Source organism: Mytilus galloprovincialis, chromosome 9 (assembly GCF_965363235.1).
Source record: "Mytilus galloprovincialis chromosome 9, xbMytGall1.hap1.1, whole genome shotgun sequence".
NCBI lineage: Eukaryota > Metazoa > Mollusca > Bivalvia > Mytilida > Mytilidae > Mytilus > Mytilus galloprovincialis.
Window position 1 is genome coordinate 33,730,999 of NC_134846.1, and position 144,179 is coordinate 33,875,177.

At 32.0% G+C, this 144,179-nt stretch overlaps 4 protein-coding genes across 13 annotated transcripts; 3 read left to right on the forward strand and 1 right to left on the reverse strand.

The window, feature by feature from the left end:
- Positions 1-5,441: 5,441 nt before the first annotated feature.
- Positions 5,442-110,929, reverse strand: LOC143044850 (uncharacterized). 3 transcript variants are annotated; one of them, XM_076217042.1, is made up of 35 exons: positions 110,856-110,929; positions 107,843-107,965; positions 107,083-107,160; positions 105,962-106,039; positions 105,562-105,689; positions 104,724-104,829; positions 103,959-104,076; positions 103,459-103,556; positions 102,704-102,784; positions 101,610-101,694; positions 101,084-101,185; positions 97,013-97,044; positions 94,234-94,327; positions 93,629-93,720; positions 92,497-92,577; positions 90,839-90,958; positions 89,329-89,508; positions 88,380-88,514; positions 86,817-86,906; positions 84,636-84,750; positions 83,040-83,196; positions 82,146-82,210; positions 79,564-79,698; positions 79,062-79,210; positions 75,897-76,009; positions 38,738-38,857; positions 36,414-36,489; positions 31,423-31,549; positions 17,409-17,494; positions 16,792-16,888; positions 15,860-15,950; positions 13,353-13,463; positions 12,979-13,048; positions 8,888-8,903; positions 5,442-7,712 (listed from the first exon to the last, which is right to left on the reverse strand). In XM_076217042.1, the coding sequence occupies exons 2-34, from the start codon at positions 107,912-107,914 to the stop codon at positions 8,889-8,891; spliced, it is 3,297 nt and encodes a 1,098-aa protein (XP_076073157.1). In that variant the 5' UTR covers positions 107,915-107,965; positions 110,856-110,929; the 3' UTR covers positions 5,442-7,712; position 8,888. The 3 variants fall into 3 exon arrangements, with proteins under 3 accessions (XP_076073157.1, XP_076073156.1, XP_076073155.1); XM_076217041.1 differs by adding an exon at positions 11,633-11,687 and having other exon boundaries at positions 5,442-8,903; XM_076217040.1 differs by lacking the exons at positions 5,442-7,712; positions 8,888-8,903 and having other exon boundaries at positions 11,633-13,048.
- On the forward strand, positions 23,030-29,618 carry LOC143044852 (uncharacterized). 2 transcript variants are annotated; one of them, XM_076217043.1, is made up of 2 exons: positions 23,030-23,163; positions 24,315-29,618. In XM_076217043.1, exon 2 carries the CDS (start codon positions 24,399-24,401, stop codon positions 25,884-25,886), a length of 1,488 nt encoding a protein of 495 aa, XP_076073158.1. In that variant the 5' UTR covers positions 23,030-23,163; positions 24,315-24,398; the 3' UTR covers positions 25,887-29,618. The 2 variants fall into 2 exon arrangements, with proteins under 2 accessions (XP_076073158.1, XP_076073159.1); XM_076217044.1 differs by lacking the exon at positions 23,030-23,163 and adding an exon at positions 23,193-23,210.
- Positions 51,725-59,898, forward strand: LOC143044855 (BTB/POZ domain-containing protein 17-like). Of its 7 annotated transcripts, none has more exons than XM_076217049.1 (2): positions 51,725-51,950; positions 58,497-59,898. In XM_076217049.1, the coding sequence occupies exon 2, from the start codon at positions 58,556-58,558 to the stop codon at positions 59,825-59,827; it is 1,272 nt and encodes a 423-aa protein (XP_076073164.1). In that variant the 5' UTR covers positions 51,725-51,950; positions 58,497-58,555; the 3' UTR covers positions 59,828-59,898. The 7 variants fall into 7 exon arrangements, with proteins under 7 accessions (XP_076073164.1, XP_076073169.1, XP_076073168.1 ...); XM_076217054.1 differs by lacking the exon at positions 51,725-51,950 and adding an exon at positions 51,959-52,027; XM_076217053.1 differs by lacking the exon at positions 51,725-51,950 and adding an exon at positions 52,889-53,039.
- Positions 110,930-113,594: 2,665 nt separating the features above from the next.
- Positions 113,595-118,694, forward strand: LOC143044857 (small ribosomal subunit protein uS5). Its single transcript, XM_076217056.1, has 5 exons — positions 113,595-113,880; positions 115,449-115,556; positions 115,922-116,095; positions 116,694-116,853; positions 118,477-118,694. The coding sequence occupies exons 1-5, from the start codon at positions 113,623-113,625 to the stop codon at positions 118,638-118,640; spliced, it is 864 nt and encodes a 287-aa protein (XP_076073171.1). The 5' UTR covers positions 113,595-113,622; the 3' UTR covers positions 118,641-118,694.
- Positions 118,695-144,179: the final 25,485 nt, after the last annotated feature.

Consider the following 144,179-nt stretch of genomic DNA (forward strand, 5'->3'; position numbering starts at 1 on the left):
AGTCTATATCATCTAAATGCATGTGTACTAGTATATATCAGACTGACTCCAGTCTATATCAGTCATATCATAAAAATGCATGCGTACTAGAATATCAGATTGGTTTGATGCCTCATAGCCTACTCAGACATTCTGAAAACCAGCATAAGCAATTCTACCACAAAGCCTTATGAAATTGCAGGACATTATTTGGTGTCTAAAATGGCAAATTACAAAATATAACTATTTTGATCTTCAACCTCTCATTCAACTTGTGATGTCATCAACCTCTCTTGGAAGGAAATAATGTATGTCTAGTTGTAAGAAGATTCCACAAGCTATACAGTCATATTGAGTTGACTTTAACCTTTTGACCTTGAAAATCAATACAAGTTTAATTTAAGTATGTACCAAGCTGTCAAGATTTAACCTTCACCCTAGATAACAGAGATATCTTTAACCTTGAAAAATAATTGTGTCTAATACTCTTTTCATACAAGTTTAATGTAAGTCTGTATCAAGTTATCAAGATTTGACCTTAACACTTGTCATCAGGGATATATTTGACCTTGATAAACAATAGGTGAAACCATCTGTTCATACAAATTTGCCAAAGCAGTGTAGTCTGCAATTTTTTAACGATGCTTTGATTCAGAGTCCTGTGACCTTGACCTATTACATCTGACGTGTATATTAAAAGTATCACAGAACTCTGTTTAATTTGATTTATATGAATCAAGTCTCATTAACTTGCTCAACCAGTTAAGTCTGTAATACCCTGGACCTCAGCTGCACCCTGCTCACTAAATCTTGAAATGTATTATGTATACCAAGTTTGATTGGGTTCCATAAATGTTCTTAAATGCAATGCATTAACAAGGTATTGTCCTAGATTTCTTAAATTACACATGAACAATCCTATGACTAACCCCCTTCCTTTTCACACACACACACATACTCCAATGACAAACAGTGACAATAGTATCACCTTTCTGCAATTTGTTAAATGAGGTCAACAAAAATAAATTAACATTGTACTTGGGTGTGGTTTGGGAATTTGTGTCAAATGTTCAGAATCCTTGGCCTTTTCCCATACGATACACAGTAAAATGTTAGCCCCATGACACCTATTTATCTTTTCATATTAGACTTAATAAGTTCATAAAAGGTATTTTACCAAAATATAAGCAGGTTCTTGATTTCTTTTCTTTTGATTTGAGACCAAAATGTCAATATAAGGTAAAAGTCAGAGTCAGCCTATTCCCGCCATATTTTATAAAATCAAATATCTCGAAAAGGAGCTCCATGAACTCTCAATATTTTTACCTTATTTTGTCCCTTTATTAATGCTCTTTCGACTTATTGTATCAATTTCAAATTCTTGATTTTTTTTTATTTCATCAAAGTACATCCTTAACTGCTTAAGTCGATCTGAACTTCAAGTACGAAGCTGACGACTCCTATAATTATTTAGTCATATTTAGATTGATTATATGTAGATATTATTCAAAGAGGTAAACAATATATGTCATATTTCCAGACCTCACAAAGGAGACAAACTTTATATGATAAGTCGAGAATGAAATTTTTTTTTCTCTGAAATATATACTAGGTAATTATATCAATAAATGTCTTGATGTTAGACGAAACGTTAATTAGTATACAGCTACAATAGTAATGGTAACTCGTTTTATGATTATGGTCCTGACTTGAATACAGCTTACGTGATATATATAAGATATATACAAATATATAAACAGTTTTCATTATTTCATTGTGAAATGTGTTTTATGAATCATATTGTAATGCCTGATCAAAAACCCTTATTGAAACACAAGAATATATCTATGTTCTTGTATGGTTTTTAATTTTAGTTAATTCATATATATAGGTTTTGGAGTTTAGTGTGTTCTCCATGAACTATAACACAATTTTATTTAGGGGCCAGCTGAGGACCCCGTTGGGTGTGGGATTTTCCTGCTGTGTTGAAGACCCATTGGTAGCTTTCTCTGTTGTCTGCTTTTTGGTCGGATTGTTGTCTCTTTGACATATTCCCCATTTCCATTCTCATATTTATCTGATGTAACAAACATTGTATGCCATCTAGATGCAGGTCAGTGAATTATAAGTCCATGTGACCTAATTATGGTGAAGCTGTAAGATTCTCATTTATATTACAGTGACTTGACTGTTAATGTTGCTCTCCACCAATTACAACTCATTCAAAATTTTGACCAAATTGCAATTTGTTTTATAAAATCAAATTGTTCAACTGGTCAGAAATTTGAACCAATTGCTGTAGAAAACCACAGCCAAGTCATGAAAGTGCAAGGTGATAAAATAAAACATACTTACAATCCTATAAGACTTTAGCTCCACTTTAATGATTTTGTGACAAAATTAGTGTATCCGTTTGTATAGTTATATTATATTCATTTCCATGCTGAAGGGGAACTGTTTATTTTGAATTGCTATTAAATTGTCCAAACTAAGCTTTCATATAGTTTTTCTTTCTAAAAGTATTCTATATTTATAAGAATCAGACATTATGTGAATTGAAACATTTCATATTCAGTAAAATATGTGTAAAATTGCAATATATATTTGTAGGAAGTTTCCATGTGGGAGATAATAACTTTTCTTTCAAAAAGTCTTTATTCAAAAGAATAATATTTTAGGTTATCTCCCCTGAAAACTTAACAACAGCATATTGTTATTTCACACATATTTTACTGAATATATGATGTTTTATTTAAAATGATATCTGATTCTTATAAATATAGAATACTTTTAGAAAGAAAAACTATATGAAAGCTTAGTTTGGACAATTTTATAGCAATTAAATGTTGTAAGATTCTTAAGTACAACTGAAACTAAGAAAGCTTAACAAAGGTTTAACTGTATATGTAATACATGGTGCCTTCTCCAACTTCATTCTGTGTATCATGATTTCGAGGGACCTCCTGTCTTTCTTAACAAATTTTCATATTATTCAAAATCTTGTTACACCCATGTAATAAGATTATTTGATGAACTAAAAACCCCTTTAAATGATAACAAACTTGTTAAAGTTCACCAAGAAAACATTTACTCTCTTGTTAGAAAGAAAAATCTATACGCCGAAAATAAAAAAAATATTTAATCAAGAAAAAAACTTTAATTTTCTCAGTTTCTAATCATGAAAAATCACAGTTGATAAAATTTCAGAAAGGTTCCCTTAGTAATAAATGTTACTTAGTAAATCTAAACATGCATCATTGTATAGGGACCAGCTGAAGCCCGCCCCCAGATGGAGAACTCTCTTGCTGTGTTCAATTAGTAGCTCTATGTTCCGCTTATTATCTCTTTGATACACTTATGACTCTCCTCGTTTCTTTCCTCACTTTTATAATTCCAAAACTCTTTCTAACTACTGAATTATGAAAACGATGTCAACATGATTTGACGTTTGTATGACAGGCAAACATTTTAATAAGACACATACCAAAAATTGATTTTAGCCAATGGTCATTGATAAAGTAACTCCCATGTATTGTTAAAAGCACTCTTAGTAACTTGCAACATATAAGATTGTACAACAGAGTGTATAGAGCTTATAAGTCACAAACATTAGGTTTCCGTTGCTAGCAATGAACTCCTCTAGTATATGTTCCTAATACTTCATTTGTATGGTCTATCTATATATATATAGATAGGTCCTTTGTTGTCCACTCCACATTCCAAACTACGAGACAAATTGAAAGATTTGGTATTGCTTTGCTTCATAAAAAAGAATGGCCAACGTAGACACAAGTATCTTGTCTTAGGGAGGGATAAATCCTACTTTGTAAAGGATCACTCTGATTCAAACCAAAAATTCTCTGAAACTGATATTATCAAGATGCTTGATTTCTTGATTGACAACATATTTGTTACGTTCGGAGGACGTGTTTTTCAACAGACTGTCGGCATTCCAATTGAAACAAACTGTGCCCCTCTGCTTACCGACTTGTTTCTTTATCATTATGAGGCTGACTTCATGCAGGAACTTCTTGGGAAGAACGATAAGTAGTTAGCAATATCCTTTAACTCTACTTTCCGCTATATAGATGATGTTCTTTCACTAAATGATTCAAAATTGGGTGACTATGTGAAACGCATCTATCCCATCGAGCTAGAGATAAAGGATACTACAGATACAGTTAAGTCGGTCTCATATCTTGACTTACATCTAGAAATTGACAATGAGGGTCGATTGAAAACAAAACTTTACGGCAAAAGAGATGATTTCATCTTTTCAATTGTGAACTTTCCATTTGTAAGTAGCAACATTCCAGCAGTACCTGCATACGAGGTATATATCTCCCAATTGATACGATATTCCCGTGCTTGCATTTCCTATCATGATTTTCTTGATAGAGGGTTGCTGCTCACAAGGAAGCTATTAAACCAAGAGTTCCAAATGGTGAAGTTGAAATCATTCCTTCGTAAATTTTACGGACGCCATCACGAGTTGGTTGACCGTTATGGAATAACCGTTTCACAAATGATATCGGATATGTTCCTTTCGTCGTAACTACAATCCCCTTCTTTTCATGAATGTGACCTACCGAATTAGACTATTTACCGGATTTGTTATCACATAAACAACGGGTGCCACATGTGGAGCAGGATCTGCTAACCCTTCCGGAGCACCTGATATCACCCCTAGTTTTTTGGTGGGGTTCGTGTTGTTTATTCTTTAGTTTTCTATGTTGTGTCATGTGTGCTGTTGTTTGTTTGTCTTTTCATTTTTAGCCATGGCGTTGTCAGTTTGTTTTAGATTAATGAGTTTGACTGTCCCTTTGGTATCTTTCGTCCCTCTTTTGTCCTTCATCTCAGTGAAAATTGCAATAACAAAACTATTGTATGAAGTTATTTATTATTAAAATTCAAATAAATCTGTATATTCGTACAAACAATATGTTGGATTATGGAAACCTAAGTCATCATATAAATGTCATGGTTCAGATGGGAAAGTTGAAAAATAAAGTTTGTAGTAAAACCTCATGACTTCATAGTTATTGCCATGATAAGAGTTCTATAACTAATTTACTATTCACATCAACTGGTCTTTGGTGTATTGTTGTTTCATTGGCTATCAAACCAAATCTCTTTATTTTCTTTATGAGCTATTTTTTTTCTTGTATAAGACATGTACCTCAAAGATTGAGATAAAACTTTTTTTAGTAATGTGCAAAATGCAACTGTATCTCATAATAGGGTTGTCTGCTTCTTGTAGTGTTATTGTAATGTATCTGACACTCTCATTTTCTGGTGTAATTAATGGGAATATAACTTTGATAAACAAAAAACCAAAACGAAATTGTTTAAATATCTTTTACAATTGTGTGTGTTCTCTTTTATTTCTGTAACTCTAAGCTAGATTCTATGATTTTCTTTTTTCCATAGTTGTACTTCACAGCATATACAACAACAAAGTACACATGAAAAATAATTTATTGCAGATTATATGCATTAAAATAGTTAGTACAAATGATGTATTGCACAAAATGTAAGAAAAAATAACAAATAAATCATTAACCTAAGTATTTGCATAAAACAAACAATATTTAAATCATAATCAAGAAGAAAAGTGGAATACTAAGATTAAAAGAAGAAAATGCATGTCGAATATTCAATATGGGTGAATATTGTCAAGAGAAGATTTTGACATTGCAGGAGTTTGTGAGTACAATTATTTTTTTCAACAAAAGATAATTTTCACCAATATTTATGAAATAACCCATTTTTTGTCCAGTAAAACTTTCAAAGCTGTGTGAAACAGATTTTTGTTATTAAGTTGTTATGTAGAGCGTAATACGACTCCAAACTGACTAACATATTGTCAATAAATCTCTTAGCATCCATTGAATTAGTTGGACTTCATAAAGTGAAGGTTTCTTAAAAAAACCCAGATTTAAACAATGCTTAGACAAACTAGAAATGCCTCCTTGTCTAAAACAGGGTTTGAATAGTAAATAAATTATAATTATTTTTATTTGGCTATCATGACTTTTGACATTTAAATTTTTTAATTTGAAAACAATTGCTCTCTCAATTTCAAAGGAGTAGGTTTTGGCCCTACAATATAACAGTTTTACAAAATTGTGAAAATGTAATCTTTTATCTATTTACTGGAAAGTAGAATGCTTCTGCTACATAAATATGGGCTATTTTTGACAATACAATTAACATACATCAGGTACTAGCATCATTAAGTCATGCGAAATTACTGAAATCTTCACAATTTTAGTATTTTAGTTAAATTGTAGACGTTTTCTTCTTAAATGAAAGTGGCCGCATTCGTGTTCATTCATAATATTGAAATGTAAGTTGTATTTGATAATAATACATACCGTATATAAAGGTTGAGGTTGAACACGGATGCGGCAACTTTAATTTTTGACAGAAACCACTGAAAAGTGACGAATTTTGACATATTTGATAGATGTTTCATATTTAAGCTTGAATCTGAGCGTTTTTAATGCCTTGATCAGTTAAAATCTTTCAAATAAACTTACTGAAATAGACACTTAAGTTTTTAAAAATATCCAAAATCTTTCGTTAGATGAACCTGAAATTTGAGGCCAGAATCGGCCATTACAACACCTACTCCTTTAAACAGTTTTACCTTTTTCAGTAGATAAATATCAATAATTTATGCTACTAAAATTATTGACAATATGTAAGTTAGTTTGGGGTTGTATAAAGCTCTACATCACCAAACGAAAATATGTTTTACAAAGCTTTTTTTAAAGAAACCTTTTTGATATTCATAATCAAGAAGATAGTGTAACAAAAAATGTATTTTACATGTATTAATTTATACTGGACACTAAAACAGCTGCAATCAATCAATCAATCAATCAAATAGGCTACATCTTGTAAAACTGTAAAATTGTAAATTATTTTTGAAACAAAAAATTTACATCTTTTTAAATTAAAAAAATCTGCATTTAAGTAAAGCTGAAATCTACAAATCCAAGATATGAACAACAGTACCTCCTTGGTATTAATTCAAATCTTCCCCCAAGTATCACCACAGATCTTTGTTAAAAAAAATGTACCAAAACAGACTGCCTTTACAAATATATTGCTGACCGAAAAATGTAGGAGCTGACTGCAGTTTTGAAAAAAGTTGGATTGAAATTATCAAACAGGAAATATGTATCTGTAAATTTATCTTTTGATAAGACTGAGTATGATATGATTTATGTAAATGAATAAAATCTTGCATCTGTAGTTACAAAATAAACAACTTTGAGCATACAAACTGTGTGAAGCACAATCATAAATATATAGTGCACAAAACCTCAACAATTGATCTCCTTCATAAAAACTTAATCACCTAACAAGCATTTTGCAATATTTAAAAAAGTTCCCAATGACTATAAAAATGGAATTATATTTTGTAACTCATATTGTTTATGTTCTTACAATAATTTGTTAACCAATGGCCACATTGTCTGAAAATTCAAAAGGACAGAAATACACTAAAATAAAAAGATCCAATTATAACCATGATTTTCATATATCTACGTTTAATAACAACCCATATACAGAAACATAGTGAATAACAGTGACTTAATATTATTCTGAAGTGAAAGTACAAAAAGGTGTCCAATACAATCATATATAATTCTAAAGTGAAAGTAAAACTATATGTCTATACAATCTTAAACTTAATTCATAAGATGGTGTTCTCATATTATCTGCAATAAGAAAACAAGTAAATTAAAATTTCACAACCTGGCTTGAACAATAAAGGCACAAAAAGCTAGCAACTACTTATGACTAAATACCACTCTCCTCCAACTATTTTATTTTAATTCAAAGGAACCAATTTCTACACAAGTCTACAGATAATTCTTTTTATAGAAATTGAAAGATGTTTTCTTTTTACATTCCAGTAATTACTAATTCAGAGGCTAACAATGATTGAAATTGATCCAACAACACTATAGTGTGTGTTTGTTTTTGTTTTTCTTGCTCTCATGTGTTCCAGTTATTCGTTTGTTTTCCACTTATAGTTGATGTGTTCCCTAGGTTTTGCTTTGTAACCCTGGATTTGTTTTTTCTTCAATTGATTTATGACTTTTGAACAGCAGTATACTACTGTTGCCTTATTACGAAGAGAATGGACCACATGGAATACTTTTTTGTATGTGCTAAGACTCATTATGATAATAAAACATCATAGTAATGTTAGAAAACTTATTTTAGTAGATACATCATGTACATTTTTTTAAAGTCCACTCCTTTGTAGCCAACCTCAAAGTGATGTATTTAACAAGTTTTTCTTTGTTGGTGTGTTTTTATTCTCATACACTGTTAATTGGCACAAAAATAACACTTAACCTTGGCACATTTTTTTTTATCTGGGAAAATGAATAAACAATTCCATAATAACAGATGCTTAACATGCTAAAAACTATTCACCATTGACAGTTACATCAATTTGTTCACAATCTTTTTGTGAAGTTTCAAAAATGTGGACTGGTATGACTTATGTAGACAAATAGGTACAACCCCTTCCTCATCCTACTATACGTCAATTTGCACTTAGTGCAACCAGACCAAAATAAGTTCCGGCAATTAGGTTTTACTTCATCTGTAAAGAGTATTCTGTTGTATTTTTCAAACAAAAACTTTTGCAAATTCTGCTATTGTGTCATGCATGCTGTACATATATTAAATCCATCTATATTGTAATAAGATGTTAGCAAAGACAGGAAAAGATTATTTAAAGCAGTAAGGTCTAAGGATGTGCTCCAATTTATATATCTCCAGACTGGTGAAGCTGTTAGCAGCAGCAAAAAGTTACAGAAAACCCCTATCAAGATAAAGACTGTCAAAACTCTAGGATAAGTAGAATTTTTATACTGACCTCATTTCTTCTTTTTCTGAAATTTATAAGGTAATTTGTCAACTGAACATCTAAATTTTAAATAAGATAACATATTCAAGTTATGCTTGTTTTTAGGGTGGTTTTTTTTGTATTTTAATGGAGTTTTTTGTTGAATTTTTACTCAGGTACTCCATGATTCCAAAGTGGAAATATTAAATTTGAATTTTGCGTTGGTTTGAAATATGCAAAATACTTTTATTTTTTTTTCTTATCCTGGTTTGACTCTTTAGTAATCTAAAACATCAAATAAATATTATACTTTTCAAACCTTTCACTCAACAGTTGAAAAATTCTACTTTCCCATTCTGGTTTAATGGCATTCTTTCACAAGATTAAAGAAAAAAACTTTGCATGGACATTACATTTCTACAGAAGCATATACTATTTCTAAAAGCTGTCAAAATATTTACATTCTTATAACATGAGATCATGGAATGATAAGTACAAATCAACAAAAACCCTCAATCCCTACAAAATAGGTACAAGTCCTCCTTAGTCAAGCAATGTCTCTTCCACACTAGACAATGCACTCCTTCATTAAATATGCTTCTTATTATTAAGCATAAAAGGTAGCTATAGGGATATTAGAGTTTTCAAAATCCATTTCCCATGGCGGTGCTTGAAGAAAATCTGTTTAACCTCACATTTATTTCTAGTGCAAAATACAAATATTGTGTCTGTCTTTTGCAAAATTTTGTTGTAAATCCTTCAGACCACCATTTTTGAGCACTCTGGGGATGAATAGCCTTAATAAAAAAAACATCTATGTCTTCGACGCCAGTTTGGCAGAGCAATCAGTCGATAAAGAAGCAACTCAGTCCTCAATTTCAGATTGTAAATCTATCACTACTGACTTGTATTTACAATAATAATCAAAACATGCAAGATATATATACATATATATATTTTCCAAAAAAAAATTCAAAAATGGCTTAACCCTGTTTTAAATCAAATGCATTATTAATATTGATATAAGCAGCTATTCCTACATCCACTGTGCTAAATTTATACAAACAAAATAAGAAAACTGATATTATAAGCAACATACTTGCTTAAAATGCTTGTATTTTCCCACAAACCATTATCAACCAATAAATACCAAACATTTAAATAATGAAAAGAAACAAATTACAAATGTGAGAATAACTACCTAACATTTAATCAGTTTATAAAATGCAAATATGTCAATGAGGATAGCATTGTCATACAAATAATGTTGAATATTTAATGAATAGCACCAAAACAAGTCCAACAGTACTAAAGTTACATACTTATAAGGAAAATAGAAATAATACACATATAGATTTAGCATTAGGCAAAATAACATATGTTCAGAATATGAAACAACAAAATACACAACTTCCATGAAACACAAGAATATAAAATACATGACTACCATTAAAAATAAATCATCAACCTTCTAACAATCTATAAATAATCAAATAGGAAAATAAACTTGGGTCCCATTAAAAATAAAAGTAGAACACTGGTAAAATTTGATGGTGAACTCAAACATGTAAAAATGAATGAAACATACTATATAAAGGAAGACAAAATATGTGTGATGATAAAAAGTGGCAAGGTTATAAAATATATATTATAAGTTTGGCACAATGATATGGTCCAGGAAACTAAATAATTTAACATGACAAATTTAATTCAGTTTTAAAATTCATGCTTTTAGTAAAAAATAAAATGACATTCCCTACAGCTGAATTAATTACGGCATGATACTTTCATTTAAACAGTAGATATATTCTTATAACATGTGACCTATTTCCATGGACATGATTTTCTACTAAGAAAATAAAACATCATTTCATACTATGAAAATGAAATGCTCTTGTAGAATTTCATTGAAAACATTCTTTTATATAAGTATATCATGTATATATGTAACATACTTATTTTGGTATAAGATAAATGGCATTTTTATTGGTTGGTGAATATATTAAGTGAGTTTTTTTAGTCTTGGTTCTTCCATTATGTTAGAGGGTCTGGGCGGGTTTTTATTTGTGTTTTTTTTTTTCTCTATTTATTATTCATTTTGCCCATAATTCTCTTTTCTTTATACATTAACACCCCCTTATTTTCTATGCTTTACAAAGCAGCTCCCATTTATTCTTTATTCTTTATTTTGTGTCTATTTTCTAATTTTGTTTGCCTTTCATTCTGATTTATTTGCCTGTTATTCTCTTTTTGTAAACACAAACCAGACCCACATGTAAGCCTATGAAATTATTATGTCCACATGAAGATAATGATCCATCCATTATCGAATTTTATTCTTCTAAAAATCTTCACAAGGATTTTCTAAATCATATATGAAATCTACAGTAGTTTCCTTCTTATAGAATTTCATTCAATTGAAAATGTTCTCAGGGCTTATCAAAATCATATATAAAATCTATGGTATTTTCATTCTTACTGTAACAAATGTATAAAAGTGTGGACACATAAACATACTGAATATAAAAAAAAACGTTCAAGGTCAATTCAAAAGAACTGAGTGTATATGAAATTTATTTAGTTTCAGAAGTGACCAATCACACATGTGCATGTTTTGATGATTCTATTTCATTGCAGTTACTGGCCATGCTGAATTCATAGCGGTTTTGTTATGTTTTGAAAGCAAACAAATACATATCATAACTTTTCATTTAAACATGCAATCTTGAACAGTATACATGGGTAATAAAAAGTCAATACATCAAGTCATAGTACCTTGGAACTAGTCAGTTATAATCTCTTCAAGGGAAACAATTGATGAAACTGGTTGCTGTTTTAAAAATAAATTAATCTTATAACAGTATGATGTTCTTAAAATAATTATATTCATAGGCGGATCCAGAGGGGGCCTGTGGGGCCCGGGCCCCTCTTTCGTGGGAAAAATTTGTTTGATAATATAGGGAATCATTGAAGCATGACTGGAGCAGGCACCCCCATAGGTCAGTCAGCGCCCCCCTTCGGAAAAGTTCTGGATCCACCACTGATATTCAAAATAATTAAAATGAATATGTCAATAAAAAATCTAAAATAAAATTAAGCACTTAAAAAATAGTAATTGGCAGGACTAGACTTTGAATAAATTACTAGTGACACCTTTTTTTAAAATAAGTTACACAAATATAAACATCATGATTTGCACAGACACCACTATGATCCATGTGAGATTCATTGCATTGTTTGTTCAGTCAAAGTTCATTGTTATGTACATTCAAAGTACAAATATCAATGTTCATACAGGGTATAACATCACTACAACACTAACTTCTACATGAACCAAAAAACTTCAATGCATTTTCACTATTCAAATAATTTTACATGATCTGTTTTCAGAAGCTGTGGCACCATGAAAGCTTAAGACTTCAAAGCACTAAGATAGACAATAAACACATACACACAGACAGACAGACTTAGGTGAAAATACTGAAATGGTATGAGTCTTTTTCGTAAAGACAGAAAAAATTGACATAATAGGTTATTGTATGAAATGTTGGTTTGGGCCACCACGAATGAGGACATATTAAGAAGATTTTATTTCCATTTCAGATCGAAAAGGAGTTAATCTATTGCAAGTTATCTCCCCATGATTAATAACCAAGAAGATGAATTCCTCTGATCATTTTCTACCAAGTGAATTATGCATCAGCATCTGGTATGTCTGGTATATCTATTGCACAACTTGTGTCCCGTTCTTTGTCTTCGAAGCAAACTCTTTCCACAACATCACTTTTCTCTGGAGTATTCACAACAATGTCACCTTCATTGGAAGTTTTCACTGCAACATCACTCTTGTATTGAGCGTTCACCACAACATCTCCTTCCGTCAATGTTTCATTTAGTGCCGCTGACATTGGTGAACTGTGAACAACAATGTCTACTTCATTTATTGAAATGGGACTTGCAGCCATGTTTTCATCTGAAAATGACCGCTCTTGTTGTGCTATATGTAAATAAGGACTACTTAAGTTGTCTATATTTTTTTCAGGTGTTTCATTTTCAATTGTGTTGTCTGTGAGTTCTACTTCATAAAAATCATTAGATATGGGATCACCCATATACGGTACCTCTTTTGTAGCTCTGATAATCCTCTGACAGTAATAGTCATCATAGTTTATTGGATTCTGGTCATGTTCTCTGGAATAAAAGAAAGGCAAGATTTTCTATCATATTCCTAACATTAGTTATATTTGTAAATAGGCAGTGAACAAACTATTACTTATGCACATTATTAAACTACTTTTAACTTCTCACTGTGTAAGAGGTAGAACTGGTTAACTCTTAGTACATTATCTTTATCAATACAAATATTTAGTTTGAGTTATATTTTGTGGTGTTTTAGGTCAACAAACAACAACATTTCTGTGGTATATTGAAATAGCTATGATGGCATGATGTTGAATAGGAAGTAGAATAAGTAGCTTGTTAAATAGTCACATACCTGTTGTATATAGAAATAGCTATGCTGGCAGGATGTTGAATAGGAAGTGGAATCTGTAGCTTGTCAAATGTAGCTGCTTTCCTATCTTGTTTCCATGGCCATGACCTTGGCCTATAGAAAAACAAACAAACAAAACAGTTATAAAATAATAATTTAAGATTTTTATTGATAATTCAGACATAACATTTTTAACATTCTTTAAATTATAATATTCGGCAATGCATTCTGTTTTCAAACTTTAAAAAGAAAAATCTTAAACTTTAACTTGTAAATAAAGGCAACAGTAGTATACTGCTGTAAAGAGTTGGAAGGTTAAATTTACATGACCTCAAATCCTATTTTGCAGAAGTCAAAGTAAATGGTTCAATCTGATTATTTATTAGCTGTGATGTAATGTAGGGAAGACGAATATGAAATACCTTCATTAACTGTAACTTACCATACTCACTCACTTAACCACAGACCTACTGTTATCCAAAATTTTAAACATGCCCTGTTGGAAAGCAGAAACCAGTTCATGGTCACTCTAAATCCATTTGTAATTGGACATCTACCTCTTACTAAACTAATATCATTAAGTTTGTCATCCCATTGTTATTGGAAAACTTATTTGTAACTTTTAGCTTACTATAAAATATGGTTGCCTAAAGTGAAATTCTGATATTAGAAATTTATATTGTTTATAACATAAGTGTCAACTATTAAAACATGATAAAAAAAATATGTTGTAGAACCTATTTCACATTGAATCTTATAATTCAATTGAATGATCATTGTCTACTGTAGGCCAACTTATTTTTGATGGACACTTTATTTTAGGTTCAGCCCTTTTATAGCCAACTTCATGACTTCGGGATTTTCTTTTTTTCTTCCTGATGTAATAGTACATAGTACATAGACAATTTATTATCATGTTTTATTTTTTCTTCCTGCAAATGTTGAGAAAATTAGTTGCTTTACATCATTTCTACACAAATCATATTCAACACACTGCTTTTATATTTGTCCACCATTACTGGAATCAAAAAGATTCCCGTAAATTTTTACATCACAATAGAAAATATCTGACACCACAATGGAACAAGAGTGCACACATTGAAATGTCTCGCCTTCTTTACTAATCATTGATATTATGTTGATAGTCCTAAGTATAAAGCTTTATTACAACTGTCACATAAACGTTACATTAACCAAGATAACTAAACAAAGACCAATGAACCATGAAAATGAGGTCAAGGTCAGATGAATCATGCCAGGCTGACATGTACAGCTAACAATGCTTCCATAAAACAAATATAGTTGACCTAATACTTATAGTTTAAGAAAAATAGACCAAAACACAAACACTTAACACTGAGCAATGAACCGTGAAAATGAGGTCAAGGTCAAATAAACCTGCGTGACTAATATATAAAATCATAAAATATTTCCATACACTAAATATAGTTGACCTATGGCGTATAGTATCAGATAAAGAGACCAAAACTGAAAAACTTAACTTTGACCACTGAACCATGAAAATGAGGTCAAGGTCAGATGACATCTGTCCGTTAGACATGTTCACCTTAAAATCATTCCATACAACAAATATAGTAGACCTATTGCATAATGTATGAGAAAAACAGACCAAAACACAAAAACTTAACTATAACCACTGAACCATGAAAATGAGGTCAAGGTCAGATGACACCTGCCAGTTGGACATGTACACCTTACAGTCCTTCCATACACCGAATATACATACTAGCCCTATTGCTTATAGTATCTGAGATATGGACTTGACCACCAAAACTTAACCTTGTTCACTGAGCCATGAAATGAGGTCGAGGTCAAGTGAAAACTGTCTGACGGGCATGAGGACCTTGCAAGGTATGAACATACCAAATATAGTTATCCTATTACTTCTAATAAGAGAGAATTCAACATTACAAAAAATCTGAACTTTTTTTTCAAGTGGTCACTGAACCATGAAAATGAGGTCAAGGACATTGGACATTTGACTGACGGAAACTTCGTAACATGAGGCATCTATATACAAAGTATGAAGCATCCAGGTCTTCCACCTTCTAAAATATAAAGCTTTTAAGAAGTGAGCTAACACCGCCCCGCGTAGCCGCCATAGCCGCCGCCGCCGGATCACAATCCTTATGTCGAGCTTTCTGCAACAAAAGTTGCAGGCTCAACAAAAATTATTGTTGTATGACATCAAAAGTTTAATAGGCATTCTCCGGTCAAGCACTGCATATTTTCAATTTGCTATTACGGTAGATGTATAAAGTTCACTCATTTACTTTCAGAAACAAGATAACCTGATGAAATTCTATCATTAAAAATGATGTTTATCATAAATCAGATTTTCTATTAGTTTAAATAACATATGGTGTGAGTGACAATGAGACAACTCTTTATCCAAATCACAATTTGTAAAAGTTTAAACATTATAAGAAAACACGGATCCTTTGCTCACATCCAACCAATCATTTATATCAATAAAGATGATATTTTACCTCCTGGTAGCAAATGCTGCTGTAGCATGGATCACACGACTTGGGTTGAAGATATCTAAATCAGCAGACGGTCTTTTGACAGCTACATCACCTTAAATCAGAAAAATAAACTTATGTTGTATGTAAGACTTTTGACAAGATAGAAGCAAAAAGTATATTCCTTCCCGTTCCAGGATGAAAATTTCATGGACTGTATTTTTACTCTCCCTTGACATCATTTGCGAGTATGGTCTTGAGGAAACGATGATAGTCCGTCAGAAGGGGATGATGAATGGCTGACCCGTGTTAAGAGAGAGCCATATCTCTTGCACGTAAAAGACACCCTTGTCGATTTTGAAAGAGAGCAGGCTAATGCCGCTACAAGGCAGCCCTTGCACCTGCAAAGTGGAGAGGGATTAATATAAGTTTCAATAACTTGTTTCCCAAACCACTATAAATAAATTTGTTTAAACTAAAAAGTATAGGGATTAATATAAGTTTCAATAACTTGTTTCCCAAACCACTATAAATAAATTTGTTTAAACTAAAAAGTATATCTTTCAAATGTTCAAATAGAAGTAATTTATATATTTTGGGGTGAAGGAGTATTGTAAATTATTCTATCCCAAATGACTAGATCTTGATCTCCCTTGTTGACTCCCAAGGTATCTTAGATTATTTAATCCTGAAAATAACTGATTACATATATCTGCTGCAAATATGGTGACTGGGAAGTTTTCAACTTAATATCTACTACAGTTTAAACTTTTTTAATTTTTTATATCATGCTCAATATATAAATCTTTAAATTCATGAATAATCTTAAAGTTCATCATTATTCTCAAACAGTTTTAGTGTTGAGGAAATTGTCCCATAAATATTCAAACATTTCTGCATTACTGTCTTGTTACTTGTTATAAATTGAATATAAGGACTATGGTGAAAAGTTTTACCTGAAGTTGAATGGACTTCAGTAACAATGTCTAAGTCATCGTGGAAATCCCCAGTCTTCACCATTTCCACATATCTTCCTAGGTGTAAATGCTGTACCTGAAAAAGATACAGATTTGTACACAGAACAAGAATTTGTTTTTTTGAAGTTGCCTCTGGCTTTATACAAATGATACTATTCATTATCCTAGACTTATAAGGAATTTGGCAACTAGGCTCATGCTAGTCTGCATCCCTGATAAATCATTATTCAACCTATATTTAAAAGATAACATATTATGCTATGCAATTAAGGATGAAATATAGATTGTTTAGAATAATCACTTTTCTTTTAATAAACAGTTTTAATAGTAGAAAGTAAGATCTGTTAATTTGCAAGTTTAATACTAAAGCTACTACAATGACTCAAAAAAAAGGGACGTCCTTTGGGTCAAGACTTTTTGAGTACTCGGCCTAAGAAGACATACAACCAAGATACTGGATTTGTTGTTTAGAGTACATATTTTGTTGTCCAAAGTTTTATGATAGGAAACATTAGATTAAGGGCAATCCTAAATATTCATCATATTGCAGGCACCATGAAAATTCTTTCCTCCATGTCATCAATATTAAAACTTACTTCTAACTGGAAGTGTGTATCAGTTCCCTCCAATGGTATCAGAAATCCATCAGAAAATAAGTCTTTTAACTTTTTACAAGCTAGTCCTGAAAAATATTGAATTTTCAATAAACAAAACAAGAAAAACACAAATGAAACATATTTATTTTCTAAATGAAATTTGTTAACAAGAGGCTGTCACAACGACAGCAAACCGGATTTATTAATATTTATTTGTGTCCTGGCAATATCACAAGAACCATTACTGATGAATGGTGAAAGTGAAAATCATCAATATCAAATTTGACCTCCATTTTGTCATCAGTATCACAATCTTAAAATTTGAAAAGCTTAGATTGAATGGTTCATGAGTAAATGCAACAACGTGAATGGAAACGCCATTTCACAATCTTTCAAGTACCATAACTCCTGAAAGGTAAAAGTCAAAATGGTCATTATTAAACTAGACCTCTATTTTGTCATCAGTAACAACATATTACAAGAGGCTCTCAAGAGCCTGAATCGCTCACCTGGTAAACAATGCCTTCGGCCATGTTTTTTGACGAAATAGAAAATAAAACACAAACTTTATTTTATACATCCTACTGATCATTCAAATGAAGTTTGGTTGAATTTGGTTGAGTGGTTTTAGAGGAGAAGATTTTTTAAAGTTAGCAAATATGATGAACAAATTGTGAAAAATTTTCATTAAAGGACAATAACCCCTTAAGGGGTCAATTAACAATTTTTCTCATATATTAACTTATTTGTAGATCTTACTTTGCTGATCTTTTTTTTCTGTTAACAGTTTATCTTTATCTATAATAATATTCAGGATAATGACCAAAAACTGCAAAATTTCCTTAAAATTACCAATTAAGTGGCAGCAACCCAACAATGGGTTGTTTGATTCATCTGCAAATTTCAGGGCTGATAGATCTTGACCTAATGAACATGTTTACCCCATGTCAGATTTGTTTTAAATGCTTTAGTTTTTGAGATATAAGCCAAAAACTGCATTTGACCCCTATGTTCTATTTTGAGTAACAGTGGCCATTTTGGTTGGTTGGCCAGGTCACCGGACACAATTTTCAAACTAGATACCCCAATGATGGTTGTGGCCAAGTTTAGTTCAATTTGGCCAAGTAGTTTCAGAGGAGAAGATTTTTGTAAAAGATAACTAAGATTTATGAAAAATGGTTAAAAATTTACTATAAAGGGCAATAACTCCTAAAAGGGTCAACTGACCATTGCAGTCATGTTGACTTATTTTTAGGTCTTACTTTGCTGAACATTTTTGCTGTTTACAGTTTATCTCTACCTATAATAATATTCATGATAATAACCAAAAACAGCAAAATTTCCTTAAAATTTCCAATTCAGGGGCAGCAACCCAACAACGGATTGTCAGATTCATCTGAAAATTTCAGGGCAGATAGATCTTGACCTAATGAACATTTCTACCCCATGTCAGATTTGCTTTAAATGCTTTGGTTTTTGAGATACAAACCAAAAACTGCATTTGACCCCTATGTTCTATTTTAAGTAACGGCGGCCATTTGGTTGGCCAGGTCACCGGACACAATTTTCAAACTAGATACCCCAATGATGGTTGTGGCCAAGTTTAGTTCAATTTGGCCCATTAGTTTCAGAGGAGACGATTTTAGTAAAAGATAACTAAGATTTATGAAAAATGGTTAAAAATTGACTATAAAGGGCAATAACTCCTAAAGGGGTCAACTGACCATTTCAGTCATGTTGACTTATTTTTAGGTCTTACTTTGCTGAACATTTTTGCTGTTTACAGTTTATCTCTACCTATAATAATATTCATGATAATAACCAAAAACAGCAAAATTTCCTTAAAATTTCCAATTCAGGGGCAGCAACCCAGCAACGGATTGTCAGATTCATCTGAAAATTTCAGGGCAGATAGATCTTGACCTAATGAACATTTCTACCCCCATGTCAGATTTGCTTTAAATGCTTTCGTTTTTGAGATACAAACAAAAAACTGCATTTGACCTATGTTCTATTTTAAGTAACGGCGGCCATTTTGGTTGGTTGGCCAGGTCACCGGACACAATTTTTAAACTAGATACCCCAATGATGGTTGTGGCCAAGTTTAGTTCAATTTGGCCCAGTAGTTTCAGAGGAGAAGATTTTAGTAAAAGATAACTAAGATTTATGAAAAATGGTTAAAAATTGACTATAAAGGGCAATAACTCCTAAAGGTGTCAACTGACCATTTCAGTCATGTTGACTTATTTTTAGGTCTTACTTTGCTGAACATTTTTGCTGTTTACAGTTTATCTCTACCTATAATAATATTCATGATAATAACCAAAAACAGCAAAATTTCCTTAAAATTTCCAATTCAGGGGCAGCAACCCAACAACGGGTTGTCGATTCATCTGAAAATTTCAGGGCAGATAGATCTTGACCTGATTATCAATTTACCCCCATGTCAGATTTGCTCTAAATGCTTCGGTTTTTGAGTTATAAGCCAAAAACTGCATTTGACCCCTATGTTTTATTTTTAGCAATGGCAACCATGTTTGTTGATAGATCAAAACTTTGGATACAATTTATAAACTAGATACCCTAAGGAATATTCAGTTAAAGTTTGGAAGTATTTGGCCTAGTAGTTTCAGAGGAGAAGATTCTTGAAATAGTTTACGACGACAGACGACGACGGACGACGACAGACGACGACAGACGACGGACGCCAATTGATGGCATAAGCTCACTTGGCCCTTCGGGCCATGTGAGCTAAAAATTTGGGAAGCTTAGGTAGAACAGTTCATGCGCAAATGCACAGACACGACTGGAAACTCCATTTTTCAATCTTTCAAGAACAGGATAACTCCCCAAATCAATAACCGACATTTTTCATTTGTTTTTGTCACAAAAAATCTGGTTAAAAACTAAATATTGAAACTAAGAAGCATCCTATCAATAGCTAGGTGTTCCCCTAAAGAACTTTAAATGACATGTACTATTACATTTCAGCATCAAATTATATCCTTAAGTGTTGCATTATTTCCAAAATTACATTTTGTTACAAATTGTAAAACAAACAATAGTGTGGAAGTTAATATAGAAAGGTAAAGATAAGACCTTCATGTTTGTCCACAGTAATAAAAAAAAAAATATACTGCTAGATTTTTCAATAGGAAATGAACTATGCATATTATTCATCTTATTCCACATGGAAACACCTCAAATGTTTTTTCTTGTATCAAATGTGATTAACCTTACTCAAAAGGGGAATATGGCTTTTAAACGTCTGGACAGCAGATATGTTTCATGTAAAACAAACTACAGATCTTAATGGTTTTTCATGTATATTCATTGTCTCATAATTTCTAGTGTGCATTTTCAAATTGCTCATCACATAGTAGAATTGATTACGTAAAATAAAAGAAATGTAATCTGAGAACATTGTGACAGAAAAAGGTTATGTTACCTCTATCTATCCTTTATGTGAAACAAAGTAATATATTTGTAAATAATCACAAGCGTTGTCTAAAATATTCTGATAAATTAATTAGAGTTACCTCCCATTAAACACATGATTAATGTAAGTAATTATTTTTGGAAGTATAAAATTTATTTAATATTAATATTAAATGATAAAAATGGCCATTAAGACATCTGTTTCTGTAGATTTTTAATCTTTTTTTTTTAAATAACTCTAGAGTATATTCGTAATAACAAAACTTGAGAAATGTTATCAGCAAATTTTATCAACAGTCAAATTATTGACATGCTTTTCAAATCAAATGTCAATTTTTATACAACCGCAAAAATTGAAAACTTTTTGGTCGTATCTTGGTATCACGTTGGCACTATAACTTAAGTATTAGTGAATAGAAATCTATGAAATTTAGACACAAGGTTTATGACCACAAAAGGAAGGTTGGGATTGATTTGGGGAGTTTTGGACCCAACAGTTTAGGAATAAGGGGCCAAAAAGGGCCCAAATAAGCATTTTCTTGGTTTTCGCACTATGACTTTAGTTTTAAGTAAATAGAATTCTATGAAATTTTGACACAAGGTTTATGACCACAACAGGAAGGTTGGGATTGATTTTGGGAGTATTGGTCCCAACAGTTTATGAATTAGGGGGCCAAAAAAAGGGCCCAAATAAGCATTATTTTTGGTTTTTGCACAATAACTTTAGTATAAGTAAATAGAAATCAATGAAATTTAAACACAAGGTTTATGACCACAAAAGGAAGGTTGGGATTGATTTTAGGAGTTGAGGTCCCAACAGTTAAGGGGCCCAAATAAGCATTTTTCTTGGTTTTTGCACCATAACTTTAGTTTAAGTAAATAGAAATCAATGAAATTTAAACACAAGGTTTATGACCATAAAAGGAAGGTTGGGATTGATCTTGGGAGTTTTGGTCCCAACAGTTTAGGAATAAGGGGCCCAAAGGGTCCAAAATTAAACTTTGTTTGATTTCATAAAAAATTGAATAATTGGGGTTCTTTGATATGCCGAATCAAACTGTGTATGTAGATTTTTAATTTTTGGTCCAGTTTTCAAATTGGTCTACATTAAGGGCCAAAGGGTCCAAAATTAAACTAAGTTTGATTTTAACAAAAAATGAATCCTTGGGGTTCTTTGATGTGCTGAATCTTAACATGTACTTAGATTTTTGATTATGGGCCCAGTTTTCAAGTTGGTCCAAATTTTGGTCCAAAATAAAACTTTGTTTGATATCAACAAAAATTGAATCCTTGGGGTATTTTGATATGCTGAATGTAAACATGTATTTAGATTTTTGATTATAGGCCCAGTTTTCAAGTTGGTCCAAATTGGGGTCCAAAATTAAACTTTGTTTGATTTCAACAAAAATTGAATCCTTGGGGTTCTTTGATATGCTGAATATAAACATGTACTTAGATTTTTGATTATGGGCCCAGTTTTCAAGTTGGTCCAAATTGTGGTCCAAAATTAAACTTTGTTTGATATCAACAAAAATTTAATCCTTGGGGTATTTTGATATGCTGAATGTAAACATGTATTTAGATTTTTGATTATAGGCCCAGTTTTCAAGTTGGTCCAAATTGGGGTCCAAAATTTAACTTTGTTTGATTTCAACAAAAATTGTATCTATGGGGTTCTTTGATATATGCTTAATCTAACCATGTATTTAGATTTTTGATGTTTGGGCCCGGTTATCAAATTGGTTCACATTGAGGTCTAAAGGGTCCAAAATTGAGTGTTGTGTCCATACTTGCCCCAATGTTCAGGGTTCGAACTCTGCGGTCGTATAAAGCTGCGCCCTGTGGAGCATCTGATTTTAAATAGCACTTAGTGAAATAATTACTCTTCTAAATAGTTCAAAAAATTATGCACAAGTTTAAATCATGACTAAAATCTCTTGTTGTTGATCTTGTATTCATGCAGTTTCTCGCTATGTATTATAGGGGTGAACTCAGTAAAAAGGTTTTGCTATTGATGATTGTCCACATTCTTGTTTGTAGATCTTGTCTTTCTAATAATTTTTTTTTCAATTAAAATCGGAAAAAATAGATTACTTGAACAATGTTCTTTAAATAAAAATTTAAAGGTTCATAGATTATCAGTATATCATTTTCACGCAGATAAAATCAGCCTTTAAAATGTTTGCTAGTTACCTAGATCAGGTATAAACATGTCTCAATTAACTTCCTGGTAGGACGACATTGACGAAAAAGAGACACAAAATGAAAGTAAAAATCAAATGTTAACAGATGAAGTGGTATTGACTCAAAACAAGAGGTAAAATTAGAAAGTTATTGATTATTGAAAGTCAAATTATCATCAAGGTAACATTAAGTGTTTTAAATTGATCAATTAATTGTATTTTTTTATTAATATATCTTCACTTTAATATATACGTTTACATCAAATATATAAATATATGTATGCCACAATGCATCATACTGTATGACTATGCAACAAAATATTCTATTCATAAAAAGCAGTTTATATATTTATGTTTCAAGTGACATATAACTGCTTTATCCAAGTCATTTTGTCCCTGTTGAATTATAAATTGCCCCATTTTGCAATTATACCCCATGTCCTAATACTGCAGTAAATAATTTCTTTGGGAATATTGATAATAGCTAACAAATTATCCCTTCTTTGAATTAATTGATGTGTGAGAATTTCTTAAGAGACTCAAGAGATTTTTAAGACAAATAGAGTGTTTATATCATATCACTCTTTAAAGGCAAAGCATTTTTGTGGTTGGCCTTTCTTCATAAAAATGTAAACCTCAATCCTGCATTATGGTTATATTATTAAAGTCACATACTGTACAAAAAAAAGTGTTTGAGCACAAAACTTGTAAAAAAGGGTTAGAATTGACCTTAAAATTTCATTGTTTTTTTTTTAATTAGCCTAAAAAACTAAATATTTGACATAGAAATAGCTGTGATATTAGTATCAAAACATAATACTTCTTTCTTTTTGGCACTTCACATTAGAAAATACTAAGTTACCCCTCAACTGTTCGGATCTGTGTTTTTGTGTCTATTTTTACATTATACTCATACTTACTCCATTGAGTATTTTATATTAAAAAAAAAAATAGTAAGTAACACAGAGAGTCAATGAGTAACTTTTTTGATTATTGGTTCAAAATTATGATATTCATAGTCAGAGTTCGTATACATCATACAATAACACAAATAAAGAAAAAAAAATATTTATTAGTAAAAATGAATTTTTAAGAATTTTTAAAAGTACAGCTCTTTGTAAGAACCAGGCAGGGTGCCATATACATGTGATTTATGAGGGTTTCAGATTTTATCTATAGATGGCCTAAAATTTTTGAAGATTTATAGAAATCAAACGGAATTTAGTTATGCTGCCTTATTTGCAGATCTTGTCTTGCTGATGAAGTTTCTTATCTTCTATTACAGTTTTTAAGATATTAGAACAAAACGGAAAGATCATGTGATATCGATATCAAAAGTGATTATTAACCTTCCGACCGAGGGATCAAAATGGAGTGTGACAAACATAAGCAACCGCTCCACTTGTACTGTCCCAATCATTTAATGCCATCCTGTGATGTATGTATTTCCACTAGTCATTCAAAATGTCCTGGAATAACAAGTTTAGCCAGCGTAGTGGAGAAAACCAAAATTGAAAAATCTAAAGTGATTGTAGAGAAAGACATAAATCATTTCTTATCTATTCTTGACCAATTAGTGACCAGTAAATCAAAAAACATTAAAACAGGAGAAAATCATTGCAGAGGCGTAAAGAAATCAATTAATGAGATTAGAAAGGAAATGAACAAACATTTAGACCACCTTGAGGAGAAGTTATGTCAAGAAACTGATATCATCTGGAATCAAGAAAAATCAAAAGCAACTGATTTCATCTCAGAAATTGAAGGGAAAAGGAAAAACTTGAAGGAAGTGAAAGAACATTTACAAACAGTAACAACAAATACTTCAAAACTGCAATCTTTTCTAGGTGTACATAAGATTGAACAACAAGTACATCAATGTCAACGTTATATTGAAGATCTAGAAGATGATGAGAGGACCAAAGAAGTTGACATCAAAATGAAGCAAAATGATGAGATGGAAAACATACTAAGCAAATTAGTTTCATTGGAATCTTTAGGCGAAGTAATAGTTGATAAGACAGAAATTAACTTGAATAGAGAAACAAGTTTGAGGAGGAAAGCACAAGTAAAATCACAAGAACAATCCAACATAAACAACATGACAATGAATATTGAGACAAAGATAGAGATCAATGTGAAGAAGATTATTAGAGACATGATTTGTCTTATTGATGGTAGAGTTATAGTAGTGGAATGGGATGGTAAAGTTAACCTACTTAGTTCTGATGGCAAACTTCAGAAACAGTTACCTATACCTGGTGAAGCCTTCAGTGTGACACAGATCAATGAGGACACTATTGCCATAACTTATCCTAAAGAAACAGCCATTAAGATCTTCAATATGGAGAATGAAACGGTTACCAAAGTTATCAAATTAGAAAAAGCATGCTATGGTTTATCATTTTCAAATAATTCTCTGGTTGTAGGTTTGTATAATGTTGAAATCCGTATTATAGACTTAGAAGGAGATACTCTGAAGTCAATAAAAGTTCAGAGTGAATCATTCCTGTATAATCTTGTTTACTGTAACAAAAGAGTAATCTATAGAGACTATCAAGGTAAAGCAGTATACTGTGTTGATGAATCAGGTAAACAGATCTGGGAGTATAAACAGGATTTAATGGGACCAGAAGGACTTTGTATAGATGCTTATGGAAACATTATTGTAATAGACTTTAATTCTCAAAGAATAATAGTAATATCAAAAGATGGCCATGATAGTAAAGTACTGATAAGTGAGGAGGATGAACTGGTGAATCCAAAGTATATCTGCTTTAAACATAATGAGTCTTCAGGTTTTATTTGTGATTGGTATGGCACATACTTGGCCAAATTTAATTTGTCATGTGAATAACATATTTACTGAGATATCACATGAATATTGTTTTTCTATGTAAGTAACACATCTAAAAACAGTGGTAATATTATTATTGTGAAGAAGGACTTTGATAGTTATCATGTAGACATGTGGGAAGATCTTTGTTTTTGTTGTCTTGTTGGGTTACAGTCTTATTGATATCAGCATCACATATCCTTATACTCCTTATCAGTGATACTTGGTGTGAAGTTTGAATTAGTATTAGGTAATGTGTGTAGATACTTGTTTTTATTTTGTTGCTGGGTTACACTCTAATTTTAAAATGTCAACATCAAATATCCTTATATTCCTAACTGGTGATATTTGGTGTGAAAATTGCATGTGAGAGGAAATGTAAGCAAGTGTGAAGATGCATGTTTTTGTTTTGGAGATGGTTTTCTGTCAAATTAACGTTGACATTAAATATCCTTATATTCCTTTATATGAATATTATTTGGTGTGAAGTTCAAATTAGAGAAGTAATGCAGACATGTGTGTGTAGATGTGTGTTTTTTTAGTTGTTGGATTTATCTCTAATCACCGTTTGCATAACATCTCCTTATATTCCATAGTTGTGTTATTTGAAGTAAAGTTTTAATGTCAGTGTAAACGAACACATGTGTGTAGAAAGCTGTAGATGTATGTTTTTTGTTGTGTTGATGGGCTTCTGTCTAACTAATGTAAACATCAAATATCCTGGTAGTCTTTAGTTGAATTATTTAGTGTTTGAATATCAGACAAGAGCTGTCAAAGTGACAGTAAACTGGATTCTTTAACATTTATTTGTGTTCTGGCATTTATCAATATTACAAGGACCAAAACTCCTAATAGGTAAAATTTATGATTATCAATATCAAACTTGACTTCCATGTTATCAACATATAAACTAGATAGAAAATGACCCTCTAGCAGGACAAACTGTGTGCCCTTAATGCATAAAGTAAGAAAAAATTACTAAGTCCACCTACCTTGGATTTTGAAAATATCTAAAACTTTCAAGAACCGTAACTCCTGAACGGTAAAGTCAAAATAGTCATTATTGAACTTTACCTCCATTTTGTTGTCAGTAACAACATATTAAAATTTTAAAAGGTTTGGTTGAACGGTTCATGAGTAAATGCACGGACACGACATTTTTAAAATTTTCAAGAACCGTAACTCCAGAACGGTAAAAGTCAAAATCGTCATTATTGAACTTGACCTCCATTTTGTTGTCAGTAACAACATATTAAAATTTTAAAAAGTTTCGTTGACGTGTTCATGAGTAAATGCACGGACACGACATTTTTTAAATTTTCAAGAACCGTAACTCCTGAACAGTAAAAGTCAAAATCGTCATTATTGAACATGACCTCCATTTTGTTGTCAGTAACAACATATTTAAATTTTAAAAGGTTTGGTTGAACGGTTCATGAGTAAATGCACGGACACGACATTTTTAAAATTTTCAAGAACCGTAACTCCTGAACGGTAAAAGTCAAAATTGTCATTATTGAACTTGACCTCCATTTTGTTGTCAGTAACAACATATTAAAATTTTAAAAGGTTTGGTTGAACGCTTCATGAGTAAATGCAGGGACAACATTTGGTTGCCGCCCACCCGACCGCCCGCCGTACATCCCAAATCAATAACCGACATTTTTTACACAAAAATCCAGTTAATAAAATGTAGACAAGTGTGTAAATGTATTTTTGGTGTGTTGCTGGGCTGCTGTTCTAAGTTGTGATATTTGGTGTGAAGTATAAATGTGAGAGGAAATAAGTGTGAAGATTTATGTTTTTATTTTACAGTTGGATTACTGTCTTATTAATGTTAACAACACATATCCTTGTATTCTTTTGTTATGGTATTTGGTGTGAAGTTTGAATGTGAGAGAAAATATAGGCAAGTGTGAAGATCTTTGTTTTTAATTAACAGTTGGGTTACTGTCTTATGAATGTCAACAATACATATCCTTGTATTACTTTGTTATGGTATTTGGTGTGAAGTTTGAATGTGAGAGGAAATATAGCTATAGGCAAGTGTGAAGCTGTATGTTTTTGTTTTGTTCTTGTGTTAATGACATGTTTAATGTCAACATCATTTTTTCTTATATTCCTTAGCAGAGAATTTTGGTGTGAAATTTGAATGTTAGAGATAATGTTGACATGTGTGTAAATGTTTGTTTTTGTTGTGCTGTTGGGTTACTGTCTCTTAATGTCAACAACACATATTCTTATATTCCTTTGTAATGGTATAAAATGTGTGAAACTTAAATGTGATAGGAAATATACACAAGTGTGAAGATGTATGTTTTTGTTGTGGTGTGGGTTATTGTCTAATTTAAAATGTCAACATCAAATATCCTTATATTCCTAAGAGCTGACATTTGGTGTGAAGTTTGAATGTGAGAAGTAAAGAAGACAAATGTGTTGATGTTTGTTTTTATTGTGTGGTTAGGTTACTGTCTATTCAGTTATTTCAATATTAAATGTCCTTATATTACTTGGTGATTATATTTGGTATAAGTTTGAATGTGAGAGATACGGTTGATATGTGTTTAAATGCTTGTTTTGGTTTCTGATCATTTTGCTGTTTGCAGTTTTTCAAAGTTTCGGCAAACAAAAATCCCATAATTGGGTATTTTTTTTAATCTATTTACAGAAATAATTTTGATCATTTCATTGAGATTGGGTTTCTTTATTGCAATTTTGCACTTGTTTTTGATTCATAATCCTTTTCCTGTAATTAAAGTGCCTTCCCATTATAGTTTGATAATCCTGAGTTCCATCCCAATAACTTAAGGTTGCATTTCTGTAAATATTGACAATGCAATTTCCCATAGGAACTCCTTTTACGGCTAAAACTGTACCACTTTTACTATGAAGTTTTGAAAAAAATCTTATCCTAGAATTGAAAGTTCATATGCACCACAATTTTTTTCAAAGGTCAAAATATAGGGCTGTGCGGCATATTTTCAACGTTTATATGCCCTGAACTTCTCAGAGTTTAAACTAACACTAATTTTCTTAACTACCCCTACCTCGAATGAAAGGTTACCACAGATTTCAATGTAAACAATATGCACGTGTTTATTTACTGGTAACATTCCCAATTTCTGTCTCTGCGATATGGAACACAGAGAGCATAACTGGGAACCAGTATGTAAACAAAATTATTTTTCTATGAATATTCAATTACTCCCCAAAAGAGGCGTGTTTTGAGAAACAGCTGTATTTACAAAGTGCAACCTTAAGGGGGCTCGCGGATATAAATCATACTTTTTTGGTAATATAGGATTTCGCTATATTTTTCCATAAATGAACTTGATCATATACTTGATACAAAATTCTAATATGACGTGCTTCTTTAGCTTTGTAAACAACACTGTGATAAAATTCTCGATAAAATATACTTAGCACAGACTCAGAGATATACACATAATGGCTGTTACAATATACTACCCAGGTAAATATACATGTATTGGAACCTATTTGCAGACCTTTTGCCGATTTTATTGTTTTAAAAAATGCAATTAAAAAAAGACAAAATAACTTTTATTCTAATTCGTATGCATAATAAAAAGAAGTAATGCACAAGAGCTCGAAAGTCTTTTAATCTTTTTGGCGCATTTAAGTCATTTCAAAACATGACGTCATACAAATGAAACCGCTAAAGTTGATTGTTTTCTGTTACGTGAACCATCGGAATTCGTATGATATTGTATTAAAACTGATTTTTCAGGTTAATAGGTTTTGTTTTATTTTCTATTCTATTGCATTATTCGCATATTTACTCATTTCAGCAAGTCAGCATGGCAGCTCCTTAGTTACAAAATGTCAACTTTGGATTTGACAGAAGCTTATGAGAAAATATGTAAATTAAAAATGGCAAATGTTGGATTTGAGAATTTAAAGAACTAAAAAAAAAAAAATTCTAGCAGTTATTCACGAAATAAGCTAAGCAAGCTACATATTTATAAAAATATTTGAACTTTATCCAACAGGGATTAAAAAGAACAGCCACACACACAGCATACCCACCCTAGCTTCAGTTTTTTAATGACCGAATTTGCCCTTTTAGAATTGCTCAGGATAAAATTCGAATATCACGCCCCAGGCCATGTGTAAATTTCCAACAATCTATGGTTTCAATGAATTATTTCTTAAATGAAATATAACTAGAGGCTCTCAAGAGCCTGTGTCGCTCACCTGTTACTGTATTTACTGATGTCGGCCATTTTGGTTGGTAGGCGGGGTCAATTGACACTTTTTTAAAACAGATACCCTAGTAATGATTGTGGCCAAGTTTTGTTAAATTTGGCCCATAGTTTTAGAAAAGAAGATTTTTGTACAAGTTACAAAAATGATGAAAAGTTGTTCAATATTGACTATAAAGGACAATAACTCCTTAAGGGGTTCTCTGACAATTTCGGTCATGTTGACTTTGCTGAACATTATTGCTGTTTACAGTTCATCTCTATCTATAATAGTACTCAAGATAATAAACAAAAACTGCAAAATTTCCTTAAAATTACCAATTTCAAGGCAGCAACCAAACAACGGGTTGTAGGATTCATCTGAAAATTTGTGAGGGGATAGATCTTATTTTGATGGACATTTAAATCTGGACAGATTTGCCCTAAATGTCTTAGTTTCAAAGATATAAAGCAAAAACTGCATTTTACCACTATGTTCTAATTTTAGCCATGTCAGCCATTTTGTTTGGTAGGCGAGGTCATCGGACACATTTTTTAAACTATATATCACAATTGTGATTTTGGCTAAGTTAGTTTAAATTTGGCCCAGTAGTTTCAGAGAAGAAGATTTTTGTACAAGTTACAAAAAATGAAAAGATTGTTAAAATTGACTATAAAGGGCAATAACTACTTAAGGGGTTGACTGACAATTTTGGTCATGTTGACTTATTTGTAGGTCTTATTTTGCTGAACATTATTGCTGTTTACAGTTTATCTCTATCTATAATAGTATTCAAGATAATAACCAAAACCTGCAAAATTTCCTTAAAATTACCAATTCAGGAGCAGCTACCCAACAACAGGTTGTCCGATTCGTCTGAAAATTTCAGGGCAGATAGATCTTGACCTGATCAACAATTTGACACATCAGATTTGCTCTAAATGCTTTGGTTTTAAAGATATAAGCCAAAATATACATTTTACCCCTGTGTTCTATTTTCAGCCATGGTGGCCATCTTGGTTTGATGGCCAGGTCATCAGACACATTTTTTAAACTAGATACCCTAAGGATGATTGTGGCCAAGTTTGGTTAAATTTGGCCCTGTAGTTTCAAAGGAGAAGATTTTTGTAAAAGTTAACGGACGACGGACGCAAGTGAGCTAAAAATGGTGCAACCTTGACCGAAAACTTTAACCTGGAGTGGGATGAACGGACGGACAGAAGAATGTAGGTGGGGCATAAAAATTCCAGATCCAGCTGACCCTTGATTGTTTTGGCTATCAAGTTTATAAGGGATGGAAAATGACAGAATACATTGAGTGATGAAAAAAGCTTGAAATTAAAATTACTTATACCTCTCCAGTCTCTGAACTTAAGTTGTTCATCTTCCCAGAAGTCTTCTTCAGAAAACAATGCCTTTCTTGTGAAAATCTTCTTTGGATAAAAATCTTGAAGCATCTTGGCTGCATGGAGAATAGTCAACTGAAAATATAATAACTTCAAAAATAACACCATGTATGACTTTATAAATCTAAATAAAATGCCCTGTATAAAATTAAATATTCACTGATAGAATTTTTAAATGCAATGATTTCAGAGGATTCTACAAATCTATGCAAAACAATGTTAAAGTAATCAAAGGGAGACAATTTATGTTTCCTTCATTTTGAACTTTACTATTTGTTTAATCACATTTGTCTCCCCTTAAATAAGCAAATATGGAAATTTGACTTCACAAAGAACCCGATAATGGTTTGTGTCATTTCTAAGTTAAGTTTTTAGACAAGGTGTGTTGTCTATGGTTGTACATCTATTATTTGGAGAGTTGAGAGTTGGTGTTAAGTGTGATCTGTTATATTCAATATTTTTGGTGATTTATTATTTTATTACAAGTATTAAATATATTTAATCCTTGATAATTGTATTTTTGTTTTAAACATTACTGGTTTATAATCTCAACATGCAAACTAGATTACAAACATTTGGATGGGATTTAAAAACCAACCCCATTCATATATTGTTGTTTGGGAAAATCAATACAATATAAACTAGAGGCTCTCAAGAGCCTGTATCGCTCACCTGACTCTACTTGGGTTTTTGAAATCATATAAAAACAGATAAAATTTGGCTATAAAGTAACAACACTTGGCCACCACCTAATTAGGAAATGAATATTTATGCTATGTTTGATTTTATTCAATTTAGTGGTTCTCTAGAAGAAAACTTTTGTATGCAAATCCCATAGGGTCCTATGATAATCAAAGTCACCCAACTGGCAGCCATCTTGGATGTTGGATTGGCTACAAAGTAACAACACTTGGTCAGCACCTCATAAGGAACATTCATACTTTGTTTGGTTTCTTTCCATTCAGTGGTTCTCTAAAAAAAGTCATTTGTATGCATTTCTTATAGGGTCCTATGTTAAACTAAGTTCCCCATTGCTGCCATATTGGATGATGGATCGGCTACAAAGTAACATCACTTGGTCAGCACCTCATAAGGAACATTCATACTTTGTTTGGTTTCATTCCAATCAGTGGTTCTCTAAAAGAAGTCACTTGTATGCATTTCCCATTAGGGTCTATGTTAAACTAAGTCCCACGCTGGCAGCCATATTGGATGATGGATCGGCTACAAAGTAACATCACTTAGTCAGCACCTCATAAGGAACATTCATGCTATGTTTGATTTCATTCCATTCAGTGGTTCTCTAAAAGAAGTCATTTGTATGCATTTCCCATAGGATCCTATGTTAAACTAAGTTCCCCGCTGGTGGCCATATTGGATGATGGATCGGCTACAAAGTAAAATCACTTGGTCAGCACCTCATAAGGAACATTCATGCTATGTTTGGTTTCATTCCATTGAGTGGTTCTCTAAAAGAAGTCATTTGTATGCATTTCCCATAGGATCCTATGTTAAACTTAGTTCCCATCTGGTGGCCATATTGGATGATGGATCGGCTACAAAGTAACATCACTTGGTCAGCACCTCATAAGCAACATTCAAACTTTGTTTGGTTTTATTCCATTCAGTGGTTCTCTAAAAGAAGCTATTTGTATGCATTTCCCATAGGGTCCTATGTTAATCTAAGTCCCCAGCTGGCAGCCATCTTGCATGACGGATCAGCTACAAAGTATCAACACTTGGTCAGCATCTCATAAGGAACATACATGCCATGTTTGGTTTCATTCCATTCAGTGGTTCTCTAAAAGAAGTCATTTGTATGCATTTCCCAAAGGGTCCTATGTTAAACTAAGTCCCCTGCAGGCGGCTATCTGGGATGATGGATTGGCTACAAAGTAACAACACTTGGTCAGCATCTCATAAGGAACATTCATGCTATGTTTGGTTTCATTCTATTTGGTGGTTCTCAAAAAGAAGTCATTTGTATGCATTTCCCATAGGGTCCTAATGTTAAATAAGTCCCCCGCTGGCGGCCGTCTTGGATGATGGATAGGCTACAAAGTAACAACACGTGGTCAACACCTCATAAGGAACATTTATGCCATGTTTGGTTTCATTCCATTCAGTGGTTCTCTAGAAGAATTTCAAAATGTAAACGATGAAGACTGAGGACGGACGCAAGTGATGAGAAAAGCTCACTTGGCCCTTCAGGCCAGGTGAGCTAAAAAAAAATGTGGTATGATTGCCAATGAGACAACTCTCCACAAAAGACAGCATGAAACAGATATTAACAACTATAGGTCACTGTATGGCCTCCAACTATGAGCAAAGCCCATACCACATAGTCAGCTATAAAAGTCCATATACTTTATAGGAAAATTTTACAGCCCATACCACATAGTCAGCTATAAAAGTCCATATACTTTATAGGAAAATTTTACACCATTGATATATTTGACATTACAAAAATTTGATCCAAACCAGCAGCATATATATAAACGAGTCTAAATTGAAAACTACGTTCAAACCTATGATTGCCTTGGATAAAAACCGCAATTTTTATACGTGGGCATGTCAAACAAATTTCGTTGTAGCAGGGTCTAAAAACAGCACAAACAACATTTTCCAAAAGACCAAAAAAGTGAAAAAGTATATTTAAACAAAACGCATTTGACTAACAGGTCAAACAACTGATGTTCTTTAACCCTGCTGACTGCCTAATAAAATTGATCACAAGATGTAACAAAATAGATCTTAATATAAAAATACTAAACGGAAAAAATTAACTTGTGGCCACGATGTTATGCCACAAACATATGGTGTCAATATTTTTTTAGTACACCAGATCCGGATTTCGACAATAAATGTCTCTTCAGTGATGTTAGGGATCAAAATGGTATTTGGAAGGCCATTTAAAAAGTACCCTCATTTTTAGATAGACTCTTGAATTTTAAGAGTCAATATAGGATGAACGGATCATATAAACCGGAGGGAAAATATGATGCAAGCCCAAACGAAAAAATATAAACGAGTCTAAATTGAAAACTTCAATCAAACCAATGATTGCATATACATGTATATATATATATATATAGAAGAACCAAAAATTTGCAAAAGCAAATTTACTGATCTAACATTGTTGGGTTGATGTTTCGATGAGTTGTATATACATTATGTACACAGCCATGTATCACCATCATTGATGGCGATCCGATAGATACATCTGTTGTAGAGTTGTCACTGACTCAGACGTACTTATAAATATAATTATTTTCTGTATATCACGTTAATTTGTAGGATCCTTTACTATAGATAATTTAGCTGATCTGTAACAATAACATATTCATGCCTTATATATCATGTACTGTAGTACGCCGCTAGATTAAAACTGACGAGGAAAGGTAACACACGGCCAGCGAAAGCTCTTTTTTTGAGAGCCCAGGTGGTCGTGTGGTAAATTTTTGGTTCTTCCCTCGCCGGGATTCGAACCCATGCTACTGTGATATCGTGACACCAAATTGCCTGCACTGCAGCCGTCCCGCTAGACCACACGACCACCTGGGCTCTAAAAATAGAGCTTTCGCTGGCCGTGTGTTACCTTTCCACGTCAGTTTTAATCTAGCGGTGTACTGCAGTACATGACATATAGGGCATGAAGATGTTATATATATATATATACCTTAACAACGTCGAGTCTCTCTCTCATGTTAAATTCCAACATACAGTAAATTATGACAGGCAAACCTAGTTAACACTAGCAAAATTTCTTATTATTTTCCCTAAGGCTCAGGAGAGATTTAGCATGCAGCATCACAGTTGCTAACTATGCAACCTAATGAATAATCTTTTACATTTTCTAGTATTAAATCTTTGAAAAGTGTCACCTTACACAACAAAGGCTCAGGAGAAACTAAGCATGCAGCATCACTGTTGCTAAGTATTTATGATGCGACCTAATGAATCATTTTGTACATGTACGACCAACTATTCTTTGAAAAACATCACCTAACACAACTCATGTGAAGTGGAAATGATTGAAGATTTCGGAGGCAGATTTAGAGGGAGGCCAGGGGACCTGTGACCCCCCCCCCCCCCCTGTTTTCTGGGATAAATTTGGTTGATTATATAGGGATTCACTGAAGCATGACCGGAGCAGCTCCCTTTAAGGTAGTCAGTGGGCCCCTACTTATGAACAATTCTGGATCCATCACTGACTTTTACCAATAGTTCCATCAGAATAGAAATTAAATTTCATCAAGCAAAATGAATAGTTGCCCCTGTTGACAATGGGTTTTTTTCCTTGATTGAAATTTAATAAAACATTTTTCATGGAAAGCATCCATAAACTATAACTGGAAGTATATTTCAGAATTTTCATATGATTTCAGAGAAAGATTGCTGATAGTCAAAAATTCTGAGATATGTTTTGCAGAAATATCTCATATATCTCATAAAACTTCAAAAGATTAGGCTTTACAGTTCAGAAAAGAAGAAACTTGAAAATTCACCAATCAGAACAAATAAATGTGTCATGTGGTCAGGTTTTTCAGGCTTTTCATGGAACCAACTGCGGAGTTTTATAAAAAACCTTAATGTGCTTACAAAAATCATCCAAACAATTTTTCAGTAATCTGGAAGAAAAAATTAAAATGTGACAGCTAACAGAAGGAAAACAGACAACAGACGGACTCCAAGTAATGACATAAGCTCTAAATGGACGGCCAGATATATACAAGCAGAAAAGACATTCGACACAGATTTCTTTTTGTGTCCTTTTCGTCGTAAACTCTTCAATCATTTCGATTTCATACACATCTTTGGCTTCCAAATATTGTCTCTGAACTTTCATCATGTAGATAAATCCAGAAAAGCTCTCATTCTGAAAAAAATTATAAACTGTTTTCTTTTTTTTTTTTCATTCTTTTAACATTCATTTTACCTTAAGCTGTCTTTCCTGAAGTTTAATCTTTCTCTGAGTCATAGGATTAATTCCTGTGTTCAATTTCTTCTCTCGGCTATAAAAAGAAAATGAAATGACAAATATAGCAATAAATACTTAAATGTTGGATTTTTATTGAGGAAGTAAAATTCAAAGAAACAGCAAAACTAATTAACTGTCAATTGTCAATTTAAAAATGTTTTTGTTTCATTAAGTTTTGTTTTATTTTAGAAAAATCAATTCTTCTGAAATTGAATTTGTTATTGAAATCTTTTGACACTTCCTTGTAAATGGAATAAATGCCATAAAACACACATAACTTATCCAATGTGTACATTTACACTCTATTTTGGTGTATAGTACTTTGCACTAAGACATCTTAATATAAATATTTCAATTTCAATACTTTAAATGACATCCCTAAGTTTAACATAGGAAAAGTGAAATTCTAAATTTTTACATCATTAACAAGAATGTGTCCCAAGTACACGGATGCCACATCCACACTATCCTTTTCTATGTTCAGTGGACCGTGAAAATGGGATAAAATTTCTAATTTGGCATTAAAATTTGAAAGATCATATCATAGGGAACACATTTATTAATTTTCAAGATGATTGGACTCCAACTTCATCAAAAACTGCACTGACCAAACACTTTAACCTAAAGCGGGACAGACAGACAAACGAACGAATGGATGGACGGACGCACAGACCAGAAAACATATAACCAAAAATGGGGCATAAAATTAAATCAAAGAATGTTTAACGAATATAATTTTCCATCATATTTCATATACACTTACGGAAATATTCAAATTCTGATTAAATTGCATGCAACCTCGAACAGTTAGCATACATATTCAAGATAATAACCAAAAACGGCAAAATTTCCTTAAAATTACCAATTCATGGGCAGCAACTCAACAAAGGGTACTCTGATTCATCTCAAATTTCAGGGCAGATAAATCTTGACCTAATAAACAATTTTACCCCATGTTAGATTAATTTTCCTCTAAATGCTTTGGTTTCAGAGATTGTGGCCAAGTTTGGTTTAATTTGGCAAAGCAGTTTCAGAGGAGAAGATTTTTGTAAAAGTTAACGATGATGGACGACGATGGACAATGATGGATGACGGACAAGGGACGAAAAGTATATAGCTCATTTGGCCCATAGTTTTAGAAAAGAAGATTTTTGTACAAGTTACAAAATTGACGAAAAGTTGTTCAATATTGACTATAAAGGACAATAACTCCTTAAGGGGTTCTCTGACAATTTCGGTCATGTTGACTTTGCTGAACATTATTGCTGTTTACAGTTTATCTCTATCTATAAATAGTATTCAAGATAATTACCAAAAACTGCAAAATTTCCTTAAAATTACCAATTTTAGGGCAGCAACCCAAAACGGGTTGTCCGATTCGTCTGAAAATTTCAGGGCAGATAGATCTTGACCTGATAAACAATTTTACCCCCATGTCAGATTTGCTCTAAATGCTTTGGTTTCAAAGATATAAGCCAAAATATACATTTTACCCCTGTGTTCTATTTTTAGCCATGGTGGCCATCTTGGTTTGATGTCCAGGTCATCGGACACATTTTTTAAACTGATACCCCAAGGATGATTGTGGCCAAGTTTTGTTAAATTTGGCACAATAGTTTCAGAGGAGAAGATTTTTGTAAAAGTTTACGGACGCCGGACGCAGGACGCCGGACGACGGACGCCAAGTGATGAGAAAAGCTCACTTGACCTTTCAGGTCAGGTGAGCTAATAAATAGCTGACAGATGATTCCCCCACTTATCATATAAAGTTATAAAGGGACATAACTGAAGATTGGTAAAAACTATGGTACCCAAATTTGTACTTGTGGAAATAAGTATTGTGTATAAGTTTCATATCATTCGGTTTAGGCAAACTTAATTTACAGAACCAAAACAATGAATTCAGCATTTTTCCATTTTTAAAGGGACATAACTTTAGAACAATAAAAGGGACACCACAAAAGTTCAAACTGGATCTGTGTTGTTGTGGTAATTAGCAATGTACATAATTTTTATAACATTTGGCTGAGGCAAAACTAAAGTAAGAGAACCAAGACAAACAGACAACAGACAGATAAGGGTAAAAACATAATGCCCCTCCACTATTGTGGGGACATAAAAATGTTCAAAACACATCAATTTTTAATGTGATCTAGTAAAACTTATGGAATTATGTTTTTGAAAGGTTATCTTTTATATTTGTTTCTATATGATAAAGATAAAATCGAGAACTAGGAACATAATATTGACCTCACCATACTGACTTCTGAATGTATACATACTTTTGAACCTGGACAGCTAAATCTTTATGATAGTTGCTGGTTTCTACATATAACTTGCTGTAAACTCCAACTGTATCTATCTGGGCTGAGAAAGGCTTGAAGCACTTTACAACGAATGAACTGAAATAAAGTAACAATTTTTGTTAAAAACCAAAGTATTATAACTGAATTGTCTCCCTTTCTACAATTAAAAAATTAACCTTATATACCTCATGGGTTATTTCTAATTTGTGGTTTTTTAGGAGAGTGAGAAGTAAAAGGTAGGGTTACAAGAGATTTACTTAATAATAGAGTCATGATTCATAGATTCCAAAGGATTGATAACTGGAAAAGTACTAACTTATAAGCTGACTATGCTGTATGAGCTTTGCTCATTGACATTGTTAAAGGCCGTACGGCGACCTATAGTTGTTATTTTTTGTGTCATTTTGGTCTCTTGGCAATCATACCACATTTTCTATGGAAAAACCCCCAATTATTTTAGAGATCATGGGACATACAGTTATCTATGGAACGCTACATTTCATGCTATTTCTGATTAAATTAATGTTTTGTGTACAATAAAAATGTTTTTGAATACATTTCATATCCTAGTTTATCAGGTGCAATATTTACTCCCAACACAGATCATAAACGTATTGGTTATGTACAAAAACAGTTAAAAGTACATCATATATCAATATGAATAGAAAGAGATATGGGGTATACCTCAATCAGACAGCAACCCAATGTAAAGAAAACAATGAGATTTTGATTGGCTGTAAAATGTCCAGTATGAAGTTTATTCAAAACAGGAACATGTTTATGTGATATGAATTTGAACTCTGATTTGTACTAGACCAACACACAAAGACAGATTTTTAATGTGCTCATTCACACAGTAACAGTGTACAGGAAGATATTTTGTCCCCCTACACAGGCACATTTTTTTTCACACCAAGCTGACTGGTTATTGTTCTTACTCCTGACGTAGGGTTTATATCTGTTCTATACATGCTCCGAAATACTGCACTTAATATGAATTAATTTATATTGAGTGTAGTGTTATGAAGTATTGAAAGGAACGGATATGATCTCTGCATTGGAGATTGCCTGAATACTGAGCATGCTTAGTACAGTCGGAAACCCGGTTGAAATAGAACAAAAGAATCAAAGATCTTTGTTAGAGAAGGCGATAAATGTGTACTGTAATGTTTACTATACTGTGACAAAAAATTTAAAAGTTAATAGAAACAAACAAAATTACAAATTTCTTCTCAATTACGAGGTGTTTTATTTTAAAAACACCGTTTGCCTACGTTTTCAATAGTTTAGCAGAACAATTAAATATCCAGTCGACTATATGGGTATCTTTCAAGTTGGATGTAGAAAATGCATAACCTCCGATTTAAAAAAAAAATTACCACGGACGGAAAACATATCAATCTATTAGTTCAGTAATTTTCGTGTCTCACTCACTGCCATTCAATTGTGTGACTCAAGAAAAAATTCCAAAAAATGGGTAACAATAGTATTGAAAAGAGAAAATCAAATGCACCTTTTTATGTTAGGGCGTGTTTGAGTTTAATATTTTGTCTTGATATCGTACAAAGCAAGAATATTTCATACATTGTCTCGCTTCAGATTCTATCATTTTTATATATCAAAGCTACAAGTTGACTTTATAACATAAAAAAAATCACAGTACTAAAAGATGAAATATATGGGTCAAGTGAAATACCTATCTAATGAATCACAAAAACAGAGTAGGTGTGTTCGAATAGCTATTTTTTTACTGAAAGTACTTTACGACAGTCTTTCAAGTTGGATGATGAAAATGCATATCTTTGAAAAATTATAACTTTTTGTGTGTGATAACTAGGATTTATAGTCTTCAATCACTAAAAAAAATCTAGTCTGCCCTTCCACGAAATATTTAATAAGAATTTTTTTAAATGTTTATGAATTTTCGAAAATTCCACCTGACAACCAATCAGACAATAGTTTTAAGTTGAATCAATGCAGATAAGATGAACCATTAACTGATGCTCATTAGCTAGTTGATACATTTGTCTTTTAAAATACAACTGACATAAGATTCATAACGGTGCAATATGTGGATAAATTTATCGGTTTCCAAGAGCAAAATTGGTAGCGCGTCATCCCTACAATGGCTTTCATTTCTACGATTGTGTAAATGAACTGGCGTAATGGGGAGATAATTTTGACAAAGTAGAATCCTGACTGAGTAGAGATGCATCAAAAGATAATTTTTAAATCTCATGCTTGACTGAGGAGGTGATCAACCTCCACAATCTCTAACACTAAGCTGCAAGCAGGGTACCACAAGACCATGAAAACCATTCTAGACATCAAAAAATCTTCAACAATGGACTGAAACTGAATCCTATTAAGTCTAGAAAAATTGTGAACACACCAGACAATCAAAGATCTGTCATCAACACAAAATTCCCTAAATGACAAAAACATTAAGATAAAACTACTGACAATGTTCCTGGCTTGGGACAGGCACATAAAACTATTTGTTTCAATTCATATGCTTTTAATTTTTAATTACTGTAAATTCAGAAATTACTGCATCAATTCTATTATTGCAATTTTTGATTTTAGTATATTTGAACAAAAATGTGAGATTAATTTCAGGTAGATCTTCATACAGATATATATGTACTAGATATCAGAATGTGAGTTCTTATCATTTTGATACTCAAAAGTATAAGTAAAACCCTGCCATGAATTTCTGAATTTACAGTATTAAATTCTAACAAGAAGCTGTCACAACGACAGCAAACCGGATTTATTAACATTTATTTGTGTCCTGGCAATATCACAAGAACCATAACTGATGAATGCTGAAAGTGAAAATCGTCAATATCAAATTTGACCTCCATTTTGTAGTCAGTATCAACATATTAAAATTGGAAAAGCTTAGATTGAATGGTTCATTAGTAAATGCAACAACGTGAATGGAAACACCATTTTACGATCTTTCAAGAACCATAACTCCTGAACGGTAAAAGTCAAAATCGTCATTATTGAACTTGACCTCTATTTTGTCATCAGTAACAACATATAAAAATTTCCAAAGCTTTGGTTGAATGGTTTATGAGAAAATGCACGGACACGACTGGAAACACCATTTTTTAATCTTTCAAGAACCATAACTCCTGAACGGTAATAGTCAAAATCGTCATTATTGAACTTGACCTCCATTTTGTCATCAGTAACAATATGTTAAAATTTGGGAAGCTTTGGTAGAACAGTTCATGTGTAAATGCACAGACACGACTGGAAACTCCATTTTTCAATCTTTCAAGAACCATAACTCCTGAACCGTAAAAGTCAAAATCGTCATTATTGAACTTGACCTCCATTTTGTCATCAGTAACAACATATTAAAATTTGGGAAGCTTTGGTAGAACAGTTCATGCGTAAATGCACGGACACAACTGGAAACGCCATTTTTCAATCTTTCAAGAACCATAACTCCTGAACGGTAAAAGTCAAAATCGCCATTATTGAACTTGACCTTCATTTTGTCATCAGTAACAACATATTAAAATTTTAAAAGCTTTGGTTGAACGGTTCATGATATAATGCACGGACAACATTTAATTGCCGCCCGCCCGCCCACTCGACAGCCCGCCTGCCCGCCGTACATCCCCAAATCAATAACCGACATTTTTGTCACAAAAAACTGGTTAAAAATCTAATTTTCTTTAATTTAACAAGATCCAGCAAAGAGTATGTAACTGTAGATTCATTTATTTTCGTGGGTATCAATTTTCGTGGTTTGAGGAAAACTTACATGTTCGTGGATACTTAATTTCGTGGTTTTGCTGAAACATGCATACAAGCCTATGGAAAATTTGGTATTGGTTGAACACTTAATTTCGTTGTTCACCTGCATGTTGCCACGAAATCCACGAAAATTGGTATCCAATGAATAATAATGAATCCACAGTAAATCAAATGTACTTTTACATACATATTCTTGTAAAGTCATGTTGAAAGATGAAAGTAAAAATCCCTCACAATGCCTTCATGTTTTATGTCATTCAACATCAAAAGGAAATGCTATATTCTGTCATTCGACATAACAATATAGATAAAACATAAGATATACATTTATATGTATACATATTTTCTTATGATTACAACACTGACATAGTCAAAAGATAGGATAAAGAGGAGATGGTCTCATAAAATTTAGAGGTTGTTGAAAGGGGCTATTGAGAAAAGTGTCATAAAGAAATTGTCCTCATCAATAAAAAAAATTCTGAGTCAACCATCTGAACATTTTGTGGAATGTGGTGATTAACAAAAGAATACGAAAATTAAAGATACAAAAAAGAAGATGTGGTATGATTGCCTATGAGACAACTATCCACAAAAGACCAAAATGACACAGACATTAACAACTATAGGTCACCCTACGGCCTTCAACAATGAGCAAAGCCCATACCGCATAGTCATCTATAATAGACCCCGATAAGACAATGTAAAACAATTCAAACAAGAAAACTAACGGCCTTATTTATGTAAAAAAATTAAAGTTTTAGGAAGCTCCAGTTTCCTTTGTATATGTCGATTCAAATTTCCTTTTTATTTGTCAACACTTTGATAAAATTGAGAATGGAAATGGGGAATGTGTCAAAGAGACAACAACCCTACCATAGAACAAACAACAGCAGAAGGTATCAAGGTGTTTTAGAAAATTTGAATATGTACATATAAAAAAACATCTTAATTTAATTAAACAGTACAATTTAATCCAGAAATATTGATGGTAAATATATACATTTCTCTTATTGAAAAAAACATATGCTACAATGTAAAATCTTCAATTCAATTTATCCCCTTATATCTCGGGAAAAATGTATAATCCTCTTATAACTAAATATTAACTTCATTCTAGAACCAAATTCATACTCATATGTGTTAATGTCCCCAATTAAACCCCTCCCTAGTGGACAAATAACCCTGAGAAAAAATCTTTTAGATAATATGTACTTTTTTAAGAGGATCAGTGGAAGCTACAGATAAAATCACTAACACACTTGTATCACTTCTGTTCTACAAAATTACTTAATCTTATCAGGCAAAATATTCTCTCTGATGTTTTTTCTGATACTCGAAAAATACTAAATCTTATTTTCATTTGAGAAAAAGATTTTTGTGTAAAAATCTCCAATAAAATGCACAAAGAATATGGAGAAATAATTAGCATTTTCATTAGGCCATAAAAAAACAGAAATATGTGTATCAGTTTTACGAGGATAAGTCATATTTCTGTTATCATTTGTATCCCCTTTTGTTGAGGCTCTTAATGGAGTACACATTTCTATTTTGTTTATTAAACAAGTTTTGTGTGGTGAACCTACACCTGGAGTGGAGATCCTGTGGTAGGATAAAATGCAAGTGGAAGCCTAAAGGTTCACTATTTTGTCACACAAATCACATAACGACATGTTTTGTTCTTCAATGTTTCATTTCAAAATAATACCAGACCAGCCAACTTTAGGGGATATATTGCACAACCAGATTTTTAAGGGTTCTGTGTGGACTATTTTTTACTCTTAAAATAGTCTCATATTATTCTCTTCTTTTTAATATTGGTACATTGATGATGTCAGCTGACATGCCTTTTATTTGAATGATTCTTAAACTTATCAATTGGCAAAATAACTTATGAATAGAGAAAAATGGCATTACAAAATTAAGGATACAAGTGAAGACACCCCTTTTCCCCCTCCAAAGGCCTTCTTACCTTGCATCTGTTTTTTTGTTGTATTACATTGTATTAAATATTATGAGAGTTTCAAACAAATCATACATTGTCATTTGAAGAAAAAAAAATCAATAAAACTAAGGGGAATAACTCTATAACAATTATAATATGTTAAAACCATCAATGCTTGGGACTGACAAACAATCCCAAGGACATAATTTGCATTAATACATCCCTCCTCTCAGAGGCCCTGTTATTAATACCAACAGAAGAGACTTGCATATTTCTGTACCATATGCATTGTTATTCTATACATTGCACATTTCTTTTGTTCTCTATAACTATGTAATTGTAGTTTTATGAGAAATAAAGTATATATATATTCGTTTTCAATAAAAATCCTAGTAAACTACATGAAGTTAATATATGTATTAATTATCATAGTAAATTCTGGCTTAGAAGGGCGAAAGATACCAGAGGAACAGTCAAACTCATAAATCAAAAATAAACTGACAACACCATGGCTAAAAATGAAAAAGACAAACAGCCAAATAATAGTAATTAACAACAAACAACAAAAAGAAAATTAAAAGACTGAGCAACACGAACCCCACCAAAACTGGGGGTGATCTGAGGTGCTTTGGAAGGGTAAGTAGATCTTGCTTCACATGTGGAACCTGTGCATCCAATCAAAATTTCAAATAATCAAACTAAGTATAAAAGGTGTTTTGTATATATCCAAAAGGACAAGGTTCACTATGGCACAATATGGCATTAAGTATCAACTTTATCATAAAACTCCACATCTTTGATAGCCAAGGGTTATGATCCACTCCCGCTCTGTGAAGAGAGCAGGAGTGGATCGTAATTACCCTTGGCTAGCAAAGATGAAAACTCCAAAAAGGTCACAATTTTGTTGGTAAATTGGTCTATAGATCTCAAAAGCCTATATAATGCCATTTAAATCAGTTCTTTTTATAAAATTACATTATATTCTCCAAAGATTTAGCCCATTTTGTAAATTTTGCCAAAATATGATGATTTTGCTCAATTGTCAGACCTAAAAGCCTTGGCTGCCACCTACGATCCAAAATATGTTGTATCCAAAAGATACCAATGCAGTGGCGGATCCAGAAATAAATGATTGCCAATGAGACAATTCAAATTCAGTGGTGGATCCAGATTTATTCACACGGCCAGGCCCACTGACTGAACTAAGAGAGCCTGAGCCTGTAATGCTTGATGCTTCAACCCGCAATTCCCAATGCAATTTTGATACAGTATTCATTAATATAAACACTATTTGGACCATGGATGGCAGCCAAGGTTAATAGACCACTTTCGAGTTCATCCGTCACCGGCAAAAACTCGTCAATTATGCACGCCTTTATGACGTCATTTACCAGATAGAGGGGGTCGCCTGTATCCCTGCACTATTTACGTTCATCAAGCGTCTTAGTGATCGTCTTTGTGCAGGATAAACTAGAAATAATGGTTGCTCTGTAGGTACTTACTGACAATTCCCTAATGACAGCAGTGTTGATTGTCAATTTTGAAAATTCAATTTGCCGAATAATTCGTATAATATAGAATTATAGTTTTCCAACCACTCGCTCAACATTGGAAGGGAAGTGACGACGCCCCAAAACGCACAAATGACGGTGATAAAAGCGTGTATAATTGACGAGTTTTTTCCGGTGACGGATGAACTCGAAAGTGGTCTATTATGCCAAAATCAATTGAAATTATGGTAAAAATTAAAACTAGAGACTCTTTGTGTGGCTAAAATATAAATGGAGCTAAATGTTGAACTTATTGTTCTATGTTTATTTTCCAGGAAATGTAGAAAAAGAAAAGATGAATAAAATGGACAATGGTAAAACACAACTTTTCTTTTGTTCACCAGATCATACATCCCTCTGGTTTTTTATATAATGTCTAAATTTTTAATAATATACATCCATGACAAATACATTGCACAATCCACAAAGCGCTAAGTCTCTCCATATAAAATGCATTAAATTGACCATAAAAACATGTCGAATGGTACGAAAACATATTTCAATTAAATAAATGTCTATAGAGGACCAGGAAAAAACTTTTAATTCACCATTTAGAGCAACTTCACGGAAAACTAAGTCCCTTTATTGGGAATATCTCTCATATACAAGCTAAAGAATAATTGAGTTTGATGCTGTTTACCCACGGGGAAACCACGCAGAAAATTCATTTCCAGCATTCCTACAGTTCAGACAGAATTTAATTAAGTTTAAAGCAGAAAGGAGTATTATTGAACAAATATGTATACATCATTCCATTTAAAAGGATTGGACTGAGCTTAGTTGTAAATTATGGAATAAGTTTTAATATTGTCATACGATCATGGTTCTTCCATGTCCAGTCTATATCATCTAAATGCACGCATTCTAGAATATCAGATTGGTTTGATGCTTCATAGCCTACTCAGACATTCTGAAAACCAGCATAAGCAATTCTACCACAAAGCCTTTTGAAATTGCAGGACATAATTTGGTGTCTAGAATGGCAAATAACAAAATATAACTATTTTGATCTTCAACCTCTCATTCAACTTGTGATGTCATCAACCTCTCTTGGAAGGAAATAATGTATGTCTTGTTGTAAGAAGATTCCACAAGCTATATAGTCATATTGAGTTGACTTTAACCTTTTGACCTTGAAAATCAATACAAGTTTAATTTAAGTATGTACCAAGTTGTCAAGATTTAACCTTCACCCTAGACAACAGAGATATCTTTTAACCTTGAAAAATAATTGTGTCTAATACTCTTTTCATACAAGTTTAAGGTAAGACTGTATTAAGTTATCAAGGTTTGACCTTAACCCTTGTCATCAGAGATATATTTGACCTTGATAAACAATAGGTGAAACTCCCTCTGTTCATACAAATTTGCCAAAGCAGTGTAGTCTGCAATTTTTTAACAATGCTTTGATTCAGAGTCCTGTGACCTTGACCTTTTACATCTGACATGGATAATAAAAGTACCACAGAACTCTCTTTAATTTGATTTATATAAATCAAGTCTCATTAACTTGCTCAACCAGTTAAGTCTGTATCAAACTGACAACATTTGGAGCAATACCCTGGATCTCAGCTGCACCCTGTTCACTTAATCTTGAAATGTATTATGTATACCAAGTTTGATTGGGTTCCATAAATTTTCTTAAATGCAATGCATTAACAAGGTATTGTCCTAGATTTCTTAAATTACACATGAACAATCCACTGACTACCCCCCCCCCCCCCTTTTCCTTTTTTCACACACACACACACCCCCAAGGACAACCAGTGCCAATAGTATCACCTTTCTGCAATTTGTTCAATAAGGTCAACAAAAATAAATTATCATTGTACTTGAGTGTGGTTTTGGAATTTGTGTCAGATGTTAAGAATCCTTGGCCTTTTCCCATACGATACACAGTAAAATTGTTACCCCATAACACCCATTTATCTTTGCATATTAGACTAAATTAAAAGGTAATTTACCAAAATTTAAGCAGGTTCTTAATTTCTTTTCTTTTGATTTGAGACCAAAATGCAAATATAAGGTAAAAGTCAGAGTCAGCCTTTTCAAAAATCAAATATCTCGAAAAGAATAATTTTAGCTTATTTTGTTCCTTAACTAATGCTCTTTCAACTTATAGTATCAATTTTAAATTATTGATTTTTTTTTATTTCATCTAAGTACATCCTTAACTGCTTAGGTCTATCTGAACTTCAAGTACGAAGCTGACGTATCCTATACCTAGTTAGTCATATTTAGATTGATTATATGTAGATATTATTCAAAGAGGTAAACAATATATGTCATCATTTTTCAGACCTCACAAATGAGACAAAATTTATATGATAAGTCGCTAATGAAAATCTTTTTTCTCTGAAATATATAGGTTATTATATCAATAAATGTCTAGATGTTAGACGAAACGTTAATTAGTAAACAGCTACAATAGTAATGGTAACTCGTTTTATGATTATGGTCCTGACTTGAATACAGCTTACCTGATATATACAAATATATGAACAGTTTTTATTCTTTCATTGTGAAAATGTGTTTATAAATCATATTGTAATGCCTGATAATAAGCCCATCAAACACCCTTATTGGAACAAAAGAATATTAATAATTTTTAATATTAGTTAATTCATATATATGTTTTGGAGTTAAGTGTGGTGTCCATGTCCGCTAAACTAGTACACAATTTTATCTAGGGGCCAGCTGAGGACCCCTTTTGGGTGTGGGATTTTCCTGCTGCGCTGACTACCCATTGGTAGCCTTCTCTGTTGTCTGCTTTTTGGTCAGATTGTTTTCTCTTTGACATATTCCCCATTTCCATTCTCAATTTTATCTAATGTATCAAACATTGTATGACATCTAGATGCAGGTCAGTGAACCGTTAATTATAAGTCAATGTGATCTTCTGTGTGGTGAAGCTGTAAGATTCTCATTTATATTGAATTATAACACTTTGTTATATGAAAATGTCAATGTGAACCTTTTTTATAAATCAATGTGGTCTACTTCAAGAGTGAAGCTGTCAGAACCTCCAATAGTATATATTAAAACTATGCTACATGAAGATATGAACATCTTTTATGGGTCAATGTGGCCTACTTCAACAGCTGTCAAACACTCCAAAAGTGTAGATGAAATATGAACCTTTTTTATAGGTCAATGCGACCGATTTTAAGGAGAAGATGTCAAACTCTCCTATATTGAACATAGGTAATAATGCTAACACCATGTTAAATGAGAATGTCGACCTTTATCATAAGTCAATGCGACCTATTTTAAGAAGCTGTCATTCTCCTATATTATATGCTAACACTATGTTACATGAGAATGTCCAACTTTTATCATAAGTCAATGAGACCTACTTTAGGTGAAGCTGTCAGATTCTTCTGTATTGTATGCTAACACCATATAACATGGGAATGTGGAACTTTTATCATAAGTCAATGTGACCTATTTTAAAAAGCTGTCATTCTCCTGTATTATATGCTAACACTATGTTACATGAGAATGTCGACCTTTTATCATAAGTCAATGTGACCTACTTTAAGGAGAAGCTGTCAGATTCTCCTGTATTGTATGCTAACACCATGTGACATGAGAATGTTAACCTTTTATCATAAGTCAATGTGACCTAATTTAAGGTGAAGCTGTCAGAATCTCCTGTATTGTATGCTAACACCATGTTACATGAGAATGTTGACCTTTTATCATAAGTCAATGTGACCTACTTCAAGGAGAAGCTGTCATTCTCCTGTATTGTATGCTAACACTATGTTACATGAGAATTTCAATGAACCTTCTATTATAAGTCAACATAACCTACTTTATTATACTACCTACATGAGAACATCAGTGACCCCTTTATTCTAAGTCAACGTGACCTACTTTAAGGAGAGGCTGTTAAACTCCTCTGTATTTTAACACTACTGTATGTTACGTGAGATTGTCAATAAAATTAACTTTTTTAATAAGTCAATGTGATCTTCTTTGAGTAGAAGCTGTCAGACTCTGTGTCAGTCTGTGCAGTGGCTGATCCAGGGGGAGGTTCCGGGGGTTGGAACCCCCCCTTTTTTGGACGATCAATGCATTTGAATGGGAGCATATAGTTGGACCCCCCCGCTTACTCTGGGTTGGGAACCCCCCCTTTTTAAAATGACTGGATCCGCCACTGCTGAGATATTATATTCTATCACTGTGTTACCTGAAGATGTCAATAAACATGTTATTATAGTCAATAAAGCTATTCAACTGTTTCAGGTCTTCATTTTTTGTACATAAATAAGGCTGTTAGTTTTCTTGTTTGAATTGTTTTTCATTGTCCTTTTTGGGCCTTTTATAGCTGACTACCTGTTAGTTTTCTTGTTTGAATTGTTTTTCATTGTCCTTTTTGGGCCTTTTATAGCTGACTACATGGTAAAGTCTTTGCTCATTGTTGAAGGCTGTATGGTGACCTATAGTTGTTAAAATCTGTGTCATTTGGTCTCTTGTAGATACTTGTCTCATTGGCAATTATACCACATCTTCTTTTTTGTAATTATACATCCTTGGATTTCAAGTATTTGGTTGTGAGAGTTCCTGATGATGGTAAATCCAGAAAAACACTATCAACTCATAAAAGGTATTAAGTATTTTCAGAGGCAAATTGCCTAGGGTGCCCTCTCCTTTTTTTTTTGAAAAAATTGGTTGCTTATATAGGGAATCACTGAAGCATGACTTGAGCAGGTCCCTCTTGGGCAGTCAGTGTGCCCCCCTTATGAAAATTTATGGATCTGCCACTGGTTTTTTACCAACTTTAAGATGAAGCTAACTGTCTGACTCTTCTATTAGGGGCGTCAAGGGGGGTATCTGCACGGAAGAACGCGAAATAAAATTGCCATTTTTTCACGATGAACAAAAAATTGAAAAGGTCTTGCATGCTGATCTTTTTACCGATTTCATGAAACACGGTGAATAAAGAACCTTTTTCACAGCTGCACGTGAATAAAAATGGCAAAACATGTTGCATGAAAATAACCCTTTACCACCCTCTTCTACATTGCTTTGCTACACTATGTTAAATGTTGTAAGATTCTTAAGTACAAGTGAAACTAAGAAAGCTTAACAAAGGTTCAACTGTATATGTAATACATGGTGCCTTCTCCAACTTCATTCTGTTTATCATGATGTGGAGGGACCTCCTGTCTTTCTTAACAAAGTTTCATATTATTCAAAATCTTGTTACACCCATGTAATAAGATTATTTGATGAACTAAAAACCCTTTAAATGATAACAAACTTGTTAAAATTCACCAAGAAAACATTTATTCTCTTGTTAGAAAGATAAATCTATAAGCCGAATATAAAAAATATATTTAATCAAGAAAAAAACTTTAATTTTCTCAGTTTCTGATCATGAAAAATCACAGTTGATAAAATTTCAGAAATGTTCCCTTTGTAATAAATGTTACTTAGTAAATCTAAACATGCATCAAAATATTTCAAACATAAATTTCAAACCGCAAATAAATTCATCAAAATAAAATCAATCACTGTCAATAAAAATCCTCTTATATTTCAAATTGTTTTTTTTTCTTAAATTGAGGAAAATGATTGAGGAAAATGATGTAAATAACTGTCAATCATTGGCTTATAAAGATCAAGGAAAGAGAATTTAAACTCCACCCACCTGTCACCACATTTCACGTCAATTTCACCGACAGGTACATGTTTTTCATGCTTATTATATCATACTTTACATTGTACCGGATGTGTATTTACAAACATAAGTTTTTGTACGATCTGATAGTAACCTACTGTTCCAACACATAAGGCAGAGTGATATTGACTTAACCCTACCCACTCAAGAAATCATAAGATCTTTGAATGCATGAGTATTCTAACGTCTTCACCTGGAATATAAACTAAAGTGGCACATTTAAGCCACAAGGTAAGTTTATCAACTAGTACAGATCATTGTTTTGTTTTATGGACTTAAGACACATGTGGCATTTAAGCCACAGCAAGGTAAGTTCATTGACAGAGGATATATATAAGTAACCAAATTGTAGAATTAAACTACATCTTCTGTCAAATGTTGATACAGTAAGGCTTGTGTTGGTCATTGGGATACCAGCAAATACAATGTAAATAAATTCATGCTTTCAAAATGTTAAAATGCTTTACACATACTGAGCAACTTAATCATGAAGGTCAAATATAAGACTTATTATAATTATTCAAAGAAAAGTAGTACAATTTGGAGGGGCAGGAGAGGGGAATGAGAAAGAGGGGGTAGCTGTTATTTTAACATATTTCTGGTATTTTAAATTAATTAGCATTGTATTTTTAAAATCCATTGTTTAACAACTCCATATATAGGTTATCATCATTTAACTTGTCTGAACTGTGTATAAAACACATAAACAACCAACAATTACACTTAAATAGGGTTCAACTTTCTAACTTAATTTAACATTCACTTTTAATCAAAAACCAAAAACATGGTTAAACTTTGTTCTTAACTTTTTCAATGGATATCTTCTGACAAAATGTACATTTTGTTACTCCTTTTTTTTTTCTTCATTCATTCTTTCCTTAAAATTCTATATTATTGTTTTGAGTCTAACAATAACATTAATTTACATTTCATTCTGAATTTTGCCTCATCTTAAATTAATTGACTTCTACGATCATATCCATGCAGACATTTATAACATTTATATCCATAACATAATTAATCGTCAATGATATTGTCCAGTCTAGCACCGAGCCACACTGGAGCCACTGAAGGTGGCATGCTGGCTACAGGTTTAAGATATCCCAGATTAAACACAATAAGTAGCAAACAGTAAACACTCTGGTCGACAGTAACTACACTATTAGTAGATAAAAACTTTGATACTTGACAAACAGTGTTTGTTTATACAGTAAATCTCTCTAACCAAGGAAAGTCTATTAGTGCTCCAATGCTAAATGGTTCTAGGTTGATATTTATGGCTGAATTAAAACATTTGATTTATATACACTTGACTATAAGGTAAGACAAAGATTTTCTACACATTGGAATTTTTCAAATGTTAAAATTAGGCTGGGCAAAGTAGTACTCCTTTGCTAAATGGTTCTATGTTGATATTTACGGCTAAATTAGAACATTTGATTTATATACATTGACTATAATGTAAGATAAAGAGATTTTCTATATATTGGAATAAAATTTGAAAAAGGTTGGCTTAAAAATATTAAAATTTGACTGGAAAAAGTAGTGCTCCAATGCTAAATGGTTCTAGGGTTGATATTTAAGGCTGAATTAGAACAATTGATTTACATACATTCACTATAAGTATGTACGATAAAACAAAGAGATTTTCTTTATATTGGGATAAAAAATTGGTTTATAAAAGTTAAAATGAGGCAAAGTACTGACAAAGAGATTAATAATAGTAGGCAAAAATAAGATGTAAGAAGTTATTCATAACTATTTTTGTTTTTCAAAAGTAAGTTTGATTTATTATAAAACGTAAAACATAAAATTTCTTTAAGCTGTTGCAAAAATTTAAATAGGTCATTTTTTTTTAAAGCTTAGAAATGTGAGAAACTACACTGTTTATCAGCATGTAACTTTTTAACAAGTGTAAACATCTTCTAAGGGATTAAACATTTACATATGTGCATTTCAACTATGCAATACATTTGCAGAATTTTTCTCCCAACTTATTTATCAAAATTATGAAGCTTAAAGGCATAATTATTACTTGGATGGAGAGTTGTCTCTTTGGCACTCATACCACATCTTCCTATATCTATAATATTTGATTTCATATAGTAAATGACAATTACTAGGGCAATTAAAATGCATAATTAACATAATAATCTGCATGTCAAATGTTATCAGTTTTTTATTATCCGAACTATCAACTTAGCATTAACAATTACTTTTACAAATTTTCTTTGTTGTTTTCAAACACAAAAAATATCACAATTCAATTTTTTAGTAAAATTATTATGGGAAAAATTCACATTCTTTTTTATAACTTTTGACAGCTGATTGAGCTAACAAGTATTTTAGTTTTAATTATTTCAATAGCTAGATTTTCTGACGCCAACATTTTAAGTGTTCAATAGTTTTCCACATCTACTAAAATGAAAAATATATTCATTAACAAAATATCATTTTACGTTGAATTGTGTCAGCGCGTCAATCGTACAAAGAAATTAAGGTGATTATCAGTACGGTTTTGTTAAAACGAAATTTGAGGATTGGCCAGCCATTAAGCCAATCTTCGTTAATGACAATTAAAAAATTCTTTCAGGTAAAAACATCAACATGACTCACGAGACATGTACATCTTTGATTTTTAAATGACAAATGAATATTCATTTAAAATATTATGAAATAAGTATACGAAATTTATTTTGCATGATAGGAAACAATGACAGAAATAACTATTAATGTCATAATCGTCTAAAATCTGCTTCCCCCTGAAGGATTTTACCTGTAAGAACCTAGAAGTGATTAGCCGTAAGGCAATAAATTTGGAGACACAGTTCTGGATAAACTATGCTTGGCTAGGCCTATAAACGACATACAAATCGGGTTAACTCAGGACAAAAGGAAGAATATTGGACGAAGTTGTGGATATTTACTCCCAATATATTATATAAAGTGTGTTTAATTTTCTTTTTTTAAATGGAAACATGATTAGTTCGTAATCAGGGTTGAATGCAGGTAAGGACGAATTAGTCATCTTACCTTAATAATCAAATAGTTATTTATCTTTTTACTTTCGAGACTTCACCACATTATCAGTATTATCATTTAAGTTATGTTTGTTCAAACTCGTAGAAGATTAAACTGTTTTTCTTTTCAATAATTCGGGAATCCAACTTAAATCAATGAGGCTGGCAGAGTTTATAGTTTTTCGAGTAGCTTGCTTACAGTTTTAAAGTACCTTAGATAAAAACTGCAACTGTGGAATTAAATGAATGGAGTGCAAAGGTGAAAAACACTTAACTAAATGTATGTATTTATTTTTACGTTTATCTGTCTTGAGAAAGCCAGCAGTTGTTGTAACATTTTTTTCTCAGTGATATTTTCCTTATTTTTTTCTTTGCAAAAAGTATGTATTTATTTTTATATTTATCTGTCTTGTGAAAACCAGCAGTTGTTGGAAGATTTTTTCTCAGTGATTTTTTTTTTCTTTACAAAAAATAAACAAAATCTGATTTTCAAAAGATTTTTTACCTGGTAGAAACATTTGGATAATGTTTATGTCTTTTTTGTTTTTACATCACAACAACAGAGATCTACCATGATAAAGCAAAAAAATGTTTCTTTCAGATGTAAACTGATGTAAACTAAGCCAACAAAATGTCTGAAATCCTCTTAAATTTACAATCATAACATTTGTATAAACTATTTAATCTATTGTTTTCTATTTCAAAATGTTGACTTATTATCTTAACAGACTTTAATGTCTATACAAATATTGACATATGGGAAAATATAAAATCAAGTCTGAGGTGATTAAGTTAAATGAAAAGATCTTTTTACTTTTAATATTCTTATTGTCTATATGACACATTCCCCCATTTCCTTTCTCAATTTTATTTAATGTATAATACTAGACAACTTTATAACCAAAATGTGACCTCAAATTTTCATTTACACAAACTGATTTTAACCCTTTCTTTAAAATTTTGAACAAAAATTGAAAAAAATATTTCTCATTTTATTGTGATATTGTGTTGATATATCTCCTTTAATTCATGAAGAAACATAAAACAAAAGAGAAAGTCAAGCCCTTCCTTCCTTTCATAAAATGACATCTCCTCCAGTAGTTAAAACACCACTTTAATTTAACCTCAAACCCTTTATCATAATCAACCTTGTCTAAAAACAAATCTCTCAACAAAAACCACAATTTCCTAAAACAAACTCTCTAAAACAACCACAATTTTTCTAAATATTGATATTAAGCTCCTAAGTAAATAAATTTATTTTTAATCATGTGACTCTGAATTTTAAACTTTATCTCAACAGCAAATTATAGATATGGAAAAGACAGACATACTGGCTGGAGTCAGTTGTCACCCATTTTGATTTATCTATGTCAATATTTATACAAAGACCCTTTGGCTATAACATATTATTGTCTTTAAATTTTACCTATCATAACAAAATTCTGTCTGGTGTATATACTTAATAAAGTAGGGTGAGTTTCTACAGATATGCTGTGAATAGAATTAGAAAAGAGGTGGGCATGCAAAAATTGGGTTTGGGATGGGGTAGGGTTGGTTAACCTCACTCCCCTTTCTTAGACAAAATTTTTGAAATCATTTTGAGTTATATTACTTGTGGTACTTAATTAAAGTGATATAATTCCTCAATTTTGGGGGCTCAGGTGAAATTTATTTATAGTCAGAAGACTTTATTATTGATAATAATTAACTGAAATATATACATGAACTGTTATATTAAAAAAATGGGTGGGGGTCAGGGGGGTTGTTCATAAGACTTTTTGCTTTGTATGTTATAAACTCTTCCAATTTTACTGCACCAGATGCAAAATTTAACAATTAAAGTCTCTTCAATGATTCTTATGACCAAAATATTTATAAATAAAGAAAAATCTTTAAAAGAGTATCATTGTCCCACTAATAATGATACAACGCACATTTTCTTAAGTATTTACATCTTAATTAATCTAAATTTCTAGATATGTCACGAGAGACATAAATTTCATAACAAAGTATTGATTCAACAAAAACTTGGAATGCCAACCCCATTAGCTAGCTCACCAGCCTAATGATAAGCTTCCTGAAGGTATTGCTGAGAATGAAATATTCTTGCATTAAACAGACCATTATCACAAATTAAAGAAATCAACTGATTAATATCTTTCCTGATAGGGGGCCACAGTGTGTTATGAAGTATCTGGTGCCATACAGATCTGGAGCACTGATTCTCTAATAATGATAAAGTGGCCAAATTTTACAACAACATGACTTCAGTTTCTTAAACTATTTTTAGAATTGCTAATCTCTAAAAATATATTACTAGGTACTTTTATTATTATGCTTTATATTGAGTGTTGGAAAGGGGGTTTGATATTTGCAAAAACCTTTCTACAATATGAATAGCATGAAATTACCATTTGAAACAATAAATTATTTTTTTTAAATGAAGATATCCTCTATGGACCCGTCTTGAACTTGCTGTGAGAATTTTAAAAGTGTTTGCTCCATGTTGAAGGCCTCATTGTGTCGTTGAGATGAAGAACAGCAATACAAGCTCTTTTCTTCTTTTCTTTTCTTTTACATAAAACAGATGATAAAAGAATTAATTGAGTTAATTATTAATGAGACAGTTACTAAACCTTGCATTAGATTTAGCAGTAAAAATTTAACAAATTGTAAAATTCTTCAAAAAAAAAATCAAATTCTTTCAACATTAAAAGAAAAGAAAACTAATAGTCTCTCTCAATCTTTGTTTTATCATGCATGTTTTAATAAAAAAAAAAAAAGCAATTACAGAATTGTTCATTGTCATATATTGCTCTTGGATATAATTTCAAATGGTGTCAATTTAATTTTCACTTCATATAAATAACCCTCTTTGACACTTAATCAAATTGACAAAACTTCATTATTCACAAAAATTGAACTTTTATCAAAATAAATTATCTTTCGAAACCTTACATCACCAATTTTCCAAATTGTTATTAGATGTAAATAACAAAATATGAAAGAAAATGGCCATAGGACAAATCCATTAATGTACATTAGCCGTGTGCCAGCAATCCTAGACTGACAGACTGGCCGACACCCCCTCGAGCCAGATCAGGCTTTTTCACACCTCTTCTATCTATCATATACTATCAATGCAATATTTATTATATACAACTTCCTACCAATCGTAAATCACTATATCTTTATTGAGACGTAAGTTTCTCTGACAAATATAAGTACAAGGTAAATTATATGTGTATTATTACAAATTATTACATATTTCAAGAAAATTTGACATAATTTTATTATTCAAACCTGAAGTAGGGTGTTAGTTTTATGTAATATTAAGAATTATTTCTCATCTTATCTCGTGAATTTAATGTTATCAGACTAAAATCTACATCTTTTTTCCTAGGGTAAATTTCTTATGTTCTAAAATTGTAAAATAACTCAGTCAATTTATTCATATGTCTAAACAAGAAACATTTATTAACTTGAAAATTGAAATCAGGAAGAAAGATAAAAGATATTCATTTTCATATAATTGTGAATATTTAAAGTCTTATATTTTTCACAATATTACACGGATTAATAGGACGCTTTCAACATGTAGTTGTATGCATGTTATTGACAGAGACAGCTGCTGTTTGGGGATAAAGAGAAACATTCTTTTACATACAATTTTGATACACTATATATGTAATCTGGTAATTCAAAGTATTCTAGAATTTACAACTCCTAATGTGTCTCGTTTTATTCTCTTCAGATTACCAAAGGACCATCTAAAGACCATCATGAAGTTATGTTAAAGTAATACAATGAAGAATGAAAAGATTCAGTCCAAGCGGTCAACATTATCCTGATCCGTCCAAACCTCCAGAAAATTACGCTCCGGACGAACCAATTTATGGAAATGCCGAAGATGGATGCAAAAAAGTCAAGACGACGCAGTCATTTGAATCGCTGTTTGATAATGAAACACTCAGTGACATCGTTATCGACATCAACGATGGTCAGTTTGTTTTCAATGGACATAAGATGATTATAAGCATGAAAAGCGCTGTCCTCGCTTCAATGCTAAATGACACAACTTTGAGTGAGGATCGTGAAATATTGCATTTACAAGAGTTGCCGGAATGTAGTCAGGTGTTCAGTCGATTTTTGTTTTTTATTTACAGTGGTGCAGTTTGGTTACATCGGGAATATGTGCTAGAACTTCATAAGCTTGCGGAAAAATACATGGTAAAAGCCTTATCACAGCACTGTGAGAGTTACATTTTGCAAATAATGCATAAAACGTTAGTGGAATATGATAGTACAAGAGGGTTTCCGATAGATGTGATCTGTGATATATACGAGTCTGATTCATTCTGTGGAGATATACATACGCTATCATTTCAAATTCTTTGTGCCAAGTATAAGGAACTTGTGACAAGCGAACGGTGGCAGAAATGTAGCTCTAATCTAGTGTGTGATCTTATGAAAAGTGATAACTGTCGTGCAGAAGAAAACATTATTCTGACTTCTGCTACAGACTGGATGAAAAAGAACAGCATAAGTGAAAAAAATCTCATAGAGGATATTCTAGTCAATATTCGATATCCTTTTCTTCATCGGAGGGTTCTATATCATTTACAAAAGAATGAAGCTTTCAAAAACTTCCCACAAGTCCAGAAGGATTTAGACACTGCCATAAAATACCATTGCTTCAAAGAATTACCGGAAGCAAAGAACGATTTTGTTGGAATACAATATAAACCGAGACATTATCAAAGTGTGTCTTATAGTGCTACAAATAATTGCTCAAATACTTCAAAGAGAAACTCGTTAAATATGCCAAACTGTGTTCAAAATAATCATGTGACTTTCATTCAAAATGATTTGGTTCGTTCAACTGTTCATTCTGTTAGTCCATCAAATTTTACCCAGACTATTACATCTGATAACAGTGCAAATGAAACTGGAGAAAACACGATACTTTATAGAACAAATGACACTGGAATCAATTTAACTGACACTATACCCTGGCGACCACCGCGGTTTAATGGAACATTTAATGGCAATAGTAGTCCGGGTGTTCGGAACACCCCGCAGTGACTATATATGATGGTAAAATGTCTTTTTTGTTGTTGTTTTCAAATTAAAAAGGAAAATTTTATATAAAAAAATGCTTTTGAAAATTATTTTTGTAATCTGAGCCAGAGAAATGGATTGATATAAAATATCCTCATTTATTAAATTGGTAATAACCTGGTATGTGAGAACTGCAATTCATTTCACAATTATAATTGTCAAATTTTATAGGCAATTATTATACAAAAACATTTCTGTTTGGTTGGAAATACAATATGCAACATTAGAAATGACATGCATTTCACAAAAGGGGCTATAAATTGGTGTGATATATATGGTGAAAATATCAGATAATAATATTTAAATACATCTTATCAAAACACTTTGAATACAACAGGGGATCTTGGTGATCGAGTAGTCAATGCAGTTCAGGTCCAGTTGATATTTCAGCCACTTATTTCAATTTTGAAATGCCTTATATAAATGGTTGCCAAAGAGACAACAATAAACTAGAGTCTAAATGATTATAGTCCATTGTATAGCCTTCCACAATGAGTAAAATCCATATGGTTCATATAGTCAGCCATGAATGGACTTTAAATGTGGATCCATGATTCTGAACAACAGGGGTTCACCAACAAGGCAACCTTAGGAGTGAGAGGGAATATGGGACAGGTGAAAGGTATATTCATTAACCATGATATAAAGAAACATAAAAAGGACCTCCTTCATCTCCCAAATCCACCTCTGGCACAGACATTAAAATTGTGAAACAATTCGAACAAAAAAACCAACAGACTGTTTTTAGTACATTGAATATCCAAAGCCTAATAAAAACTTTAGCTATGTCACCAAAGGATAACATTTTTTCAAACAAGACATTGTTTTCAATGTTTAAAATAAAAAATCACTATTATGTTAAATTTCAAAGCAAAATCTGTAAACCAAAATTTCGTTATTTGTTTTTTTTCCAAAAGGCGAAATCTGACATTGTTTGACCTTGTTCTAGTATCTGACTAATATACATGATTGCCAAACATAGCAATGACTGTGATTATCACTCAGTATCTCATCGTAAATGTATTTTGCAACGGTTTGTTATATTTCATTCCATGCATTACACCTTCATTACAAAAGAATTAATATCATGTAATTACAAGTTACACCATTTTGTGACAGTTCCTCGCCATTTATCTGTCAGGCAAACAAATATACAGAGGAGGAGCTAGTTACCAGATGTTAGTTTTTCTTTCACAATGCTCCATTATATCATATGTTTTGCAGAATTCTATATTCATTACTGTAGATTTCTTTTAGGTAGTAATTATTTACATGTCAATTATTTAATGGATTAAATATAAAAATAAGAAGATGTGGTGTGATTGCTAACGAGACAATGTTATAATCCACTTAGTTCTTTTGCATTTGAAAATGTTTGCCATTTTAAATGACGAATACGTTTTCTTGATGTTATTTTAACTTTATTCAATCTTCCTTATTTTCATGAGGAAACATTTGATTTCTGTTTGATTTCTGTGTTTTAACACCACTTTAAAGCACCCCATTTAGGCTATTATGTGGTGGCCATTTTTTATTGGTTGATAGAGCCGGAGTGCCCTTAGAAAACCACCAACCTTCTGACAATCCTTGTCAATTAAGATTGAAGTTGGGTGCACCTGCAGGAGCGGGGTTTGAGCTCACAACATCCGTGTTGATTGGCTAGTGATTACAGTAGTAACTACTTAGACCACTCGGCCACTGAGGCCCCTAATAAGGAAACAGGAGCACACAGTAAAAAACTTTACTTCTCAGATGTAAATTATATGAAATCAATCAAACAAAACAATCTTATATTTCACAATATGATTGTTAGTGTTTAACACCACATATAGCACTCTATGTTATATTGTGGCAGCCACATTCAATTGGTGTTGGAAGCTGGAATGCTCAATAAGAATCACAATCTTGGGCAGAAAAACTGGCTTTCCTTAGTTTACCAGTATTAAGATTGCAGTTTATTTACACCTGCCACATGAGAGGGTCGAACTCACATTACTCAATTGCTGACAGTTATAATAAAGATGTACTTCTAAGACCAGGAAACAAAAATGTATAAGACATGGCTATAAGGACAGAGGGTGCAAAAAAAGGGAAGAAGGACACAGAAAGGGCAAAGGGAGCTGTGTCCCTTTTCTTAGGGCTAGCTAGGAAAATGAAAAGAAACATAGATGTATAACCTTAATTCATGTGAACTTTTGTCGCTTACTAACCATTATGCAATATTTCACTTCAACACAAATAAGTCACAAGGACACTTGTATACTGAAACCAAAAGTACCAAGGAAAACTTACATGACTTTTGGGCCAGACAAACAGAACAATCTTCAAGTACAGTCAATCTTAAAGGCAAATGTTTTGACTCAGTGTTGACAACCTTATTTCCTTAAAATGTAAATTGCAATCCATTTCAACCCCAAGTTGTATATTTCATTAATTTCTGTCAATCTAACATTGCATAACAAACGATTAGAAAATGTCAATATTTCTTTAGTATGCATTAGATAAGGAGCTGGTCTGACAAGAGGGTTGCAATAACATGCAACATTACTGATAAAGACATTTTATTTGCATGTCAAAAATTAAAATCAAAATTGGGAATTTGTTTCTTGATAGATTAAGTCCTTACTGATATGAACTGCCTTGTATAATAAAGTATAGTCTGTAGTTAACTGATAAAACGCTATTATAATGTCGCTAAGGAAATTGGCCAATAATTTTCGTAAGAATGGAAATTAAACAAACTGCTGAGTCGGTAATCAAAGATCCATTCATCGTAGAATAACCATCTTTCCGATAAATCAATAAAAAGAAACTGCTATGTATATTTTTCCTTGTTAGTGAAAGTTAAAATTTTACGGTTGGTATGATTTTTCAAATAAACAAAATCTGACAGAATAATTGCCTTAAATTATTTTGAAATTAACTGGTTTCGTAGAACCCATCTTACCAATAAATTAATGAGATATTGCAGAAAAAAACATACAGTATATTTTTCCTTGGTAGTGAAATTTCAAATTTTACGGTTGACATAATTTTTTCAAATAAACAAAATCTGACTGAAAGTGAAATTATAAGGAATTTTACATTGCTTTATAGCTGTATGAAATAAATTGATTAGTAGAAAACCATCTTTCCAATAAATATACTTTTTATTTTAAGGTTAATGACATTTTATTTCCTTTAAGTTTGTGGAAAATGACATACAATATAAGTATAGTCGTTTCCTTGTTAACAAAATATAAACATTTAAGGTTGGTATGATTTTTGAAATGAAATATATTTAGGAATTCATTTCTTTTAATTTTGTGGAAATTGACATACAGAATACATTTCCTTGGTTACTGCAGTAAAATTTCAAATTTTAAGGTTGGCCTGATTCTAATGAAATAAACATCATCAGCTGGCTGAAAAATGGAATATAAGGAATTTATTGCCTTAGTTCTGCATGGAACTAAACTGATGTGTAATTTAAAGAAAAATAACAGGGGGTTATTAACCTGACAGATATGAAATAATTGTCTTATGAAGTTTGATCTATAGTGTAGTACAGACTTGTTTAACAAAATTTATTGAGCCTAGACAATCTGGCTCTAGTATCCAAAAGCTATCAGATCACTAAGCATTTACAAAATCAGCCTTCTAGACATTGTGGTGTATTTGATATTTGTTCCTTTAATACAAGACACTGATAGAGATCAAAAGAATAAAATCACTTCATCTGGAGATAGCCTATTACTAACTATACCGTCTTCAATACACAAAACTGACATGCATTCTGTTATTATAAAAACATGTAAATACCATTCATAACAAACATATCTCTTATAAATATAAACTGATATTTCTTTTTTTATTTATTAAAATTGGATTTAATATCACTGGCACCACAGATGATTAGTCGAGGGGCATATGGACAAACTAATTAAGAAGTACTTTTGACTGGGTAATCAGACAGATCTAGAAATTTTCGTAGGAACAAGATTACGATAAGCTTGATCACTACTCTCTTAATCTTTAGTCTACAATTCAATTATTTAAATACTTATAATAAAATGTTCTTTTCAATGACGGTATGCATGTGAAATGTCATAGTAAGTATGATAAATTACTGATAATTAAGTGCCTGATAACCTGTAAAAGAGACCACTTTTCATCAAGTGGCGCTTCAGATGCCATGTAAGTATAACCACCGAAACAATACTTTTATAAACAAGTTATTCTTACGTAATACAACTGACAATAAAAACTTTAGACATAGGACCATACTTTATGAACAATTTATACTTATGTATTACAAGACTATAAAAACTTTAGACATAGGACCATACTTTATAAACAATTTATACTTATGTATTACAACAGACTATAAAATCCTTAAACAACAGGACAATACCTTTATAAACATTAAGTAATCCTTATATAATTTAACTGACTATAAAAGCCTAAGACATTTTGAGGACCATACTTTAAGAACAAGTTATACTTATGCATGTTATGTAGTACAATTGACTATAAAGCATTAGACACCCCCATAAATAATACAAAAGACTTGTGTTTGCTTTAAATAGGGGGGGGGGGGGTCTGAATAATAGTACAAGACTAATATTGATGGCCAAGAATATACCTAAATAAGAAAAAGATTTTTAACAGCAAGAGTGTAATAAAGGGGATTCAAAAAAAAACTTAGGGTATGAGAACCCCTGGATACCTAAAACCCTAAAAGTTATACCCTTGGGTATGAACAGCCTAAATACTACTATATATTTGTTTACTTATGGTTTTTGTGGATTAAGGAAAATTTATCTTTTCGTGGATATTTGATTTCTTGGTATCACAAAAGTGTACATACAAGCTTAAGGTGGTACCTAACACTACAGGGAGATAACTCTGTAAAATCAGCAGAACGTTTTAATGACGTTGTGTTCATGAGGGAATATTAAGCTTCTCAATGATCAAAATAAGTGTTTGTCAAACTGCTATAAACCCAGTGTAATTTTTCTGATTAAACGGTTGGTTCAAATTTTTTGAAATTTTTATATTTTTGTCAAAGGGTCAAAGTAAATAATTTGTCAAAATTTAAAAAAAATTAAACGAGCCAAATTAATTTTAGTTAAAGTGTTAGGTACCACCTTAATATATACACTTTTGTATTTAAAATTTAAATTTGTGATATACCTCTACCCACAAAAACCACAAAAATTGATAAACAACATATAATAAAGAATCGATAGTATATGTAAAAGACTTGGATAAGGATTATCCTTATACAACAGACTTACAAACGCCATGGTTCAATGGAATTCAAGACCCTTAAAAGTACATAAGACTTATAATTAGCCTTGTATGTGAGGACCTTCAAAAGAGCAACATTTTGTAATGGATATGAAGATCTTAGATAATACAACAGGGGCAAAAGTCATGTTTAATAGGACTCTCAATCGAATAGTCCTTATTATAGGTGCACACAATTAAAAGCAAAGGCTTTGATGAAAAATGTCTAATATTTCACTAAAGTTTGATGGTTTTTTTTTGTTTTTTTTTTGTTTATTTGTTCTTTGAAGAATTATTATACACTTTTTTTTATTAATTTTCCCGCATTCCTGCCTTTCTTTTCTCTATTAGGCAATATGAACTAAAGCTAAAAAAAATCTTTGACATCAACAAACTCATAATAATTAAAACTTACAAATAACTGCAAAATTTGTAAAATTATACTATTTTTGTATGAACATCTCTTATTAATGGTAAAAATATCCCATACAAAAAACGAAGGTTAAGTATTACAAAGCTTCGTAATCAGGTCAACAAAAATAAGATGTCAACCATGACTGCCTAAATCTTATCTCTAAAATTAAAACTTCATCGATTGTCAAAAATATTCTCAATGAATCTTATGACCAAAGTCGTTAGAGAGATCAGTCGTAAGGTGGATTTAAATACTTTAAGCCAAAGAAAATCTATTTCATTCAATAATTTCACGATTTTAATATTCACTAATATTGTATAACCATACAATATTACCAACAATACAAATAAAGAATAGGATCTTTTTTCGATACAAGGCGGGCGTCATTCATTTTGTCATTTAATAACCCTATAGTCATTTTTTGACAATCGAAAAAGGCTAAATTAGTTTTTGAGAGACAATTTGTACCAGGGTATACACATATTTCAATGGCAAACTATTTGATCAGAGCATCAAAAGTGCAATGAATGACGAAAATCACTTTCAGGAAAATACGAAATACGACAATTATTATTTCAAGTCAAATGTGATTTCTTACAATTCAGAGATTTCAATCTTAAGGAAATCATATTTCATAAAATTCATATGTCAAAGTAAATAATTAAAAAGGTGTGGTAATAAATGATAAAACTACAAAAATTAAACCATTTACGTTTTTTATTTTTCTATTTGATGGGTTAGTACAGTTTCGATTTTTTGGTATAATCATTACCGACAGTACAAAATAATACTTTTGAAACCATACTTAAGTCAGTGATCTTACAGATCCCAACAGATGTGTTCACTCGTCTTTTAATCTGATAAGTAATGACAAATCTGTAACAAACAAGAGGCTCCCAGGAGTATACTTCATTACATTTTATAAACATAAATAGCCAGACAAGTCCTATACAGTTGAAGCTAAATTGTAATAAAAATTGTTTTAGTTTTTTTTCCCATTTTCAGCAAAATTCAAGGTCCTACAGTGTGTACCAAATAAAAAGGTTTCAGAATTAAGTGATCTCCTTCTAGAATGAGAGATATATATCATACTTTAGTAGCAACCTACTCTATACTTGACCTATGATTGTTAATTTTTTTTTTATAATATATTGTTACTTGGACGAAGAGTTGTCTCATTGGCACTCATACTACATCTATACTTCTTTATATTAACTCAAATTGATCATAATGAAGCACAACAACACAACTAACATAAAAACAAACAATTTTAATTATTAATTAAGAGTACTAGCAGTTACCAAAAGTTAGTTGCAAGCCAACTATAATGTTATTCATGAATTATGTTCTCCCAGACTAAAGTGTCAATCAGCACACATCCAATGGATTTTGTATAAAGATATGTCATAAAGTGTCTGAGAAAATCCATGACATTGTGCTATGTCAATATATAAGTTATTCATTGGATCCAAAATAGGATTTATTAATATATTGCATATAAGTAAAATCTTCCCATAACTTCTATCTTCCTAGATAACTCACGAATACAAATTCCAAAGAGGAATGCTGATATCCCTTAATGCAATGTCCCCCATGGTCAATATCTAGGCCAAGTTTGGAATAATATGAATCTGATATATCTCTTACCAATTTATTGGTACTAAAATGACGGCTTCAATTTCTGATTTCATATAATAAACGGAAAAATAATAAAATATTCAAGCTTCTTATATAACCTAAGATTCTACGATTTGATAAAATAATTCTCATTGTACTTTGTCGATATAATATTCATTATTTATGCATACTAAACTTGCATGTAACACCATAATAGCCAAGAATGTCAAATTATTGTCGTCAAAATCACCATTTTAATGAGCTCACCGAGACAGTTCTCTATAAAATTAGTCTAATTACAAATCAAACTGTCTTTTCAATGTCATTGTTGTTCCTCTTATGAATATTAAATTTTAATCTAACATGAAAGCCTTGTAATGTTTTTATGCAATAAATGCCAGTGACATGAATACATGTATAATCATTATAACACATATAGGACACCTATATATATATATATATATATATATATATATATATATATATACAAAACTTTCTCAAGATATAATAGACGTACTTATAATTCTTGAATTAACAGTGAGGACTTTTAAAAGAGTTTCTCGCTGCATTGAAGACCAATTGGTGGACTAAGGCTGTTGTCTGCTCCATTGTTAGGTTGTTGTCTCTTTGACACATTCCCCGTTTCCATTCTCAATTTTATTATTGGGGAATTCCCCCACCCCTCCTACAAAACAGCACCAACATAATTATTTTGATTAGATGTTCAATGAATCTCATCAATGGAGTAGTTAATTTTTATTTCCAGATGAAACTTATTAGTCTGAATCTTAATCTGAAATTGATGACACCCTTAGTTTCTGGAGTTAATCTATAATTTAGAATAAAGTACACCCAATAAATTTTGAAGATGGCATTTGGTTACCAAAATTTAAAAAAATGCAAAATCATTAAATTTTGAAGCAGGCCTTCTAAAAATTGTCCTTAATCAGACAGTTGAAATTACAATGAAAAACAATAGGTTCCAACCCCCAAACCCCCATCCCTCTTGATCTGCCACTGCTATGAGTATCTATACCCCCTGTAAGATCAATCCAGTTACCCTCTTTATGTTGCTCTATTTATAGAAGAGATGTTAAGCCCCAATTACTCAAACCTTAAACATCCCTTTTCATTTCAGAGTAAACATTATACCAGTGAGTACATTGCTTTTTTACAGAACACATTTTCAAGCCAACTTTCCAACAAAGCAGAAATTGCCTCAAAGTTCAATGATATCAAAATAGGGTAAATTCATACCATTACATTGCTTTTTACAAAACACATATTCAAGCCAACTTTCCAACAAAGCACAAATTACCTCAAAGTTCAATAATATTAAAATGTAAATAAGACAGACAGACTGACTTCTCTTTCAATTTTATAATTTCTTGGTCTGACGGAAATCAGGTACAACCTGTAAAAATGCTTGTTAAAATGGTGGTAATTAAGTTATCGGGAGCCACTGACTAGTATCTTACTGCATCAAATGTAATTACATTTAATTCCATAAATTACTACTGTGCTATGAACATGCAAACAGATTAGAGTACTGATAAAAGAGGGGCTACATGAGGAAAAAGTTTATTTTTCCATTTTTCTTGTTAAAGTTTTGCAGAAACTTTAATTAAGATGAAGATATGAAAATGCAAAAGAATCAGGGTACTGATAAGAAGGGGTCTATTTTTTTCTTGGAGATCAGCTCTTACGAGGAAAGTGTTTAATTTTGTATTTTTTCTTGTTAAAAAAATTTTAAAAAAATTAATTTATGGAAAATTTGTCAAAGCTGACTGCTTTCAAAGTAAATTGCTGGAATGTTAGATTATAAAAGATGATCATTTGCTTTATGTCCAGTGGCAAATATTTATGCATTCAAATTAAAACTTCTGACATTTTCTTTATTATCAAATATTCTCCTGTTACCTTCATACAAATATAACAAATTACTCAAACTGTCTTAATCAAAACATTTTTTTTTAATCTATCTACCGGTATATTTTGGAATGAAGGAGGGACACTTTTAACTTTTAGCAAGCTGGACCATATTGTTTCAACATAAAGCAGGGATTTTCAAACCCTCATTTTGGGTCCGAATTTTAGCCCTAGTGAATCCCATTGAGAATTATTATCTTTTTTAATCCAATATTCAGCTCTAAAATTTCCAATCGTATAATCGAATGAAGAATTTTGTACCTAATTTGTCAAAGTTTTCTTCAGTCACTAGGAAAATCACTTTAGAGCATCACAGAAGAAAAGTCATTTATTGAAATGTATATATGCTGTCGGTAAACATTTTCACACCACCCCTGTTGTTAGGTGGCTGCATCATATACCAGTCATTGCATTTTATTCATAATAAATTACTAGATAAAGTTTTAAGGAAGCATATAAGTCAACACCATTACCTGCATATATAAATCGGTACTTTCCTGTTTGGATTTTTAATGTTTGTTTTTTCATGGGCTTGTGAACTCAAAAGTTTATAGTGAAGGCTGCAGTGGATTCATTCATTATCATGGATACTAATTTTTTTTTGATTGAGAGAAAATCGTATTTTCATGGACGATTTTCTTGGACATTTGAATTCCTGGTTTTGCCAAAGTCTGCATACAAGCCTAAAGAAAATTTATATTTCAATGAACATTTAAATTCGTGGATTACCTTCAATGAAAAAATTTACAATAATTGGTATTGCATGAATAATGCTGAATAATCACAGAAGGTGAAAATACTAAACTTATGATGTGCAAATTATTATACAGATAATACCACAAACGTGTTACATCAATGATAATATTTATCTCAACTTGTTTACGATAGTTCAATTATTTTATCTTATAGATATAAGAAGATTTTGTTTGATTTACATGAAATTCTTGCTGCCAAAATTTCTTAAAGCAATGTCAAAAGGGAGAAATCTAAACTCTCTATTATCACTGAACTAGTATACATATTTGTTTAGGGGCCAGCTTAAGGACGTCTCTGGGTGCGGGAGTTTCTTGCTGCATTGAAGACCCATTCATTGGTGACCTTCGGTTGTTGTCTGCTCTATGGTCGGGTCGTTGTCTCTTTGACACATTCCCCATTTCCATTTCTCCATTATCACTGAACTAGTATACATATTTGTTTAGGGGCCAGCTTAAGGACATCTCTGGGTGAGGGAGTTTCTTGCTGCATTGAAGACCCACTGAAGACCTTCGGCTGTTGTCTGCTCTATGGTCAGGTAGTTGTCTCTTTGACACATTCCCCATTTCTATTCTCAATTTTATAACTACTTTTTCTCTTATTTTCTTTTTCATAAAAAACTTAGTTTTCAACATAATAGTATAGTATACAGTAGTTAGTTTAGCCTAACATGGAATACTGTCCCGCAGCAGTATTTCTGAATAGTAATGAACTATTTTCCACTTTATCAAAGGTTATGGCACTAATATAATGGATAACTGCCCTCTGAACGATAAATCATATTGCATCAGCTTACCAAAATATCTAATTTCAAATTCAAACATAAAAGTAAAAAAAAAAGTCATACTTTTTAATATTTTGCAGTATATATCATAGGAAGGTTACTAATGTAATGGAATAGTGCCCTAGCTGAACAATAAATATTATTGCATCAGCTTACCAATAAATCTAATTTCATACATAAAAGTATAAATTTATCATATTTTAGTCCATGCAAAAACTTACATAATGCAAAATTCAATCCATTCCATAAACTAACTTCTAGATCTCAAATATAAGAACAACCTTCATTGGACCAAATTACAAGCTTATACAAAACCTCAAACTTTCACCAGATAACAGACAAACGAATGAACAGACTTCTAGATGGATTGTGACAGAGACAGATTTTTTTTAATAAATGAATGAAAACAATATATTAAAAGTGGGTTTTAGTTTTTGAAGGTGATGGGGAAGGAGACATTTTTAACATAATGATACTATTTTATAAAACTGTATTTTAAAAAAAAACCACTAAAAACCTCTGATTTTTAAAAAAAGTCCCTCAATTTTTTTCTTAAAATTTCTTTTTATGTCCCTAATTTTTAATATGAAAGTGTACTTTTATTTCAATTACTACCTCCAGCTGTCTATTTTAATAAATCTGTTATTGAGTGGGTTTTTCATTAACATTTACTTCATTTTATGGTGAATTATTAGAAAAATCATTTCAGATAAAATCTGGACGAATAACTTTAGACTCATAATACTAAAGGGTCTCTGGGAAAACTAGAGCTAAAGTTCCAAATTATCCTCCAAATCTGCCCCTAAAAAAATCAATTAACATAATTGATCTGCAAAATTTAACAAATTCAATATTTCAATATCTCCATACACCAGTCAAAATGAAAAAAAGTCGATGTTTTCATTCTGAGCTAAAGTCTGATCACATTATATAGTTCTCCAGCCTCATTTAATGCCCACCGTATCTTTTAAACACACACATCATTAAAGGTAATAATTTACAGAAATATGGGTTTAAAGTTAATTTTGACAAATTTAAATTTCTCATCTATGGGAAGCAATTCATGTGTATACTTTAATAATTCAATAAAGCCAACATAAAATTTTACAATTATGAATTTTTTTAAGATTATGAAATACGGAAAATGTGCAATAATAAATCACACTTGATTGATCTAAAGAAAATTATCTGACATCTACAGTCGTTTAGTCATCAAATGCCCCAAGGTATGAATACCTGTACACCTTCAAACAATTTGGTAAAAATCAAACCTTTTGAAATTCAAATTCAGTCTTCAGTAAAAGCCAAGGTTTTTGCACTTTGAATTCTAGATAATTGCAGCCATAGAAAAGGAAATGGAAACGGAAAGCGGGAAAAAATTACAAATAATTAAAGAATTGTATTTCAAAAATAAAAAGTAAAATAACAAAATATACAAAATTTTGAGAAAAATAAAACAGAAAGTCCAAAATCAAATGACAAACACACCAAACTATGGATAACAACTTTCGTATAATTTATTGTTGTAAAACATGTTAGTTTCATGATTTTTATCCAATTAACAAAACAAATTGATTGTTCTTTTGTAATTTTTATATGAAATACAAGGAAAAAATTTGTCAAATACTACAATTTTTTTATTTTTTTTAATTCTCTTGTCTAGACCAAGAATGATTTAGGGCTTGACATAAGGTATGGACTTTTGTTTATCATTTAAGATAGTACGTTGAACTCTATGTACTTAATGAAGTTGTTGTCTTATGGGTAAACATCCTGCATCTTCTTTATCCATATTCAAACAATACTTAATCATAAGATGTTTTCCATAATTTTGTTGATGCATTTGTACCTGTAAAATATTCATTTGAAGGTAATTGTTTTTAAAACATTAAGTCATGGAATTGATGCCTCGAAATTCTAAATACTCCCTAATAAAAACAAGAATGCGTCCCCAGTACACAGATGCCCCATCCACATTATCATTTTCTATGTTCAGTTGAATGTGAAAATGGAGGGAAATCTCTAATTTGGCATTAAAATTAAAACAATAATATCATAGGGAACATGTGTACTAAGTTTCAAGTTGATTGGACTTCAACTTCATCAAAAACTACCTCGACCAAAAACTTTAACCTGAAGTGGGATAGAGGAACGGATAAACAGACGGATGAACTAACGAAGAGACGGATGGACAAACAGACGCACAGACCAGAAAACATAATGCCCATAAATGGGGCATAATAAGCTATTGTGGACTCATTAATATTCGTTGGATAAATATATAAACATGAATTTAAATGTTCAAAGAATTACTATTTTACTAAAGTAATGAATGCAGACTTTGCCAAAACCAAAAATTAAGTATCCATGAAATTGCGATTTTTCCTCAAATCATCAAATTTGGTATCCACGTAAATAAATAAATCTACAGTATAAGAAACTTGCTTGAGAATTTGGCATAAAATGACTCCGATAAAAATCAACTAATTAATACAAGAAAGGATTGTAATATGACCTTATTTTGTTATATTTAATTATCCTACAAGAAATGTATCCAAAATGCTTTTTACCAGAGATCTGATATACAACCTGACCACAAAGTTCAAATCAAAATGTTTGAAAGAAGCAAAAGGTATATAAAACATCGTTAGCAGGGGCGGATCCAGCCATTTTAAAAAGGGGGGTTCCCAACCCAGGATAAATCAAACTTTAATTTGGAATTAAAATTAGAAAGATCATATCATAGGGAACATGTGTACTAAGTTTCAAGTTTGTATAGACTTCAACTTCTTCAAAAACTACCTTGACCAAAAACTTTAACCTGAAGCGAACGGACGAACGGACGCACAGACGGACGAACGGACGCACGGACGAACCGAGGCACAGACCAGAAAACATAATGCCCCTTGACTATCGTAGGTGGGGCATAATAAAAAAATGACAAGTCAAAATAGGCCTTTCTTAGTTTCATTTAGACAAAAATAAATTTGACATTTCTTCCTTGTATAAGGATGTCATATTTTGTTCCTATTATATCTAGACTAATTTAAAGATCTTATCAAAAGAAATATTTCATATAATGTTTAAATTGACCTTTGTCCAATGTCATGATTATTTTTAATTATTTCCTGAAATACAAAGGTTATTGAAAAAGTATTATCATTTCTGGTTATTAAAACCTGTCAATTTGTCTTAAATGCAAAGACAAGGTTATCCCAGGAATAGATTACCGTAGCCGTATTTGGCACAACTATTTGGAATTTTGGGTCCTCAATGCTTTTCAACTTTTTGTACTCTATAACTATTTTGATCTGAGCATCACTAATGAGTCTTATGTAAACAAAACGCGTGTCTAGCGTATTAAATTATAATCCTGGTACCATTTTAACATTAAATCTCAAATTTAAACAGTTATTTTCGGGTAATGACTTTAATAAAAATTCATTTTAAATAACTCACAAAAACACTTGAAGGTAACTTCTAATCATGTAAATTCATAATCTCAAAAAAAAAACAAAACAAGAATGTGTCCAAAGTACACGGATGCCCCACTCGCACTATCCTTTACCATGTTCTATGGACTGTGAAATTGGGTAATAATCTAATTTGGCATTAAAATTAGAAAGATTATACTATAGGGAACATATGTACAAGTTGATTGGACTTCAGCTTCATCAAAAACTACCTTGACCAAAAACTTTAACCTGAAACTCCCACTTTCATTTTCTATGTTCAGTGGACCGTGAAATTGAGGTCAAAAGTCTAATTTGGCTTTAAAATTAAAAAGATCATATCATAAGCAACAAGTGTACTAAGTTTCAAGTTGATTGGACTTCAGCTTCATCGAAAACTACCTTGACCAAAAACTTTAACCTGAACGGACGAACGGACAAACGGAGGCACAGACGGACGGAGGCACAGACCAGAAAACATAATGCCCCTCTACTATCGTAGGTGGGGCATAAAAAAAAAAAAAAAAAAATATGTTTAAACTAATCTCAAATTTAACAGATTCAAGGGAGATAAGTCAATTCCATATATATATTACAAAGAGTGATTTCTGTTATTTGGGGTTTTTTTCTCTCAGAAAAAACAGCTGTTTAATACAAAACCTATAATTTGATTTCAGAAAAAATTCTCAAATCTATTTATTACTAATTTGAAGTTAGCCTTTTATCATTTGGATTTATTCTATCCCAATAAATGCAGATATTTTATTTTTACAAAGAGGAATGGCTTTCTTACCTAAAATGTCATGAATTACAACGTTGAATTAAGTCATAGAGTAAAGACATAATATATCTTTCAACTACACTTTTCATAGAAGTCAACAAAAGTACTTGGTGATTAAATCAGAATGTAGCCTCAACAATGCTATATATTAAAGCTTTCTATCATACTATCATACTATTATAAGATTACTGGCAGAGCAAAGCAATGCTCTATTTAATGAGCTAAAGGAGTGATATATTTGATGGAGTTTAGAAATAAACCCAAATCAGACAAGAGAAACACGACTACAGATTATTGCAATGTGGCTGAATGATTATATATGCTACATATATACTTGGTGATTAAAGTCAGAATATCTCTTTTCTACTTTACAATTCAGAACTCAACATCAGAAATTGGTCATAAAACACAACTACAAATTAATGCAATGTGTATAAATGACAATACCAAAAATTCAGAAATTATTGCATGTATCTATTATTGTGACTTTTCAAGAATGGACAAAAATACGAGTTTTATTATTATTGCAATTTCAAAAAAAAAAAAGTTTAAACAGATTAATATTTCAGTTATTAGAATGCACGTTCTTTTTATTGTGATACTCACCAAGTCACATTATTGGTTTTAATAAAAACCTCACAATAATTTATGAATTTACAGTGTATGTATTGGAAAAAGTGCTTGGTGAGTAAAGACATAATATATCTTTCAACTACACTTTTCATAGAAGTCAACAAAAGTACTTGGTGATTAAATCAGAATATAGCTTTCAACAATACTATATATAGCTATGAAGTACTTGATGAATGTTGACAAAATAAAGCTTTCTATCATACTATTTATGGAACTCTATTAAAGTACCAAGGCAATTAAATCAGAATCAGGCTTTCAAAAATACTATATATAGCTACAAAAGTACTTTTTGTTTAAAGATAGCATATAGCTATCTACCTTTCAGTCTGATATCATCTCATCTCAATACAAAGGCATCTAAAAATCATGGTCAACCAAAGAAAAATCTAAGAACTTACTTGAAATGTTCCTTTGGTAGATCTATCTGCCTGGATATATGATGTTTCCATGTCTCTAATTCTTCTCGTTCAAGCATACTCTCAAATGCTGCTAGTGCTTGCTCAGGTTCAATCTACAAAGATGACCAGGTATGATTATTGTTTAAAACATATCATCAAAGACACTTTCAATTTATCATTCTTAGATGAAAGTAAACATCATAATTTGTTTAGAAGAATTTTAACTGCAGAATATGAGAGGTAACTCTAAAGTTTCTGTTTAAAAAATCCAGAAAATTGAATTCATATTTTTTAAAGTGAAGAAAATAGATGCAATATATGTATGCAGGAGCCAATAAAAAAAAAAAATTTCCATTTAGCAAAAAAACAAATAGATATCATTTTTGAACTGCATTTTAAGTCAATTATTGCTGATAATTTTTTTGACAGTCATACACATCTGACATGTCTAGGAACTGCCTCCCATTTTTTCTAGTTTGTGTATTGAGGGAATAAAACATGGATCAACACTGGTACTATATGGAAAATGCATTACTAATGAAATGAATTCCAGACTGTAATAAGGGAGATAACTCTCATTATATTTGATTGAACAGCAGGTGCAAGTACACAGTTACTGTTCTTTGATTTTTTCGTTGTCCACAAACATAGTCCCTAGTGTGTACAGTGTGTTACTTGTCAAATTTGTTTATACCTCTTTCAAATTTCTTCATGTTTTATGCCTCAAATAGCAAGTAGGGGGATGGAAATACACTGAATAAATTTGGGTCATGAATTTTTAAGTAAAGTAGTGATTTGGTCCAGCTGAAAAAGGTTAAAAATTAGCACTTCAGAATCTGTCAAATGATTTCAAGACCCCCTTAACATAAAGTTGTCCCTATTTTTAGTTAAGAGCCAGTGAAGTTTTCTATAATCTTGATATGTCCCTAAAAAGTTGTACTACACACTGTAAAAATATTACTGAGAAAACGCAGGTGATATTTTTTTTTATTTTCATTTATTGTCTAAAAGAAACACACTACCAAATAACTGTGTACTCAGACCAGCAGACTGTAATATGGGAGATAACTCTTGTCCCTTAATTGAGACACAAGTCAATTAATGAAGATAACATGGTTTTTAATATCAAGAGTATTGATATTCCTTGTTGGTTATTATGTGCATTATTTTATTACTAGACGCTTTGAGCACTAGGCATTATACCAAAGGTAAAATAATACATTTTGCATTGCCCTAGAGGCATTGAGAATTCTTTTCAAGGCATATTTGATAGGCAAATGAGATAAGTTTAAATTGAATTACAAAAAGCTTCAGGAACCTATATGATTTTGATTTTTGTTGTTTTAACACCACTTTTAAGCACTGCATTTAGGCTATTGAGTGGCAGACAGTTTTTATTGGTGGAGGAAGCCGGAGCCACTGTAGAAAACCATGACCTTCAATAGGAAAACTGATAATCCTAGTCAATTAAGATTGGAGTCCAGTGCACCTGCACGAGCGGGGTTCAAACTTACAACCTCAGTGTTGACTGGCTAGTGATTACAGTAGTAAATACACCGAGGTCCCCTAGGAACCTATATGTATTTTACTCCAATCAATATCCCAATAAAGGCTTCTTTAGTTGCCTATGGGGAAATTTATTGTATTTTGTCATTTGAATGCATACTGTGATATGGGAAATAATTCTAGTCACATTCAAGGACAGTATTTCATCTATAAACTCTCATTTTCCTTCTTATATCTGCTAGCTTACTGGTAAGACACATTATAAAATTTTATCCAATGCCTATTTTTTTTCGACAATATTTGAATACTGTAAATTCAGAAATTATTGAGATGTTTTTATTATTGCAAAAATTTGAAATTCTTTATACGAGTTAAACATGATTTATCCTCAATATCGCAAAAATTTGATTTCAAGTTTTAGTCTAAAATGACAAAATTGCAATAATAAATGCACGCAATAATTTCTGAATTTACAGTAATGCTTGCTGACTTATACAAATTTTCATTTTTTATAAGACTTGCAAAACCAGACCTGCAATCCTTCTAGCTACATACCTCATAGAAATAACCAGCTGCTAAACCAGGACCTGCTATCCTTCTAGCTACATACCTCATAGAAATAATCAGCTGCTAAACCAGGACCTGCTATTCTTCTAGCTACATACCTGATAGAAATAATCAGCTGCTAAACCAGGACCTGCAATCCTTCTAGCTACATACCTCATAGAAATAACCAGCTGCTAAACCAGGACCTGCTATCCTTCTAGCTACATACCTCATAGAAATAATCAGCTGCTAAACCAGGCCCTGCTATTCTTCTAGCTACATACCTGATAGAAATAATCAGCTGCTAAACCAGGACCTGCTATTCTCCTAGCTACATACCTGATAGAAATAATCAGCTGCTAAACCAGGACCTCTATTCTTCTAGCTACATACCTGATAGAAATAATCAGCTGCTAAACCAGGACCTGCTATCCTTCTAGCTACATACCTGATAGAAATAATCAGCTGCTAAACCAGGACCTGCTATTCTCCTAGCTACATACCTGATAGAAATAATCAGCTGCTAAACCAGACCTGCTATCCTTCTAGCTACATGTACATACCTGATAGAAATAATCAGCTGCTAAACCAGGACCTGCAATCCTTCTAGTTACATACCTGATAGAAATAATCAGCTGCTAAACCAGGACCTGCAATCCTTCTAGCTATATACCTGATAGAAATAATCAGCTGCTAAATCAGGACCTGCTATTCTCCTAGCTACATACCTGATAGAAATAATCAGTTGCTAAACCAGGACCTGCAATCCTTCTAGCTACATACCTGATAGAAATAATCAGCTGCTAAACCAGGACCTGAAATCCTTCTAGTTACATACCTGATAGAAATAATCAGCTGCTAAACCAGGACCTGCTATTCTTCTATCTACATACCTGATAGAAATTATCAGCTGCTAAACCAGGACCTGCTATTCTCCTAGCTACATACCTGATAGAAATAATCAGCTGCTAAACCAGGACCTGCTATTCTTCTAGTTACATACCTGATAGAAATAATCAGCAGCTAAACCAGGACCTGCAATCCTTCTAGCTATATACCTGATAGAAATAATCAGCTGCTAAACCAGGACCTGCAATTCTCCTAGCTACATACCTGATAGAAATAATCAGCTGCTAAACCAGGACCTGCAATTCTCCTAGCCACAAAACTGTCATTTGATGGTACTCTTGCTCTGGGCTTGATTACAATATAATAAATAATAGTATCCCAAAATCCACGAAATGTCCTTCTTAATAACCCAACTGAAAACAAAAATAGAGATCCAAATAAACATTATCATCAATAGTACAATTTTTTTATGGATTGAGGAAGAATTGTATTTTTGTGGATAGCCGACATCTGTGTTTTTCCAAATTTAAATACAAGCCTATAAAAAATTAGAATCTGAATCAATGCTAGCTTCTGTTAACTCAATGAAATTTGTTCCAATATTCATCTTTATAACAATGACATCATCAATAAGATGAAAGTGGGATTAAAAATCCTGAAAATCTGAGACAAAAAAACAGGCTATTAGATCCTAATCCTTTACAGAATGTTTATAAATCACACATTAGTGCCAAAGAAGAGACTATATTACATCGTTGATACTTACAGAGAGTAATGCCTAAAGAACTTAATGGACAACCAATACTACCAACCAGTACTGCAGTCACTGGTTGGATACAACCCTGTATTAACAATCTCCATATGATTGCTTCAAACAATATTCCAATCTTATTGCTGTCATCTGAAAAAAAGGTATTAGACACTGTAAATTTTGCAATGAATCTTCGAAGAAAACACTAGAGTATATTTTATTTGAACTTATATTTGAATGAGTGGTAAGATTTATCAGAAAGACAGAGTAAATAAAGGAACAGAGTTCCGATTTCCCCTGCTTTGCACTTATTTAATATTTTCAAGGGGCATAACTCTTTTACAAAAAAAGTTGATCAACCACCATTTTAGAACTTGTACGAGATATTGCCTATAGTATAAGTTATATATAAATCTGGCAAGAATTGTGCCTGTGAGAGCACTCATGTGACCATTTTCCATAAATTTAAATTTCCAAGGGACATAATTTTTTTTAAAGTAGATCATCCACCATTTTAGAACCTGTCTTTAGATATTGCTGATATTAACCTGAAGTATATTTTTTTTAAATCTGGCAAGAATTGTAACTGAAAGTGCTTAAGAGGCCATTTTCAATAATTTCAAAGGGACATAACTCTTTATTTTAAAGTCGATTGTCCACCATTTTAAAAGTCGTCTGAGACATTAATATATAGTATACAATTTTATTAAATCTGGCAAGATTTGTACTCTTGAGAGCACTAATGAGGCTTTTTTCCAAAAAAATTATATTTCAATGGGACATAACTCTTTTAAAAATAGTCCATCCTCCATCATTTTTTAATTTGTCTGAGATATTGCTGATATTAACCTATGGTATAAGTTTATAAAAATCTTGCAAGAATTGTACTCCTGGGATGGCTAACAAGTCTAGACACACAGGCTGACAGACACAAGCACAGTATTTCCATTTCTCCTGCAACGCCTTACACAGGGACAAACAAGAATGTGTCCCAAGTACACAGATGCCCCCACCGCATTATCATTTTCTATATTCAGTGGACCATGAAAATGGGGTACAAACTCTAATTTGGCATTAAAAATAGAAAAAACATATCATAAGGAATATGTTTACTAAGTTTCAAGTAGATTGGACTTCAACTTCATCAAAAACTACCTCGACCAAAAACTTTAACCAAAACTTTAACCTGAATCGGGACGAACGGACTAACAGACAAACTAACGGACGGAAAAAAGGACGCACAGACCAGAACACATAATGCCCATAAATAGGGCATAACAAGAGTGCACACGCTAAAATGTCTCGCCTTCTATACTAATCATTGATATTATGTTGATAGTCCTAAGTATAAAGCTAAGCTTTAATACAACTGTCACATAAACTTAACATTAACCAAGATAACTAAACAAAGACCAATGAACCTTGAAAATGAAGTCAAGGTCAGATGAACCATGCCAGGCAGACATGTACAGCTAACAATGCTTCTATACAACATATATAGTTGACCTATTACTTATAGTTTAAGAAAAATAGACCAAAACACAAAAACTTAACACTGTGCAATGAACCGTGAAAATGAGGTCACGGTCAAATAAAACCTGCGCGACTGACATAAAGATCATAAAATATTTCCATACACCAAATATAGATGACCTATGGCATATAGTATTAGATAAAAAGACCAAAACTCAAAAACTTAACTTTGACCACTGAACCATGAAAATGAGGTCAAGGTAACATGACATTTGCCCGCTAGATAGGTACACCTTACAATCATTCCATACAACAAATATAGTAGACCTATTGCATATAGTATGAGAAAAACAGACCAAAACACAAAAATTTAACTATAACCACTGAACCATGAAAATGAGGTCAAGGTCAGATGACACCTGCCAGTTGGACATGTACACCTTACAGTCCTTCCATACACCGAATATACTAGCCCTATTGCTTGTAGTATCTGAGATATGGACTTGACCACCAAAACTTAACCTTGTTCACTGATCCATGAAATGAGGTCGAGGTCAAGTGAAAACTGTCTGACAGACATGAGGACCTTTCAAGGTACGCACATATCAAATATAGTTATCCTATTACTTATAATAAGAGAGAATTCAACATTACAAAAAATCTGAACTTTTTTTTCAAGTGGTCACTGAACCATGAAAATGAGGTCAAGGACATTGGACATGTGACTGACGGAAACTTCGTAACATGAGGCATCTATATACAAAGTATGAAGCATCCAGGTCTTCCACCTTCTAAAATATAAAGCTTTTAAGAAGTTAGCTAACACCGCCGCCGCCGCCGCCGGATTACTATCCCTATGTCGAGCTTTCTGCAACAAAAGTTGCAGGCTCGACAAAAATCAGATGATTATATGCTATTGCTGGATGTGCGACTAAGATATGTTGTCCTCTCAATGTCTAGGTTATTTTTGTCTTAGGGTTGCTGTCACATTGATGCTTTCCCCTACATTTCATTTTATTCATACAAATGTGTCTTTTGTGTAAGAATATATCTCCTTGGTAAGTTTTCCTGTCTTACACCATATCAAATTTCAGAATTCTATCTAGGAAGCCAAATGATCTTACCTGGACTGTCAAAGTCGTATATCAAGAATCCACCAATATGCACTATCAATGTCACAACTGGGATCCTGTAAATATTAAGGTAAAACTTTACTACAGTAATAAGTAATAAAATAATTGTAAAAATAACTCCTTTTTCCAGTAGCAGACAGAGCGAAAGGAGACTAAATGTTTTGGGAATATGTGTGTATGAAAACAAGCTGAGTGAAAAAATTATCCAAATAAAATTTGATACAATTTTAAACGTCATTAAGACGTTACCCTTTAAGAAATTATTTCCCGTCTGGAGTACTGCAGTCAACGTAGACACACCTATTGGACTTCTTAATCAAGTCTAGAATATATTCAATTCTTCTCTGTCAGCATGTTAACTTGAGACAAAAGAACAAGACATTTTTAATAAGATTGGAATATGAAAACCAAAATCAAGATGAAATGGATAAAAAATCATCAACTAGATGGCATGGAAACAAAGCTGTACTAGGCAAGAAATATTTATATTTTGAACAGAATGTAAAATTTGTCTACGGATATTACCCTTACTAGTATTTAAATCAAATTAATTCTTTTATTTCATGCTCTCTTCTCATTTTGTAAGTTAGACATCTTTCCGAAAAAGCAAAAGAATGGAAGATATTTTTTAAATTCTTTCTCTGCAACTGGTCCCCAAAATTTCCATTTAATATAACACCAGGGTCCTCCACAAGGCATTGAACCACCATGGTGCTATCTTGGATGATTTTCTAAAAGAATGTAAAGGGATCTTGGTGCTATATTATTTTGAAAACCTGTGCTAAGTTTATTTCCATGGTGCTATTTGAAAATACATTTCTGGGGAGGACACTGAACTCAATTAACATATCATACAAAAGTTATCTCAGTAAACCAAGGTCCTACCATAATGGGGCTGATATTGATAATATCATTGACAATGTAGATGTCACTGTACACAGGACTGGCATAGTTACTGCTACAAAAAATGTTCCTACTCCACCTTTCAGAATGTAGTTCCAAAATCTATTAAAATGCCTGGCAAAACTTTTGCCCAGAAAACCTGAAATGTATATAAAAATACTCAATCACGACATTAAAATTGTGTCCATTAAAACAAACTTTGTACTACTTTTGTGTGGACATATCTATTATGATATAATTTAATTTTGGATGTAACACATCTTCTGATTGGCTGACGTTGTTTTGTTTATTAGCTCATAGGCATAATTTAGTCATGTGACTGTGACGTAATCAACATTTTTTCATGGTTTTCTCCAGTTTAAAGTGGAATTTAGAATTTAAGAAATAACTGTAATATTTTTTCTGTCTATTCGAAATAACATAAACTAGAGGCTCTAAAGAGCCTGTGTGGCTCACCTTGGTCAACAAAGGACACAGATGGATTCATGACAAAATTGTGTTTTGTTGATGGTGATGTGTTTTTAGATTTTACATTACTTAACATTCTTGCTGCTTACAATTATCTCTATCTATAATGAACTTGGCCCAGTAGTTTCAGTGGAAAATGTTAATGAAAATGTACAAATTTTATGAAAATTGTTAAAAATTGACTATGAAGGGCAATAACTCCTTAGGGGGTCAATTGACCATTTTGGTCATGTTGACTTATTTGTAGGTCTTACTTTGATGAACATTATTGCTGTTAAGAGTTTATCTCTATCTATAATAATATTCAAGATAATAACCAAAAACAGCAAAATTTCCTTAAAATTACCAATTCAGGGGTAGCAACCTAACAATGGGTTGTCTGATTCATCTGAAAATTTCAGGCCTGATAGATCTTGACCTGATAAACAGTTTTACCCCATGTCAGATTTGCTCTAAATGCTTTGGTTTTTGAGTTATAAGCCAAAAACTGCATTTTACCCCTATGTTCTATTTTAAGCCATGGTGGCCATCTTGGTTGGTTGGCCGGGTCACTGGATTCATTTTTTAAACTAAATACCCCAATGATGATTGTGGCCCAGTAGTTTTAGAGGAGAAGATTTTTGTAAAAGTTAACGACGACGGACGACGCCGACGACGCCGGACGCCAAGTGATGAGAAAAGCTCACTTGGCCCTTTTGGCCAGGTGAGCTAAAAATGTGGTGTACACTTTAAAATAACCCGCTATGCAGGTTATTTAGTGTGCATTACATTTTTGATGTTATTTCTTCATAGACAGAAAAAATATTACAGTCATTCCTTAAATAGTTATGTATTAAACTGTGTTTTACTATAAACAACTGAGGGCTAATGTGATGACTATACAATATGTTAACAAACATAATATGCCCATATCTTTTTTTTTACCGCTGACATTTAAAAGTGTCCAAATTTTCTGTCTTGACTGAATGAAGACTAAATTAAAATTTGAAAAGTTTGATTAATATGTTTTTATTCAAATTAGGTATCTAATTCAGCCTAGCATTTGCAACTTTTAAAATATCTAAAATACTTTCAAATTTACATAATGAGATCTTAATCATAATAGCCTACCTCTATCAGGGGTTTCTTCAAATTTCTTTCTGGATATTCGAACATGTTCCCATAAAGCTCTTATCCTAGAAACCATTGTATGAGTTTTGGAAGACTCTCTTTTGTATAAAGCACCCTAAATTTGTATAAAGCACCTTATAATTGTAAATTTGTATATAAAGCACCCTATAATTGTAAATTTGTATAAAGCGCCCTATAATTGTAAATTTGTATAAAGCACCCTATAATTCTAAATTTGTATAAAGCGCCCTATAATTGTAAATTTGTATAAAGCACCCTATAATTGTAAATTTGTATAAAGCACCTTATAATTGTAAATTTGTATAAAGCACCCTATAATTGAAAATTTGTATAAAGCACTTTATAATTGTAAATTTGTATAAAGCACCTTATAATTGTAAATTTGTATAAAGCACCCTCTATAAATGTAAATTTGTATAAAGCACCCTATAATTGTAAATTCGTATAAAGCACCCTATAAATGTAAATTCGTATAAAGCACCCTATAATTGAAGCGCCCTATAATTGTAAATTCATATAAAGCACTCTATAATTGTAAATTTGTATAAAGCACCCTATAATTGTAAATTTGTAATCCATCAACAAGAATCATTTGTATCCTTATGAAATTACAAATTAAATTAAAGAACCTTAGTGAGCACGCTCACATACCCCACGTCCCCACATTGTCATTGGAGAAATTAAATAAGTGGAAGAAAAAAAAATTGTATAAGAAAAAATATTGAATAATAATTTCCTGTCAATATGCACATCAACATAGTATGTCCTTATTATCTACAAAATTTCATGAAATTCTGTTGTGTGGTTTCAGAGGAGTTGAGATGACAAACTGTTGCAGAAGTACATTGAAGCAAATAAGTTCAAAGGGGCGTAACTCCTAGAAAAAAAAATTGAATCGTAATTTCCTGTCGATATGCACATCTACATAGTATGTCCTTATTATCTACAAATGTTCATGAAATTCTGTTGTGTGGTTTCAGAGGAGTTGAGATGACAAACTGTTGAAGTAGTACCTTAAAGCAAATAAGTTCAAAGAGATGCAACTCCTAGAAAAAAAATTGAATCGTAATTTCCTGTCGATATGCACATCTACATAGTATGTCCTTATTATCTTAAAAGGTTTCATGAAATTCTGTTGTGTAGTTTCAGAGGAGTTGCGATGACAAACTGTTGCAGTAGTACAATAAAGTAAATAAGTTCAAAGGGGGGTAACTCCTAGAAAAAAAATTGAATCGTAATTTCCTGTCGATATGCACATCTACATAGTATGTCCTTATTATCTAAAAAGGTTTCGTGAAATTCTGTTGTGTAGTTTCAGAGGAGTTGCGATGACAAACTGTTGCAGTAGTACATTAAGCAAATAAGTTCAAAGGGGCGTAACTCTTATAAAAAAAATTGAATCGCAATTTCCTGTCGATATGCACAACTAAATAGTATGTCCTTTTCATCTGAAAAGGTTTTGTGAAATTCTGTTGTGTGGTTTGAGAGGAGTTGCGATGACAAGAAACAGGACTGACGGACGGACGGACGGACTGACGGATGTAAAGAACACAATAGTTTTAGTGTAGATCTGATTAGTTTCTTCCTCCCATATATTTACCCCTCACTTGTACAGAAGGTGATACTTTTTTTATAATGATTTTATAGGTGTAATACCACCAAATCATGGTACGTCACATCCAGTGGTATACGAAAATAGGTCGAAATAAAAATATTCCCTTGAATTTGACAGTTGTAGGTAATTAATCCTACATTTTATTGCAGTAAAACATTTCTGTTTCATAAACATGTGTCTTGGGTATTTCAAAGCACCATAATTTTTTTATTTGGGGTTTCTATAGATTATTTTGTAAACTTGAGGTTACAATGTTACTAAAGCTTGTACACAGGTAAAATGAGAGAGATTTGGTTGGTTAATTACAGTGATGGTTATTTTCTTATATGCAATGAAATGTTATGTGAAATTGTTTCTATAGTACTGGACAGGATAAAACTTTACTCATGGCAAGTATTTCTTTATTTGAAACAAAAATAAATTCTGCACAATTTTTTGAAAAGTGCAAATTTAACAAAGACTAATAGGGGAAAATCAATGGTCGTATGTTACACCTATATAATGATTGTAAATACATATAATCATAAAAAAAATCAAAAACTTACATCAGCTTGACAGAGTTGAGTATCTGGATAGAACTGTTGTATACCAAACAATGCTCTCCAGCTTAAAGAACTACACAATGGAATCACAATCTATAAATAACCATACAGGTATTTTCTTATAATGTAGTTATTGCTTTCTATATAAAACACAAATGCATTTAAGGAATGACTGTAATATTTTTTCTGTCTATGAAGAAATAACATAAAAAATTTGGTGCACACTGAAGAACGGGCGTAGCGGGTTATTTAACAGTGTGCACCACATTTTTTATGTTATTTGGAATAGACAGAAAAAATATTACAGTCATTTCTTATAATTTAATTCTAAATTCCATTTTAAACCGTAGAAAACCATGGAAAAACATTGATGACGTCAGGGTCACATGACTAAATTATGTCTATGGGCTGCTAATAAAATAACGTCAATCAATCAGAAGACGTGTAATCAAAAATTAAATTATAAGAAAATGTTTGGCCATAACAACATCAAAGCTCAAAATCATAAAGCTGTTTTTTACTGTGCGTATTGTTGTGTGTTAGTTTTTTCTACATTGGCTAGAGGTAAAGAGGGAGGGTTGAGATCTCAAAAAAGATGTTTAACCGGGCCACATTTTTGCACTTGTCCCAAGTCAGAAGCCTCTGGCCTTTGTTACTCTTGTATGATTTTTAATTTTAGTTTCTTGTGTATAATTTGGAGTTTAGTATGACATTCATTATTACTGAACTAGTTCACATATTTGTTTATGGGCCAGCTGAAGGACGCCTCCAGGTGCGGGAGTTTCTTGCTGCATTGATGACCCATTGGTGGTCTTCGGCTGTTGTCTGCTCTATGATGGGGTTGTTTTCTCTGACACATTCTCCATTTCATTTCTCAATTTTAAAGTCATATGAAATGAGTGACTTGTGAAAAATAATGTGTATCCAATTCTTAAACCAATGCATACTGTAAAAATCGACGCGAAGTTGACTTGCTGGGTATAAACGCGAAATAAAGTATTCACGAAAATAAGTTGGTTTACAGTATATCATAAGCTTAGTCTTCTGTGCAGTATTTTGTCATTTTTTTACTCATCCTTATCGTAAAATCGTCAAAAAATTTCTCTCTGTTATGATGTGAAAGTATGGCAGCTAATTTATCACCATGTTTTGAAGCCGCAGTTTATCTATTGTCACTTCATAGTAAACAATCAACAAAGAAGCATGTGTATAACATGTACAATAAGATAATAGTTTATTTCAATGACAGATCCATGCGTTTTGCAATCATGGGATTTTTGCTAGTAAGGTCAGGCTGAGTTCAAAAGTCAGATCGTGACTGCAAAGCAGATATAAAAGTCCCTGATCATGAAGAAAGTGTGACGAAAATAGGTAAAGTTTATTCAACATGTAGAAAATATGAAGTAGAAGCAAACAGGAAGTAGCTGTCTGACAAATCTGCAATTCTACAAACAAGCCTATAGAAAATTTGTAATTTCTTTGAAAATTTAAATTTGTGGTTCCTCTTTACACACAAAATCACAAAAAATAATGATTCCACAATATTTATTGATGCTTTGACGTTACCCCAAAGAAGAATATAGAGTTCTTCATCCAAGTAACAATTCTAACGAGGAAGTTCCACCATCTCCAGAAAGGGTAATGACTGGTTGTCAACTTCTGTGTATTCTTCTCAACACTATAATGTATGTCATCTGATTTCTGCAACAATCAAAACAAAAATATTTAATGGTACTAATGACATGTTTACAACACCCGTGCATGAAAGTAAGGGTATAAAAGAAAAGAAAATTAAATTAAATATTTGAAAACACCGACTTCAAAATTCTACATGAAAAAAGTAAAAATATTGAGCAGAATGGTAAAGAACATTGATTGTTTGGTGTTTGCTTAATGTCCAGTGACAAATATTTCATATTCAGGATGAAGGCAAATACTGATATGGAAACTTTCAACATGTACGTCTGAGAAGTGAATTTACCGTATTTAATTCCCATAGGAATTTTATAACAACCAATGTTATTATACTCATTACACTTTGGATTTGTTTCACTACAGAAGTGACTTTTCCCTTTAAAATCCACTGCTACAATGTTAATGTCCAATATAAGAAGCTCAAAATATCTAAGGTCTTTTTCCACAACGAAAAAATAACCCTTGCAAATTAGTTAATTTCATCAAAATTATCAACAACAAGAACGTGTCCCAAGTACATGGATGCCCCATCAGCACTATAAACATTTTCTATGTTCAGTGGACCGTGAAAATGGGATAAAATCTCTAATTTGGCATTAAAACTAGAAAGATCATATCAAAGGAAACATGTTTATAAAGTTTCAAGTTGATTGGATTTCAACTTCATCAAAAACTACCTCTACCAAAAACTTGAAAAAAAACTTTAACCTGAAACGGGACAGACGGACGAACAGACGGACGCACAGACCAGAAAACATAATGCCCATAAATGGGGCATAAAAACAAAATCTTATCAAACTAGTATTCTTTATGACATTACCTGACTCCTCCAATTTTCAGGCATCAGTTGATTCTTAACAACAGTTGGTATGACCTCTGAGTGACCTTTGGTTGTCTTGGTGATAATGTAGTTTGAGGGCATCCATATTCTTGGTAAGAAAGTAAACACTTTATTGGGGGTAGTTTCTCTGCTCAATTCCGTGATTAAAATTGATTCTCTCTGAAAATATAAATTAAAACTAAAAACTATATCCGTCATATGTTAATCTATTTAATAATTGTACATCTTTTTATGGTTTTGTTGATCTGAACATTTCTTTCAAAGTGTTTTAAAATTACATATGTTGTGACTCATTCTGTATAGAAACTATGTATTTTCATAAAATAACCTTATCGCTATTTGTCTGCCATTACTGGACATCATAAAGGTTCCCATAAATTTTCGAAGTCATAATACAAAATATTTGATGCCACAATGGAAAAGTGATTGTTGTATGACGTCAATATTTCAAGCGGTACAGATTATCCAGGTCAAACGGGACGGATTTCCAAATAGCAATTACGTGTATTTCGTCATGTCTTATCACATAAGCTTCATGTGATTAATCAAATCATTATCTTTTCTCTCTCAGATTTTACAATTAATTTAAGCAATTAATCAAAACTGAAGTTGATTTCCAGTAAAGATATTTACAAGAATCAAATTTTTTAACACTTTTTAAAAGGGATATGATCATCTTGATAATGAAAGTACTTAGCATATGTAACAAGGACAAGTCTATGAATGTAAACAGTTTCTGATACGGCACGTCCAGGGCACATGTTCACACTGTAATAAGAACCCTCAACACGTTTTAAGGATGTACTTAGGTGAGGTTAAGTGAAAATTAATAAATTAAGAAGTTAAAATTAATACTATAAACTGGCAGAGCATCAATTAAGGATAAAAATAAGCTAAAAATATTGACAGGTCATGGACCCTCTTTTCGAGATATTTGAGATTTAAAATATGGCGGGAAAAGGCTGACTCAGACTTTTACCTTATATTTGCATTGGTATTATTAGTTCTCAAAACAAAAGAAAGAAAATTAAAAATCTTCTAAAATTTTGGTAAATGACCTTTCATGAGCTATTAAGTCTTATATGAAAAAATAAATGGGTGTTATGGGGCAAACTATTTTACATTGTATTGTATGGGAAAACACCAAGAAGTCCGAACATTTGACACAAATTCCAAAACCTCACCTAAGTACATCCTTAAAATAGTCTCTTTCAACATTTACATTGGTCAAAACTGATTTACAATTTTGAATAGATATTTCAATGGACAGATAAAAGCATTTAATGTCACTTTTAAAATAATATAATAAATACAAATACTGTAAGTTCAGAAATTATTGCAAGCATTTATTATTGCAATTATATCATATTAGACTAAAATGTGAGTTTAAATTATTGCGATTATAATCCTGTCACATTTTTCGCAATAATAAAAATATCACAATAATTTCTGAATTTACAGTATTGATACATATTTGAAAGGTATTAACCTCTTTGATGAAAGTAAGATCCCTTTTTAGGAAGTAGACAGCTTGCTTTAATCCCTGTTCTTCACATATATTTATTGCTTCTTCATGTGCTGAATATAAGTTCTGCATGATAAAATCTTGCTGAAAAAATATTAAAATAAAAACAGTTAAAAGTGTATCAATATGTTGCAAAATAACAAGATTCAGAATTTTGAAAAAGTGCTTGTTCCCTAAAGCGGCACTGCCATGTTGTTTTTTTACAAAATAACTAGCATCTTAATGTGCAGAAACAATAGCAGATTAAATAATTATCTTTTTCGTTTATCTCATTTTCTTATTGACTTTTTATGTTTTATCAAAGTTGTACAAAAATCAAACATGTAAATATGTTTTTTGTTTATAAAATTGAGAATGGAAATGGGGAATGTGTCAAAGAGACAACAATCCAACCATAGAGCAGACAGCAGCTGAAGGCCACCAATAGGTCTTCAATGCTGGAGAATAGTTGACATGTGTATGGTTAAGTCTATAGTAAGGTAAGTACGATTGGGATATTGAGTTCATGCACAAGTGAACTCAGATGGTTTTAAGTCATTCGAGCCATTGCAGTCAAAGTAGCATATTGCCAAGTAAATAATACTATTATTGCGAACCCTATGATAGTTTTCCATAGATTCACCTGCAAGTTACCTGTTGATTTAAACTTTTGTAAGTTCTATTGTCCCATCTAACAAATACAACAGGTACTGTTCTCTGTATAGTTCATTCACCAGGACCTTTAAATTTCTTCTAGGAGAAATATATCACTCATTGATTAATTTACCTGACCAAAAAATTATCTGTTTTTTTATTGAAATACTTCTATAAACTCACATAAACTGTATGCAATATTTTATTTATTCAATATATCATTAATATATTTTCAATCTGTTCAATATAAAATCTGATTTGATAATAAAAAGTTTATTTTAGACACATTTTTTAGTATTTTCCAATGAATTTGCATGTTTTTTTTGTTGTTAATTTATAGACTATGTTTATGAAGACCTTAATTTAAAAATAATAATATTCAAATTTTTATTTATCAAACACACAAAAATATTTATTGAATATTTGATCAGAAATCAACTTTTAATTTTTAAATCATTATTAATATTGAACACATTAAAAACGAGTTTTTGGTATTGAATAAATACAACCCCACATGCAGTTTTGTGAGTCCTTTCTTAGTATTGGTATAAGCATTTTTTCATCATTGACAGTTCAAATTTTTGTTCAGGTAAATTAATCAATGAGTGATATATTTCTCCTAGAAGAAATTTAAAGGTCCTGGTGAATAAACTATACAGAGAACAATACCTGTTGTATTTGTTAGATGGGACAATAGAACTGCCAAAAGTTTAAATCGACAGGTAACTTGCAATTGAATCTATGGAAAACTATCATAGGGTTCGCTATAATTATATTATTTATTTTCAGATTTGTAGACCACTAGTACGATGAAACCAGTACCAGCCGCTTATTATCGGTGTATTTATACAAAAATTCCACACTATTGTACTCATATTTTTAATAAAATATTTGCATGTCTCTTGAAAGGGTGTCTCCCATGTGAGAGTTTGTGATTATTTGATAAAAAATAACGTTCGTTTGAGTTTACGAATAAGAATTCTAATTACCTCAAAGGCTCTGATTTGTTCATTGATCCAAGGTTGTATTCTTGATTTTATTGGATACTTTGTCTTCAAATGTGTCTTAAGCTGAAAAATAAAATAAAAGTCTGAACACAATATCACAACTTTAAACATTTTAAAACAAGAATGTGTCCATAGTACACCGATGCCCCAATCGCACTATCATTTTCTATGTTTAGTGGACCGTGAAATTTGGGTCAAACTATAATTTGGTATTGCAACTAGAAAGATAATTTCATAAGTAACATGTGTACTTAGCTTCAAGTTGAAAGGACTTCAACTTCATCAAAAACTATCTTAATCAAAAAGTTTAACATGATGTGGGACAGACAGACGGACGAACGAACGACCAGACATACAAGCGGATTAATGAACGGATGAACGATCAAACAAACAGACGCACAGACAAGACAACATAATGCCCATAAATGGGGCAAAAAAATTATTTGAATTCTATATAAACTATTTTCAATTAATATATAAACTTTTAACTATAACACTTTATAGGACAATGTAGAATGCAAGGTATACTTTTTATTGGTCTACCAGTTTGGGCCTAATTGGGATTTTTACCATGAGCTTAAAAAAGTGGTAGGGAATACCGAATTGTGCTTATATGCTGCTTTTTAATATAACACGATTAACAATCAGTTTACCCCTTGAATTTGATATTGGAATTTTGTAATCATTGAAATTGTTAAATATTAAAATCAAAGCCAAAGGAGCTGAGGTAATTCAACATAAAATTTACAGAGTTGAACTTAATCAAATTTGGATTCGTGAACTGATTCTTTTTAAATATCTCTTAATAAAGTAAATTGGTTTTTTTTATTTTTCATGTTAGGGCTTTTTATAGTTTGCTATGTGGTATGTTTAATGTGTTCTGCTCATTACTGCATAAATCCATACAGTGACCTATAATTGCTAGCTTCTGCTTCATATCGTCTCTGCTGGAGAGTTGTCTCATTGGCAATCATGATGATGGAAGTGTTTTACGACCTTGACTGGATATACATCCCTCGCAAATCAAACCACATCTTCCTATTTTTATATTAAAAACTTGTAATAGCTAGCAGATGATTGGTCATATTATAGAATAATGCATTATGGGTCTAACCTCTGTTTTATGTTTAGTCATTTTATCTTGTACATTCTTCACAGCTTTCTTCATGGTTAGAACTGTCTTTGCTTGATCTACCAGCAGTGTACCTGTAATATTGTAATTCTATTTTTAGGATTTAATTTAATATTTGTCATTTTACTTTGAAATAATATAGAGCGCAACCTCTGTTCAATAGAAACATGGGAAATGTCATTTTCATTTTTTTTCTAATTTTGGGCTATTTTCACATTTCTTAAGCAGTGTGAGAAAAATCATTCTTCTTTGAATTTCCTACTGTGACATCATGTAAAATGGTGACCATGATATTTAAAAATCAAAAACTGAGCAATAACAAATCACAGGGAAAATATTCCTTGTCAGATTCACTCTGAATTAAGATGACCTTGACCTCAATTTTACACAAGGCTTTCTTGGTTAAGTTTTAGGTTTAAAGTCCAATTCTCAACAACTACAAATGCTCTGTTTTCAGTCAAAATGATTGGTTGATTGTTTGTTGGTTAACATATCTTTATATATATGCATGTTTAAAACAAGAAAGCGTAAAGTATCTTCTTCTTTGATAAATGTATTTTCTCTACAGTATCAAAAAAAAAATATACCTATTCCTTCTTGTAGATTGTCCAACTCTGTATTACTTTTTATTGCTTCAAATACCCTGTCTAAATACTCTTCTGTTATTGCCTCATTGATTTTCTGTAAATAATAAATACAATTCTTGTTATACACAAACAAAAGAATATTAGGCCACACCAATTTGATTCCTTGTTCGACGGACCCGCCCTCACCTATTTTTTTCAAAACAGAATTATTTTATTTTTTTTATATTCCTGCTTCCTGCATCCGGAAATGTAATCATGTCTATTTCCTGCACCGTTTTTTTGTAAATATTATAAAAAGATATCAACATTGGTTTCTTTCCCCCTTACTTACATTCCCTATCAAAAAATGTTCGTTGTTAGAATAAAGTACAAAGAACTTCCGAAGGATTTGCCTTCAACTGCAATTATATTGTATGCTGGCAAAACAAAACTATCTATAGCCGCTGCAGGTTTATGCACCTGTCCTGATTGATTCAGGGGCCTGTCGTTCAGCAGTTATCGTTTGTTGATGTTGTTCATTGGTATTTTCCCGTTTGGATATATATATAAATTAGATCGTTGGTTTTCCTGTTCGAATTGTGTACGCTAATAATTTTGGGATCCTTTATAGCTTGCTGTTTGGTCTGTATCAAAGCCCTGTTTTAAAAGGCTGTACTTTGACCTGTGTTTGTTATTGTCAGGTTGAGAACAACCCTCCCTCAGACAAGAGGTCATTTTACTGATGTAGAAAAGAAAATAGAAATACCAAGGATTTGTATAGTTCTTCTATACAAAACCTTTGAAAACTTAAAATTTGGTACTATAAAAGAGGAGAGTTACATCATATTTTAAACAACTTTTTCTAAAAGAGGGGTCCACTTATTTTGAATAATATTAAACTGTTAAAAAAAATGTGTTAATTTAACATAGTTAAAGTCCAGGAATATTACAAAATTCTTGGACATGTTTTGACCATTTAATACTAGATAGATATACAGTTCTTTGAGAAAATATGATCCCTTTTGTACAAACAAATATTATATTATAACTTATATTGATCCCTCATAAAACATGTAAAAGGGATATTTATAACATTAAGAGGTTATCCCAAACTGATTATGACTTGGATGGAGAATTGTCTCATTGTCAGTCACACATACATAGACCAGATTTAATTATTTCTTGGTGAACAGGGAAAAAATACTTCAGAAATGTCAATGTACAAGATATAAATCAAGTTTTATTATTGTCAAAACCTATTATTTTATGTTTACAAAAAAAAAATATAATCGCTCGCCTTTACTTTTCAAGCTTCGCCTCAAAAATTTGCAAATCAAATATTTTTTTATTAAAATTTTCAAATCGCTCGCTCGCCCCAAATTTTGGAGTCCAAAAATCCGTAGAACAAGAAATTAAATTGGTGTGGCCTTAGTAAAAAAAGAAAGAAATTTACAGCAATGCAACTTAATTTTGTACACTGTATTTGTAAGGATCAGTACTGTAATGACTTTGTTTTATTATTAAAGGATACAAGTACATTTATAATTTTAACATAAGTCGAGGGCTATTTAAAGTTGAAGACAACATTCTCTGAATTAATATATTTCATGGATTAAAGAAAAGTTAAAATTGAGAATGGAAATGGGGAATGTGTCAAAGCGACAACAAATCGACCATAGAGCAGACAACAGCCACAGGACACCAATGGGTCTTCAATGTAGCGAGAAACTCCCACACCTGTAGGCGTCCTTCAGCTGGCCCCTTAACAAATGTTTTGTGATAATGGACGTCATACTAAACTCAGAATTATACACAAGAAACTAAAATTCTATCTTTATGTTTACCTAATTATGTGGTTTTGGGAAAATTTGTACTATCATTTTCTATTTTCAGTCGACCATGAAAATCTCTAATTTGGTATTAAAATTAGAAAGATCATATCATAGGGAACATGTTTACACAGTTTCAAGTTGATTGGACTTCAACTTCATCAAAAAATACCTTAACCAGAAACTTTAACTTGAAGCAGGACAGACAGACGCACAGACCAGAAAACATAATGCCCATAAATGGGAAATAAAAATCCAAATTCTATCAATATTAATAGATAATATTTCAGCTTTAAACTGGTATCTTTAAAAATTTTGTTATTCTATTTATTGCATATTCTCAAAAGGATTAGACCACAGTTAATCTCACTTAAATCATTCTTCCACTTTGAAATATTTACCGAATTTAGGCGTGTAAAGTATGCAGTTATATATAATATGCACTACCTTTTCAACTGTAAAATCTTGGCAAATATTAACTTGAGATTATATTTATTTCAAAAGAGTACTCTCATGAATCTGATGTTCAGTGGTTGTCATCTGTTTTTGTGGTTCATAAGTGTGTCTCTTTCTTATTTATATAGATTAGACTGTTGGTTTTCTTGTTAGAATGGTTTTACACTAGTAATTTTTAGGGCCCTTTATAGCCTCTATGTTGAAGGCTGTACCTTGACCTATAATGGTTTACTTTATAATTTGTTACATGGAAGCTTTTATAGCTGACTATGCGGTATGGGCTTTGCTCATTGTTGAAGGCCGTACGGTGACCTATAGTTGTTAATGTCTGTGTCATTTTGGTCTTTTGTGGATAGTTGTCTCATTGGCAATAATACCACATTTTCTTTTTTATATTGTCTCATTGGCACTCATACCACATCTTCCTACATCATTTTCAGAAACTTCAATTCTAAGGCAAAAAGGTTCCTTTGCTCATCTCCTCCCCTTGTTTTAAGTGTGAAGTAAGAACAAACCTTTGACATTTCTTTATTTGAAAGACCTTGCCCTGAAAAAGAAAAACAGAGTAATAATCAAGGACAATATCATTGGTGGCATTCATTCTCTAGTTTTATGTTCTACTATGTTAAGGTGGTACCTAACACTACAGGGAGATAACTCTGTAAAATCAGCAGAATGTTTTAATGACGTTGTGTTGTTAAGGGAATATTAAGCATCTCAATGATCAAAATAAGTGTTTGTCAAACTGCTATATAACCAGTCAAATTTTTTTGATTAAACGGTTGGTTCAAACTTTTTTTTTTTTTTTATTTTTTTGTTAAAGGGTCAAAGTAAATACTGTGCCAAATTAATTTTAGTGAAAGTGTTGGTTACCACCTTAATGTTGATATTCTGAACTTGCACTCCAACTTTTAACCCTGAAATTTTATATTAGATATGTAGTACATCATTTGAAGTATTTGTGGTTCCAAAAATGGATATTGTCATTAATGGGTCTTTAATTTTAGTTCAAAAAATGATCATTATTGCATAAAAATAGAAATAATTGATGAATATTGATAAAATACAATGTGAGAACCCAAAACATTGTAGATTAATCTGGTATTTTCAACACAATTAAAAATTTATAACATTTTATTGGTAGAAAAATACAATAATTGAGAGCAAAAAATACTTAATACAGTCAAACTGCAACATATATCGACTAAGATGGGTTTTTTTGGCTTTTGTTTTAAATTCATGCTCAAAATACAATATGCATACTACGAGGCAAAGTGTAAAATATTTCAGATTGGAAAAGTTTAATTGCAAAAATAGTAGAAAACATGGAGGTAAGGTCAAAATATGAATAAACATCAAATATGCATTTTTAAATCTAGGTTTAAACAAATTTTAGGACAAGTCAAATTTGGAATAGAGGTCACGTATGCATTTGTTTTTTTAATCTGAAATCAAACAATTTTTGGAACCTAAGACATATGTTTATAAGGTATGAAGTATCCAAGTCTTTTAACTTTCAAAAAAATCTAGAAACAAAAGTTTCATGATGACACCTTCACCAGATTAGCATCTCAGTGTCTGCAATGCATACTGTAACTTTGGTCACAGACAATCAAAAATATACCCAAATTGTGTGTTACGAAAATTTTAGTAAATATAATATAAGAAATATCCCTGTTGTCTTTCTCTGAATATATATTATGCTTTATATAGTCCAAATACAATAGCTTATCTAGTTATACTATAAAGGTTTCTTAATTATGAATCAAATATGCTGCATCTGATAGTGTTCACATTTTCAAATGATTTTTTTTATTATTCCTCAGAAATTCATACAAGTATTAAAAAAAAATCTTTTAACTTGTAAAATTGATTTGATATTACCAACATCTATCTTAACATTTGTTAGGAATTTAAATATCTATTGTTTTGGGGAAACAAATTACTGCAGATGACTACTTTGCCTTAAATCTGATTGGAGGTATATCAGATTTAAATCTAAATTTTGGTTTCAACATCATATATGTTTTATAAAACATTTCTATTAACATAAACAGAATTGATAAATAGAAAATTTCTTAAACTTAATATGATTTTGTCTGTAAAAGTTTTAAAGCAGTATACAGAAAAAAAGCTTCCAAGTACATACTAAATTACACATTTTTTAAAAGAATTTATTAAAATTCTGTGTACATCTTGAGAAATAAGACTTTTCTTAAACTCAATAATTCATAAATGGGTGAATCTTTAAAATCAAGGAGAAAAATTTCAAGAATACATTATTATCTTATGCTAATCATTTAGTAGAATACATGAATGCTACAAAAAATATATAGTCTACCTCTTCTAGATAACACAGAAGGTATCTATTACTCAAGGGAAGTAATCCTGCACCCAAATTATTACCAATACAGTGAAACCTGTTCAAACCGAACACCCACATGACTTTGCGTTTTGTTCGGTTTTCACAGGTGTTCGGATTGTAGAGGTAAACGGAAGCCGACACCAAAATAATTTGGGCATTTACTGACAAGGGATAATAGGTGACACAACAGACGACAGTTTATTTTTGTGTTGATTTAGATGTAAATGTAAAAATAAAAGAAGATGAAGATAGACGTTTTGCTACATTTTTGTTTATAAATCAAACGCCACTCCGTCAATCACGCTCGTAGTTGGGAGATGTCCGACGTCGAGCGATTTTGTTTTTATAATTATTTTCTCATCCGTTAATTCACTGACCAATTCAGATTCACAGTCACTGTCAAATGACGATTCCGTAGTTGAATCGGGAACGTCATTGTACACACGAGTTCTCGGACTAAACTGGTCACCCGCTGATTGATACTTCGGCACACGATAACAGTGAAACAACAGCAGGGGTGTAGTTTATTCTCGGACTTTATCATTGCTAAATAGCTAACAGAAGTCTTCGGGAGCATTCAAATCAAATGTATAGGGCCTCTAAAGGGAATCCAGCAATCAAAATCCATTGACCTTGTTGTGTTGCACGACTTCTTAATTCGGTGAAAGGCTTTAAAACCATTATTTGATTAAACAGTTTAGCTACAGAATGGCAGTTTCGATTTTGTGGCCGTAATTATTTGAGTAAGGTGCATTTAATTGATCTGCGGGAAAGTTCTTTTCTTGTCATTATCGGCGATGGGGGTAGCTGACCAGTTTAACGTTTCTTTACAAAAAATCACTTTATACATGGGCATCGACATGCTAATTAGTTTGTAATAACAACTCACAAGTTCATTAAACCTCAAATACCTTCGGGGATACCTTGCATCCCGTGTTTGTTTAATTAAATCATGCAAATAATTAATAATATTTTATTGTTTTGATTGGTATTGATTGATTTTGACAGGTAATTTTAGATACAAATTTACTAACGAGCCTTCAAAAAGTGTTCGGAATTCGGTGTTGACAGGGTTCGGTTTTTTCAGGTTAGATTAACGTTAATTGATAGGGAACTTTTGTGGGACTTTGAAATTTGTTCGGTTTAAACTGAAATTCGGTTTTATCAGGGTTCGGTTTACCCAGGTTTCACTGTATCTATTGGGTAACTATGTTGTACTTAAAACTAGAACTATCATATAATTCAAAACTATTTCATTCAATAAAGTTCAAATGGTAAAACAGTAAAAGCCTATATCACTTCTTTAAATAATTTAATATCAAACATAGAGAAAAGTAACTCATGCACATTTTTAAGGCTTGGCAAGCATGCTACAATACCTGAAAATGACACTGTAAAATAAAAATCAAAAATCAACTTATCATATTCAAAGGATCATTTTTTATTTAGGCGACTAGTTAACATTAAATACTTTTAAATCAATATATTTCCAGTTTCATACACTGAAAATCATTGAGAGTAAATAACTAAGTGTTTTCAACCGGGTTCAATTGTCCGTAGAGCCAAAGCAGCCAATTGAAAGCTGATAAATCGCTTGCTAATTTTTTCTTTCTCAATTTTCAAATAGAATTCTGTATGTTTGTGCCTGTCCCAAGTCAGGAGCCTGTAATTCAGTGGTTGACGTTTGTTTATGTGATACATATTTGTTTTTTTTTCATTTTTTGTACATAAATTAGGCTGTTAGTTTTAATGTTTGAATTGTTTTACATTGTCATTTAGGGGCCTTTCATCGCTGACTATGCGGTATGGGCTTTGCTCATAGTTGAAGGTCGTACAGTGACCTATAGTTGTTAATTTCTGTGTCATTTGGTCTCTTGTGGAGAGTTGTCTCATTGGCAATCATACCACATCTTCTTTTTTATATAGCAGTATTGTGCAGAATTGTTTAAACATTTATGCTCAAAGAAAAGCTGTATTATCAAACTTTTAAGAAAAAAAGAATAAAGAAACTTTTCATGTTTCAATACTCCTCCATACTTTATTTAAAGTAGATTAAGACATGTATTTTTTTCTAAAACTAATCACTTTCTTATCATATGTTGCTTACAGGTAAAAAATAAAAATCTTACAATACAAAACTCTAACCATTTTCATTGTTACAACAAAAATGACACTAGACAAAATAAAAACATATTAAAATAGTAACTACTATTTTCGATACCTTGTAAATCTTGCATCATTTTTAGTCTGTACTGGACATACCATCCTCGAGACCCTCTGTCTAAGATACTGCTCAATATTGGTAAACAATTGTTTATCAGATCTGAAAATAGAAAATTAATTGTTACATTACAAAACTTTAAAATTTGACTTTCAGACATTGACATTTTTGATTTATAAAAATTATACAGTTTTGGTAATTCAATTTCATAATAATACTTGTACCAAGTAAGGGATCAAAAATAGGTTGCCAAAATAAAGTAAGTCATAGTGACAAAAATATAACTTAGCTGTGTTATACAATATAAGTGTTGAATAATTGTTTTGTTTTAAATTAGGCCTTTAATGTTCTGGCTTGAAATGATTCACATTATTCATGTCACTAACTTTTTTTACAGTATGGGTTTTTCCCTTTGTTGGTTGAGGTCCTCCAACACATTGGGGACAAAAAAAGGTCAGACATCTGTTTGATTTCAGAATTTCATGACAGAATAAAACCATGGTAACACTACAGCATTCTTACAAACCTTTGTTGAATAATCTCAGATCTATATCTAGTTTATTTGGTGTTTGGTAAGAGTATGGTATTGGAGGAGGTCTTAAAGCTGTAGTCTGAAATGTACAAATTATAAAGAAAAGATTTAATTATAAAACTTATAAAAAACATATAATTCTAATTCAACTGAAATGCCTCCCAAGTCCCAACTATACTGTACAGATATGAAACAACCTATGTGATTTATTTATAAAAATCTCAGCCCTTTTTATCAACATTTTTTTCTACACATATAAATTTGATACGGGTCAATGTGTGAACAACTTTAAATATATCTTGCCTTTGTAAACTACTGTGCATTCATTTATTTTCGTGGGTACCAATTTTCGTGGATTAAAGAAAACTTACATGCTCCTGGATATTTGACTTCGTGGTTTTGCCCAGTCTCCATACAAGCCTAGTAGAAAATTTGTCATTTGTTGAACATTTGAATTCGTAGTTTACCTTTACCCACGAAATCCACAAAAATTAGTATCCAACAAATAATAATGAATCGACAGTATCAACAATTTTAATAATTGATGATAACACCAGACAGAGCTCACCTAAGCCTTGCATTGACACCTATCATCCCAGGTGAGACAAAAAAGATGCCAAATAACCAAATATACTGAATAATTATGAAATAACATTATTTTTTATATTTTAACAAATTTGATGACAAGTAGGGTTTCATGTTCAACTGTATTTTCACAGCAAAACTGAAAATGGAATATAGAAAGGTGATATTGCACACTTATTTTTAAAATATCTACAAATACAAATCTAAAAAAAACTCAATACTTTGTGATGCAGTCGTAACAACTAAATAATCAAATTAATTTCTGTTCTACTTTATGCAGTATATTTTTGCAAATATTTTTAAGGATTAAGGAAATCTGCATGTTTTGTGGATATTTGTGTTTTTTGACAAATGTAGCAGACAAGGTTTTTATTTTGCTTGGAACATTTAAATTCATGTTAAACCTCTAACAACAAAAAACATATAATTAGTACTCCATGAAAAATAATAAATTAACAGTTCTTACTACTAAAATAGAGAAACTTTTCACAACAAAATCTTACCTGAGTTTTCTCTGACTGTAACTCTTCACACTTTTGTTTTACATAGCTGCAAAAAGCTTCAAAGTCTTTCATCGAATTTTGCTGCAAAGCAAATATTTGTTGTTGGTTTATTATATATGTCAAATGTGTTGGAAAAAAATCAGACCTTTAATACTTCTATAATTATTTGTTCCATCATATCTTTTCTATTATCACATGTAAATATTTTACCGAGGAAAAAAATAATTGTAAGAAAGTTAATTTCAAAAAGATGTGTTTGTTCTCAGATCGAAGGCTTCCACTTGCGCCCTGTGCGACACATGGCGCTAATGGAAGATGCTTTCTTGCTATTGTTGTCAACTATTAATATGGACACACAAAAGTTAATCATTATATCACAAACTCAACTGTTTATTCTTTCCCTATGATAATACAATTAAATTGGGAATTCAAAGTTATCCAACCATATGTTTCAAGACTTTATTTAGGAGCGAGAGACAAGTTAATAAATCGTTCAATTATAATAAAATTGAGAATGGAAATGGGGAATGTGTCAAAGAGACGACAACCCGACCATAGAACAGACAACAGCAGAAGGTCACCAACAGGTCTTCAATGCTGCATGAAATTCCCGCACCCGGGATCTATATCAACTCATGTTTTGCCATGCTTTGATTGCAGTGGCTTTTTGCCCCGCTTTGATTTCTGTGGCTTTTTGCCTTGCTTTGATTTCTGTGGCTTTTTGCCCTTTATTATCACACAATAAAGAGGTTTACCTTAATTGTTAGTTCTGCCACCAAGTATTTCATATGTTCATCTAAAATCTTCTGTTCAATGCTTTCTAAACATGTTGATGGCATACCTATCACAATATCTACAATAGATAACTATTTCTTATTTGTTTGGACTACCAAATTAGTTTTAAATAAATGCACAAATCACATTCTCAACCTATTTTGTGCATTTTTCTTTTGATCTTTTTTTGTGATAATTTTTCACATCATGCTACTTGCTTGATATGGAAAATTATTGCTAGAAACTTAGGAGGCATGTGGCATTGCTAATGAAATTGACATAAAATTGACAACGTCGTGAAAGGTCACGATAAACAATTTGTTGCGCTTTGTTGTCTATTGTTTGTCTTTTGGCGGTCTTTTAGTTTGTTGCCATGACATTGTCAGTTTATAGTCAACTCATGAGCTTTAATATATTCCTTTGGTACCTCCATCTTTCTTTTAATAAAATCAAATATACATGAAACGGGTCAGACACTTACCTAAAAGTTTGACAAGGCCTTTTCCAATGCTTTTTATAGATTCTGACACGCTGAAGAAATCTGATGCAAATCGGTTTCTAGCTGTGATAATTAATATTCTTAATGACAAAGCTAAATCCTGAAACACAAGCGACAATAATATAATAATGAAACAGTCTCATCAATTGTTGGCCTTAACTAAAAAATAATAAGCCAGTAATTTTGTTTTACATATTTTATTCTTATGAATGATTTTAAGTGTTTGGAACAACAAACTTAATAGAAAACCAGAAAAAGTGCAGATGCTTTTAATTGCAATGTTAAAGAATTATCATCCAATTTTTTTTTTTAATGAAAAAGATTTCTTGAAATTTGGAAATGCACATTCATGTACACATCATTTTGTAAATTGAATATATCTGAGTATATATCATAATTAAATTGCATAGCACAGACATGGATATAAAGGGGGGGGGGGGTATCCCCCATGGTAGGTGTTGACCTGAATTCTGAAAATCTTTATCATATAAAAGAAAAACTTTTAAACAGGCATTCAAATCATGATCTTGGAAGGATATTTAAGCCCATATAAACTAATTTCAACAATATAGTAGTAGATTAAGAGCACTTATGACAATATTAGAGGAGATTAGGTCCTCTTGCACTTAAAACCACCCATGAAAATTTTGAAAAGTTGGCATGTATGATAGATATATGTAATTACACTTTGTGCAATCGTGTTCAAAAACTATTCTTTTTATAATTCATATTTAAAGAAATACTTACATCATAAAATGTATTCTGAGCATTCGTTGACCCTTTCTGTAGAAGGTTTGACAGTCTCCATCTGTGAACTTGACCTTGAAAATTTATGCTGTCAACTTCAAATTCCCTGCAAAATTTTCAGAATTTCATTAATTTTGATTCATATCAATTATATAATGATACATCTATTTACACTACCAAAAACTTTCCATATTTTTTTTAACAAGACTATGAATCATCCTGGCTCATACATTTACTATTTAAAGTCAATATTATGAATCTAACCTAGCTGACAATTTATATACTATTTCCCAGTTTTCTGAGATTTTAGTTTAATACATTTTGTAAACTAGATGTGTTGTGATCTCTTTTAACATGTACACCAATCAGCCTCAGTGGTCATGTAAGAGAATGCAGGATTAATAAAAGAACAGAGTTCCGATGTCCCCAGCCTGCATTACACATATCTTACATTTCCAGGGCCTGGAGGCATAAATCTTTTTAAAGAGTTGACATTCCAGAAATTATAGAACTTGTCCCAGACATTACTGATATAAATCTAAAACGAGTTATGCAGATGACAAAAATGGGAGGTTGTATGTTCAATTTCTTGCCAGGTCAAACTAATTCATTCAAAACTGGTATTTGTTACTTCATCAACAAATTTGTGGAATTGAGGTGGAAACTATAGACTAGTCAGTTTGAAATTACAATAATGTGTCTTGAAATCTCACAATTTGTATGACATTCACTACCACACTTAAACATATGGCTCAGCATGTCAGTTAAGAACTAAGGCAAGATATTTTTGACTGCACTCATGTTTTGATATTTTATTAATATTTAGTAATACCCTCACCCTGTCTTCCAAACTTGCTGAAGCTGCTTATCTGTTAAAGACTTCAATGCACCTGCAGAATTAAGTGCAACCTGTTCTAATTCATCAAATGTTGGAGCTTTAAAAAGGTCCCTGAAAACTTGTTCAGTCTAAAAAAAACAACAGTGAAACACATCTTAAAAATTTGCATCACATTCGTTTACATGTAAAAAAAAAAACATTTGCTTTGCTTTTTAAACCATACAAATGTTCAGCTGAACAAAAACTTCAAGTTATAACATTGAGTTAAAATTTTCAGACTTGCAATGGTGAAATTCATATGTTTAGTATAAAAGGATATTATATTTTATCTATTGTTGAAAAGATCATTGTTCACAATATACTGAAGGTGATAACATCGAACTCCTAAGACAACACATACCTGAGTTTTACCATCAGTAACAGACTGGGGTAGCACTATTGGGAAAGTTTTCCAATGATACAACATACTCTCTGCCAACTGTATAAATAAAAATATTTGATTTGATTTTCACTTTTTTTATATTTTGAGGCGGCCAGTTTTTCTAAGTGGAGGAAGCCAGATTGTCAGAGAAAACCATCAACCTTTGATAGGAAAACTGACAATCCTAGTCAATTAAGATTGGAGTAGAGTGAATCTGCACGAGCAGGGTTCCAATTCACAACATCAGTGTTGAGTGGCTAGTGATTACAGAGTAACTACTTAGACACTTGGCCACCAAAAATAAAAATATAAAAGAATATTTACTAATGATAGAGTAAGTGTGATAAGGTTTGTATTTTGTAAGTAATCATTACCTCTTATTTAAAAACCAGCGAATAGATCAGGGAACCTATTCTGTTATTTCAATTCATGCATCATTTATCTTGCAATATTGCGTACTTTGAACACGCATTCAAGAGCTGACCAAAACTTAGAGGTAGGTCAGAACAGGCATGATCATCAGTAATTTTGGTTAAATTCATATGACTGAGGTCTACTTAAAGATCATATTGTTGTTCTTCAGTCATGTATAGTTTAAAATTTGAATAAAGATGTAATTAGACTATTAGATTTTGCCACTATTTATCTTATTTATTCTATTTTGATAGAGTATTTAGTATTACACACATGAATGTATTTGGTTCAGATTAAAAATATATAAACCAGTAAGATATATCTATAATAAGGCCAAATAAAAATATATGTGTGGTTCCAGTGACCCTACCTTCCCTACTTTTTTATCTTGAAATTAGCCTACCCTAAAGATTTTATTGTCATTTTTCATTAAGCACTGTTAAAGTCAGAATGATGCTCCCATAGACTAAATGTAAAAAAAAAAACATTAAAAAAAATCCTTACCTACCTACCCTAACTTTTTTTCAGATGTAACTGGAACCACATATACTATTTTATTTGGCCTAATTTAATTTTACATTGGGAAGCTTAATATTTCTTGAACAATAGAATGTAATTAAAACGTTCAACTAATTTTACAGAGTTATCTCCCTGTTGTGGTATGTATATCCATAAGTAAAACAAACCTGTTTGATCTGTTTCATCACTTCTGCCATGTCCACAGGAACTTTAGACAAATCCAGCGGGAAAGTCAGAGGTTCCTTCTATAACACATAAAATTTTTCAAAAATTATATTTAATTGTTGCATATTATCAATGTATTATATAAACATGTACATGTCCTTGCTTTTTACATATAACTGTGAAAGAAATCAAACCTTTCCACAGAATCAATTGCTCTTTGTCAGATTATTCATTTTTTTGCAAATGGAACATTCCTATTGAATATCAATGACTTACTTTTACATTTTCAGCTTTATAATCGGGTTTAATTACAAGCATCTTCAAAAGACAATAGATCATCAATAAATTTTATATATATATATATATATATATATATATATATATATATATATATATAAACAAAATATAATCTTTAAATCAACATGGATTATGGTAATCAAAGCATCGTAGATGTTGTGATCCAGCCAATAGCTTGTCTGACATTTTTTCTGACATTACTTTAATATTTCTATTGTTATTTTCATTTCCATAATCTTTTATACAGTTTCTATGATATTGCCCAAAGATGTAGATGAGGGCAAATTTTAATATATTCCCAATTTAATCAACCAAATTTTTCCCCCAAAAAGGACGGGCTTGGCACCCCAGGGCCCCCTCTAGATCCGCCTTTGTCAATTTATAAGCTTAAAACTTTTAACAGGAAATATTTTTGAACTACCAAAAAGAGATATACTTATACTACTGGGAACTACAAGGACTTACTTCAGGGTCCATACTCCTCGTTCTTCTGTCAGTTTCCGTACTCTTCGGTCTTCTATTAGGTTCTTCAGTCATACCTCCTGCTGTCCTTTACATGTATTTCATCTTAGTTAAATAAAAAAATACCTAAAAAAAAATTCAAAAATCATATTAAAAAGCATAAATACCATAACCATCAACTCGACAGCTTACAAATGTATAACACTAATTTCAGTGAAAAGAAAAACAAAAATTGGTATCCAACCAATATAATGAATCCACAGTATTATATCTGCTAGGAGAGTGGAATCATTGCAGAATTTGTATTCCTACTAAATAATTGCGTGCATTTATTACTGCAATTTTGCAATTTTAGACTAAAAATGCAATTTGAATTTTTGCGGTATTGAGGAAAAATCCTATTTAATTCATATAAAAAATTTCATAATGAATTATTGCAATTATTACCCTGTTGCATTTTTGCAACAATAAAAATGCTGCGATAATTTTTGAATTTACAGTATTAGAATTATAATTTCCTCTGACAATACCACTATATGTATAGTTAACATAAATTAAGAAAATGTGGTATGATTGCATACGAAACAATTATCCAACCAACAGCCTGATTTATATAGAAAACAACACAGCAAACATTGCTTAACATGCTCCCAAAGGCAGTAATAATGGTAAAGTGGTCGATATTATGCTACACTACAGTGTTAAAATTTTTAAAAAACTCAGACAGCATGGGGAAAGAGTTCTTCGTTTCTTTATGCCTAGGTCACACATTATGAATCACCTCGCCGGATTCACTACAGATTAAATCTCACGGATGATCCCAGAAAGTTGTTTCCGTAGTCTGATAGGAACTGGTATAGATGCACAACAGTATAACTACAGGTTTTGTACCACGAATAATGAAGGACGGGTTCATTTTGGCAACATGAGTGATACAGGCTCTTACGGTAAGACACGGTTTATTACAGATATGACACAGTTTAGTATGCAACAACACGTGACCAGACTTATGTACTGCAATAGACAGCGGTTTGTTACGGTACAAGAAAGGCTTAGTACAAATGAGAAGGGTCTAATACGGGATAGTACAAACCAATAAAAAGGTTTGTGATACTTCATTTTTTAATTATGTATAGCAGTTTAACGTAGATTATTTTTTGTTGTTGTCAGATAAATTATTTTAGATCTGTCTGAACCATGTGATGTTCTTTGTACTGGCCATGGATAGGGAAATCAGTCCCTAGTCCACAATCATGATCTACTCTGCCTCCAATCACCTCTACATCTGTCACCAAGTTCCTCAACCACTGCCCTGTCATTTTGTGCCATATCAATGCCCAAATGCCAGTAATTATCTACAAGCAGCAGTTGTTGTATATTCATGTTGGTTAATGCTATGTATACCTCAAGGACAAGAGACAGAATAAGTTGGGGACTAAAACAGATCAGTATAGTCTTAGACGGTTTAGTAAGGATATTATAACTACTGTCGTTTGATCCTTGGTAAAATTTTGAACATGTTCAAAATTTGTCAAGGATATACAAGTACTTCAACATATAACTACGGATATAATACAGAAATCAACGCACTAATAAAGATTGCCTCGAATGATGCGGTTCATATCCATAGCTAATATGGCGTAAAATCCTTAATGTGTGACCTAGGCATTAAAATAAAAAAAAATCGAAAATCTTCTTCAAGAGGCAATTGAGTTTATGCAAATTTGTATCTGAGAAGCATACATTATTTCCCTTAAATAAGTCATTTCTGGAATCATGTCTCTCACCTAAAAAGGTCGTTAATTTTGCAGGCTTTTATGACGTCATTTATCAGTATCCCTACTCTATTAAAAGTTTCCAGCACTTTTATATTTTGTCCTTCTGTAGGGTAGTATAGAATTAATTAATGTGTCCGTAAGTACATGTATGTAGTCGTGATTGCCGTACTACTGGGGTAGGGTGACCATCTTAGTAGAATTTAATTTCCCAAATATTTTGTGCAGTATAAAATAAAACTTTTTCACCCCTTTGCTCAACATGTGTTGGAAATGACTATTCATACATTTTTGTCTTGTGGTGATGGAAGTCACATGGCAGATTCATCTAAAAACCGTATCCAAGAACTGGCCTATTCTATTGCCCATATACACCTTATCACTATTTGTCTGCCATTACTGGATATCACACAGGTTTCCGTAAAATTTTGACGTCACAAAACAAAACATCTGACGCCACAATGGAAAAGTGATTGTTTATGCGTCAAATGTTCAAGTGGCTGGTTCAGCCAAGATTAGCAATAAGGTAAAATTGAGAATGGAAATGGGGAATGTGCCAAAGAGACAACAACCCGACCATTGAAAAAAACAACAGCAGAAGGTCACCAACAGGTCTTCAATGTAGCGAGAAATTCCCGCACCCGGAGGTGTCCTTCAGCTGGCCCCTAAACAAATATATACTAGTTCAGTGATAATGAACGCCATACTAATTTCCAAATTGTACACAAGAAACTAAAATTAAAATAATACAAGACTAACAAAGGCCAGAGGCTCCTGACTTGGGACAGGCGCAAAAAATGCAGCGGGGTTAAACATGTTTGTGAGATCTCAACCCTCCCCCTATACCTCTAGTCAATGTAGAAAAGTAAACGCATAACAATACATTTGTAGGTGAATTGGTTCATGATATTGATAACCTAAAAGTTGAATAATAAAACAAAAACATACATCCTTAAGCTTTTGTTAAGGAGCTCATCGCGTACCACATGTTAGTTGCATTTTCTAAGTTTTTGACTTTGGTATGTTTTACTACAGAAAATAGTTGGAAAGGGAGTTAACCTCTACAGTTGGAAAAAAATGTGAAAATGATCATGATTTCATAATTTTCCTAGGTGTTTTGAACATTGACGTATAACTACAAGTGAAAATCTGTGCGACTTTTATATGCAATAGAACCTTAACATTTATTCAAGTGGTATATTTTCTTGACTTGACTCAATAAACTATATAAAATTCAAGACCTAGTGGTATTAGCTGAAAAGTCTTCTCGGTTCACTCAATTCTGATAGTCTCGGGTTTTTTCTATAAAATCGAGAATTTCTATCTCAACTTCCTTTTCCGGTTTATATATCACGTCGGTACCAATGCTTAAAATTTGTCTCTTTTAAATCCCAAATAATCATTGAGAAATATAAGTTTTTAATTGAAATCGGTGTTGGAAACATTATTTTAAAGCATGTTGATATGAAATATATTTACTTAAATTGAAAATGTTTTCTGATTAGTTGAATATAAGTGTGTTTTTCGTACCATGGTCCATTCCAGAAACATTAAGATGGCTTTATTCCATATTTTAACTGTGTTTGCTGGTTAGTTAGATGTTAAACGAAAATTATAATCAATGTGTAAATAGGCTGAGCACAACATGGCAAATGAAAATAATTCCTCGACATTATCCATGAATGCGACACATAATAAAATTGGTTTATGCACGATTGGGAAATATTCCATCAGATTTTATTACTAGTTTATGGGTTGTGTAACAAAAACCTTTCCTAAGTAGTGTCAGACGAAAATATATTCTAGTTGCAAGAATATGTGCTGTCCGGAGAGACGCATTTTTAAAAATTAAGGTCCCAAGCCCACAAATCTGGTAATACAATAGGTATTACACTAAGACCAGATACCCCCCCAAACCCTGGCTTCAAAAAATGTTTGAAATTTACTGCATAATATGGTTCCTACACATAATCTTGTCTCATCTAACCTGTGGTATACCAATGAGATAGTAGGTTATTCTTGGGTACCACGATTTCCTGAGGAAATACAAGAACAACGTAATATCCCAAAGACAAACTGATATATATCCTGATAAGACTTTTTATGGTGTTATACTGTGTTAAATTAGTGTAACCGCATACAATTACAAAATGTATAAGGTTTTAGGCGTTCATAATTAAAAGTTTACGCAATCTTCAGAAAATCGATTTGTACATCTTGCAGTGCTCTAGCTAGAAATCAAAAGGGGCAGGGTGCCAGTGGAGGGCAGGGCACTTTTTATGATAAGAAAAGGCACTGCTCATTTTTTTGTCTACGTTTCTGTGTGTATCACAAGTTAACGAATCTCTTTTTTTTTTTACTGTATATGTTGTTTTTCTTAAATAAAGATGCTTTTCAACTATAGTCTTTATTTCATTGTTTGTGTAGTTATGATTGATATAGTACATCTTCATCAACATATTATGTTTTTACAGTTCAACTTCACTCTACCAATTATCAAAGAATATGTGTTTTTTTTTGGGTTTTTTTTTTTATCTATATAGGAATTATAGATTTGAATACATCTTATGATCTGAAACAGAGAGCATTACTAATTTAACAATGTTTAGAACATGGATTGCTAAAAGTATAATTATCAAGTAGAAATTGCAATATATATTTATTAATATGTTCAAAAACAGTTAATATCTTTAAGGTAACATTATTATGTTATTATATATTCAATTGGTAATTTATTCCTTTTTTTGGTACTAGATAATATTTTTAGAGCACAAATTTGTAATAAGCTAAAACAGGGGAAGTAACTCCAAAATCAATTTCCACCACGTTTGGGTTAATTAAAATCTGTGCTTGTCGCTAACAAGTTGAGATGGAAGGCATTTCTGTAAAGGCATAGTTTTATTTTGATGACTTAAATTCAATTCTAAAGTCATGAAAGTCTTCATTTATATACGCTCTTCCATTGTGACTTGGAGATCGAAAATGCCGACCCAAGCTAAACACACTCGCTGACACATTCATCAAAAGTATGACAAAAAGATACATTGTCCTAATTAAATTACCTAGTTATTAACACCTTTGAAGTCATTATCATTGTAATTGATTGTAATGACATGATTAACCTGGGGGCAATCACACAGGTGTCATATATGTAATTAACTTGGAGATCAGAAATCGATGAAACAAAATTTTACCAAAACGGCACAAGATAATTTTGGAAAAAGACGTCAGGGCAGAAGGGCGCGGATGAAGGCACCCAGGGCGCAGCTGAGGGCACACAGGGCGCGGCGCCCTTCTATTTTGGGCTAGCGAGACCACTGTCTTGTATGCAAACTACTTGTTGAAAACTATATGGCGGACGTTATATTTTGTAAACAAGACCTACAAATCGAATTCTTGAAGTGAAATTGCACTTTTATTGAGCTTAAACAAGTAATATCTTTAATTAATATTCTTTTATATTTTTAGTATATTAATAAGAAGTATAACACCATAAAAAAGTAAAAGTAGTATAACACCAAAAAAAATATTTTTATTGGGTTATATCAGTTTGTCTTTGGGATATTTTAAAATAGGAAGTCGTTCTACTGGTTCTTAAAATGTTTGACAAATGGGTTTGAATTTTTTTACTCCTCAAAACTTATGGAAATTTCCCTAACACTAACAGTCAAACTTGCACCCATTCAGCTGTAGAAGGTTGATAAGTAATGACCCCCCCCTTACAGGACTCTAAAACACAAAATGTATATATCTAAATGTGCTGCATGGCCATAAAACTTTTTTAAGTCATACATGTTTGTCTACTTAGAGTTACCTTTCTTTGTACAGTTTAAATCTAGTTGGGGTTCTGATTTTATTTTGTTCTGCAAACTTTAAAGCTTTTAGAGAAATAACCACATTATCTCAATTAGAAAGAGAAATTTACTGTAGTTCTGTTGTCATTTGCAATGAAAGAAAAAGTGATATTTTTTTTTTAATTCTAAAAATGATTCTTATATTTTAACAGCAATGGCGGACGCACCTGCAGCAGCACCAGCCGGTGGTAGAGGAGGCGGCGATAGAGGAGGATTCAGAGGTGGTTTTGGGTCAGTAGAACGTGGTAGGGGTAGAGGAAGAGGGCGTGGACGTGGTCGTGGAAGAGGTAGAGGTCGTGGAAATAAAGATGGGGATAAGGAATGGATGCCAGTAACCAAACTGGGACGTCTTGTCAAAGACATGAAGATCAAGTCTCTAGAAGAAATTTACCTGTTTTCTTTGCCTATTAAGGTTTGTATCTAATAATAATGTACAAAAGGGGGATGCACATTATTTAATATACATTGTTCAATGTGTGTGTGATAAATAGGAAACCTTCAATGAAGAAACAGTTATTGTCAGCAACTTGTTCATTTAATTGTGAGATTTCAGAGGTTTTTGAAATATAAAAATTCTTCAATTGTACCGTAGATACTCGCTTATAAGTCGGAAGTTTGGGAGTAAAATTCAGAATCCAGAGAGGGGTACCGACTTATAAGCGAGATCCTGAGACCAGAGGAAAAATCCAAGCTTGAGAAAAGTGGTCAGGAGTGAATTTCCTGGTCAAAACTACGTTGGTGATTGCCAAACCTACATAAATCCTAGAATACAAAGTTTTTGTTGAAAATAAATGACTACAATACTGTCTCTGTGTTTTATTTGTTCTTTGTTAACTTTTTTTCTGTCAATTTGTGTTGAATTTCCGACTGTTTCCGGTTTGTGTATTGATTTTCATGGTCAAATGGTTTGTGCATAAACCCAAAAGAAAGAGCCAAGAACCAAAAATGAAAACGAGACAACAATGTACCAACTATGTAAAAGGATGTATTCAGTGGAGTTATTGTGTCATTATTGTGATATCAATTTAATACTTATAAATCATACAATAATCAAAAATAATTTTAAGATTCATTCCCATGATCAAAATATTATTCATTAAAATGTCTCAGGTAAACAAAAAGATTACAAAATTGATTGGCAAGCCAATATAATCCATTGATAACCCCTAATTAAGAGACAAAGAGTTGTATTCACTAAAGGTGTGAAAAATATCAGTGATAGGTGAACAGATGACACTAATGAGATGGAAGTTATTTCAATATATAGTTGATTAGCTTCACTTAATTTTTTTAATCCTTTAATCATCACAATATAATAAGAATTATGAAGTAACAACAACATATTTTATTTCCTCAGACACAAACATGCTCTTTTAACACTGAGTTATGTGTGCTGTGAAAAATATTGATTGACTTTAAATTTTTTCAGGTTCATATTGGTTTATGTTCGCTTTTCTCAAACAATAGGTTGTTAGTCATACCCTACAAAATCATTAACAACACATGGCTAATATGTAATCAAACAGTGAACAAAACAACAGGAATAAATACATCTTTATTATTAACAGCTATATAAATTATCATAATCAACATCAACTAAATTCAAACCAAACAAACATTCATGCAGAAAATGAATATAATTCCTGGATTTGCATTGGTTTTACCGGCGTTCAGTAACTGTCAGCTGCAAAAAAAATGTCCAAATTTTGTCCGACTTATACAAGGGTCAAGACTAAATCCTCAGAATTTGGAGCTGAAAAGGGCATCCGACTTACAGTCGGATCGACTAATAGGCGAGTATCTACGGTACATGTACATCAAATCTACTTTTACTGAAATATTTTTACTTTCAGAGAACTGTTGCCTAGGATTCTTTGTACCAGCTGGTACATTAACATCCCTGAATTGTCATACATGTATTTATTTTTTAATCCAGGAAAATGGGGAATATCTTACTTTCATTTGATTTTTTTTATCCAGGAATGTGAAATCATTGATTTCTTCTTCCCAAGTACACTGAAGGATGAAGTATTGAAGATTATGCCTGTACAGAAACAGACCAGAGCCGGACAAAGAACAAGGTTCAAGGTAAGGTCATTTATTTAACACAACTGACCAAAAAGTTACCCAGATATATGGTTTGCATATCATATAAAGATTAGAAGTTGCAAGAGTCTAGAAGTAAAATGACCAAAGAAATTATTGATCCATTATATTCAACACTTGTCCTAATCCTAAATTATCTAAATCTTTAAATTCAAAAATATCTCTTCATTAATCCAGTTGAACCTTGAGATATTTAATGTCACAATTTTTTTCTTCTATTAGATTATGCTCTCCATGAAACTGTTCATAAGACATCAAGGAATTCAAATGTAAATTATCTGTTGTCTAAAAGTGATAAACAACCAGAAGCGAATGGGAGACATTTAAATATTTGATATTTATTACAGGCTTTTGTTGCTATTGGAGATCACAATGGTCATGTTGGTTTGGGAGTAAAATGCTCCAAGGAAGTGGCAACAGCTATAAGAGGAGCCATCATCTTGGCTAAATTGTCTGTCATTCCTGTCAGGAGAGGATATTGGGGTAACAAGATCGGTAAACCCCATACCGTACCATGTAAGGTAGGTTGTGTAGTTAGCATCCAGCAGTGAGTTACCATAAAATGAACAACGTTTTCTTGCATCAGTGATCATACATTTAACCTTTGTAGAAAATTGTTCAAAAACCTGATTATTTTAATCTTTTAAATGGATGTGAAGTATTTTTTGACCTTTCACTATCAGTTTGTTAGTTTAAACATATTTATTTATAGTGGATTGGGAAATAAGTTTTTCAACTTATATTAGTCCCTTTCCACTTTGCGGGTGCGAGTGCTGCCTTGTAGTGGCATTATCCTGCTCTTTTTCGAAATCTACAAGGGTGTCTTTAACGTGCAAGAGATATGGCTCTCTCCTAACACGGGTCAGCCATTTATCGTCCCCTTCCGACGGACTATCAGTTTGTTCAACAATTTGAACGAGTTTATGGCATGCTCGAGATGTTGATTGTACAAATTTCATTCTATGAAATAAGCTTCAGGATGGAAATAATATGTAGAATTTCAGATTTGTAAGTTAATAATCAACATTTTATTTGAGTACAATTATGTTTACCTTGAGTAAATCTAGGTAATGCTAGAGACCTAAGTTTTATATAATATTTAAAATTGTCCTTTTACAGGTAACTGGTAAATGTGGCAGTGTAACTGTCCGACTTATCCCAGCCCCCAGAGGTACAGGTATTGTCAGTGCTCCAGTTCCAAAGAAACTGTTGAACATGGCTGGTATCGAAGATTGTTACACTTCAGCCAGAGGATGTACAGCTACACTTGGCAACTTCGGTAAGATTTCTGTTACTAGATCAGGGATAAAATTGCTGTAATACTGACATGTTATGTACTATAAAAATAAGAGTGTGCAGGTATAATTGCCTATGAGGCAACTATCCACTTAAGTTCAAACAAATTGGATGTGAGCAATTATAGGCAACCATTATGGCTTTCGACAAGAGAAAAAAACCCTGACATGAAAAATATGAAACAATTCAATTGAGAAAAATAACAGCCTAATTTATATAACAAAATGGTTTACTCAAAAACCAATGACAACCACAGGACTCCAGGCTCAGACACATCAAGAATTGTTGTTAAGGTGGTACCCAACACTTTCACTAAAATTAATTTGGCTCATTTAATTTTCATAAAATTTTGACAAAGTATTTACCTTGAACCTTTAACCAAAATATATAAATTTTGAAAATTTTGAACCAACCATTTTATCAGAAAAATTACACTGGTTATATAGCAGATTGACAAACACCAATTTTGATCATTGACAAGCTTAATATTCCCTTTACAACACAACGTTATTAAAACGTTTGGCTGATTTTACAGAGTTATCTCCCTGTACTGTTAGGTACACCTTAAGCTATCTATACATTGTTGCTATAAAATGTATAAATGAAATGCACTACATTAATTATGGGTACAGTAGATTATAATAAAATAGATAAAAGAGCTACTTTAAAGTAAGATATTTAATTTTTAATAATTTTACAAATTATCACTTGTATTGAGCAGGATATTGCAACATGTCTCCTGTTACACACATGTATGTGATAAGGAGATGCATTATAGGATTAAACACATTTTTTTTAACTCACAAACTGAATAAAAGTCCAAAGGACTTTTATGTCAAGTTTGTGAGTTAGAGACCCGGTTTACACATCAATAACCTCTAGAAAAAACGTGTTTAATCCTTATAATTCTTCAGCCAAACATACGCGAATATTAATTTACATCATTACTTTGATGGCTACTATATGTACCATCAGATGCACAATGTCATGTCGTAACTAAGGAGTACGCCGCCATCTTGACTTTCTAAAAAAACTTTAAAAATGTTCGATAAATGCAACAGAATCTAAAATGAACTAGCACCTACCTCAAAAACTTCATTTTAATTAGATACTATCCGAATTTGAAGCGTACAAGTAACGAAATAATCTTTCGTCTGAAAGTTTTCAATCGTATGACGTCGTGTTTTGCCATGACGTACATTCGCCAAATCATTCGTGAAATTTCCCGGAATTTTATTTAAATTTTATTTTTATACATTTTCGAAGCTTTAGTGCATTTATTTTATTTCTTTTTTGGAGGTTATATATGCATTAGAATAGAAACAACTGTCATGCAATTGTTTTATAATCTCAACTTGCTGAAAATCCCAGTATCCCTGCAAGAATGTGTATCGCACATGAATAGACTACAAAAGTAGTTTCGGAAACATGGTTTATCGAAGTGTAAACCAAGAGAAAAATTCTTCTTGACCAATCCAATTCAAGTATTTATAGATATGCAAATGATATAAGAATTATTAAATTATAATGTTTTTACCAGTACATACTTTTTGTCAATCAGTCTTAATGAAATGATTTATTTCTGATTTTCTGATTTATTTTTCAGCCAAGGCCACATATGCAGCTATAGCCAATACCTATTCTTACCTGACTCCTGATTTGTGGAAGGAAACCACCTTCACCAAGTCTCCATATCAGGAATTCACTGATTATCTGGCCAAGAATCATACAAGAGAAGCAGGCCAGAAACAAGAAGTCAAAGTTTACTAGGACTTTTTTTAACACAATAGATACATTGTATCAGAAATAAATTGAATACATATATATTTAGTTGCTTAATTTATCTAGCTCACTGGCTGTAGAGAAAAAATCATTCTCTAGTAGTGATGTAAAAATTCCAGGCATTACAACAACTACTGAAATAGAAACTGAGATGAAATAAACAGTTTTTGCTATAAAATCTGTGAATGGTTAATAGCTGTAAGACCTTTTGGATGATATAATTATGGTTATAGAAATAGTTCATAATCTGAGCTTCAACCATCCTTGGCTGATGGTTCATAAAATGAATGTCAGAAGACAGAATTTGTGATATCCGATATATTATTTGCACAAAAAAGTTTTGTGGCCATTTTAAAACAATGTTTGAGATATTAATGTATTTCTTAATGAAAACGAGTTTGATCCACAAGAAATTTGATTATCAAGTGGATGAAATATTCATCAGGTTTCCAATTAAAATGCAGTGATTACCTTATCCACTTTCAAACACTGCCACCTTGTATTGAAAAAAAATTAATGAAAAGATGCAGAAATAAATACAACATCGAGGACAAATTATAATAATTTTTATTCGATGACCACCCCTATTATTGAAAATAAAACGATCTGTCTTGTGAAGAAGATTCTGCTTTATTAAAAAATATTTATATATTTCAAAGGGCAAAAAAGGGTCCTAATCCCAAAGGCACTTTTAGTCGCATGTAAGGAAATGGCGAACATGTCAAAAAGAAAACTACCCAGCCAAAGGCCACCAATAAGATTTATCACTTGAGAAAATCCTGGATACAGGCTTGAGGGGGGCAAGGGGTTTAACTGTTATGCTGTTATGGGGCGTTTTAATTCTTTGTTATCTGTTATTCTGAAAATATATTTACTGTTAGCTGTTATATGACTATTATCTATTTTGTTATCTGTTATTGTGAGAATCTATTTGCTGTTAACTGTTATTGAAAATTGGAATGTTAGGATTTTGACAGCCAATCTTCCGTAGAAATTGAAGATAATTGAAAATTGTCATTTGAATGGATAATAGTCTCATTGACACGCTTACCACATCTTCTTACAATGTATATCTATTGGGGTCTTTCTACTGGTATTATCGGGTGGCCCTGTATTTGCAGAAGAATTTCAGTAACATACATCACATAAACATATAAAATCAATTGGACCCAGGACCATTCCAGTATATATTATTATTATCCTTTGTAATAAATTCCATTGTCTCTGAACATGTAGCATTTTGTACAAATTATAATTCACTTATTACTTGTACAATAACTCATAGTATGGATTTTGTTATAAAAAAAGCATTGGTACACCCTATAGATTTTTTTATTCAATGACCACATAATAATCTTTATGTTGTACTATTACACCACTGTGCCTGATTATGGGAGGATTAGACACCAACTAGCATGCTAAAGTTGACGCAGTCACATTCTGTATGTGCCTACTTCCAAGTCAGGAGCCTGGATTCAGTGGTTGTAGTTTGTTACTAAGTTTCTCGTTCACTATTTTGTAGATAAATTAGGCAGTTAGTTTTCTCCTTTGAATTGTTTTACATTACTAAGTGGTGTGGGTTTGAATTTTGGCTTTGGGAATTATACAACATCTTTTTCTTTTAGTATTTATATTACAAGTGCTACTCCCTCTCTTTTCATTTACATGAAAGAGAACCCTGACCACCATATTTTTAAAAGATTTTTAACTGCTTCACATGGCGAAAATTGAAGCTCAGAAACCATTGATGCAAACACAGATGTGTCTTCAGTTTAATTTTTCGGTAAATACCCTTTTTAAAATCCTACAGCTTCTCCAATGCTGTACCCAAATGTTCCATATTCTATAATTTCACATAAGATACATGATTGGTGTTTCACTTGGTGTCATCCAAATTTTCACTAGGTCCAATTTCTATTATACTATCAGAATTGTCACTCGAGTCAATTTCTATTATCAGAATAACCATAACTGGCATGCGTGTTTCAGTTGCATGTCCTGCCTCCACTGATCTGGGTATTTGTGTATTTTATAAGTAAGTTTTATCATGAGGTCATTAAATAAAAAAATATATTGTGCATCAATGTTTTTTTTTTTTATTACTTGTAAAGTATATATATTGATTTTCAGAAATTTTTTATCAAAAAATCAAATTGATAATAAAGTGTCACTGGCTGCACTATTTTTAAAAATTAAATAAAAAAACCTAAATCATTAAAAATTGATCCCTCAAATGCCCTAGATTGAAAATATCCCTATATCAAAAATAGAAACTAGTAATTTCGTTCAGAAAAATTCAACATCCATACTATAACTTATTGTACAAGTTACGGAAAAAAATCAACCAAGGCAGAACTGCCTCAACGGCCTTGTTTACATAAATTACAATTTTCTAGGTCCATACCACAAGTTATATACTAAGATCTACGAGTCATCTACTGGATTGGTCCTTGACAGATTTATTTTCATATTTCATTTACTGTTATCTGTTATTATCCCTTTTCAATTCCTTGTTATCTGTTTTTCACCAAATCAATTCACTGTTTTGCTGTTATGGGGACCCCCCTTGCCCCCCCCCCTCATAATAGGACACCAGTATTTAGTATGTGCACATCTTGCAATGTCTCGTGTCTTCAAGGCCGTTTTCACTTAACCTCAACCTCATTTCATGGAATGGTGTCTACTACAGTAAACCAACTTTATTTCGCGTTTTAACCTTTCTAGTCCACTTCGCGGTTATTTAAGGATGTTCGCTTGTCATGTTTTGGGATTTTTGTCAGAATTTCGGAATCCTCTGGTTTTATCCATTTGAATGCCTAACAAAAAATTGTCCACTAACCCCCATTTTTATTTTTATAAATCTTTGCAGTTATAATTATAAGCCATCTGTTAAAAGTCTTATAAAATCCTTGAACATTATTTTTTAGTTCTTTTTGAGAACTTAAACTTGTCAATGATAAAGCTATGAAAAATCAAGAGAGAACATTTTCCAACTAAATTCTTAATGGCTAATATCTCAAAAACAAGCATATGGACCTATAACTTTTTTTTATACGACCGCAAATTTTGAAAAAAATTTCGTCGTATATTGCTATCACGTTGGCGTCGGCGTCGGCGTCGTCGTCGTCGTCGTCGTCGTCGTCGTCCGGCGTCCGAATACTTTTAGTTTTCGCACTCTAACTTTAGTAAAAGTGAATGGAAATCTATGAAATTTTAACACAAGGTTTATGACCACAAAAGGAAGGTTGGTATTGATTTTGGGAGTTTTGGTCCCAACATTTTAGGAATTAGGGGCCAAAAAGGGCCCAAATAAGCATTTTCTTGGTTTTCGCACTATAACTTTAGTTTAAGTTAATAGAAATCTATGAAATTTTGACACAAGGTTTATGACCACAAAAGAACGGTTGGGATTGATTTTGGGAGTTTTGGTCTCAACAGTTTAGGAATTAGGGGCCAAAAAAGGGCCCAAATAAGCATTATTCTTGGTTTTCGCACAATAACATTAGTTTAAGTAAATAGAAATCAATGAAATTTAAACACAATGTTAATGACTACAAAAGGAAGGTTGGTATTGATTTTGGGAGTTTAGGTCCCAACAGTTTAGGAATAAGGGGCCAAAAAGGGACCCAAATAAGCATTTTTCTTGGTTTTCGCACCATAACATTAGTATAAGTAAATAGAAATCTATGAAATTTAAACACAAGGTTTATGACCATAAAAGAAAGGTTGGGTTTGATTTTGGGAGTTTTGGTCCCAACATAATAAGGGGCCCAAAGGGTCCAAAATTAAACTTTTGTTTGATTTCATCAAAATTGAATAATTGGGGTTCTTTGATATGCTGAATCTAACTGTCATGACTGTGTATGTAGATTCTTGATTATTGGCCCAGTTTTCAAGTTGGTCCAAATCGGGGTCCAAAATTAAACTTTGTTTGATTTCATCAAAAATTGAATAAATGGGGTTCTTTGATATACCAAATCTAACTGTGTATGTAGATTCTCCATTTTTGGTCCTGTTTTCAAATTGGTCTACACTAAAGTCCAAAGGGTCCAAAATTAAACTTAGTCTGATTTTAACAAAAATTGAAATCTTGAAGTTCTTTGATATGCTGAATCCAAAAATGTACTTAGATTTTTTATTATGGGCCCAGTTTTCAAGTTGGTCCAAATCAGGATCTAAAATTATTATATTAAGTATTGTGCAATAGCAAGTCTTTTCAATTGCACAGTATTGCGCAATGGCAAGAAATATCTAATTGCACAATATTGTGAAATATCAAATTTTTTTTTAATTAGAGTTATCTTTCTTTGTCCAGAATAGTAAGCAAGAAATATCTAATTGCAAAATATTGTGCAATAGCAAGATTTTTTTTTAATTGGAGTTATCTTTCTTTGTCCAGAATCAACTTAAATCTTTGTTATATACAATATACAATGTATATTCACTTTTTACTACCAACTGATAAATTAAAATAATCTTTACCATTCAGTGATAACAAGCAGTTTTTTTACATCTTAATATTTTATGATGTATTTAAATGAGTAGTTATTGTTGCAAACTCCATTAGAAATTTTAATTGAGATTAGTTTTGGAATAAGGGAAAGGGGGATGTGATTAAAAAAATTGGGTTCAATTTTTCTCATTTGAAATTTCATAAATAAAAAAGAAAATTTCTTCAAACATTTTTTTGAGAGGATTAATATTCAACAGCATAGTGAATTGCTCTAAGAGAAACAAAAATTTTAAGTTCATTAGAACACATTCATTCTGTGTCAGAAACCTATGCTGTGTCAACTATTTAATCACAATCCAAATTTAGAGCTGAATCCAGCTTGAATGTTGTGTCCATACTTGCCCTAACCGTTCAGGGTTCAACCTCTGCGGTCGTATAAAGCTACGCCCTGCGGAGCATCTGGTTGATAATGTATATACTAGAAGAGAAAACAAAACACATAATAGCATAAATTTGATTTATTTTTCTCTTTTATCACTACACTGAGCAAGCTAAAAACAAAAGTACAAAATTTCATAACAAGCGCATAGTATTCAACTTTTTATCATAACTTTGTAACCACTGAAGATTTTTTGTTGCAACAACCAGTAAAAGAAAGAAGAATAAATTGTCTATAACAGTGAACCAATAATGTAGCTCAAATTAAGTTCACTTATTACCTATCAATTGATAAAAACCCGCGAAATTTTAAATGAAACAACATAACGTGAAATTTTGCCCATTTTCAGCATGTATTTTAGTGGTTTTTTTCAAAACGGTAACACCTATACATGATATTTGATATTCATTGTGAAACCCTACATTCTCTTCTTCAGTTCAAAGATGTATTACTTATGTAAAGTTTATCTTCTTGTCTTTACAAGCCTATAACATAGACCCAATATGAAATGCACATCTGATCTTGGCTAGGCCGTACAGTTATTCTGTGTCAGAAACCTATTATGTGTCAAAAATTAGAGTTACAATACAATTCAGACCTGTATCAAACGTGAATATTGTGTCTATTTTGGCCTCAACTTTTCTGGGTTGGACATCTCCCGTTGTATCCAGCTGCGCTCAGCATAGCAATTTATTGCTCTTTTGATTTCTTTATTAATCCCGTATAAATATATACCAGTGTTATGAAAAGCTTGTTATTTTGAAACTGAGTAGCAAACTTCCTTAATATCGCGATTTCCTAATTTACTGGATGTTGTCTTATAAGGAATATCAAAGTTTTATATATTCGCGAAAATAAGTTGGTTTACAGTATATTTTATGTATGGAATAATGGTTAGTTGTACATGCCAACCTGGCAGGTGCCATTTGATCGATCGTGACCTCATTTTCATGGTTCAGTGGTTAAAGTTGAGTTTGTTTTGGTCTGTTTGTCACCGATGGAACTGGGTGATTTGAGGGAGCTTGACTGAATGCCCTCTTGTTACTGAAACTGTGTGATGCACCTGATCACACAACCAACGAATGCTCTGAATAGCATTAACAACTCTTGAACTGGCGATGAATAAATCAATAATTCAGCATGGAATACTAATACTTTTATTACAGATGGACTGTTCAGTGTAAATTCCCCAAGTCCAAATCTTGCTTATCAAAATTATAAACAGGTGTTTATACACAATTGAATTGACAAGAATAAACAACAAATAATTAATTTGAGTAATATTGTTCACTGACAAAGATTAAACAATTTTTATACGACCGCAACATTTTTTATACGACCGCAAAAATTTTAATTTTTCGTCGTATATTGCTATCACGTTGGCGTCGTCGTCGTCCGAATACTTTTAGTTTTCACACTCTAACTTTAGTAAAAGTGAATAGAAATCTATGAAATTTTAACACAAGGTTTATGACCACAAAAGGAAGGTTGGGATTGATTTTGGGAGTTTTGGTCCCAACAGTTTAGGAATAAGGGGCCCAAAGGGTCCAAAATTTGAATAATTGGGGTTCTTTGATATGCCGAATCTAACTGTGTATGTAGATTCTTAATTTTTGGTCCAGTTTTCAAATTGGTCTACATTAAGGTCCAAAGGGTCCAAAATTAAACTTAGTTTGATTTTAACAAAAATTGAATCCTTGGGGTTCTTTGATATGCTGAATCTAAAAATGTACTTAGATTTTTGATTATTGGCCCAGTTTTCAAGTTGGTCCAAATCAGGGTCCAAAATTAAACTTTGTTTGATTTCATCAAAAATTGAATAATTGGGGTTCTTTGATATGCCAAATCTAACTGTGTATGTAGATTCTTAATTTTTGGTCCAGTTTTCAAATTGGTCTACATTAAGGTCCAAAGGGTCCAAAATTAAACTTAGTTTGATTTTAACAAAAATTGAATTCTTGGGCTTTTTTGATATGCTGAATCTTAACATATACTTAGATTTTTGATTATGGGCCCAGTTTTCAAGTTGGTTCAAATCAGGATCCAAAATTATTATATTAAGTATTGTGCAATAGCAAGAAATTTTCAATTGCACAGTATTCAGCAATAGCAAGAAATCTTCAATTGCACAGTATTGTGCAATAGCAAGAAATTTTCAATTGCACAGTATTGCGCAATAGCAAGAAATCTTCAATTGCACAGTATTGTGCAATAGCAAGTATTTTCAATTGCACAGTATTGCGCAATAGCAAGAAATATCTAATTGCACAATATTGTGCAATAGCAAGAAATTTTCAATTTATTTTACATTTTAATATTTTATGATGTATTTAAATGAGTAGTTATTGTTGCAAACTCCATTAGGAATTTGAATTGAGATCAGTTTTGGAAAAAGGGGAAGGGGGATGTAAAAAAAATGGGGGGGGGGTTAAATTTTTCTCATTTCAGATTTCATAAATAAAAAGAAAATTTCTTCAAATATTTTTTTGAGAGGATTAATATTCAACAGCATAGTAAATTGCTCAAAGGCAAAAAAAATATTTTATGTTCATTAGACCACATTCATTCTGTGTCAGAAACCTATGCTGTGTCAACTATTTAATCACAATCCAAATTTAGAGCTGAATCCAGCTTAAATGTTGTGTCCATACTTTCCCCAACTGTTCAGGGTTCAACCTCTGCGGTCGTATATAGCTGCGCCCTGCGGAGCATCTGGTTTAGGGATGGAATAATGGTATGATGTCGTTCGAAGACTCATTTGGTTTCCGGACAATAATTTTAGTTTAAGCGAATGGATCTCTATGAAATTTTATAAGAAGGTTCAATACCACAAAAGGAAGGTTGGGATTGATTTTGTGGATGATGGTCCCAACCGTTTCGGAATTAAGGGCCCAAAACAAGCATTTTTTTACTTTCAGGATAATAACTTGTGTATAAGTATTTCAATTGCACTGAAACTGTACCACAATGTTTAATATACCGCAAGTGAAAGGTTTGGATTCATTTTGGGGGTTATGGTGCCAACAGTTTAGGAATTAAGGGCCAAACACACGCATTTTGTAGTTTCTGGACGATAACTTGTGTGTAAGTGTATGGATCTCTTTGACATTGTACCACAAGGTTCCATATCACAAAAGGAAGGCTGGGGTTGAGTTTGGGGGTAATTGCTCAATTCATGCAAAAATTAGGGGCCAAAAACAAGCATTTTTCTAGTTTCCAGACAATAACTTGTGTTTAAGTGTATGGATCTCTCTGAAATTGTTCTACAAGGTTTCATACTACAAAGGAAAGGCTAGGGGGTTGATTTTTTTTTTTTATTTTTTTTTCAAATTTCAAATTTTTGAAAAGTTTCAAGAAGAAATCTTTAATTGCACAGTATTGCTCAGTAGATTTGTAAGATCTTGACATTCATGTGTCAGAAACTTATACTTTGTCAAAAATTTGATCACAATCCAAATTCTGACAGTATCAAGCTTGAATATTGTGCCCAAACTGTTCAGGGTCCAACCTCTGCGGTCGTATCAGGCTGCGCTCAGCGACGCATTTTATTAGAACTTGAAGAATAAAATTAATTTACTAATCTGTCTTTTTTTTTTTGTACTGGTATGGATAGTAAACCCCACATTGACAGAAACAAGTGCCTGTGTCAATAACTTGTGATTAGTCTCATATTATTAAATACATATAGTGTGTTAGTGACCTAATAATTGAGTGTCCTGATGGTTTCGTTTGGATAATCAATAATACTGATTTTTATATCTGACCTTGACCTCATTTTCATGGTTGAGTAGTATAAGTTGAGTCTTTATACGACCGCAAAAATTGAAAATTTTTTGGTCGTATATTGGTCTCACGTTGGTGTCAGCGTCGTCGTCGTCCGAATACTTTTGGTTTTCGCACTATAACTTTAGTTTAAGTAAATAGAAATCTATGAAACTTAAACACAAGGTTTATGACCACAAAAGGAAGGTTGGGATTGATTTTGGAAAGTTTTGGACCCAACAGTTTAGGAATTAGGGACCAAAAAGGGCCCAAATAAGCATTTTCTTGGTTTTCGCACAATAACTTTAGTTTAAGTATATAGAAATCTATGAAATTTTGACACAAAGTTTATGACCACAAAATGAAGGTTGCGATTGATTTTGGGAGTTTTGGTTTTAACTGTTTAGGAATTAGGGGCCAAAAAGGGCTTAAATAAGCATTATTCTTGGTTTTCACACAATAACTTTAATAAAGTAAATAGAAATCAATGAAATTTAATCACAAGGTTTATGAACACAAAAGGAAGGTTGGGATTGATTTTGGGAGTTGAGATCCCAACAGTTTAGGAATTAGGGGCCAAAAAGGGGCCCAAATAAGCATTTTTCTTGGTTTTCACACCATAACTTTAGTATAAGTAAATAGAAATTTATGAAATTTAAACACAAGGTTTATGACCATAAAAGGAAGGTTAGGATCGATTTTGGAAGTTTTGGACCCAACAGTTTAGGAATTAGGGACCAAAAAGGGCCCAAATAAGCATTTTCTTGGTTTTCGCACAATAACTTTAGTTTAAGTAAATAGAAATCTATGAAATTTTGACACAAGGTTTATGACAATCTAATTAAAAACCGATCTTTCATCGCTCCTGTTTCTGATATGTCGCGTGGGAGATCTAACGAAACCGGCTTTGAGGTCACATGTGAGTGAACTAAAAGTTATGAATTTATAAAGATATGCAAATGAGTTGACGACCTATTAATAAGCCAATCAAAAAAGTTTATGAATTATTTTGACTGACGATTTCGTCGAAAATAAAATGAGTTACATCCCTTTGCCTTACGTTAAACTTCCAAACTTCCAAGATCGTGGAAGACTCAATTTCATTGGTCGAAAAAGACACACCTACGAGGTCACTCACATGTGACCTCAAAGCGGGTTTCGTTAGATCTCCCACGCGACATATCAGAATTAGATTGGGTTTATGACCACAAAATGAAGGTTGCGATTGATTTTGGGAGTTTTGGTTTTAACTGTTTAGGAATTAGGGGCCAAAAAGGGGCCCAAATAAGCATTTTTCTTGGTTTTCACACCATAACTTTAGTATAAGTAAAAGGAATTTATGAAATTTAAACACAAGGTTTATGACCATAAAAGGAAGGTTAGGATTGATTTTGGGAGTTTTGGTCCCAACAGTTTAGGAATAAGGGGCCCAAAGGGTCCAAAATTAAACTTTTTGATTTCATCAAAAATTGAATAATTGGGGTTCTTTGATATGCCGAATCTAACTGTGTATGTAGATTCTTAATTTTTGGTCCCGTTTTCAAATTGGTCTACGTCCAAAGGGTCCAAAATTAAACTAAGTTTGATTTTAACAAAAAATGAATTCTTGGGCTTCTTTGATATGCTGAATCTAAACATGTACTTAGATTTTTGATTATGGGCCCAGTTTTCAAGTTGGTCCAAATCAGGATCCAAAATTATTATTTTAAGTATTGTGCAATAGCAAGAAATTTTCAATTGCACAGTATTCAGCAATAGCAAGAAATCTTCAATTGCACAGTATTGTACAATAGCAAGAAATTTTTAATTGCACAGTATTGCGCAATAGCAAAAAATCTTCAATTGCACAGTATTGTGCAAAAGCAAGTATTTTCAATTGCACAGTATTGCGCAACAGCAGGAAATATCTAATTGCACAATATTGTGCAATAGCAAGAAATTTTCAATTGGAGTTATCTTTCTTTGTCCAGAATAGTAGTTGAATCAACTTAAATCATTGTTTTATACAATATACAATGTATATTCACTTTTACTACCAACTGATAAATTAAAACAATCTTTACCATTCAGTGATAATAAGCACTTTTTTTTACATTTTAATATTTAATGATGTATTTAAATGAGTAGTTATTGTTGCAAACTCCATTAGTAATTGAATTGATTTCAGTTTTGGAATAAGGGAAAGGGGGATGAGAAAAAAAATTGAGGGGGGGGGGGGGTCAATTTTTCTCATTTCAAATTTCATAAATAAAAAGAAAATTTCTTCAAACATTTTTTTGAGAGGATTGATATTCAACAGCAAAGTGAATTGCTCAAAGGCAAAAAACAAATTTTAACTTTATTAGACCACATTCATTCTGTGCCAGAAACCTATGCTGTGTGAACTATTTAATCACAATCCAAATTTAGAGCTGAATCCAGCTTGAATGTTGTGTCCATACTTGCCCCAACCGTTCAGGGTTCAACCTCTGCGGTCGTATAAAGCTGCGCCCTTCGGAGCATTGGGTTGTGTTTTGGTCTGTTTTTCTAATACTGTGTGCCATGTAATAGATCAGTTTTATTTGGTGTACAGAAATATTTCACGATGTAAATGTCAGTCTGACAGCATTTATTTGACCTTGACCTCATTTTGACGGTTCTTCGTCAATGTAATGTTTTTGTGCTTTCGGTCTGTTTTCTTAAACTTTAAACAATATTTTGGTGTATTGAATGATTATAAGCATAAATGTGTAAGTGTATTTCTGGCTTGGTTTATTTGACCTTGAACTCATTTATTGAATCATGTTTTAAAGTTTGTGATACTACTACATGGTAGTGGAACTTTATATTTCAGACTATCAACATAAAATCAAAGATAAGTAAAGCAGACGAGACATTTCAGCATGTTCACTCGTGTCCTACTACCTGGATCGGGTGTTTTTTGTTGCTGGTTGTCTCTTTTTGTTCGGAAGACTCGGATGTTGGTGTTTTGGTTCATTTGTTGTAATATTCAATGTTGGGTTTTTTTTGTAATTCTTATTATCCTTTTTTAGATCTTCTGTCCAGAATTGAAATATAAGCTTTTGCCATCACAATGTTGGCCATATGAAATTTTGCTTTAAAAATCTTCTGAAATTGACCAATGGATTGAATCCATTATGAGTGCCGTGGTGTACGTAGTGGTTAGCGCATCGGACTACTAACACAAAGGTTCCTGGTTCGATCCCCTTTCCGAGGAGAACATTTCAGGGACTGAATTTTCTGCCGTCCCTCCACACCATCTGCGAGTATGGTCTTGAGACACGATGACAGTCCGTCGGAAGGGGATGATAAATGGCTGACCCGTGTTAAGAGAGAGAGCCATATCTCTAGCACGTAAAAGACACCCTTGTAGATTTCGAAAAAGAGCAGGCTGATGCCGCTACAAGGCAGCACTCGCACCCGCAAAGTGGAACGGGATTAATATGATTTGCAATAACTTGTTTCCCAATCCACTATAAATGAATATGTTTAAACTAAACCAATATGTTTCTGCTTCATTTATAGGATGAAAGAAAAGAAATTATCGGTATCCTTTCACTCCCACTAAATAATTCAAAATTTGGTGACTACTAGTATGTTGAACGCATCTATCCCACCAAACATGAGATCAAGGATTAAACAGATACAGTCAATTTGGCTTCATATTTTGACTTACATCTAGAAATTGACAATGAGGGACGATTGATAACAAAACATTACGACAAAAGAGAAGATTTCAGCTTCCCAATTGTGATATTTCCATTTCTCGAAGTAAAACTCCATACGGGGTTTATATATCTCCCAGTTGATACGATATTCCAGGGCTTGTATTTCATATCATGATTTCCTTGATTTAGGGTTGCTGCCCACAAGGAAGCTATTAAACCAAGAGTTCCAAGTGGTGAAGTGGAAATCCCTTCGTAAGTTTTACGGACGCCATCACGAGTTGACTGACCGTTATGGAATATCCGATTCACACATGATAACGTATATATTCCTTAGTCGTAACTACAATCCCGTCCTCTTTTCCCGAATGTGACCTACCGAATGAGACTTATTACTGGGTGTGTACTAACATGAGCAACAAGACGGATGACACGTGTGGAGCAGGATCTGCTTACCCTTTCGGAGCACGTGATATAACCCTCAGTTTTTGGTGGGATTTGTGTTGCTCAGTCTTTGGTTTTCTATGTTGTCTTTTGTGTACTGTTGATTATCTGTTGGGCTTTTTCTTTTTTAGCCATGGGGTTGTCGGTTTATTTTCGACTTATGAGTTTGAATGTCCCTCTGGTATCTTTCACCTCTCCACTTTTATAGGATGTCCACTTCAAAGGTTTGTGATTTTAGTCAAAGTTCGATCAGCTTACATGGCGCATTGTTTTCTACTAACAGAACATAGGAGTCTTTAACTACAGTTTGGTTGATATTTCTATAACTAGATATAAAAAAAATCAGCAAATATGCTCACCTGTTTTGGATTAATTTCCCCTGAAAAAACATTTTTTTGGATGAGACCTTAGCTCCAATTCATGTGTAAAATGACAGGTTTAGATTAAATATGCCAATTTTAATATGTTTATAACCTCTCAGTGATATCTCAACTACCCTTTGTGTTTATATCACTATAAAACTATTGCCGAATTTTAAGAGATCGATCGAAGAACTCCACTTTTCATGAGATATTTCAGTGGCCATATAATAGCATATATCATGTCTCTTGTAACCTCTTCACATGTTAATACGTTGGCGGGTCGGGTAATATGAAGTAAAACCCTTCATAAATCAAAGTTTTAAAATCATTGAATCAATAAACAAAAAAAATAATCAACCATTCGGAGAAAGTTTAAATTGGCTGAGCATTCGATACATCATATTACTTTCCTCGCTTGAATGAAAAGTCTGTTAGAAAAATGCATTTCTACATTACAAGTTCGGAATGAAAACTTTATATTTACCAATGAAAATGAGGTCAAGATCTGATGAACCCTTCCACACAGACATGTACACCTTACAATCATTCCAATTTTTCACGATCAATGATTTTGAATGGGGACATATAGTTGGACCCCCATCCTTTTTTTCAAATGGCTTGATCAGCCCATGACAAGTCAGCGGTTGTCGATGTTTTCCATTTGAAAATAACGATGAACACGATAGCACAATTTAATTCGATGACTTCTACACATTATTTGAAAATCTGATACTAATGATAAACACGTTTGAGTTTGTTTCTGAAATGCTGAGGACTGCTACGCACCGTGATCCTAAGCAAAATTTAAAACATGTCAAATGTAAAACAATATGATAAAATATACTGAATGCGTATAGAAACATAAATCATTATATTTCAAATCCGGTTGGTGCCTTTTTGTATAACAATACTAAAATGTTCTCTATAAACAATTCCTCAAACATTTGGCTAAATTTTACTTTGGAGAGTATGGTCTCGCATTAACGATTTCAGTTCAATAACTTGCTATCAATCTCATTGTTATCAATCACTAATCGTAAAACTCGCAAATATTCACCCAAATAGTATAACACTGGGTCAAATTCAAAGGAGAATTAATTCTAATTTGCAATACATTTTGATAAAGTTTGCAATTGAGTTCGTTATATTTTCTATACGTGCCCCTCTTTTGACTCTAATTTATTCATATTTTTTTTGGTTAAAATGTGGAATTTGTAAAAGTGAAAATCGAAAACTCTAAAAATGTTCTATTCTCATATAAAAAGTCTTCAAAGCCAAGAACTATATTAGTTGATCGACTTCAAAAGAAGATCCAACCTTCTGATTTTTTATTAGTCAGCTCATGCTCTTCGCGACGTTTCATTTGATTGTTTTAGACGTGAACTGAAATCAGGAACGCCGCGCAAATAAAGAGAATTGCCATAAGAAGAATCGGCTTGTAAAAAAAATATATCATATTAATTTTGTTATAAACGTTTTGGGAAATATTTTTTTAGACTAACTTTTTTATTCGATTCTTTCGAACGTTTTAATGAGTTATTAGACCCTTTTCGCCGTTGGGGACGCTGGTAAACCCACGAAGAATAAAAAAAAAGAAATGGATAATGCCTTAACTGAAATTAAGTTTTTATCAAATTTCGGGTACAAACGACAGTAAACTATATACATGTGCCAAACCCTTCCGGAGCACCTGAAATCACTCCAGATTTTGGTCGGTTTCGTGTAGCTCAGTCTTTAGTTTTCTATGTTGTGTTTTTGGGTACTATTGTTTGTCTGCCGGTCTTTTCCTTTTTTTAGCCATGACGTTGTCAGTATGAGTTTGAATGTCCCTTTGATATCATTCTCTTCTGTTTTAGTCCCAAAAAAATCCAAAATTTAAAAAGACGTGAGACGAGAGTCCAGTCAGCTTTTCACTATTGTGCTTCGTTTGACGTGCGGTGATGTTTGAAAATACTGTAAATGACATTGTTTTAAACATCAAAGGCCATTTAGTTAATTGTAGTCTCCGACACAGGGATTCGTTTGAAAAAAAAAACTATAAAACCAGATTCGTTTAGAAGAAAACTATAAAACCAGATTCGTTTAGAAAAAACTATGAAACCAGGTTCAATCCACCATTTTCTACATTTGAAAATGCCGGTACCAAGTCAGGAATATGACAGTTGTCCATTCGTTTGATGTGTTTTATCATTTGATTTTGCCATTTGATTAGGGACTTTCCGTTTTGAATTTTCCTCGGAGTTCAGTATTTTTGTGATTGTACTTTTTTTTAGCAGATTAGAAAAGATAATCGATGTTTTTATTTCATATTTCCTGTCTATTTGTATTACATTAGTAACGTATTCAACGTTGGCACCAACATTTCTTTTATATTTACTTTCCATATCCTGAAAATTAGAAAAAAGCAATATTGATACAAACGTTTATTTCGTTAATTGTGTAAAATATTAATAAACAGGAAATACCGAAATATATATATAAAAAAACATTGATTTTTTAATGTACTTATCTAGTCTCTTTTGGCTCCTGGTCGATTTCGGCATAGTGTGTTTATTCGCTTAGAAAAGTTCAAGTGTAAGAGAAATAACATTAAAATAAATATATAAAATAAAGTGTATCTTCCCATTATTAAATTTCTGAACTTCTATCGGTTTAAAAATTATTCTGTTGGAAGATCAAGCGAATTGGAACATAGCTGTATTACTGGAAATTACAACGACAACGAAATGCTATTCAGTGTTGGATTGTTATTTTTTTTCTAGTAAAATTGCATTCGGTGAGTCTTGTTAACATTTAAAACACACGATATACCAAATATATGTTTGAATCCATAGCTGTTAAAAAGGCCATAGCTTCCAATGAAAAAGAGAGAAAACGAAAGATGTCAATTTCGGTTTGGGTTACACCTTCAGTTAGAGTATTTAGGGGTTACATCCTCAGTTTGAGTTTTTCCAGAAAACTAAAAATCAAAAGGTGTCGTTGAATTATTCCACCCGAACTACTAACTACCGTTAAAATGTACTAGCTATTACCTATTTCAAATTTTTATCAGAGCTCTAAATGTTAATCAGAGCTCTGAATGTTAATAAAACAAGTTGCTTTCTTTAAATCTTTAAAATAAGAAAAAGAAAAACAACACGTGGACCCAAGATCGCTGACTGTGAAAAGAATTAGATAATGATGATTTACCTTTATTGAAAAAATGTAATTGTGTAGATTCTTGCACAAGTCAATCGTAAGCAATGCTGGACAGTTGTGAATTAAAAATTGTATAATACAGCTAATATTTGATTTTACATTTTAAGGCTTGACTGTTATATTTATCACTTGGCATCATTTTTCCTAATCTAATTGCAAATCCCGGTTTTGCTGTTTTATGCAAATTGCAAACAACAAGCAAATGTTATCAATGTAAACAATGCATGGTATCGCATATGCGGCTGTTTTTATATCTGTACATGATTTCTGTTTTTCTTAAAGGGTCAGAGATCAAAGTTTGTACTGGATCGGCCTGGTTCGGTGACATACTTAACTACGAGCCCATAACAGATTTCATTCAATCACAACTTATATTTTCTGTGAGGGCATGTAAAAATGCAAGACTACTATTTTATGAAAGAAATTTTCGACCATCGTACGAGTTGATTATTGGACGTAGTCAAAATACCCAATCTCGAATTAGAATTTGCATCTTTGATGAGTGTTCTAAGATTTGCCCAGACAATACTGATGACAATTGTCACACTTATGATAATACTGATGCAGATACTACAGGTATACTTGACTGCAATGAATTTCGTTGGTTTTGGGTTTCATGGAATTCTAACTTTTGTTTTGGGAGTGGTAAGGAAATAGGAAAAGAGGAGATAAATTCGGCAAACTTGGTGGATATAGTAATTAACTACATTGCATTAACCGTTCGTCATAATGTATCTTGGGACACAAATGAATGGATATTTGACTCAGGTAATTTATTGATAATGTATTTTGAAACAACATTAAATATATTGTTTTGATTAAAAAAATAAAAAAGAAAGATCTAAGCACGTAGTTTTAATGACATTTGGTATGTTTACGATTATGTATATGCTTTTCGGTAATAGGTACGTAAAAGGATAATCTCATTTATAGTAAGTTATGCCATTTTGAATGATGCTCGATGAACTTCATACATGTATAAATATCAAAAATAAGATCTGTAACTGCATTCGGTGTCGAAATTTCATTGTTCGATTATTTAAATATGACCAATAAAAAACGAAAGATGACATCATTATAAAAAGGCAAATAATGGTTTACTTTTATAAATTGTGACTTAGATGGAGGGTTGTCTCATTGGCACTCATACCACATCATCCTATGTCTAAATACACATTCGTCATAACTCGGCCGATTCCGTACCATCATCTAATAGGAGAGAATGGGATTCACCCGAGGATTGCCGATTGGACAAATACAGTGCTATATATTTTAATGAAACGGAAAATACAGTAGCGAAACTATCTGATTTTTGAAAGAGAATGCATAGAAAAGGTTTTTTTTTCTGGTCAACTTAAACTAAAAAATAAAACGACTTTTGGCGATATTTGAGAGAGATTCAACACATTAAGACTACTATCTCTGGGAACAGTATATATCAATATACATGTATATGTTCCTGGTTACCTCCAGGAAATGTGTATGCTTTATCTCGGGAAGAATAAGTTCCATAATTATAAAAAAAACGTCCGATATCCATATTCATCAATAACATGTTTGCCCAACTGTTTGAACATTCAAAACATGAAAAAGAAAAAACATTTGAGCATAAAACAAACTCGAGATGACCTTAATAATAAAGATATTGACCTTTAAGGTGTATTTTTGCATTTGCCTGATGAAGCTGCACGAAGGCATTATACGACGCAAATGATTGATTGATTGATAAATCGATGTTTAGCGCCAGTTTCTATTAAGAAAGTTCGGCATGAAAGCTGAACATCCTAGTCAATTAAGATTAATTTGGAGTCAGGTGCTGCCATGGGATTTGAACTTACAACCTTCGGCTTAGTGCTGACAGGCTAGTGTGATACACTAGTTGGACTATAGCTTAGACTACTCAGACCAGTCGTCCACCGAAACTATAAAATAACACTTTAATAATTTCGTACGTTCGAATCGTTTTTCTGGATTTCTTTTCACCAGGAACGCCCAAAGCCGAATATTTGAAAGTCAATGATGGATGTATGTATAAAGCCAAAACAGGTGAAGAGCTATTTGAAAGGACCTAAAAGTAATCGTCAAATGTTTAACTTTACCTAGGGAGTTTGAATTTTAGCTTCTTAAAATTTCATAAACTTTTTTTTACCATTGGAGAAATCTACAATTAAAATAAGTCGTTTGATTAATACCAGTACCGTTTTTACCATTGGAGAAATCTACAATTAAAATAAGTCGTTTGATTAATACCAGTACCGAAGCACTAACAAAGTGGCGTACTAATGAGCCTCCTCGTGGGTTTTTTGATTATGTGATTATTTTGCCGTTTTTACAGACAAGACAAGACACTTGTTAAATATAAAATATACAGGTTTTTTTATAAACACAAGTTAACAATAAGAGCCACTCTATGAAGAGTTATGAGAGACTACAAAACTATTTTTCTTAAATTATAATACAAATACAAGTCAGCTATCATTAGTGTAAAATACATTTTCGCTTTATTAAAATTTCATAGCAGATTTTGGCAGTATAAAATACCATATTATCATTTGTAAAAAGAAATATAAATTTTTCATTATCAGACATATGTATAAAAATTCTCATCGACAATACTAGCAAAAATAACATTATGAATATATATGAATATACAGGACAGTTTACCAAAAGATGTTTTTCATCTTCAACGTCATCAGTACAGTTAAAACATAGTCTATTTTCAATATCAATATTTTCATACGACCAGTTTCAATTCTGATGGGTGCTACACCACATCTAAATTTGGCTAAAGCAAGTTGCTGTATCTACCTGGTATATAAAAAAATAATAATTTTCTACACCATATACATTTTTGGATATTCTATATGTACGTAATTTATTTTTATCATCTGACATATTACCATTTTTCCTTAAATTTTTTTAAAACATACGTTTTCATAATTCTTAATTAAATCCTGTTCAAAATAGCATTGCACAACTATTCCATATCAAGTTCTTTAAACTTGTTTTTTACTCTAAAATGCCAATATTTTACTTTTTTACATGTGTTACCCCATATATACACTTTTTTATTTACTCTATCATCATTCATTTGATTAAATCGTGTCCAGCTTCTAAAAACACTAGTCCACTGTTTTGGCTCTATTTTTAATACTATTTATACATGAAAAATCACGTGTTCCCCATATAGAGGCACCATAACCTATTACAGACCATACAAGTGTATCAAATAATTTTGTAAATGTACAGTATTGAAAACCACTGTTAGCTTTACATTTAGATATCAACAGATCCAACGATCTACTAGCGGTTTTAGCAACTGATTTTGCCATAATATCATAGCTTAAAGGCTCAGTAAACAATCAATCTAAATATGTGTATTGGGAAACAATATCAATATTGTTATCATTAAACAAAAATGAAAAATTTGATCTAGATACAGACGGTGTTCTAAAATGTACTATTTTAGATTCATTAGTACAACACCATATATTCAAAACATATATATAATATTTTTTGTAAATCACCCTCATTCTCAGTGATAAAAACCAGATCATCTGCATATGACAAAACGCTATAGTGACTGTGATTATTTGATTACCAGCCCAATTATTCAATGATTATATGATTGTTTGATAATCTAGGACTGTATTTTTGATTATTTGATTATCTTGTTTAAAAAAAATAATTAATGATTATGTGATTATATTAGCCAATAATTTGTGATTATGTGATTACTTGGACACCATTACGAGTGGCCTCACTAATAACCAACCACAAGCGGTACCGACTTAATTGAGGCAAAACAAATTTGATATTCGAGAGCAATTATAATAAAGATTAAAGCAAATATTATTGGTAGACAAAGGATATTGGAATATGAGCTATTTTTTTTAAAGCGCTCGCCCTTCCTCAATCATAGGAAAGCAGTTTAAATTATTGATTTAAGAATTGAATGCTTCTTTTTGTAACTTCATTGGGGTGTAAAAGCGTTGACCGAAGTACATTTTGTATGAAGCGCGGAAGCAAATTCTTCTACAGTAAGAGACTTTTGCATTGAATTGTATAAGCTGAATAATTTTCTCTAAAAAGTCCATCTCATAAATAATCAAGTATTTAGAATATTTGTTAAGGAAAAGTCATGACTTTGTTTGTAATCAATTGCACTTTGTTATACACATGATACATGTGCATGAACATTGTACATGTATGTCCCATAAAGCCAAAGTTAATGTTTTTTAGCACTTGCAGAGTTGATATAAATATACATGTATCCCTTTTTAAGTGATTACATCCAACACTAACCATACCTTCTTGTACATGTTGTTTTATTTGCTTTGACACTATCCCGTACTTCTAAATTCGCCATTATAAACTAGAGTTTATTCTGAAAAATAAAAGAAATATTTGAAGAAACATATTTATTTATTGATGATAAAGACCCAGAAACGGATCCATGATTTCCAAAAACCACTTGGATCCTGTCAAGCCACGTATGAAGTGATACTAAAGTTAAGGGTACCCGGGTCCCTTGACCATCCCCCTAAATCCGCTTTAGCAAGTTTCCATACTGGTCTCATTACAAGTACATGTACTACTCAAACTAAATAGCTAAACTTTAATCTTACAGAGAACCTATTATTCACCATCAACGAAGATCTTCTTTGCAACAAAAGCAGTAATTCAACACCAAATTTCACTGGAACAACAAAAACAAGTGGAAGTAACTCTGAATATACAACAACCGATTTGTCATCGGAGAATTTTACCGCGGGTTTAACATATAGTACAACAACATATGGGAAAATAACAACAGGAAGTAACACAGAAGACGACATACTCAAAACAACAACTTTACAGACAACGAATAACCAATCTAGTAGTTCAATAATTCACTACAACTGCGTGTGTCCATGTTCAAAAGTAAACAATCAAAATCTCACTGATGATGAACTATTGCAATTTTTAACTGAGAATCTTGATGAACTTAAACAAGCTTTGCAAATCGATCCAAAAACTACAAAAGCTGCTCAAGCTAAGAAAACGTGTGCACCGGATGATAGAAATTCTTCACAAATAATGGGATGGTTGGGGAGTATTGTTATCGGAATTGGGGTTGGGTTTTTAGTGTTATCAGATATCACTCGGTTTGTTCATTACCTTGCGAAATAATAGTGGCAGTCAGTATTTTTAGTACATAAGTGATATAAAGTTTTCAAATGTATGTTTCTCTAAGACAGGGCCGTAACTACATTGAGGCAAATGAGGCAAATGCCTCATGTTTTAAATTTAAAAAAAAAAAAAAAAAAACTAAAACAAAAGATTGTCTTCATATAAAATTGTTTTCACTGAAAGTGTCTTGCAAGAAGCAAGTTCTCTTCACACTCTGATGTCGCCCCTGCATATTTTTCGTAATCCATGTTTCTATTTTACTTTTGGTTTTCAGAGTTGATGGTCTATTGTTTGTACTTCTGTGTCCCGGGTTTGTCTTTTGGTCATTTATTGTCCTACTTAATGACTAGTCTGAGTGTTGATTTTCATTTGTAAACGTGTCACACTGTGTAATGTTGCATGTCCACCGATGTCCAGGCATTATGCGAGAAAATATTTTAAGAATATACGATGCTACATTGTACTGGACACAGAAAAAAAGTGGTCGTTTCTGCATGGAGAATTGAACTTGATATCAAAGAATACGAAACTGTCTTTCTTGTATATTATTAGTTACATAGTGTGCTAGTGACCTAATACGGTATATATGGGGTCAGTAAATTCCATATTGGGATTCGAGTGAGGTAAGATAAAAAACCATACTCAATTTTTCTTAGTATGGATTGCAAAATTAGGTATTTTCTATTGGTGAGATATGCACAGAAGTGATAGATATGTATTATAAATATAGAAAATTGTATATCTTAATCAACAACAAAATTAAAAAAAAAATAACTGTATCATATATCCAAGCGCCTGTGGATAAAACTAGATACCCGACATGGTTTAAATTAAAGTAAGACCACCAATTTCCCGGTATCAAATCATTTGTTGAAAAAAACATCAATGTATTGCCATATGACCTTTTACATTCAAGGGTTAAATTTGCATTAAGTCGTGTTCAGACCCTTTAACAGAAAATAAAGGAATATGAAGTACACGTGCACGGGAGCTAATTTCGCACAATGTCAATGTATAGAAAAAAATACAAATGATCAATGGTCAAAGTTTTTATTCCTGTTCTTCATCTTGATAGTTGCTGGAGAATCATAAATACCGTAAAACAAGGTCAATATGGTCCCTAGTGTCGACTTGAGCAGTACTAGTATTTAACGTATATTACTGCACTAATGACTGTCACTTTATTTAAATCTAGTCATAAAAAATCTCAAGTCAGCACAATACAAGACAAGAACAGACAGACAGATCCGGTATTAATGATTATGAGAATTACGATTTTTGCTTTATCCTACATATCGGTCTTTTAATGTTTTGAATTTCCCTAAAACGTTAAAGTCTTAAATAACAATGAATCTATGTTTTTGCTTTGAGACCAGAATATTCGAAAAAATAGCTAAAAATGATTTAAGTTTCTATGTAAGAAAGAGTCCAGGAAACGGTCAGAATGCACGATTTTGCGTTATTTTTCTCAGAGCTTCTGGGGGCCTAGCGGCCCCTAGACCCCTTGCCAATATTTTTTCGCCTCGCTACGCTCGGCGAATATATTTTGCCTCAGTATTAAAAGGGGCTAGTTACGGCCCTGTAAGAATTTAATGATTGGATAATCAAAACAAACTGATCGTAACGTCTTCAAAACATTTCAATTGTCGATACTGTACATGAAGCTCATTATCGTCCAAAGTCTAAACTAGCTGTAAATCAATTTTTTTAAAAGTAAACCACATTTTTTAACAGACAAAAAAAGCTTAAAGATATTAAACACTCTCTTTTTTACGTTTACACCTGTAAACATATTGTTTACGTAATTGCTATCAACCATGTATGGGCCATTTAAATTCTAATGAATTATATATCCCAGAAAGCCTCGCCAATTCTCTTTGAGTTATTATCTCTAACAGTGGAGTGAATGTGGCACGATCTGAGCCATATAGATGATGACACCCTTTTTTGAATTTTCACCTGTCTAAAACTGACCCAGAACACAGGGGCTTGTTTAGTGGGTCAGTTGAGATTTAACTGTCAATGGCGGGCGCCATCCTACTTTACAAAACCTCATCTGACCCATTAAATAAGCCCCTGTGCCCAAAACCTACATACAGAGTCAACTGAAGCACTTTCATTAAAATACTCAGAAATAAATAAGAATATGTATGATGATCGTTTATGTTTTCTGCTATCTTTGTAAACCAATTTGAAAGACCATTAGTGCTTTTTTGTCTTTTACCATGCAGTGAAAAAATCCGAAACAATTAGTTTTTGCATGTATTTAAATTATTCATTTTTTTTTCTCTAAACCTGCTTCATCTCTCAGCTTGGGAAAATATGTTCAGTAGATGCCGTATTTTTTGTCCAATCACAGTGTTTAAATACACTGACCTAAGTACGGTATAAAAAAGAGCAACCTAATTCCCAGAAATGATATGCTACTGTGCCAACTGAAGGAACGTACGTTAAAATAAGTTCGAAATAACTTGAAGCACGCTTTATAAATATCAGTTAGCAGACGACAAAAAAAAAAACACGGTGCAAGTAGAACAATACTTAATAATACCGTATACAAAATTAGAAGCAGATATGAAGGAGGCAATCTAAATATCAAGTCTAAGACATTACCACATGACAAAGAGGAAAACATAAAAGACAAACAACAGTTCACACAGAATACACAGAAAAATTGAGATTTGACAACAAAGATGAAATCTGTATATAGCGCCGGAATGGTTGACCGGTCCTGCCTCACAAGTTTGAAACTGAAACTGCGAATCCTTTTTCATCGTGTATGACTTACTATAGACGAAGCTATGACCAATAAACACTTAGAATTGAAGTGACGTGAAAACAAAATATTTCAACAGCAATGGACGTGATATACTTGCAAATTCATTGAAAAAATCGAAAGGTTACAAAATTACCTCAGTCTTTATTTTTCTGTCATTATATCTATCATAATGGTAAAATGTTTACACAGGCTTAACAAATTGGATGATGGATTACTTTATGATGCTTATGTTTGTGATAAAATTTTAGATGCAGGAAACATTAATTGTTGGTATTCATCTATGAGATATGTACTTCAATCACTTGATATACAAAATTTGAACACAAAGCTCAATACATTAATTAAATTTGTAAAATGTAAACTTTGTAACAGTTTTAAAACATTTTGGTTGGTCAACAGATCTGATACCTTATCACAAGGTAATAGTAAAATAGAAAATTATTTCAACATCAAGACTGACTTCGTAAAGGAGGCTTATTTATCAATTAAAGATTTTAATATAAGAAGAGCTATATGTAAAATGAGAACAAGTTATCATGATCTTAGAATTGGGAAAGATAGATATAGTAAAAAACACATGAAGAGAGCTCAGCGTCTATGTCATCACTGCTTATCACATGGATCAAATTCTATTGAAGATGAGACCCATTTTACAGTAAGTTGTCCTTTATATAATGAATAGAGAAAATTAGTATTGGATAACGTAAACAGTTTTTGTACTAATTTTAAAGAATTACCTAAGGATAAAAAAAAATATTTCTGGCTGTTCTCAAATGAGCATTTACCAACTCTCATGTGCCTAGGAAATTATATTATTCAGTGTTTAGAAATAAGATCCAGGTGGAAACAAAATATATAAAAAAATATTTGATTATTTATATGAGATATGTTGTAATAGTTATATAAGACACATGATGTGTTAGGCTCTGATCTTGTCCATGATGGAATTATGTTAGGTTCTTGTTTTTCTTTTTTCCAATCATATTGTGTTTTTTTCTTTTTTCCAATCATATTGTGTTTTTTCTTTTTTCCAATCATATTGCATATCATTGTTGTAAAATGATGCCCTTTATAGGTTCTTAGTAGATTGATAAAAGTCTTCTTATTCTTTCACCCAATGGTCCGACTATTCAAATATTTGGTTACATCCCAAAAATATTATGATCTATTATCGACTTTAATTAAATTTTAAAAGGAGACTTCATGAAACCTGGTATAGGAGTGGTGTGTCTGGTTTGTGTTTTGTTTCTTGA

Excerpts from the sequence above, each read along its gene's own strand:
- LOC143044852 (XM_076217043.1), top strand. The coding sequence starts at position 24,399 with ATGGAGTGTGACAAACATAAGCAACCGCTCCACTTGTACTGTCCCAAT.
- LOC143044855 (XM_076217049.1), top strand. The coding sequence starts at position 58,556 with ATGAAAAGATTCAGTCCAAGCGGTCAACATTATCCTGATCCGTCCAAA.
- LOC143044850 (XM_076217040.1), bottom strand. The coding sequence starts at position 107,914 with ATGACTGAAGAACCTAATAGAAGACCGAAGAGTACGGAAACTGACAGA. Across the intron at positions 103,557-103,958 it reads AGGCCTTGTCAAACTTTTAG|ATATTGTGATAGGTATGCCA; the intron begins GTAAGTGTCTGA and ends TATCTATTGTAG. Across the intron at positions 88,515-89,328 it reads CTGAAAATTGGAGGAGTCAG|AAATCAGATGACATACATTA; the intron begins GTAATGTCATAA and ends TGATTGTTGCAG.
- LOC143044857 (XM_076217056.1), top strand. The coding sequence starts at position 113,623 with ATGGCGGACGCACCTGCAGCAGCACCAGCCGGTGGTAGAGGAGGCGGC. Across the intron at positions 113,881-115,448 it reads TGTTTTCTTTGCCTATTAAG|GAATGTGAAATCATTGATTT; the intron begins GTTTGTATCTAA and ends TTTTTTATCCAG. Across the intron at positions 115,557-115,921 it reads GACAAAGAACAAGGTTCAAG|GCTTTTGTTGCTATTGGAGA; the intron begins GTAAGGTCATTT and ends TATTTATTACAG.